The 102,862-nt window shown below is 43.3% G+C and overlaps 4 protein-coding genes across 4 annotated transcripts in view; 1 reads left to right on the top strand and 3 right to left on the bottom strand.

The window, feature by feature from the left end:
• PRDM4 (PR/SET domain 4) overlaps window positions 1–192 on the bottom strand; it is a 33,819-nt gene extending 33,627 nt beyond the window's left edge. The window contains exon 1 of the mRNA XM_046646558.1: window positions 134–192. The gene's annotated coding sequence lies outside the window, so the exon portion shown is untranslated. The remainder of the gene's footprint in view (window positions 1–133) is intronic.
• Window positions 193–11,083: 10,891 nt separating this feature from the next.
• On the top strand, window positions 11,084–14,775 carry ASCL4 (achaete-scute family bHLH transcription factor 4). The gene has a single exon (XM_046646535.1). It carries the CDS (start codon window positions 11,682–11,684, stop codon window positions 12,171–12,173), a length of 492 nt encoding a protein of 163 aa, XP_046502491.1. The 5' UTR covers window positions 11,084–11,681; the 3' UTR covers window positions 12,174–14,775.
• Window positions 14,776–31,845: 17,070 nt separating this feature from the next.
• On the bottom strand, window positions 31,846–51,692 carry RTCB (RNA 2',3'-cyclic phosphate and 5'-OH ligase). The gene is made up of 12 exons (XM_046646393.1): window positions 51,519–51,692; window positions 49,798–49,876; window positions 48,527–48,594; window positions 47,297–47,396; window positions 45,073–45,229; window positions 43,287–43,443; window positions 42,126–42,285; window positions 40,561–40,736; window positions 39,840–40,028; window positions 39,053–39,163; window positions 37,538–37,657; window positions 31,846–33,777 (listed from the first exon to the last, which is right to left on the bottom strand). The coding sequence occupies exons 1-12, from the start codon at window positions 51,609–51,611 to the stop codon at window positions 33,670–33,672; spliced, it is 1,518 nt and encodes a 505-aa protein (XP_046502349.1). The 5' UTR covers window positions 51,612–51,692; the 3' UTR covers window positions 31,846–33,669.
• A 1,316-nt stretch (window positions 51,693–53,008) lies between these two features.
• BPIFC (BPI fold containing family C) lies at window positions 53,009–95,031 on the bottom strand. Its single transcript, XM_046646484.1, has 17 exons — window positions 95,013–95,031; window positions 93,825–93,919; window positions 86,656–86,779; window positions 84,364–84,484; window positions 79,483–79,611; window positions 78,123–78,278; window positions 77,933–77,996; window positions 75,648–75,708; window positions 72,479–72,570; window positions 71,273–71,449; window positions 70,059–70,112; window positions 69,083–69,253; window positions 68,401–68,468; window positions 58,111–58,153; window positions 55,572–55,635; window positions 54,464–54,540; window positions 53,009–53,618 (listed from the first exon to the last, which is right to left on the bottom strand). Exons 3-17 carry the CDS (start codon window positions 86,777–86,779, stop codon window positions 53,496–53,498), a joined length of 1,524 nt encoding a protein of 507 aa, XP_046502440.1. The 5' UTR covers window positions 93,825–93,919; window positions 95,013–95,031; the 3' UTR covers window positions 53,009–53,495.
• Between the last annotated feature and the right edge of the window lie 7,831 nt (window positions 95,032–102,862).

Genomic DNA, 102,862 nt, shown 5'->3' with positions numbered 1-102,862 from the left:
CCGCTTTGTTCCTCATCCGGGCAGAGCTCGCCTCGGGGCCCTCCCCGCCCGCTCGACCCCCGCGCCCCGGGGGCCGCTCGCCTAACGTTTCCCGCCCGGCCTGGCCCAGCCCGCGGTCTCCTCCGGGCCGCACCCTCCGAGGCGCCTTTCCGGCTCCGCAGCCACCCTCGCCGCCCGCCGCCCCGCCCCTCGCGCGTGCGCCCCTCCCCGCCGCCGCCGCCCGCGGAGCCGCTTCCGCGCGTGCGCACCGCGGGGTCCCCGGCCGGCGAGGGGCGGGCCGCTAGAGGAGAGCCCCGCGAGCGCCGCGTCTCCATCCGGCCAGGTCGAGTCGAGCGCCGAGCCATCGACCCACAGTTGCTAGGCAACCAGGGCCGACGTGCACGGAGGGCGTGGTTCCTGAGTCCCCCAAATCCTCCGGACTAGGGTTTCAGGCTTAGCGGCGTTCCCCTCCAAGGCGAGCGTGAGTCCTCGCGAGCCCGCCGGATTCGAAATACGCACTTAGCCCAGCGATGTTGGCGGTGTTGCCTGGAAGGAATTGGGATTGTATCCCGCGTATTTTTCACCATCCCTTACACCTGAAGGTTGCCCACTTTCCCTGCTGCAAGTCCTAAAAGGTGGTGTTTGGAATTTGGTACAAATTTCCTTCCCCTTCTTTCTTTGCCCTTCGTTCCCTCCTGCATGGCAGGCACTGTGCTAAGCTCAAGGAAAAGAGTCCCAAATTCACAGGAATTGGTCCTTGAAACAACAACACACTACCTGGTAGCTTCCACACACCAGCAGAACAGCAGAGACCCCTGAATTCCTCCTTTCATTCAGAAAATATTTATTGAATTACATCTCAAACATAGGGATGCGAAATAAGGCTTAGGTCTTTCTGGACCTTCAACAGCTTGCAGTCTAGGGGGAACCGGTGAGTTTTGAAAATTCAACCTCATATGAAAGGCAGAGGGACGCAGGGGAACCAGGAGTGGTGCCAACCCACATCATGGTTCCCTTCCTTCTCGTAAGGAGAAAGCACATTCCAAGTGAGGGAACTAATCCCTGAGCATTGGCAGGTCACATTGGTTTTGCCTTGTTGACAACAAAGAAATCTAAATCAAGAAAGTGGTCATACCACGAGTAAGCGAGAGACGATATTCCCTAAAACGCCACTTCAAACCTGAGGCTTAGAGAATGATGACGTGTCTTACAAAAGGCTGAATGATTCCACTCTGGTTTTCTATGCCTGTTCATTCTGAACAATTTTATTAATATCAAAGCTGTAGGGGCTGGCCCCGTGGCCGAGTGGTTAAGTTCACGCGCTCTGCTTCCTTGGCCCAGGGTTTGGCCAGTTCAGATCCTGAGCGCAGACAGGGCACCGCTCCTCAGGCCATGCTGAGACGGCGTCCCACATGCCACAACTAGAAGGGCTCACAACTAAAGTACACAACTATGTACCAGGGGGCTTTGGGGAGAAAAAGGAAAATTGAAATCTTTAAAAATGTATATATATCAAAGGTGTATGTAAAAATTAGATCAGATAAATGTCAGAGCTAAAACTACAATACTTATAGGAGAAAATCTTTGTAACCTTGATAGGACACAAAAATTAGGAACCACTAAAAAATTGGCAAATTGAACTACATCAAAATTAAAACTTTTGGTCTCAAAAAGACACTGCTGACAAAATGAAGAGTCAAGCCAGAGACAGGAAGAAAATATTTTCAAAACAAATATTTGACAAAGGACTTCTATCTGGAATATATAGCAAACCCTTTGAACTCAATAATAAGAAGGCCAACAACCCAATTTTTAAAAATGGAGAAAATATTTGAATAGCCACTTCACTGAAGAAGATACATGGATGGCAATTAAGCACACAAAAAGATAAGCAACATCGTTAGTTATTCAGTAAATGCAAATCAAAACACAATGAGGTAACATTACGTACCTACTAGAGGAGCCCAAATTAAAAAAGACCAACTATAGCAAGTGTTGGTGCAGATACAAAGCAACTGGAACCCTCCTCATTTGCTGGTGGGAATGCAGAATGCTGCAGCCACTTCAGAAAACAACTTTGCAATTTCTTATACCATACAATTCAGTAATTACACTCCCAGGTATTTACCTAAGAGAAAATAAAAATATATGTACAGGGGCGGGCCCTGTGGTGCAGAGGTTAAGTTCCCACGTTCCACTTCCGGGGCCTGGGGTCCACCGGTTCGGATCCCAGGTGCAGACATGGCACTGCTTGGCAAGCCATGCTGTGGGAGGTGTCCCACATATAAAGTAGAGGAAGATGGGCACGGATGTCAGCTCAGGGCCAATCTTAGCAAAAGGAGGAGGATTGGCAGCAGATGTTAGCTCAGGGCTAATCTTCCTAAAAAAAATATATACATATATAAATGTATACATACATAAATGTATGTATACATATATACACATATATATATATGTGTATATATCTACAGACAAAGACTTGTAAACAAAGGTTCATAGAAGCTTTATTGGTAATAGCCCCAAGCTGGAAACAACCCCAATGTCCATCAACTGGTGAATGAATAAACAAATTATAGTATGTCTCATAGTAAAATATTACTCAGCAATAAAAAGGAACAAGCTATTGATACATGGATGAATCTCAGAAGAACGATGCTAACTGAAAGAAACCATACACAAAAGACTACACATTATATGAGTCCATTTGTATGAAATTCTAGAAAAGACAAAGCTATAATAATAGAATGTAGGTAAGTGATTGTCAGGAGTTGGGGATGAGCAGGAAGAGGATGAGACTGCCTGCAAAGGTGCATAAGAGAACTTTTAGGGATGATGGAAATGACCTTGGTTGTGATAGTGGTTACACAACTACATACATTTGTCAAAATTCATCACATAGTACATTTAAAATTGATGAGTTTTATTATACGTAAAAATACATCAAAAAGTAGATTTAAAAAAAAATGATGTCAGGGTCGGCAAAAATTGAAGCAACCTATCCCATTCCACAGGCTAGATTCAGTCCATTGTATGCTCTCCCATCATTCTTATCTTTACTGTAACAATTGTTTAATTTTCTATCTTGCCAAATAGATTTTAAGTTTTGGAAACAAAATCCATGTCTATTTTATTTAGTGCTATATGAGATAGCACAATACCAAGCACATATTAGGTGCCCTATAAATATTTGTTGAATGAATGAAAGTCAAACTGGCATATTTCTAAGCTGTGTTTATTGACTCTCACATCTATTTACTTAGAGATGTAAAGCCAAATGGATGCCCAAAGGTTCCCTAAGGAGCTAGTTGAAGGTCACCTGCCACTTTAAGAAGACACTAACATGCCATTAAGACAATTAAAACAGGGGCCGGCCCCGTGGCCGAGTGGTTAAGTTTGCATGCTCCGCTGCAGGCAGCCCAGTGTTTCGTTGGTTCAAATCCTGGGAACGGACATGGTACTGCTCGTCAAGCCATGCTGAGGCAGCGTCCCACATGCCACAACTGGAAGGTCCCACAGCTAAGAATATATACAACTATGTACTGGGGGCTTTGGGGAGAAAAAGGAAAAAATAAAATCTTAAAAAAAAAGACAATTAAAACAATGAGAAAATTACTGACCAAACAGACAGTAGAAATGAAGAGTATTGCTGCTGTTTTCGAACTCAAGTATTAGAAAGGCTGTGAAACAAAGATGAAGGGTTGCAATTAAGGGCAGACCTTAGATATAATTGTATTTAAGACAAACCAGCTAACAACCATTAACATTTTGCTAGGTGGCAAAGACAGATGCAGAGAACAAATTACCTTTAAACATTATCTTCTGAGCCCTAAAGACAAGGACAGTGATGGGTAAATTTGGGCTTGGATTGGGCTGCTCAAGACATCTTGCTTTCATTGACTGTAATTAAGGATTAAATCCTGCGTCTGATCTCTCATGTTAAGGAGGGTCTGGAAATTTGACTTTTTATGTGGGTAAACCTATTCTTTGGCATTCTTGGGATTCTCCTCTGTAAGCCTGATACATTTATAATTTGTTGTATCAGGTTCTAATTGACTCATTTCTTTATTTAATATTTACAGAAAGGCATGGAAAGAGTTTATTCAACAAATATCTGTTGAGTACCTACCGTGTGCCAGGCACAAAATACCACTCCTCATGGAGCTTATGTTATAGATAATAAACAAATAATTAAAGTATAAAATATACCAGATTTCAATAAATACCATGAAAAAAAGTATGGCAGGGAAGATAGAAAGTGCTCCAGGATAGGAGCTGCAATTTTTTTTTTCCTGAGGAAGATTTGCCCTGAGCTATCATCTGGTGCCAATCTTCCTCTTTTTTTTTGCTTGAGAAAGATTTGCCCTGAGCTAATATCTGTGCTAGTCTTCCTCTATTTTGTATGTGGGTTCCCAAGAAGTGGTGTAGGTCCACACCTGGGAACTGGACCACAGCCACCGAAGTAGAGTGCACTGAACTTAACCACTAGGCCACAGGGCTGGCCCCCGCAATTCTAAATAAGGTAGACAGCAAAGTCATTGTTGAAAAGGTAGCATTGAAACCAAAGGAGCACAGGGAGTGATCCCTGTGGACATCTAGAAGAAGAGTATTTCAGTCAGTGGGAAGTGCCAGTGCAAAGGCCCCGAGGCAGGGGAATGCCTGGCAGGTTTGAGGAATTGCAAGGAGGCCAGTGGTACTAGAACTGGATTGTCCAATATGGTAGCCACTAGCCACAGGTGGCTCTTGAGCCCCTGAAATGTGCCTGGTTCAAACTGTGTAATCGTTTTAGGGTGGGAGAGTGATTGTGTTAATGGCCCCAGTTCGTCACTCCTCTTGGGAACCATGCCCTTTGCAAGGTGACTTTATTGTTCATCCCAGAAAGAGTGGGGCCTTTTTTTTCTGCCCCTTGATTCTGAGTTTGTCATGCCAGACGTGCTAGAATTGAGACAAAGTCAGCCTGAAGTACTGCCCCTCTGCCTCAAGACCTAATGAATGCTTATTGTTTTAAGCCGCTGAGTCTTGGGTTGGTTCAGTCGATGACCATTCTGATGAGGCTGCTTGCTTTTCTTGGATCCACTGCTTTTCTGCTCTGATCTTCGGAAACTGTTACATGGGTAGAAAAGATTAAGCACTAGTATTGGAACATTATTTCTCCTGGGTTCATGTTCCAAGTACCCGGTTTAACTCCGCAGGGCTGCAGAATGGTGTGTTTACTAAATGTAGTGGATGTGGAACCAGAACTGAGATACTCTTGTGCGCGCTGTCAACTCTTTGGACTTAAAAAACAGAACACACATGGGGATGAATTAAATTTTTCATATTTGAAGGAATCATACTCATTTCAGTGGAGGATCATCGGCACTGTTCCTGTGGAAGGAACCCTGGCTCTGCTCAGGCTTTGTGTAAGACCCCTCTAGTTGAGACTGAGCAGGATAAGAAATTGGGGAAAATGATCTGTAGAGTTTAACCAAAGAAATTCTGATGTTGATATCTTTGAATTTTAACCTACAAAGGTAGGGTTGTTTAAACTTTGGGTTTAACTTATCCCTATCAATTTGATAATGGGAGATTTCTTTCTTTCTTTTTTTTTTTTGGTGAGGAAGATTGGCCCTGAGCTAACATCTGTTGCCAATCTTCCTCTTTTTGCTTGAGGAAGATTGTCGCAGTGCCAACATCTGTGTCAATATTCCTCCAGTCTGCACATGGGATGCGGCCACAGCATGGCCTGATAAGCAGTGTATAGGTCCATGCCCAGGATCCAAACCTGTGAACCCCAGGCCACCAAAGCAGAGCGTGGGAAACCAACCACTTACGCCATTGGGCCGGCCCCAAGGGAGGTGTATTTTTAGATTTGGAGTATCACTCTACCGATCGCATAACCTCTGGCCGGCCATATTGGAATGGTCTTCACTAGAGAAAGGAAAAGAATCAGGAATGAGTTTTTGGCCTAGGGACCGCCAGGCTTTGGGGCCAATTTAACTAATGTGTTGTTCTGATCTATTTTAAGGGGCAAAGCAAAACTGCCCATCTGTGACTCTAAGATGATACACAAAGGAGTGGTAGTTGCCATTGAAGGAGGCTGGAAACTGGGGAGGGAAAGATAAGAACGTTGCTAATGGCCTCGAAAAATCCCAAAAGCAATGACAAAAGAAATCTAAGAAGTAACTGAAAAGTTAACTCTAAAGAAGTTCCATGTGGCTTTTAGGATGAATTTTAGCAAATCTTCAAGGAATAATTTCCACCTTTTACAGATGTATCCAGAACCTAGAAACAGATGTAAAGCTACGTTGTTATTTTTAAGAGTTTGAAATAACACTGATACCAGAAAAGGAGAGCACAAGAAAATGAAACTCTGAGCCAACGTAACTTGGGACTGTAGGAACAAAATTTCTAAAGAAAATATTAACAAATTGAATCCAGCAGTATATTAAGACAATTATGACTCCATAGGGTTTAATCCCAAGAATGCAAGACAGCTCATTAGCAAATCTATTACTGTAATTTACTGCAATAATAAATTAAAGAAGAAAATACTCATGATTATCTTCACAGATGCATTTGATAAAATTGAAGAGCCATTCCTGATAGTATTCTTAGCAAACTAAGAACAAAATTTTCTTAATTTGACAAAGAATATCTCCTATATGGTGGAACATTAGAAACTTTCCCATAAAAATACGAGGATACTAGCTATTCCTACTACAATTACCATTGGACTGGAGGTCTCAGGCGATGAAATTCAATAAGAAACATAAATGAGTTATATTAGAAAAGAAGAAAGAAAACTGTCATTATTAGCTGACAATATATTACAGTTTAAGAAATCCTAGAAAATCTTCTTTAAAAGATAACTATTAGAACTATCTTGAGAGGGTCTTGTTTCACAAGGGTATAGATTTATCAAAACTGATTGCATTATATATTTAATATATGTGTGGAATTTATCTCAAGTAAAAGCCATTAGAAGTAGTACGAGAGATCAGTGAAATGAGTGGATTAAAGATTAACATGGAATAAATCAATAGCTTTGAAAAATAGAAAAAAACTGTTCACAACAGCAGCCAAACCTAAGAAACATCTGGAGGTAAACGTAAGAAATGTGTAAGCTCTATATGAAGAAAACTCTGAAACTTTATTAAAGGGCAAAAAAGAAAATATGAATAGATAAGTTCTATGATCATATAAAAGAGATCCAGTGTTAAAAAAATGTCAATTCTCTCCAAATTAATCTGTTTAACACAATCCCAATTGGAATCCCAAGGGTTTTTTTTCCCCTCATGGATATTAAAAATGCATGTTGCTTCCTTTGCTCTTCTTTTCCAAATTTGGGCGTCCTTGCTCAACAGCTCTTCCAGATGAATTGTAGAGTCGGCCATCCATTCTTCAAGCCTTGAGTTTGGTGTCTTTTTCTAATTCACACCAAGTTGCCTCATGGACAATGAAAGGCTTTGTAAAGCTTGTAGTAGAAGAAGGTAGCCTTAAACAAGAGAGAAAAGATAAAAATCATAAGGAAAGGATTAATGCATTTGACTCCATTAAAATTTTACATTTCTCTATGACAAAAGACTGCACAGACAAGGTTAAAATGCAAACAGTCTTTGAGAAGAACAGAAAAGATGCTAATAAATTGTACCTATGTATTTGTGGTTCTTTAAATCTCACTGTAAATTATATTATCTTTAAAATGGAATGTAATTACTCTACTGCATGACAATTTGACCTTCAGTTTACTTTCTTATCTGCTTCTCTGAAACGTAATATAGAATGTCAACTATGTCGTCAGGCAAACGTATTTAGATGAAAGCAATCACGTGGCTGGTAAATTGCGTCTGGCCTGGCGCACTATAGAGACCTGATGGGGGAGCGTGGCCTTGGGCTTCCCTGAGGGTGAAGGCTTTAACTGGGCTCTGCTGGGGCTCCTGGAAGCTAAGCCGGTGAAGTTGTTACAAGAAATACTGGCTCCTGATGGGTATGAGATTTCTAAGTCAGGCCAGCTGCCACACCGGTCTGATCAAGTCTTCGTTCCTTGCACCTGAGCTGTCACTGGGCTGCAGCGAGGGTTAGAGGAGGAGCAGCGGTGTGGATTGCTGCCGCGATTACTGCAAGGACTCCCAGGATGGCAGAACGCCTAATTCTGCCCTGCTCCAAGCTGTCCTTCCTGACCTATACCCTTCCAAACGAATCTGACGCCAAATGTGGCCCATGGTAGTCTCATGAGTCTAGATACCTAGTTGCACCTAAGAAGCCCCTTGGCGGATGTTGCACATGGTAATACAGACAGTTTATACCTGAGCTATAGAGACAAGGACTAATTTGAACAAAATCATGTTAGAGTATCAATTTGAGATTTAGTCAACTACACCTGTGAGAAATCTTCTTTCTAGCCAGGTGATAATATAGGCTTTCTTGTTCTCCTTTGCGGCAGCTGATGCAAATAGCAGGTATGGGGACAGAAGGGTATGTACGCCCCTGTGCCACGAACCTAGAAAACCAAAATCTACAATGTGATATCAAATATTTCACAAGAAGAGCCAATTTAAGTCTCTGCATCTCTCATGTTTCAAGCAAGTGACGGAGACCTGTCTGAGTTTTAAGGGCGGACCTTGAATGTACACAGCCTGATCCTTCGTGAATCCCATTCCCACTTTTACAAGCAGATCCGAACAGGGCTGCACAAGCCTAGTCCCAAGTGTCCTTGGCAGTTTAGCGTGTCTGTAACTTGATCTAGCCAGTCTTACGGGAGACGCCTTTAAAGTGGGAGAGAAGTGTTTGGGTCAAAACTGACTGGAGAATGAGTGCGAGTCAGAACGTTCTCTTTTGATCTTTTATCTAACAAGGAAGGTAGAGCCTGCCCCCTTCACACCATGTGAGTAAACAAGTACCTCTCTCCCTGGAAAAGCCACTGATTTCCAATGCATTTGTGCCTTGAAAAAGTATATGAAAAACTGTCAGCAGTCTTTATGACCATGTAGATGCATCATAACATTACCTGGACCCTATAAAAAGACCAGTATAGGATCTGACCATTTTTCATTGTGGTATTAGTAGCAAAAAATATATATATCCTGTAGATATGTTTTCCTCAGAGACAGAATTTATAAGAAGCCAAAAAACCTGGTCCAGGACATTTAAATTATAGTGATAAATCTGTGGGTTTGGGTCAGATCAGGGTGTCACTTGAGGTTTCTATAAATTTTCCCTTATTATTTTAAACTTCATTAGATTAAAAAATACAAAAGTAACACGAGCTTTTTCTGATAAGTTAAACAGTAGACAGATCCATAAAGAAAAATGAACAACCCCCCCCTTTCCCAGTGGCACCCTTTTTAGACAACAAATGACAAAAGTTTAGTCTTTCCACTTCACTCTCTGTGCTCAGGCAAACACATATACAGATATGTACATCACGTAGAATAGTTTGTTTTAACTTCACGCTGCATATGTTACTCTGCAATTTGCTTTTCTTCACTTAACATTATGGACATCTCTGCAAGTTCTTACATATAGCTCGAGCTCATTATTTTTAATAATAGCATAATATTCTAAAAGTATTAGCCCTTTCCCTATTGATGGACATTCAGGCTGTTTCCTTTTTAAAATCACTACAAACAATGTTGCAATAGATGTTATAGTTTGTATAAATCCATACTGGTGCATTTATTTTTGTAAGAAAATTGTAGGAATTTCTCAGGTCAAAGCATAGCAGCGTGTACCATTCATTTCAATAGTTATTTTCCTCAAAGCTGGTAGCAATTTATGCTTCCGCCCCTTCTTAAATCCTTGCCTGCCCTGGACGTTAGCAATCTTTTTAATTTTCGCCAATCTGAGGATGAAAAATGGTATTTCTTCACTGTTCTCCTTTTTGCTCCCCTCCAATCAATTCTCCAGTCTGCAGACAGTGAACTTAAAAAGCAAAATCTTATGACGTCACCTCTCTGCTCAAAATACTTCATTTATTTCCGTCACTCAGAATAAAGGCTAACATCTTCGAGATGGCCGAGAAGCACCTTGTGTCTAACAGTCTACCTGCCTCTCTGGTGGGCTTTTCTCCCAATAGGAGGGGCTTTCTTCTGATCTCAACTTTGCTGAGAAATCAAGATGGCATTTTAGGTCGTTTGCCAGTACAAGCCTCATAGGGAGCTACGCCTTCTAAAATGTGACTAACTTATGCCTGAAAGGAATAATTATTTCTATTTTATTTGCCTTGATGGAAGTGTTCTTCCAGTTGCTTCGGGCAGATCGCTTAGAATAAACAGGGAAGCCTAGGACTTGTCAAAACAACACGTTAGGACGACACCTTGGCTCCTGGGGAATAGGCAGAAAAATCTGATCGTAAATGTAGGGGGGTTTTGCTTCTCTTGTTTTTTAAGTTGGACTTTTAAAGTAGAACCTGCCTTTAATGTGCTGGTTTGTAGAACAGGAAATCTGATTGTCAGTGTGATAACACATTCTTTGACATTAACCAGTACAGTTGGATTTTTAATGACACTTTCATCTTCAAAGCCCTTTACCAACACGGGTGGATTAATTATTCATTTTTTGGTTGTGTGTTAAAAAGACAAGTCTTCAAAGCCATCATCCTTTCTCCTTAGAATTGGGGCTCTCCACCTTTCAAATGTTGCTTTCCTGCCCCCAAGGGAGAAAATAAATTGCATCTTTTTTAAGACAAAAAGAATACAATAGAAATATACTCTTTACACTATGGACAGATGATGTCCTTATATCCTGGGTGGGATTAGAAGAGGTCGGGAAGCAGTGTTTAAGCTGTGTTTACAGTAAGCACGGTGAGAAATAACTGGCTAAAACTGTTACTGCTGCGTCTTTTGATGTGCTCTTAAAAAGTAGCACAAATACATAAAGCGATCTGCGTTCAACATAAGTTGGAGCATACCATACGGACCCTTATATTCGTTGCTCAAGTATATTTCTTTCCTGTTCCCTTCAAAGAATGTCTAATCGGGTTTTTAAAACATTTGGTTTTGGAGAAGAAAAATCTCAAGCCTTCCCTGGGGTCCTCCCTGACTTGACACATCTTATAACCACAAGGGAGCAGTCTTCCCTTTGATGAGGTCTTCCCTCCACCTCCCCAGAAATGAAAGAGCAAGTGTAAGTTTGCAAACAGTCTAAAAGCTCTTCCCATTAGCCCTGGACGCCGGAAACCACAAAGAGCAGTCAAGTTTTGATTTTCAAGGAGAAAGCCTCTGGTAAACTTTCGCCCAGCCGCCAGATCTGTGGGTTCCTGGGAGGAGCTCTTCTGAAACCTTGAAGATCCCTACGCTCCTGAAGACCCAGAGCGGTGGATTACAGTCAGTGAAAAGCTTGGGTGCCTTCGGAAGATCACTGTGTTTGGTGAGCTCACATTTCTAGGCTAAGGAACCGACCAGAGGAACTCCTTTTGTTGTCTTTTGAAATAAGAAGATCAGAGAGGAAGACGAGGTTCGAAGTGCGGATCAGTGCGTCCTAAATCTTTGCCGATCACCTCCGTCTGGATCTTTATAAAAAGATCCAGGAGTGCAATGAACTTAGGGAATCATGCCGTGTTTCCTTCAAGCCTGTTCTAGAATCTAGCTTCCGCACCCCGAAACTTCTCCGGAAACAGACCAGGCAGTCTGAATGGACCAGCATCTCCGCTTGGAAGATTTTTCAGTCTCATCTTTTCTGCTGAAAGATTCATCTCTTGGGTGATTTGTTTGCTTTTTCGCCGAATGATGGAGAAACGTAAAGCGGCCGGCCTGCTGGCTTTGCCATCCCACCTCCTCACCGTGCCCCTGGGCGTGCCGGGGACCATGCCCCGCCTCCCTCCGAGGGACCCCTTCAGGGTCTCCTTGCGACTGGACGCCGCGCGCTGCGCCCCGAGACAGCCCTACCTGCCCCCGCCGCTGGACGGCGCCCTCGAGCCCGCCTTCCTCCGCAAGCGCAACGAGCGCGAGCGGCAGCGGGTGCGCTGCGTGAACGAGGGCTACGCGCGCCTGCGGGACCACCTGCCCCGCGAGCTGGGGGGCAAGCGCCTGAGCAAAGTGGAGACGCTTCGCGCCGCCATCGGCTACATCAGGCACCTCCAGGAGCTGCTGGAGCGCCACGCGCGGGGCCAGGAGGGCGCCGGCCCCCCGCGCAGGGCCGAATGCAACAGCGACGGCGAGTCCAAGGCGTCGTCGGCGCCTTCGCCCTGCAGCGAGCCGGAGGAGGCGGGCAGCTAGCGGGCGCCGGACCCCGGAGGGACCCCCGCGCCCGCTGCACGGCGCGCGTTTGGAGCCTGGTCTAAGGGTCTCTCCGAAGGTGGTTTGCATTTTTAATCCGGTTTGTTTTCCAGGACTGAATCTTAGGAGAAAGGAATGAGCGTTTTAGGGGCAAAAAAGGTATTTTGACGTTCTGGTTGGTTCCCTCCACCCGTCCCTTATTGTTTATGTGCCCTGCAACTCAAAAGTGCTTATTAAGGAAATTCTTTTCCTGTACTGCTCAAATGCAAACCGTACCAGATTCTGAGCGCCTCGTTCTAAAAACGATTCATCTAAAACCTCAAAGGGCGATAACCAACGGAATTTCCCGCAGTCAAGCGGTATGGGTACATGATGTACATCAACGTTGAAATCAACCTTAACCGAAGAAGAGCTTTCCAAAAATAAATAAATAAAGGACAGCCCCTAAAAAGAAAGGAGCGTTTTCTGCATTCCTTCCTTTGGGAATTGTGTTAGAAATTTAATTGACGCCGTGCTTTGGGTGAAGGTGACTCTAAGCTGACACCTGAGAACACATTTGCCGGAGCGTGCTGCTAGGCCAGTTCATGCTGTTGACTGAATATGTGAATTTGGTGCTAGAGAAGGCGTCCTATATTTGATAGATCCTGTTTTATCAAAAAGTGGCCATTTGGGAACTTCATAGCCCTTAGCAGATAACGTGTGTTGGTGTTAATGATCTCTTTGGAAGAGAACTCCGACTTGTATGAAAACTTATTTTTCCTCTCAGTTGTCTTTGTCCCTTTAAAAAAAATTTTCCTGTTCTTTGCATCCCCCGCCTTGTAGTTCTCACTCTATCTACCTTTGGTTAAATTAGTGACACTGTGACAAAAAAAAAAAAGGGGAAGCTGAGATGGTTGGATGGGATAGACTGAGGTTGGTACGTTCTCAAACTTTTATCATTGGTGGGCTTCCCGGTATATTGAAATTATCTTGCAGTGTAGGCTTGTTCTCAGTCTTTTAAAAATGCTTAATTCTGGTCACTTTTTTCTGAAACAATTATAAACTCAGTAGATAAATCAAATGCTTAGCGATAGATAACGTTCTCTAAAATCATTTTTTAATTTGCTGAATTGCACTTTCCACGCAGGCAGCTTTGGTATGGGGTGGGAGTGGGCCCAGGAAATGGAAAAGAACAGAAAACTAACAAGGGCTAGCTATTTCAGGGTATTATTTCACTTAATCCCCATAGTGGCCTCCTGTACCCCCTTTTTACAGATGTGTCAACTGAGGGAAGCTAATATTCAGTGAACATCTTTTACATGGCAGAAGTTTTGTTGGGTGCTTTTCACATCTTGTCCTATTTAATTCTCATAAATCTGTGAGGTGGGTATTACACATATTGTGTGGGTTAAAAAAAAGAGGCTCAGAGAAGTTACATGCCTTGCCCAGCTTAGTATTACCAGGATACGCTGAGCTGAGGTTGAGTCCAGAGTCAGCCTGACCCAGAGGCCAGGCTTCCTGTCTCGCTTACCGTGCCCGCCCTTGCTGTCATTTGCTAGTTGGGTGATGGGACAAATGTTACTTAACCTCTCAGCAACTCAACTTCCTCATCTGTACTATTTCACAGGAGAAGTGGAGATTAAGGAATTTGGTCATCTGCAAGGTACTATGCAATGATAAATTAGTAGTGTTATCACTATGTGGAGAAAGTCCTATTGCTTGGTTCTGCGGAGAGTAAAGCCTGCTTAAAGAGGATGTCGAGGTAGACTTAGTGTGGTTTCTTCAGTGTTTCAAAAGAAGGACAGACTAACCACATTCCACTGTATTTTACCTTCTATTTTAAGGTTCTAGGGGACATGATTTGACCTGTGGAATGCTGAATCTGTGTTAAAACGTATAGTTACTAATATTTGCAACGATGAGTTATAATGGGCTTCTGCTGTTTCCAGCTGTGCAGATAAACGCTGTGCAATGATTCATGACCAGATTACTTTTTCTTGAGAAATGGGTGGAGTCTTTTGGTTTGAATGAGCAAGAGGTAACAGCTGTTTTTTCTTGCCCATTGCTTGGTTACAGCCTCACACACTCCTGTGAGGTCTCCATGTTGGTCTCCAGGCTGGTTGTTATTCCAGAGAGGGGTTTGAATGAAGCAAGCCTAAGTGAGATGTATTTCCTAATTAGGGGGAAAAGGTGGGAAAACACCCACAGTTCCCTTCCTATCGGAGTTGGAGCAGAGGCTAATTAACCAAGTTGTCGAGAAGCTTGAGAGAGGTTTTTTTTAGAATTCTTCCATGGGCAGTAATAATACTCTCTGTCCCTTTATGCTGCTCCAGCCGTGGGCAGACACCTGGCCGTTCTCCTTCCTAAGGTAGGAACAAGAATAATACAGGAGTATATTTTGTTTGATCGCTACAGACTATGTAGTTGCTTTTAAATGCAGGAAAGAAGATTTTCACTTACTTCTTTAAGATAAATGTGTAAAATGTGTGAATAAATATACTTGGCTGAGAGGAGTGGTTTCTGAAGAGGACGAAGGTAGTTTTAAAGGAGAACTTTATTCTGAATAAAATGCCTTGAGAGACTTTTAATGTGGTTTTGTTTGAAGGCCTATTGAGAATAAGGCAATGATTTTGAGAAACTTTTTGAAAAAAAAATAAATAAAATCCCATCACAATCATATAATTTTCTTGAGAGAAAAAATAACCGGGCAGTTTTTCTAGACCCTTTTTGATGACTTACAGGAGGAGCACCGATCCGGGAATGAGACTTTTTAAAAAGTTCAGCCTTCCCTTTTCCTGTGAATGAAGACTCCCAAAAAGAACAAAATTAATTCCCAATAAGTTATATAGAAGCAACAGAGTGAGGGGAGTTTTATGGACGTGGTGCCTTCACGAAAGGAGAAACATTTACATGTCCTTCAAGATCTTCCCTGTCTTTTTGGCCACTCAGCCTACACGTATCCATTCATTATACTTTATTGCTTTTAGAATATTCCCTGTGGTTCATAACCCTGATTCATTGCGGCGACACCCCAACCCTGTCCGCAGCGTGCAAAGAAGAAGGGGCTATGGCAAAATGTGTCCTGGCCTAGGGCTTGGGCCAGCTCTGCCACTCGCCCACCTGGTGATCTTGGGCGAGTCCCTACCTTGTAAGATCTCAGTTCCCTGTGCTTGGACATGTGAAGATGACACTGCATGATCTTTTAGGCTCTTCCTGTTCTAAAATGCCATTCATCTGGCACGTGCAGAGTCCTAGACTATGGGAAACAAATGTCAGTCGGACATGCCCACTTCCTGCCACAGAGTACAGCTGCTCTGTTTCTGCATCCTCTTTTCCCACTAGAAAGATCCAGCCTCAGGTCTGCAGTGCACTCTTTTTTGAGTCCTAGTGGCTGTTACAATGTCTAATTAAAAAATAAAAATGAAATCCTAGCTTTATAATTTTTTATTGAATGGAATTTGAAGAATCTTACAATCTGGAGGGAAAATGGACCCATTTCTCCTCAATATGAGGAAAAAACGTACAAGTGGTGTAATTGATGTCCAAAATGAAAAGCGCTATGAGGATACGGGAGCGGTTCTAGCTTCAAGTGCGTAGAACACTAGGAGGAAAGGCTTTTGGGAAGGCAGCCTTTGGCAGGTGAAAATGGAATGAGAATTACAGGCAGAGGGGCCAAGCGGAACACAGGTGCCTAGAACACAAGAACTGTGTTCAGAGAGTAGAAAAGTGGAGTAAATAGGAGACTACAAGTGGTGGCTGCAACAAGGTTATGGAAGGCCAGGCTAAAAAAAACTTGAACTTTGTTTTTTAGACAATGGGGAACTATTGAAAAAAATTTTTGTTTGTTTGTGGTTGGGAAAGAGGGTGAGCTGTTCAGCGCTGTGGTTGAGGATCCCTCGGGTGGCAGCAAACAGCAGGCCAATAGGGTGTTGCAATCCTTGAGAGAGGAAGTGAGAGCCCAAGCTGAGGCTGTGGCAGTGGGAATGGGAAAGAAGGGATAGGTTGGCAGAGGACGTGGGAGTAGCATTGGTAGATCTTGGTAACTCAGAGGATGGGGTTGGGGGATGAGGAAGAGGAAGACGTAAAGAAAACCCTGGTGAGTGCCTGTCAACTGAAATTGGGAGCACAGAAAGAGCAGCGGATTTCAAAGGTACGAGTCTTGTTTTGGACATACTGGGTTTAACATACTGATAGGCTGCTGCTGTCCACAAGCAGTTGGAAAGGCTGATGTCGAGGTCAGCAGGGAAGTTAAGAAAAGCTGCAGGTTTGAGAGTCATATATAGGTTATAGATGAGATCTCCCAGGGAGAATATCGCTGAGAACAAGAGAAAAAAGCTGCCACCAGCCTGCATTGAAGGAGTTGCCAAAGAAGAAATGTCTTTGAAGAGGACTAAGTTGGAAGGAGAACCAGGCTAGTATGAGATCATGGCAATTAAAGGAGGATGTCATTTTATAAGAAGGAGGGAGTGGTGGCAGCATCATGTGAGTCAGAGGTGTCAGGGGGTTTACGTGTGAGGGGAACCCATTGGATTTAGCCATTAAAAGATCACTAGAGAGCTTTATAAGAGCAAAGAAGGGACAGGATGAGAAAGCAGAGGTCTGGCTGAAGACTGCCCATTCAAGATGCTTTCCAGTGAGTGGAGAAAGAGAGCTGGGATGATGGAAGCGAAATCACATGGAAGAAAAGATGGGACATCAAAGATAGTTCTAAGCCTGAGATCTTAGAGGCAAAACAATTCTAGTCAACTCAGAGGTGACAAGGCTTCGTGGAATCTGAAGTGGAGGTGCAGGTCCTAGGAACTGGAGACATGAATGAACTGGGTTGGAAAGAATGAGTTAGGGCTAAGGTAGGTGTTTAAGTCATTGAGGAAGACGGAGAAGGGCCTGCCATTGGCAGACGTTGGTGATGAAAATGAGAAGAGGATTGTATGAAAAGTGTAACTCTGTGGGTTTAGTGTTGTTCCTGAGGTACCGTCTGCTTTCAAAAGCATTGAGTTAACAGTTTTTAATGACTTGGTTAAAAAGTTGGCACGAGGGGCTGGCCCCGTGGCTGAGTGGTTAAGTTCACGCACTCTGCTCCAGGCGACCCAGTGTTTCATTGGTTCGAATCCTGGGCGTGGGCATGGCACTGCTCATCAAGCCATGCTGAGGTGGCGTCCCACATGCCACAGCTAGAAGGACCCACAACAAAGAATATACGACTATGTACTGGGGGGCTTTGGGGAGAAAAAGGAAAAAAATAAAGTCTTAAAAAAAAAATTGGCACAAATCTCCTCTGTGATGATACAAAAGTTTAAATGATATCCGTATTTACTCCATATTTTATCACTTGGTGACTATAAGTAACTCTGGAAAGTTCTCCAGAGTTTATTATATAAGATAATGATAATATACACAGCACATCTTGCCCTAGCGTCTGGCAGCAAATAATAGATGCTCAATAATTTATTAACTTCCTTTTGTCTGTGGTTTCTGGGGCTAAAAAAAAAATACTCTTCTCATGTAGCACAGCTTTGACAGCACCCGGTACAAAGTAAATGCAATGGATCAAGGGCTGGAGAGAAAAAAGAAAATAGCACCTTTGCTCCTTTGGCCTAGCACGTTTTGATCTGTGGGCAACATAACTTCAACCCTGGACACTTGAACGTAATGCTTAGCGTCCTGGCTCCAAGCGCCCTAAGCCTTCAGTGAATTTGAGAGCAGAGACCCACCAGGCAGGGGAAAGCATTTCGCAGGCGAGTCAGCGTCCCCCAGCTATAACCAAGCCGACCAAGGTTTCAGATGGTGCATTTCAAAAGCTTTCCGAGCTATTTCTGTCTAAACAAAGGTTTCTTCAAAGCTCCCAAAGTTAATATTGTCGTCTCCAAAAATGGATAACAATCCCACTTGTCGCCCTGGGAATGAGACTTTTGATGGGAATATGCACTGGTGGAATCCTTCTCTGCAGAGTAATCACTAAAAAGGCAGACTCTACCCCTAGGCGAGCTCTCTCGACCCTGCTCTATCAGCCATCGCTAACCCTTTCATCTCCGCGTCAGGCGGACCGGCTGCTGGGAGAAGGCAGAGGGCCTGAAGTTGCTCTATATTTTCTTTATGGGCCCATGAAACCGTAGAACTATTTCCAGCTTTTTGATTATTATCGCTGAGTTGGGGATGTGTTTGACTTGCAGGCTCTCTGGGTGGTGAGATTGGTTTTTAATCCTTTCGTAGCTATTTAGCCGCGTCTTTTGGTGAAAATCTGTCAGCGGCCTTTTCATGTTGAATTACTCACTGTCATTAACTGCGGCCCAAAGAAACCACAGATGCTGCAGGAGGAAGTACATCCAGACATAAAACTCTCCCAACTGGTTTTTGCCTACAGAGCAAGCCTTGAGGGGGCCACTCCTGAAGGCGTTTCTCATTACCCTGACAGTGGAAAAAATCTCTGAAGGAATCCTGTCTCAGAGTCATAGGACTAGAAAGGGCCTTGGGAAATGACCTGATTCAACCCTGGAGTTTTAGTGAAATAAAGGATTAAATGATGCAGGGCAGAAGCTTATCTGTTCTCTTAAATGACCTCTCATGACAGAAATTCTCTGCCAGCTGACGTTTCCTGAGGGCCTATTAGATGGCAGGCTAGCTCATATATGTATTATTCTCATCTGATCTTACGACTGTCGACGAAAATAATTCATAACCAATCTATAAACGGAAATTTGGGAGAGTTTATTCTGAGCTGAAATCTGAGGACCATGGCCCGGGGCCTTTCTTTCCGAAGGAAGAAAGGGTACCAGAGAAGTGAGGTATACAGAGTGGTTATATACCCCCTTACATATGATTGAAATGTCCCTCCCACAATAGTCACAAGATTGCCCTGTCGGCACAGTGCTTGATGGACACAGCAGGTAGTAGGTCTGCTATCTCAGCGGGCGTAGCAGGAGGCAAGTCTATTGTCTGGAGCTGGGTGGTCACAGGTGAGCGCAGCAATCAGTTCCTAGCCTAAGGAAAGATGCTTAATCCTTAAGGGAATGCCAACGTTGGGAGGGGGAGGGAAGTTGCGCCTTTATCTCAAGGCCCTTTGCTCTTGCCATAGGGAATGTCTAAAGCAGATATACAGTGCATGCTCAACGGCCTCGGTCAGGCCATTTTGGAAAGACAAGGTCAGGCCAAATTAGGTTTACATGAAATGGCTTCCTCATATTCTCCAATATATCCTATTACTTGCCATTTTTATTTGTCACGACTATCCTAAGAGGTATGTATTATGCATCACTTCCATTTTAAAGATGAGCAGACTGAACCTTAGAGAGGTTGAGTAATTTATCCTACAGATAAGTGGTAGCAACCACGTCTGGTTGGTCTTCATCTGTCTATCCATACATTCATCAATCAGCAAATATTTACTGATTGCCTACACAGAACTTAATTTTGGGAAAAAGAAGAGAGTTAATAAATAAGCATAAATATGTAATGTTTCAGGTGGTGATAATGACAAAGAAGAAAAATAAAGCAATAATTTTTATAATTTAATTACTTTTCATCTTTATTTTCAACCAGTATCTCTTCTCTTTTGCCTGTTCTGAGACAAACCTGTGTAGACTCAAATAACTGGATAACTTTTTTTTTTTTTGAGGAAGATTAGCCCTGAGGTAACATCTGCTGCCAATCCTCCTGTTTTTGCTGAGGAAGACTGGCCCTGAGTTGACATCCATGCCCATCTTCCTCTACTATATATGTGGGACGCCTACCACAGCATGGCTTGCCAAGTGGTGCCATGTCGGCACCTGGGATCTGAACCGGTGAACCCTGGGCTGCCAAAGTGGAACGTGTGCACTCAACCCCTGTGTCACCAGGCGGCCCCTGTTTTTTGACTCTTTAAACGTCATGTCCCATCACCCTTAAGCACTCCACTATGTATTTCTCCCAAACAAGGTCCAATGTGTGTTTTTTCCATCACCACCAAGCAATTCTCCAATTCTCAGTGGACACCGGCTCTTCTGCAATTTAACTCAATCCTGACACTATGTACCTGGAGATAGCGTCAGATCCCACAGGTTAAGAGCACAGTCCCACACGACTGTCCCCACTTCAGGTGCAAATCACAAGTCCAGCTTGTTACCTGTGCTTCTGACCAACAGGCTGTAAATCGGAAGTTCCCATGACCCCCTCCTCAGGTTCCATTAATTTGCTAGAGCAGCTCACAGAACTCAGGAAACCAGCTTACTCACTGGATTACTGGTTTATTACAAAGGATATAAATGAACAGCCAGATGAAGAGATACATAGGGCAAGGTCCAGAAGGGTCCTGAACACAGGAGCTTCTGCCCTGTGGAGTTTGGGGTGTCCCACCCTCCTGCCACATGCATTGTTCTGGTTCACCAACCTGGAAGCTCTCCAAACCCTGTCCTTTTGGGTTTTTAATGCACGCTTCATGACATAGGCATGATTGATTAAATCATTGGCCATTAGTGATTGAACTCAATCCCCAGCCTCTCACCCCTCCCTGGAAGTCAAGGGTGGGGCTGAAAGTTCCTCTAATCACAGGGTTGGTTCCCCTGGCAACCTGCTCCCATCCTTAGGGGCTTTCTAAAAGTCACCTCATTAACATAACCTCAGACATGGTTGAAAGGGGGTTGTTATGATCACAGGACACCTTTATCACTCTTATCACTTAGGAAATCCCAAGGGTTTTAGGAGCTCTGTGCCAGAAACAGGGATAGAGACCAAATTTATATTTCTGATTATAAATCACAATATCACACAGGAACACTACCCCGCATACCCACTAAATCAAGAAACCAACCTTGGCACATCACTACTGACCAATTGACAGATTCTATTCAAGTCTCACCCACTGTCCCAACAATGTCAGTTTTTCCTTTTTGGTCCAGGATCCTATCCAGGAGTGTTGATCGCCTCTAGTTGTCATGTCTTTTCAGACACTGGAACAGTTTGTCAACCTTCCCCTGTCTTTGATTTCCTTGATGGTTTTGACCATCCAGTCCTTCATCCTGTAGGAGGCCCCTCAACCTGAGTCCATCTGATGTTTGCTCATGACCAGACTCAGGCCATGCATTCTTGATGGGGGCACCTTAGAGATGGCGCTGGGCTCCTCTCAGTGTCTCACACCAGGAGTCGTGACTTGTCCCACCGTTGGCCATGTTTACTGTGGTCACCTGGTTAGGTTGGTGTCTGCCAGGTTTCTCCACCTTCAATTCACCATTTTCCCCTTTGTAATTGATGAGTATTTGGGGGAGGGGGAGGTATTCCGATATTATGCCAATATCCTGTTCTTCATCAATCTTCCACCAACTCGAATTTAGTATTCATTGACAACTCCCATCTGCGTCAGTCACCCCACAGTGGTGGCCAAATGTTGATTCTCTATTTCCGTTAGTCCTTCCGTATTTATTAGTTGGCATTCTCCTATAAGGAAGAGCTTTTCCTACTCGCTCATTAATTTATTAGTTTTTATCACTATGGACTCATTCAGCGAGTTGTAACCTATTAATATTATTATTTATTTTTGTTAAGTAATGTTCCTAATTGTTCAAATTTTTCCTTATTTGAAGGGGGTGGGGAAGTCCCTTTAAGTTGGTTCCTTTTGACATGTCTCCATCATTCATTGAGCATTTCATTATTTTCTGGCAAAAGAAGGTGTTCGAGTCTTTCTCTTTCTCTCTCTCTTTGTCTCACACACACACGGATTTAGCAAGGATGACTTCAGTAAACCCTGTGAATTATAGGCAAACTTGTGTGATGGTACATTTTTCTGGGGAGAGAGTCTAGCCCAGCTTTTATCAGAGTCTCAAAGAAAGTCTCTAACCTCTGACAGTGTAAGGACCACTGCCTAACATCTCCGGGAAAGCCTGGCAATTCTTTCGGATCTGCCATTTTTCCGGTTCCTTCTTATTGGGTAGCTCAGAGGGGCTTAGCTCTCTTGCTATCTCAGTGACTTCCATTCTAAAACAATCTCTCACTTATAGGAAATGCTCAACACATGTTAGCTCTCAGGATTATTAGGGAGGATTCTTGTGCTCCACGTGAGTTCCCTCAGGGTCTGAATACACTAGTGGAATTTCCAGTTTCCCTGGCTGGAGAACTTAGTAAGATAAAAACAAAGATAAAGGGAAAAAAAGCTGTTGCCTTTTGGACAGGGTGAGGAGGCAGGTGTTAACTTCCTGCAGTGCCCAGGGTGGAGGTCGGTCAAGTCGTCTGAGCTCAGCAGCACTGCACCTGGCAGCCCTGGGAAGGGAGACGTCTGGTGGAATCATCCAGATGGTCCTGGCAGCCTCGGACTCTCCTGAGGTTGGTAGTGGTTTGGCTCTTTCAGGAAAGAGGAAAATACATGTGGTTCCAGACCTCTCCCACCTGAGGCCATCTTGCTCTGTCGCTCCTGAAAGGCCAGAGCAAACTCCATGTTCAGTGAGGCGTGAATGCCTCGTGGCCTTCATTTCACTTCACAGACTATTGCTGGAAGCTTTCTGCAGGCAGGACTAGGAGGGTTTTTTGTTAATTGTAAGACAATGTGAGATGTGGGAAAAACTCTCAACCAAAGGTGAGAGCCCTTCCCTCTGGCCCCAGCTCCTCAGCAGCATGCTGTGTGAGGCTGGACAAGTTACCTGAGGTCTCTGGGCCTCGTCTGCTCATCTGTCACAGGCAGCTGGAGTATGGGTGGTCTAGCTTCCTTCAAGCTCCGCATTATGTAACTCTATCTTATTTAGCTCCTGTGGTATTTGAGTTTTCATGTTTGTCCTGTATCCATATGTAAATGAAGAGCACCATTTAAACCTGCTTCCTCTATGAGAAGAGACTTGCTTCCCTTGTTCTCTGCTGGGTCCCCAGGCGCTGGAACAGAACTTACATAGAGCAGACACAGTGACCCAGGCAGGCACGGTTCTGCTCTCATGGTGCTCACATTCTGCTGATGATAAGCGCTGTGTAGAGAATTCAGCTGAGCTGTTGGGTTAGAGTAACCAGGTGGCTGGTCAGGGAATGCTTCTTGTAAGAGGTGAGATTAAATCTGAGATCCAGAGCTCTGTGGATCTTGGCAAAGTGCTCCAGACAGAGGAAATAACACTTGCAAGGGTCTGAGTCCCACATGAGAAGATAGAGAGGACCAGTGTGGTTGCAGTGGAGATGAAGGGGATGAAAGTTTAAGAAATTAGAGTAGGGGGCTGGCCCAGTGGGGCAGTGGTTAAATGTGCATGTTCTGCTTCGGCGGCTGGGGGTTCCCCGATTCAGATCCTGGGTGCAGAAATGGCGCTGCTTGGCAAGCCATGCTGTGGCAGGCATCCCACGTATAAAGCAGAGGAAGATGGGCATGGATGTTAGCTCAGGGACAGTCTTCCTCAGCAAAAAGAGGAGGATTGGCAGCAGTTAGCTCAGGGCTAATCTTCCTCCAAAAAAAAAAAAAGGAAATTAGAGTAGATGGTAGTCAGATGATCAGATTATATAGAACTCTAGGAGAAGTAAGTAGTTTGGATTTTTTCTGAGCGCACACACACAGAGGCTGTCGTATGGAGAAGGACAGATGGAGAGCGGGTGGGCAATGAAGGATAAGAGGGGAAACCATTTAAAAAGAGGTAGCAATGAAGATGGAGAGCAGGGAGCAGAGTTGGGACACATTTTGGAGCTGGAGTGAATAGGACTGACTGATGGATTGGATGTGGTGTGAGGAGGAAAGAGAACAACCCAGGCCAGTTCTACCCTGATGGAAAAAGGGTGGGACTGAGACCAGCGGACAGCTAGGTACTTTGCCATAGTTCAGGAGTTGGCGAACTCCACTTTTGGCCCACTGTGTCTTTTGTAAAGAAAGTTTTGTTGCTCATTCCTTTGCATTTTGTCCACAGCTACTTTTGCACTACAACAGCCTTTCATATCAAGAGACAAGTCTGGAAGATTAGAACTTTTCCAAATAAAATCGTGGTCCTGTAAGTTAAAAAGAGGAGGAGAATGGAAATCAAAAAGGTGAGATAGCCATGGGGCCCCAGCCCTAGAGACTCTGTTCTCACTGGGGTGGGGCCCGGGATTTTTATTTTATTTATTTACCTATTTTAAGGAAGAGTAGCCCTGAGCAAACATCCGTGCCCATCTTCCTCTACTTTCTATGTGGGACCCCTACCACAGCATGGCTTGCCAAGTGGTGCCATGTCTGCACCTGGGATCCGAACTGGCGAACCCCAGGCTGCCAAAGTGGAACATGTGAACCTAACTGCTATGCCACCAGGCCGGCCCCAGGGTTTTTAGTTTTACCAGCTCCCCAGATGATTCCAGTCATCAGCCAGGTTTGGGAACTACTGGCCTAGCAGTGGATGAGTCATGGGTTGTCGAGAGCAGAAGGGGAGACAAGAGTGAGTAAAATGAGGGCAGGAACATGAGGGTCCAACTGCATATGTCTTATCCACAACTCCCGTCAGTTCTGGGATTCCCCCATGTGTGCGAAGGGAAAGGAAGGGCAGGAGAGAAAGAGGAAATGGCAGGCAAATATACTAAGATTCAAATTGAAAGGGAAGTAATCCTGGGGTCCTGGTAATTTATGTGGCATAAATGGTATCCAGCTGGCCCTTAGAGCTGCTGCTTGTCATATGTGTCATTTCCACTCACATTTCATTGTCCCAAGCAATCATACGATCACGCTTGAGTACAACAGGGCTGGGATAGAGTCTCATGTAGGGAGGGGTACTGAATATTTGCGAACAATAATAGAGTCTACCACGTTGGTTGTTTGAATGAAATGATAATCAGTCTCAGATGTGTTTTGGCTTTAAGCTGAGTTATCTGGGTTGTTCTTTTACTCACCCTACATGTTCTGGGTGAGGAAGGGCTCAACTCTGCTCACAGTTTGCAGGGCTGATCTGAGTGCGACTTTGAGATGCTTTCCAGAGGAAAATATTGTTCCTCCCGGGGAGAGCTCAAAAGGGATCCTCATGTGTGGCTGAGGTGAAGGCTTTGAAACAGTTTATAACACATGTTATAAAGGTCCAATTTTCCTTCACTTCTCAAAAACTCTATGACTAGATCCAAATCACTTCAGAAAAATGACTTAATCTTCCTGTTTTCTTGTATGTTTATCTCTTCTCCGATAAGGTGGACTGTACTGTTGGTTAAGTAAACGGGACCAAGCTGAAAGGGAAAAGCCACAGTGAAGGATGTGGAGTGTAGGCATATGGAGGAAGTAGGCTAGTGTAGACAAGAAAGCATGAGTTTTTGAACAGTCTTGGTTCAAATTCCGACTCTGCCTCTTGTGTGATCTTGAGCAAGTTACCTACCCTTTCTGAGTGGCTTCCTCATCTATGGACTAGGCATACTGTCTGCCTCATAGAGTTTCCATGATGGCTTGATGACACAGTGTTTGCGAAGTGCCTGCCCCTTAGTAGATACTCAAGAAATGTTAGGTGTTGTTTTTACTGTTATCTAAAGAAAGTAATGAATTCAGGAAGTGAGGAGTGGCACCAGATGTTTTAAATCTGGCGGCTTCCCGGATTGGTGTTTTGCCTTTGATAAGCCTGTTCACACATCTGTAAGACAGGGAGCCATCAGATGCGTCACTGCCATCACTGTATAAAAGCCCCTTGTGATCCGGTTGCTCGAGGACTGGATTCAGTCCAATAGACAAGTACCAAGACCAGCTTATGATGTATGTACCTAATCGACAGAAGGGTTCACAGTGATCTTCTATGTTACGTGTGGGTCAGGGTCTCTGAGGAGGCCAGGTGATGTGTTTGGATGCAGGAGTGGTCCATCTTACTCAGACTGGCTGAGTTGGACTCCCAAGAGCTACAGGCACAAAGTGGCTGAGAAAGATTCTCTCACAATGAATAGACTCTTGAGAGGGCTACAGACGCAATGGGAGGTTTCCCTTTTCAACACCGAGGGAACTACCACCAGGTGAGTGAGACTGGCAAACCCAAGGTTATTTCTGGCCTAGTTCAGTTGCTAAATCTGGTAATTTAAGAAATAAAGAAGTACAAATATTCAAAGAACATTTTTAGTTGAACCTACACTTAGCAAGTTGAGCTTCCTGGGGATTTTTCATGGGGTTTGTACTGACACGAAATCTTTAACGGCATAAATCATTTGAGAATCACATGACCACTACTTTGAGGACCTTTTCAACTCATGCTCTTCCAAAAGTTTGGGAGGAGAACATGTACTCTGTTAGGGCAAGTAGGTGTAAAAGGAGAATAGTGTGCAAAATGGGAATAACAGCATCTACTTCATAGAATCGTTCTGAGGATAAAGTGAGCTACTCTATGTAAAAGGCTTAGACCAGTGCCTAGAATATAGTAAATATTCACGATGGTAGCTGTTGTTGTTTTTATTATTAAAATAGCCACTTTCCCTAATATGCTATTGAAACTACATTAGTGATTAGCTGATCACTAAATCCAGCGGCTCTTTCTTAGGTCTCCTTTTTCCTGCAGGATCAAACATTGTTTCTTGAGAAATTTGCCCCCATTGATCAGCCCACACTGTTTTATAATAGTCTATATATCTGTTCCCTCTTGGCCCCACCAAATGGTGAGCCGTGAGGGCAGGGGCCACGTCACTAGCCCCCGGCATTCAGGACAGAGCCTGGCTCATTGTCGTGCTTAGGAAGAAAGAGCCATCGAAGCAAAAATGGTCCTGTTTGCTGTTGTGTCAACCTCGGCTTCTCTTTCTTCTCTCACCCCATAAGCAGAGCTGTAGCCTAAGGTTCATTCTCAGCCTATTTCTCATCTCTAAACTAGTTCTTTTGCAAACCTCATTTTCTCTGAAATCTAACGATTCATTTAGAGTCTCTCTTGTGAATTCCTGTAATGCATCTTCAATTGCCACTTAGATGTCCTATAGCACCTGAGATTGAATGTGTTGAACTCAGAGCTCACGGCCTTTTGGAAATCAGTTTTCCTCAGCACATCCCTGTTTCTGAGAGAGGAACCCTCCTTCTTTCACAACCCTGATGCGGGGTCGGTGAGCCGGGGAGTCGAAAGAAAGATTTCTCAGACTCTCAAGATCTGGCAGTAGTGCTCTTTTATTTAGAGAATAGTATAGAATAGCATGGGGACAGGACCCATGGGCAGTCGGAGCTTCTGCTGCCCCAAGTTGAGGGTTAGAGCTAAATTTAAGGCATAGGTATGTGAGTTATCCCTTTACGAGACAAAGAAAAAAAGTTAATATGGTACCAGTGCCAGTAGGGTCCGGCCATTGGGCGGTCCCACAACTTTTAGATAAGAATCAAACCGGATTGAGTAAATGGCAGAAGTCACCGCTCAAATATTATCTTCATCTAAAGACAAAGGAGGATTTTGGGGTGGGGGGGTCAGTTACATGAGGTTGCCAGACAGTAAACAACTTAAGTTCTTGCCTTCCCCGTTAAGAGTTTCCAGAGATAAGGCCATCCTCTCTTCCTCCTGGCGCAGAGAGGGAGGCATGGAGATTTCCTTCACAAATGCAACTGTCTCTGATCAAAGGGCAAGCAAATTCCACTCCTCCTCGGAGCCTGGTTCTCATCTGCAGTTTTAAAATTAAGCAGCCTAAAAATCCTCATCATAAACCGTTTTAAAATTAATCAGCCTAAAAATCCTCATCAACCCTAGGTGCAAAATTCTGGATTCTGGGGTGGAGGGCAAAAGGGGTGATTAGGCTGGGGGCTGGCCCCGTGGCCGAGTGGTTAAGTTCGCGCGCTCTGCTGCAGGCGGCCCAGTGTTTTGTCGGTTCGAATCCTGGGCGCGGACATGGCACTGCTCGTCAGACCACGCTGAGGCAGCGTCCCACATGCCACAACTAGAGGAACCCACAACGAAGAATACACAACTATGTACCGGGGGGGCTTTGGGGAGAAAAAGGAAAAAATAAAATCTTTAAAAAAAAAAAAAAAAAAAAAAGGGGTGATTAGGCTCACATGTGAGGGGATGGACTATAATTAGTTTTTGGGTGGTGAACATGATGTAATGTACACAGAATTCGAAATATATTATGATGTACATCCGAAAGCTATATAATGTTATAATCCAATGCTACTGCAATTAAAAAAAATAATAAAATTAAATTTGAAAAAAAGAAAAAAAAATTGTGGATTTACTGTTGACTCCTCTCTTTCTGGACTTCCGTCATCTTATCACTGTACCAGCCAGGAATCTTGGTTGCAAGAAAAATCAGCTCAAACTGACTTAAGCATAAAGATAATTTTTTTTCCTCTCGCGTAACTGGGATGTCCAAGGGTATCCTGCTTTTAGGCGCAGATGATTTGAACAGAGGAGTTCAAATCTTATGTTACAGGAGCTCCTGCTTTTTCTACTCCTCAGCTCTGCCTTCCTTCACGGGGGCTTCATTCTCAGGCTAGTTTGCTCATGTGGCGAGATGGCTGTCAACAGGCCCAGGCCTACATCATAGCCTTGTAGCAACACCAGGGGAAAGAGAGCACCTTGCTCCTGGGTGAAATAGAATAAGTCCTAGGATTAGCTTTTGTGGGGGCCTGGAATTGGCCACCCCAAGATATGTCTCTTTGGCATGATGATTATTTGGGGCTGGTTACTTTGCAGACAGGAAAGCAACTGAAAAGCAGAATTTACTTACCCTTTTGTTAAGAGACATTTACATTTGTAAGGGAAATCTCCATCTGTAAAAGTGCCTCCTTCTCTGTACCAGGAAGAAGAAAGGGGATGACCTTATCTCTAGAAACTCTTAATCAATACCAAAGGCAAGGACTTAAATCTGCATAATAATCTTATTCCTGTTTCTGGTAACCTCCTGTAACTGACTCCCCCCACCCCCAACATCCTCCTTTGTCTTTAGCTGGATATGATATTTAAGGTGGGGGCTTCAGCCATTTTGGCGAGTTGCTCAGCTTGCCTGAGCCTCTCCCATGTATACATGTTATAAAGCTTTGTTTAATTTTCTCCTGTTACTCCGTCTCATGTGAATTTAATTCATTCTCCGGCCAGACGAACCCAGAGAGGGTAGAGGACATGTCTTCCTCCTCGACACTTTTATTCTAACTGGATGGTGTACCAATTCCTCAAGCAGTTCCTGGGGCTGAGGGCTAGGGGTGGAGGAAGTGATGCTGAGTATCCAGGTTTTGAGTCCAGGGGTGGAGTTAGCCCTCCCAAACCACATGAACAGAGATTGCGGCTGGGATGGTTCTTTAAGAAACATGTGGGTTCTATCACTAGAAGAAAAGAGGATTTATGTGTGGGAGGTTACCAGCTAAAGAGATGCCTGCCATAGTGTGAGAGATGGCAGGTAAGGATGTGAACGGGTAAGAGAGGAAGGATTTTAGAGCTATCCAGGAGTTAGAATTGTCAAGATTAGATGAGGGTAAGAGAGAGGCAGGAGTCAGAGATGACATAATTTCTGGCTTAGGGGATGGTGGGCGGTAGGGTCTTCCCTGAGACTGGGAACAGATTTTAAAGAGGGAAGGATGATGAGCTGAGTTTACATGTCGATCTTGAGATGCTTGTGGGACCTCTAGGTGGAGATGTCTAGCAGATGTGGGTGGGAGGGATGCATGTGGGGTCGCCAGCCATAGGTGATGGTTGAAATCATGGGAGTGGGTGAAAATGAGCCATGAAGGAAGCGCATAGTGAGAAGAAGACCAGGACCTAGCCCAGAGAAAACGTTTTAAGGGAGTGTTCCAAGAGTGATTAATAGTATCAAATACTGCAGAAGGCAAATAAAAATTGGTCCATCTAATTAGCAACTACAAGTTAACTGATGACTTTGGCAAGTAGTTTCATCGGAGTGGTAAGGGCGTAAGCCAGGATTATGGAGAATCAAGGACGGGATGAGAGATGAGGAAGTAGAGGATTAGAGCAAAGACATCCCTCTGAAGTAGTTGGCTGTGTAAAAGATGGACCGTAATTGTCTTTTCCCCAAGCATGTATTCTTGTGCTTATCAACACGTAAATTGCTGAGCTGCTTTTTGCTTACAAGTATGCACATCTGGTCCACACTCTAGACTAGACTGTGAGTTCTTGAAGGTAGAGTATGACTTATCTTTGTGAACTTCATTCGGACCTAGCACAGTGTTCTGTCCGCGGGAAGAATACAGTTCTTGTTAACTGATAAAACACGATCTGGAGTCCAGAGCAAAAGGGTCTCCTGGCATCTGACTATCCAGTTTGTCTCCCATTCTGGGAAAGAAACATGTAGCAACGGAGGTGAGGCAAACTCCAGAAGACCTTCTTAAGCTAACACTCTAAAAGTGGGCAAATGTGACAGGGTCCTGGAGTCCCGGGAGGCACTCAGTGTTTTGAGGGCTACCTGGCATTTATTTACTGATTTGTCAACTAGAAAACAAGGCCAGAGGGAGGCCTGTTTTATATACTTTCATTAAGCAGAATAAAAACTTTACAGTTCATCACAGAACCCTTTGTGGTGGTCAGGATCCCTGACCCGCCTCAACAGGCCAGCCAAGAGGGCTAATTCCATTTAAAAGAAATTTTTGTGAGTGCTCCATGTTAGAAGTCCCAGACTGGACTTGGCCAGTTCTTGTACTGCATAGGAGAAGCAGCATGAGATGGTTAAATGAGGCCATGTGACATCAGGAAAATGGCATTAAACCTGGGAGTCGAAAGACCTGGCTCTCTACACCTGGCTTTGTCATTAGTCCGGTGCCCCTTGGGCAAGCTGCTAGACCTTTCTGAGGCTGTATTCTAACTGGTCATGAGGGGATGATACCTACCTTGCCAACCTCATTAAATCCCAGTGAATGGCTCACATAATCCTCCCTCCCTACCTCATTCATTTAGGACTAAAACCATATGTAAAAATGTTGGGTGAACTGCAAAGCAGGATGTGTGAAGCACCTAACTACATGCTTGGCATTATTTACTACATATCTGCAAGGCACAACTTCAATCACCACTCACTGCTCTGGAACACGTCCCCCTTGCAATATTACCCTCCTCTTGGATCACTGATGTTTCAGGCAACAGAGTGAGATCTTTTAAAGATCAGAGTCTATCCTAATGACTTGGCATACTCCAAGAAGCCTGATTGATAATTAACAGCATCTTCATACTCAACTGATCCAGGTGGAGACAAATCATGCTCCCTGGACAGCATGAAAATCCCATATGGGCCAGCACTGGAGCAGATGCAGAGAGTAAGGACACAAGTAAGAAATAAGGCCAGTGTGGTCTGAGTTGTTCTTTGGAATATCAGGCAGAGAGAGTCATAAACATTTCAGCAACATAGCTGATGCTTACAAGCAATTTCCAGAAATAGGAGAGAAACTTTATAATGAGCATGAGGGAAAAACGCAGTCTTAAAGCAGAAAAAACAGGAAAAGTTAAAAAAATGTTTGGTTAACTTATGCTTAAGTTTTCAAAGTTATCTGAAGATCAAAATGGGAGTGTCTTAAGATCTGCAAGATTTTATTCAATATTTAAATCTTTACTTTCCTTGTTGCTCCAGGAAATACTCACAAAATAAGAAAATAAGTGTGTGTTCATATTTTATGTCTCATGAATTGGTTTTCCCATACACATACTGATAACACAAATGACACAGGCCATCATCAGTGTGTGAATGTCAGTGCTTTTGAAAATATTAATTATAAACCTACTGATTTCAGATGCTCTAAAAAAGGACCAAGATGTGCACAGTAATAACACTCACCCTCCTGTGTGAAAGAGCCCGACTGCGCCTCATCAGAGGGCATTTCCAGCCGTGTTCACGTGCACAGGCATGAGGTCTTTCTACTCAGGAAATTAAAACACCCGCTTACTACAGCTTCATTCGAACGTTTATTTTTAAGTGGCTTTTTTGCCTCAAATGGGAAAATAACATCTTTAGAACAAGGAAAACAATGTTTGTACCTTTCTTTTTGAACTCAAAATATTAACCATTACTTTCTATGGTCATTAATATGGTCAAGTTTGCTGGGAATGCTCCGTATAACAAAAGCTTCTAAAGCAGAGGTCACTGCATAAACCATTCTTCTTTTCTCCTCCTCACCTGCTCCCCTCACTTCCCTGAAGAGTAACTTTCAAAGCATCTAATAAAATTCAACGTACGTATTTAAGATGACCCACTACATTTCTTGCACTAACATCAGTTAGTTTTGGGAGTGGATCTTGCTCTGAATTAGTTGCAGATGACATGCCATTAGGCAGGCCCAGTTAGAGGGAGTCTACACAGACACTCCTCTCCAGAGAATCTAAGCACCTGCCAGAAGCCTGTTTCCCATCTGTAATTGCCCCCAGCCTTCACTGGTAACTTGCACCCTTAGGTCACCCGCACACAACAGTCAGTGGCCCAGTCTGAAGGCTTCTGTCCTCACTGCATGAAGGTCTCTAACTTCTCTATTGACGTTACCGAGTGCTCTGAGTGCAGACGGGCTGTGCCATTTCACATCAGACATTGTTGGAGGAAGTCTGCTTTTCTCCAGCCTTCCGCACAGCATCTACAGAAACTCTAGTGGGGGTTTGTATTTTAAGTTGAAGTTTTAGGACAGAATATTTTCTTAGGGCGAGTTTCTGAAAGCAACCTGGGAGAAAATCAGAAAACAGCAACACTGTCCAAAGTGGATCAAGTACAAATACTCATTGTCCTAAGCTACATAATACTAAGCACAAAATATAAACAACATATTGCAACTTTATTAGATTTTTCTATTTTACCGGCTGTTTGCACTCAACCAAGGCCTTAATAATCTCTAACTTTAACATCTTCGAGGTGTCACAGTACATAATGTGAAATCTCATTAGTGGCACAAGACTAGTCATTCCTGTCAACACAGAGCAACCGTTAATGTCACAGCTGTGGTCATTTAATGCTTTTATAATAATTCGATAACAAATGAAGAGATATTTAGTATTATGTGAGAGTTCTCTGCTGCTGCTAAGTTATTGTTCAAGGAAAGTTTGCAAGACCAGGCCTAATTAGTGACAGATACCAACTGATGCCATTCTGCAGGTAAGTCAAAACTCTGCCTTGGACTGAGAAAGGCAGCAAGTCTATGAAAAATTATTTTCTCTTTTGCGTCCCTATTCCTACAGCTCCACACACATCCCCTCCTCAGTGTGTTCCATTATCCATTCATCTGATATCCTGATGTGACCCCGGGGGGACTCTCCAAGAAAGAGTGGTATTAGGGTTTTGCCCAGTGAAGGGCCCGGGGGTAGATGGGCGGATGAATGGACAAAGTGACAAAAGGAGGGCAGAAAGGAAAACATTCCAAAACTTTCCTATTTAATAAAATACTCTCCATGACATCTCTCAGGATGTAAACAGAGCTTGGTGTAGAGAAGTTTATTCTGATGATTAAAGACTTTATGACTGAGTAAGGCAGTTTTTTAACCTATCCCCACTTCCTAATAGATTTTCCTAAAAATCTGTGGGACAGTCAGGGAGGGGGCAATGTGCCCCCCCGGAAGGCTATTTTAAACACTGGCTCCTGAAGCGGCAGCCTCCCAGTTGGCCATGTGGGAACGGGCAGTTACAGCTGCACGCTGGAACCCGGAGGTCTCTTAAGTCTGATGTCGAAGAGTGCGTCAGTCCACTTCCACTTCAGCGACGCCAGTGGTGTCGGGGGGCCGTGGCCAGAGTTCTATCCCTTGATAACAGCAATCGGCCTCAGTTTAATGGCCTTCTTGCTGATGCCAGCATCATGGCAGGTGTTCACCACATCGGTCACGTTCTTATAGGACTCAGGAGCCTGCAGGGGAGGAGTTAAAAATAGTAAAAGTCTAGGTAAAGTGGAATCTTTAAAAGCATTAAACTTCATCATCTTTAAAAAAAAAAAAAATGGGGGCCAGCCCCGTGGCCAAGTGGTTAAGTTCGTGCGCTCTGCTTCAGTGGCCCAGGGTTTCACCAGTTCGGATCTTGGGCGCGGACATGGCACTGCTCGTCAGGCCACGCTGAGGCGGCGTCCCACATGCCACAACTAGAAGGACCCACAACTAAAAACATACAACTATGTACCAGGGGGCTTTGGGGAGAAAAAGGAAAAATACAATCTTAAAAAAAAAAATTTTAAAGCATTAAACTTCACTTCTAATTCAAGAAATGCACATTAAAACAATACTAAGGTTTTTTTTGCCTATTAAATAATTAAAGATTAAAAAGATGATTAAGCTCAGCGCTGGTAAGGGGGTAGTAAGATAAATACTCTCATTTAGTTTTATATTTTTTCTGTATTTCTCAAAATTTCCCTAAAGAATATATATCACTTGGATAACTAGGAAAAGCAGTAAATGTAACTGAACAAAACATATACACCAATACCCAACTGGAAGGAAATAAACCAAACCATCCTGTGAGTGGTAATATCTTTGGATGGTGGAATTATTAGCAATTCTGATTTTCTTTCTTTATATATCTGCAGTTGTCAAAATTCCTGGAATGAACATGTATGACCTTCACAGTAAGGAAGAGTTTGTAAGCTCATACATACAACACTGTATGTACGTATATATGTGTTTCTTTATGTAGACACACACAATTTATTTCTGTTTCTAGCAAGACCTCCCCCCTGCATTCCTACCCACACTCACCATCTTGCCACTATTAGAACAAATTTCATCACACACTCCCTTTATCCCCATTCATGTCAACACAGGAGTCTCAAGCCTCCCAGACTGATTCCCATGGGGCTCCCAACACACCCCTTTCTTGCCCATCTCTCCATTCCCTTCCAATTTCTGAAACTTTTCCACTGTGGCCTCTGGAAGTCCTTCCACTGACTCAAGTGCAGAATCCCCTCCTTCTTCCCTTTTCTGAACGCTCCCTTCATCTTCTTGTTTTGCTGAAACACGGATCTCCCCTGAAGATGTCACTTCTGCCTCCAACCTTCTGCAGTGGCAGCTGTTTTCTCTCCCACACCGGGTCGTGCCCTTAGGCCCAGCAGTGAGACCGGCGTCCTTGCTCTTCATGGTTGTTTCCACACAGTTCTCCCTCCTTCCTCCCTAAGCACTCCCAGTTTTGAGTCTTGTGGCCATCATTTACACCAGCTACTACCTCTTCTTGTTGCGGTATCTGCTAGAGTCTGAATCACTCTCCATCATTACTTGAAGATTTCTAGCTCCTGGCTCACTGTCACCCTCTCCTGCTATAATTCTGAATGATTTCAATATCCAGAAGATGATGCTTTCAGTTCCTTGGCTTCTTGGTTCCTTGCTTTCTGCTCCTTCAATGCTTGTTAGCTCAGCCACTCGCTCCCAGGGTCATACCCCAGACCTTGTCATTACCACTGATTACAACTCCTCCATAACCTCAGTTTCAAGTACCCAGGCTGGTGATCATGGCCCAGGTTTCCAGCTCCCTCCCCCTTATGCTCCATCTCCAACAGTCCTTTAACCCCATGAGACTTACAATCCCTTTGCAACACCCTCAACAACCCTGCTTCTTTCACTGTGCAGTACTTGCAACCCTGATTAAAGGTAATTCAACATCTATTTCACACCTGCATCCATACAGTTGAACGTAGTTGGAAAAAACATTTAACCACTGAATTTAGCTCAAGCGGGCCCTTGGTGCTGTCTGGCAATCACCCAAAATTTCACTAGGCCAATTTCTCCTTCTGTCTCTCAGATGACTGTTTCATACTTTCTCCTGCAGCCTCACTCTCAGTTGTTGGCCCTACTTCCTATTAGGCTGAAAAAACAGAAACTGCCAGAACAGAATCTCCATAAACCCTCACCTTCTTTCCTGACGACCTGCATCTGCACCTTCTCTCTTTTTATTAAGGCTGAATTATGTGAGCTCTTGAGGGCTCCTGAGCACCAACCCCATCTACTTGCACATCAGACCCCATCTCTTCTCATCCAACTCGACTACACTGCTCCAGTAATTCCCTCCTCTTTTGTGCATCACCAGTCTCTCTTCTAGATTCTTCTTATCATGCAAACACATTAGTCAGATCACGTTACTCTTCTGCTCAAAATTCTCCAATGTCTTCCCATCATCTCACTCAGAGTTAAAGCAAAAATCTTTTTGTAAAGGGAAAAACAAAGACCCACACGATGTGGTGCCCCCTAACTCGGACCTCACCTCACTCTTGCTTGCTGTTGTCACATTGGCCCCCTTGCCGTCTCTCGAACATCCAAGCATAGTCTCACCTCATGGGTTTTGCTCTTACTGTTCTCTCTGCCTAGAAAGCGTCCCCCCAGATCCCCACACAGCCTGTTCCCTCACTCCCTTCAGGCCCTCACTCAAACATCACCTCACTACACCCTATCAAAGCTGCACTTGCCCCCAACGGCTCCCTGGCCGTCTTTACTTTGTGGCACTTGTCATCATCTAACTCTCACCACACATTTAACACTATACACTTTACTATGTGGTCAGTTTCACAAGGAAGGGATTTGTGTTAGTTTTGTTCACTGCAGTATCCCGAGCACCTAGAAAAGTACCTAGCAGTACTTAGAGAACAGTACCTATAGCAGATGTTTAATAAATGTTAGCTGAATGAGTGAATGAAAAAAATCATTTGTAAAACATGCAAGTAAAAAATATACGAAATGTTAACAGTGGGGGTATAGTGGAATTCTAGACGGTTTGTTTTCTTCTTTGTATTCTCCAAAACCTCTTAATTAAATGTGTTACTCTTAAAATCAGGGAGAAGTTGACAGTTACTAAAAAATAAGGTTCTGTCATACTCTTTGACCGTGTAATTCTACTTTTGGGATTTCACTCTAATTATTAAAACATCTGCGAAAAAAGCTTCATGCATGAAGATACTCATTATAACTTAATTTTTAGTAGCAAAATTTGGAAGTTTCTTAAATGTCCAATATAGGCAGAAACTTACGGTATTTAGCTGGTAGACTATTTAGCAATCATTAAAAAGTGACACAAGCAATTTTATAATAATGTGCTAAATTAAAAAAAGGACTACAAAATGTTTGTAAACTATGATTGTAACTAGTTTTAAAAAAAGCATTTAGGGAAAAAACTGGCAATAAATATCCTGAAAAAGAAGGTAAATGTTGGGGCACTGACTTTCTGGAGGATTGCTTTTCTTTTCTCTTGAACTTCTACAATGAGTTATGCTGGTTCTAATTTAAATATGTACATATGCGTACATATACATACATATAATTTAAACAAACTCTTTGCTCCCTTGTGAATCAAATGAAACTGTTTCCCCAGACATTTCCCCATTGCTTTTTAAATTTGTTTTCCAATTTAAACAGAAGTATAGAGTTGTGCAAAAGAAAGGTTAAAATGAGTCAGCTCAAACTATTTTTAAAGCTTAATATGTAGACAGAGACTACACATGAAAGGAAAAATCATTCTTATGGACTTGGCTTGTAATTAATCTCCATACAAAATAGAAGAGAATGACAGACTGTAACTGAAGATATTTTTTAAAAAATCCAACAATTTCCGTTAGCAATAGCAAAAATTGCCATCTCTGGGCACTGGCATAAATCATAAACGATCTTACACTGAATGTTTACCAAAATTTCACTTACCTCTTCCATAACTAGTTTGGGTGAGGCAACACGGATTGCAATTCCCATATCTGCCAATTTGTCTAACACATCCTGGAAATCTAAATTACGTCGAGATTTTGCTCTGGACAATGCACGGCCCTAGAATGGGAAAGGAAGCAATTTGACTTCATAGTTCTAAGCTATAAATTATGTTCAATCTCAGCAATTATCTAAATCCGTAGGATCATATGCTTTTTCCTTGACTCCTTTTAAACTAAAAAAAGAGTTAAAAAGCATCTTTTTCTATTTTATCAACCTTATTATATGCCTTTTGTTATAAGCCTCATCATATCCTTTTGGAAAACAAATTTCCATCTATACAAAGAACTTAGTATTTAAAGATTTAGTTTTGTGTTTCTAATTACTATTATCAATTCAATAAGTATATTAATTTTTAATTGTAAACAGTATTCATCACAAAAACTTGGTGTTCTTGGTGATTTAAAACAGTTTCTCAACCTTAGCAGTACTGACATTCTGGACCAGATAATTTGTTGTGGGGACTGTCCTATACATTGTAAATTGTAGAATATTAGCAGCATCGTTGGCCTCCAGCCACTAGATGCCAGTAGCAAAACTCCCTCCCCTGCTGTGACAATCAAAAATGCCCCCAGACACTGCTAATGTGCATGTGTGGGATGACCTTGGTTTTGATCACTAGGTTAAAATTAGGAGTTGGGAGGCAGCTGGAAATGAGAAAGGATCAGAGGAAAAAAGCACAGTTAAATATATTTGTGAGGGTCTGTCCAGGAGAAGGTATTCTAGACAGCTTCCATTTTCCACTCCATCACTAGCGAAGTACTTTGATGGCTTACATCAGGGTTTGGCAAACTGATTTGTAGGCCAAAGCTGGCCTACCACTTGTTTTTGTAAATAAAGTTTTATTGGAACACAGCAATGCCCGTTTGTTTATGTTTTGCCTATGGCTGCTTTTCACTACAATGGCACCATGGAATAGTTGCCACAGAGACCATATGGTCCAAAAAGCCTAAAATATTTACTGTCTGGTGCTTTATAAAACAAGTTTACTTAGAAGATAAGAGGTAGCACGCTGAAATAGAGTACAGTTTGTGCTTGGGCTCTGATTTGCAAATAGGGCATATCTCCCAAATCTTGCGTGAATCCACTCAATAAGGAGCAAATCGTGCAAATTACTAGGTCCGGTGAATCACTGAGATAAGCGGTGATACAAATTTGCATCAGTTAAAGTTCTATCAGTTATGCTAGTGTGACAATTTCTCAGTCTGGATTTTGTGGACTTGCGAAGATTAGGAATAGGCCCTGGTCCCACAATGACCCCACTAAGGTAGAATGCTAGGTGACCTCCGTCGGTTCACTACACAGCATATATCATGGGAATAAATTCAGGAAGAAGACAAAACAGACCCAAACTTCAACTTTGTTAATGCTCAATTGAGTACATTTACATGTTAAAATGCGAAACAATGCCTAAATGGAAGTGAGCATCTCTAAGAAAGTTTCTCTTTTCCTTACCGCTCCATGACAGGTTGTTCCAAAGGTCTCAGTCATGCCCTGTTCAGTGCCAGTCAGAACATAACTACAGGTTCCCATGGTGCCACCAATGAGCACTGGCTGTCCCGTGAGCTGAGGACGCACACAAATCACATGTTAGAATGAGCTTCTTACGCCTGAGCTTTAAATTCTCCCTTGCCCTGGAGAGCTGCAGGAGAAACCTGGGCCTCGAATGCACTGTTCTCACAACTATACTAAGACATTACTTTGATTCTTTGCTAACTGAGAGGGGAGAGAAGAGGCAGAGAGTGAAAACGTGAGGACTAGGGAGGCAGCAGAAGACAGACTAAGTGTAAGAGCAAAACAAAACTCAAACACACGGGGAAGCGACAGCAGGAAGATCCTGAGCACGGCGCCTGCCCTCTCCAGGCTTTGGTTCCTCATCTGTGAGAGGGGAGGCGGCAAAGGGTCTAACTCTATCACAGCCCGACACCAAAAGGTAAGAAAAATGAAACAGACTGAGTTTAATCTTAATCCTGTCTTCCAATCATTCAAAGTTCTTAAGAAGATAACCTTAATTCACCTTAACTGAGTAAAGCATTCTCATGCAGCATTTTTTAGACAGCATACTGCAAGCACAGATGATGGGGGAGTCACTGCTCCAGAGAAGACCGGAAATCACTGTTCTCATGGATGACAGATTATTTTCTTTTCACAATTGCTGCCTTCCTGTTTAAATTCATCCATATTTAGAACTATCTAAATCATGCCCCCGCTGCTTAAAAACCACAAATGGCTTAGTACGTACTTGGTAATCAACAGCAATGAGGGGATGGTGGGGAGGGAAAGCCCGGGTGGATCCCTTCCTGTGCACCAACAGTGTCCGCTCCTTTCCGTCCACTACATGCTGTTCGACTTTGGCAATGTTGTGAGAGACATCGTAGATCACGTGTAGGTCCAAGTCATCGGGGGTTGTGTTGAAGACTTTGGCAAAAGCCTAAGAGAAAAAGCCAAAGTTAAAAGCAGCCAGAATCAGCTCGTTAGAACTTACTTGACTGTTTTCTGCTAGTCTGTTCCTGAATGGAGTGAGGGATTTGACAGTTAGAAAACAGCAGTATTACTAGGCGTCACGTAAGAGACAAAAACTGTCTTTTAGTCCACACAGCAAATTCCACTCCCTAACTCCAGCTGTGGATGAAAAGCTGCTTGGCTCCTCTTGATCATCCTCGGGAACTGCTTCTTCCTCAGCCTTCTGAGTCTCAGGGAACAACACTTCTACCCTCTCTGCTGCTCAAGGCAAATTCTAGGAGTAACTGTGGTCTCTCTTCTTCCCTCATTCCCCACGCCTGATAGCCTGCTGAGATAGTTTAAGAGGACAGCAAAAGCTTGGACACTTTGCCACTATCTTAAATATTTATTAGATAAATTTCTAAAACCAAAGTCCACAGGCTTTGATTTGACTATGCTATGCTTTAAAGCACTTAACTTCACCAGGAATAACTCGGAACTGAAGAGCAACCAAACTGTACCTGACGGGTTAAGAAGGTCATGGAGGAGCGGTTGACCCAGGCATAGTTCCCAGCCGCTGCCATTCCCTTCAGGTAGTCCTGACCCTCTGGGGAGGCGATTCGAGCACAAGCCAGCTGACGGTCATTGACTATAATCTTGTCTCTCTTCATGGCTTTTTCCATAGCTACCAGTGCATCTGGAACAAGAAAGCAGCAAGTCCAAACCAGCCAGCTTTCCCTTTATAACTCAGATTTACTGCAGAAAGGTAGGCTACACTCAAAGCCATTCTATAAAAAGACAAGTAAAAAAAAAACAACTTTCCCTTTAAAGTGTTTCTGAGTTCATCTGTTTGCTTGGCCAACACACATCTATTGAGAATCTTCTCTGTCAGAGCTGTAACAAAACTATGTGGGTTACAAAGACAACACCTGCCCTCCAGGAACTTCTAAGGGAAGGGGATGTGTATATTAGCAGCAACAACAGGGTCTTAGTTACTCCTTTCTTGGCATGTGAATGAATGGAATAGAAGCAGTAAAATACATTTTATTACCACCACAGTTTTTAACAATAACTCTTAATAACTTAATATAAGAGAGTTGAGACAAGTTGCTAGATCTTCTGCAGGAAAATCAAATCCACGACAAAGTGTAGACAAGTACCCAGCAGAAAGTTCAGAAATACTAGTCAATGCTCCATATATTTGCTAGATTAAATATTCTAAAGGGCCAGGCTGGCATGAATGATTAAATTCCCATAAGATGAAATGTACATACATGGATGAACTATAAAATGCAATTTAAAGTTTATAATAAGTTCCATATGTCTCTATAACTTTTTATATATTCATAAATCCTCTCACACATCCTACAAATCATCCAAAGTGACCTATACATCAAAGTGACCTATTTCCCTGCCCCCTGCTTTTGTTCATGCTGTCTTTTGCCCATGAATATCCTTTGTGTGTGATTATCGAAACTGCAAACGTTGCATGTCCATGAAGCCATCACTAAAATCTTTTCCTTAACACTTTTTCTCTTCTATATTTTATCAATTACTATCTTCTGTCTGCATTTTTTCTTTTTAATGAACATGACGTCTCTTTCATGTAACAATTTGGGGGCAGCCTCCTTGCCAATTTCATCACTGAATCCACTGTAACACCTGATCTTGCAGTATAGGTACCTAAGAGATATTTGCATACGTTACAGACTCTACTACAATTTACAGTCTTTCTTGCTCTTTCATGGCCGGATAGTAATAGTAATCTGTAAAAGTAAACACAATAACTGGGGCCAATATTTATTGAGTACTTACTAACCGTCAGGCATTGATATAAGGACTTTAAATATATTATTTCATTTAATCTCCTATGACACCATCATATGAAATTATTATTCCCATTTTTTTCAGATAAGAAAGTTAAGGCCTAACGAAGTTAGTTTGTTCAAGGTCACATTGCTCGTCAGGAGAACCAGGGTAAAACCCCATACAGTATAGTTCTAGCTGTCTCTCTCTTAAATCTCTATACAGTTCCCCATAAAATGTACATTTTAGCATCCAACCAAAAATTAGGTCCAGAATATACCTGTGGCTACTTGGTGGCCCAATCCTCTGCTTCCACTGTGGATCATCACACACACTTGTCCCTTATGGTCGATGCCCATTTTCTTAGCAGCGTACTCATTGAAAATCTCATCCACAACCTGGATTTCTGCATAGTGGTTGCCTGCTCCCAGGGTCCCCAACTGCAAATGTAAGAATGTATGATAAAATAGCTTCTATTCAAGTTAAAAAAAAAGTCCATTTAAAAAGCAAATAGATAAAAACAACTAATAACAAAAATACTCACATAGAGTTTTATGTAACAAAAAAATTTTTGAGCCTTAGAAATGCTTGCTTCATTTAAAGTAATACTCTACACAACAAAAATAATGTAGAGCAGCTCCTGAGGTTTAGTGTATCATTATCTGCTTGAGGTACACACTTATCAGAAGCTTCATAAACCAAAACTCAGACCATAATGGCTCATAGAACGTTGTAAACATGGAGAGAAGGGTCAAGTTTGGGGATGAATTCTGGTGAATGTTGTCTCTTAACAAGGTCCAAGTTTAAATGATTTTTGAAACATTTATGAGTTCTGACACCTCCCATTATCCATCACTGAAAGAACAAATCCTGTAACTAGTGCTGACAGACGATTTAGGGAACCAGAGAATGGCAGAGCTGGGAGAGCCTTTAGAGGTTGCCTAGGTTTAACTATCCCAACTTTCAGCTGAGAAAATGAGACCTGGACAGGCAAGAGAGACCTCCCCAAGGTCACAGGGAATGAGTGGGAAAGCCATCACAATTAGTGGTAAATTTCAAATATCTGGTATATTCTTATCTCATGGACACCATAAACTGATAAAGACATCTTGGACACCAGAAAATTTTCAGCCAAATCTGTAGACTGTCAAAGTATGTACATACGCAATTTTGGCATACATTTTAAGCCTTATAATCATACCCCATTTTTCCCCCATCCACCTCTAATTCATGATATCTTGTTTTATTTTATGAACATCTGCAAGCTCCTGACAAGTTTTTAAAAGAGTAAGAACGAAGCATAAACAAACAAATCTGTGTTCTTGTTGATATACTGTGAAAAAACCTGGGGATGTATTTGCTACATATAAGCCAGATTTTTTTCCCCCAATAAAAACAAAATATGAAAAATCTGAACAAGTCGCCCCTCCAAAAGTGTTACCTGAGGAAGACCTCTTTTTTTAGCCCTCGCAGAGACCTTATTGGGGTCAGCTTGCAGCATCCTTCCATACTCCTCACAGTGCTCCTTGTCTTCCGCCCAGGCATAGCCTTCTCTTAGGGACCAGTCCACACCCATCTCCAAAGCCTCCTCCAGGTCTCTGAGCGAGTAAGAAGGTGCTGTCATTTCACAGTCAAGGCTGATCAAAACCTAAGGACGATCGCATCTCAAAAGGGCAGAGGAAAACACCACATATCCTGACTACTGACTGGGTACCAGGCCCTGTGCTTGATACGGTTTATGCTCCTAGCAACTCTAGCTTTTTGAGGAGAGCAGTTACATAAAAAATTGCAATATAACATAGTAAATGCCCTATTAGAGATGATTATAGTTCTTGATATTTATACAGCCCCTTGTACTTTTCAAATCTTACATTAGATTTGCCTCTCTGGTCCTGAATTCTATGAGGTGGTGATTAAGCAGCCAAAGAAAATTTCTAACTATAATCAGATATCACTATCTAACATTAACTTTACCACAACTACTGTCTTTCATTAATAATTTATGAAAAATTACAGTCAAATAATAAAGCTATCTAAATGTCCTGAGGTGACACAGGTTAAACTTTAAGGTCTATTCCCACCCTCACAGAAGTACTGTGCAGCTTTACTACACCTGCATTTTGAAGCTGAGGTGCACAACACACTAAACTCCTAGAAGGAAAAAGCCGTGATCTTGATCTAAGGGCGAGCCCTCTTCCAAAACACGACCAGGAGAGATTACCTTGTTCAATGCTCCCTCCCCGCTGGAGCTCATTTCAAACATTATTTATTACAACATTTATTAGATTTATTTATCAGATGAAATTCCCATCTAAAATATTTGTAAAGATGCTTGGAACTTATTTATAAGTTCCATGCATGCTCTTCAAATGGGACTGCAGGTCAGGGACGACATGAAATCAGAGAATGAGCGTCTTCCAAGTGTATCAGTTTTACTGAAGTTTTTTCTTGGTGGAGGGGAGCTGTATAATAGAACAGGTAATAACTAAAAACACGTTAATAGTAATGTATGTACATGTACTTGAATAGGATGCAGAATCCACGTGAATTTTAAAGATAAAACAGAAGATGTTAACGAAACATACTTGTTAAGCACACCCTTCTGCAAAGTTTAAGGTGCACAGCTTTACACGAACTACGACACAGTATAGTCACTGGCTAGCTCAAAGGCAATTACACTATAGCCTGATAGTTAATTCTCTACTTTGGAAATACATAACATCTTAGTTGAAGAACACGTTCAGTGCTATCATTCCAAAAGGAAGGTCATGGATAAATAATGGTTCACTGACAAAAGGCAGTGGGTCGAGCATACAGACTCTAAAGCCAAGCCATCTTTGATTTGAATCCTGACTTTACATACTAGCTTATTTACTATTATCTCTTTAAATTTCAGTTTCCTCTCTTGCAAATTAGGGATAACGTTAGGGTTATTATCTAGGCGAAATGATACGATACACATACACTACAGCACAGTGCCTTGCACAGTAAATGTTGGTGGATATTATTCTAAATTCTACCGTATGTCAAAGGTTGTTAAAAGGAACATCAGTTGACCAATGTCTCCAATAAACGGGCTGGACTTCATGCTTAAATAACCAATTCATTACTACTTCCTGAAAAGTGACTGCATAATCCACATCTCCTAAGTGTCCCACTGGAAATTAATGTGAGGGTCATGTGGTTACCATCGCTCTCACTCCATTTACTAGAACTTGTGCTCTTACTTGGCATTCATTGGGATGACACCTTTTGAACCCACTCCAACAGGAATGTGGTCAAACATAGCTTGGGCAAGCTGCTCCTTCACAGGCTGGACATCACTTTCATCTAAATTGGTTCTTAGCAAGCGGACACCACAATTGATGTCAAATCCCACGCCACCTATAGAGAGAAAAGTTAGTCAGATATTAGCAAAACCAGGTAGGGCACTGTTACCAGTGGTTTTCCACCATTAGTGTAAGGCTTAAAAGATAGCCATCCTTTTAAAGGTAACTACATTTTAAAGTAACCACCAAAGTGGTTCTCTGAGGTGAAGTGTGATGACACCAAAAGAATTCAAAGTTCCATACATATTAAAGGTACTTTGTAGGCCAGGGAAGCAGTAATTAACGAGACAATGAGTAACATCTAGACTAGAGATTAAAATGTGTATTACGTGCTTCTTTTTTCCTTGATCACTCTTGTTGGGAGTTTCTGAATTCTACTAGTCTTTTCAAGGAACAAACTTTTGGCTATGTTTCTCCTTTCTATTGTATATTGTTTCACTAATTTTCCTTTTAATTATTTCCATCTTTCTACCTTTTTTGGGTTTAATTTGTTGTTCTTTCTCTAATTTTTTGAGATGGATGCTTAGATATTGATACTTTAGCCTTTCTTCTTTTCTAATTTGTGCCTTTATATCCATATATAGCATTAACAGTAAACCACAGTTTTTAAACATATTTTTTACTAACATTAGTTAAAATTATTTTGCAGTTACTATTACTTTTTTGACTCACGGGTTATTTAAAAGTATACTGCTTAATTTATAAATATATGTGCATTTTTTCAGGTTTTTATCGTTGTTAATGATTTCTAAACTTAATTCCACTGTGGTAGGATAATATCCTCTATACCAGTGGTCCTAAGTGTGGTCCAGAGATCTTTCAGGTCTAAAAGACATATTGTAGAATAAGGCTAAGACATTATTGACCTTTTAAATTTATTCTCTTGAGTGTACAGTGAAGTTTTCCAAAGGCTACAGGACATGTGATAATGTTTGTTCTGATGAATAATGAAACACGAACTTGTGTATTACTGTTTTAAAATTTCTCAGTTTTAATTTCTAGTAAGGTAAACATTGATAAAAGCCTTTGAAATCAACCCTTAATAATTTTTAAGACTGTAAAGGCATCTTGAGTCCAAAACATTTAAGAAGTGCTACTCTATGATTTTGATGCTTTGCAATTTGAGATCTGCTTTATGGCTCAGCACATGGTCAATTCTGGTAAACATTCTGAGTGCACTTGAAAAAATGTGTATTCTACAGTTCTTGGATGCACTGCAATGTGTGTGCACACACAAGCACGCACGTTTATTAGAGGTCCAGGTGTCAAGTTTAAGTGGATTGTTCAAATCACCTATATCCTTACTGACTGACATCTGCCGGTACCTCAAGAGAAAAACAGTGCTAAATGTTGGGCTCATGTAATTGCACTTTTCCTCTGGATCTTAGCCTCACAAATTCCTATTGCCTTAATAGCTTTCCTATGCTTTCAAACAGATGTGTCTGGTTTTTTGTTTTATTTTTAAAACTTTATCCAGCCTTTCTTGCTACTCTTGGCAGAGGATTGGTCTGAAACAACTTTGTCCACCACTGCTAGTGGCAAAACTCTCAAGATATAATAATTTAAACTTTCACTTTTTTTTTTCAGACTTTGAAAGCAAAGATACCACTTCTGACATGAAATAATTTCAGTGAAAGCACCCCCAGCAGAAAAGATGTACACAATTAGAGGTAAGTAACAAGGATGATAACATGAGCAAACACACCAAGTACGTGCTGTATGCCCAGCACTGTTTTAAGGTTTTACATAGCTTACCTTGTTTAATCCTAACAATAATGCTGTGTGGTAAGTAACATCACTAGCTCCGATTTGCCCAAGAGGTAACTGGGACACACAGAAGATACATAATTTGCCAGGGAAGTGTTTCAGTTTGTTTTTTACTCTATGTCTGGATAGTGCTTGGCATGTAGTACGGGTCCAAATAATTTTCAATAAACGTACGCTTTATTTGATATTTTAATAGTCTCTGAGTGTCCACAATTAAGTCAGTAAATGAGGAAAAGAAATGATAGAATATGAGATTGAGAGATGCAGACACAAAAAGCAGCCATGTCTGTTTCAGAAAGGCTGTGATTCAGAGAGAAGCTACACAGCTGACAGGAGACGGGCACAGTGACCTTACCTGGGGATACCACTGCTTCGGGGTCATTCATATCAAAGGCTGCCATATTCCCAATAGCAAACCCGTAACCTGAATGGACATCAGGAAGCCCAATAGATCGCTGGAAGAGAATTAGAAAATGAAATACAGCCTTCTCAACCTGGCACTCTGGTTACCTGATACTAATTCCCAAATGGCTGTGGACTGAAGTCTTTCCCAAATCAAAATTCTGTTTCCATGAAATTTTCTCTGTTGGTGGAAATTAGGTATAAAAACTCCTAACTGTAAAGCTAAATATAGTGGGAGAAAACCTTTTTATAAAGTCTGACCATAAAGGAAACTGAAAGCAGAAAAGCCTCAGTATAACATCACATAGGACTGCGACACACTAACTTTAATGTATTGTTACATTTTAAAGATGATCTTTAGACAATGACAAACTGTGGTTATGTCAGGTTAAGACAAGGAAAATATCTGAAAATTTATACAGGTCCTTAGTGTTTAAGCAACCACAGACAAATGTAATCCATTTGATGGTAGGAATGTTGTATACTTTCTATATCTGGGGCCCAGAAAAGGATCCTGACCCGGGAAGGATACAGATCAAACATGGTAAGGACATATTACAGACACCTAGACACTTAGCAGTTCCTTAAATGTACAAGCCATGTCTTTTCATTTCCCCCCGCCCCAAGCATAGTAACTGGCACAAAGACCTCAAAATACATCTGTTGAATGGATTTATTTTAACATCTTTCTCTATGGTGGAATGTGAATGTTAGACTGTGGAGGCGGCCCACATGTACCGTCCAGCTCTATCCTTGTTATTGCCACTGCTTTCCTTTTCCAATCATGTCCAGAATAGCTACACTCTTCTTTCTCCCTCCTCTCAGTCCTAACCCTTAAACTTCTTTCCATTCTTTCTCCCATCATCCTCTTGAATGGGGCCACAGTGAAACTTTCAATGGTGGTGCACTGATCCAAGAATAAAGATGTATTACAACAAAGAAACAAGAAAACAAACACTACTTCAAAGGTTCTGTAGCACTTACAGATTCTAGCCAAAGGCAATGAGAAACTAAGAAGTTACCCAGACTCAGTTAGTTCTTTAAGTCCCACGGTTACTTCTAGATGTTCAAAAGTCACTGTCTAAATGACATCACTATCAGTTGGGTGTGGCCATTCATCCATTCAACAAACTTCTAGACTAAAACAAAATACAAATGATTAAAGCTCTGAACACAAACTCACATGAACGATCCCAGGCAGGGCTGCCACATTCCCAATTTGTTTCATGGCTGGCAGGAAGCCGCCAACACCTGAAGACAAAAATTCAATATTAGAAAAAAGGACACATTTGATTTTTAGCATTAAGTATATTTGTATGTTTCTAGATTGCACCGAATGAAGGAGTAGTGGTTAGAACTACTCAAACAGCAAAGCATAAAAGGATGTCTGAGATGGAAGCGGGAAGGGAGCCTCTTCAAAAAGGCAGCACATACACAGGAATTAGTGAGGGCAACTACACACCACAAACATGCTGTCAGTGTTCTGTGCAGACCACAACAGGGTTGCCTGCAAATACTGTCCTGGGATATGTAACACATAACTACTGAACGTTACATCGTCAGCACAAAAAATGTATTCTTTTCAATAGTTCATACTACTTATCCAAAAAATCAACTCTGGTTTTATTCCAATTGACAAAGAAGGGCAACGTGGAAGAACTGGGAAACACCGGGCTGCAAGTCAGGGCTATGCTCTAGTCCTAGCTCTGTCGCTTGCTGTGTCATTTCAGACAAGTCAGGGTACCCTGGTGGGGAGGGGGCTGAGACTCAGTCTGCTGAACTAAAAATTAAAAGGGTTGAAACTAGATTTCTGGTCTACCATCACCATTAGAGCACTATATCATATTAGAGCTTTATGTATTTATCTCTAACTGTCACTGCAGTTCTGCAAGATAGGTGTAATAAACTCTCATTTATAGACAGACAACTGAAGTTCAATGAGGCCAACCAGTGTACTGGGTAAGAATACTGCCTTTGGAATCAGACATGCCTGGATTTAATTCTGGCTCTGTCACAAGAAGCTGTGCAACCCCGGACAAATTAAAATTACTTAACCTCACTGAGCCTTGACTTACATTTCTATAAAATATAGATGATAATATCTTCCTCTTAGAGTTACTCTAAGAATTACATAAGATAATTTATGTAAAGCAGCTGGTAAAGTGCCTGGCACACAGCAACTGCACAATAATACCATTTGGTAGCTCTTGTTATTAGTGTCCAAGGTTAGCAGTGACACGGACCAGGTCCACCCAGCTCCAAAGGGTTTCTACAAAGCCAGGTGGCTGACAATGTGATCACAAATACCTAACAGTTTTTTGGTCTCATTTCAAGTCTTGGTCATTCCTTGATAACATTTTTGTGTTTTCAAATTATAGTTATTTGAATTACCATTTTTTGGAGGCCAGGGAAGACACCACTTGTACTGTCAATGTAAAACACTAACATACTTACCACCACCTCGACAGGCGTTCCTTAATTCCTCAAACATTAATTTTTCCAGAGCATCATTCACATAGAAAACTCCTTCAACCTGGTACCAAAGAAAAGGAGAAACCATGTCGAGCACGTGAACACAACATATAAGCACTGGACAGAAAACAAACACTGTGTGCAATATTCATTTTGCCTTACTCTTTATAAAACACTTTTCTATTACCTTAAACAAGCAGAAAAGTTCCTATCAAAAACTACAAGGCGGATCCATCTTTAAATATATCTTAAAAATGTATTTTGCAAAGTTCACAAATTGTCTGGCTTATTCTCCTCTCAAAGCTACACTTAAGAATTCAACAGGTAAAATATTTTCTGTGTGTGTGTTAACAAAAGTCTTCCAACTACGCTCTCACTAAGGCCAAAAGGTCTCAGTCCTCTTGTGCTTCTAAGATATCAATGGGTTTTGAAGAAAGACAAATCAAAAACTCAAATTCTAAACATAAAAATGCCGTTATCTGACCTTAGTGTACTTTACCTGTGCTCAAGATAACAGCACATTACACGTTACCATGTCCTATGCTGATTTACAGATCTATACTCACGTAAATAGTGAGTAAAAACATTTTAACATGTAGCTATGTGGCTGTGTGCTCAGTTCTGTAATTCATATAATTTAAAGAGGATAAAGAAGCTTAACAATAGAGGCATACGAAGGCAGTGGAGGACATAATCATGTCAACACCAAAGGCCAGAACACTTTGATCAGAGATCAGAGATTATGAAGGAGCAGCAACCAGGAACTTTTACTAAACCTCACCAATGCCTTCCTTCTTCACTTTAATGGAAAATAATGAGCACGAATGGCCATGAAGCCAGAAAGATACAGGAAGCCCAAGATTTCAAACTCTCTGGTACTGGGCTCCCAAGTCGCCATCTGGAATACGTCATCCTGTCAGAGGAAAAGATGGGCACTGGACATCAAGTCCTGGCTGTGTTTCTTACTAGGCGGGTAGAAGCAGCTGTGTCACAAGCTGTGTCCTTCTACATCACTCATGGGTGGCCATGCTGTGGCGGCCAGCCACATACAAAATAAAGGAAGACTGGCACAGATGTTAGCTCAGGGCAATCCCCCTCAGCAAAAAATAACAACAACAAAAAAAGGTCCTTCTGCGAAGAGAATATTAAAAACCCCTTGCCCTGTGAATTTGCCAAGCTGTTATGAAGAACAAAACTGTTCTACTAAAAACCAAAGTGGACCAGTGAATGCTAAAAACTGGGTTCAGCGACCACAGGTCTGTAAATATCACATAAACGACCAGCATGACGCAGAAGGACTAAGTTCCAGTTCCAGTAACTATCTCCGGGACTGGCTGTGCCGCCCTGTAACACAGCACTAACGTCTCTGAAGCTTAGGAACGGAACGCATGATACGGCGCATTTATGAGACTTAAGGGTGAAAATGCTCTGCAAACACCAGTATCCTATTTCCTCGGATTCCCCAGACACACTCCACCTTGCGGGTGCCGGTGGTTTGGGACCTCTCCAGCAGGGAGGTGGGGCCGGCTAGGTCAGGCAGCCACGAGGCCGAAGGGCGGGGTGGGAGGGACGCCGCTGGGGGCGGGCGCGGGCCCAGGGCCACCCAGGCACCGGGAGGGCGAGGAGGAGGCCGGGTGGGCAGGGAGGCGCCGCGGGCCCCCAGCCGGCAAGGCCCCGCCACCGCTCCTGCTCCCCCGCCTCACCTGCATGTTGGGCACGAAGCCCTTCTTGATTCTCCAGCAGTTTTTATTGATCTTGTCCAAGAACTGCAGCTCATCGTTATAGCTGCGACTCATGGCGGCGACCACGGGGGCGAAAACTCGCGGCTCCTCTTTGAAGAGCAGCTGCCGCGCTGTCCCGTTGCCGAATCACCCTCTTCCTGAACTCATCGCGCAGGCGCGGCCGGCTTGGCAGCAGGACGGGCGACGGCAAGCGCCGAGGCCCGAAACTCGCCGCAACGATCGCTTTTCTCGCAAGTTTTTGGGTACTTGCTAGTTGTTCTTTCCTAGGCTAAAAGCTGAGCTAAATCCAGTAGTTTTTTTTGTATGATCTAGTTATTCTTCGTTTCGGAAGTGCTTTTCAGCACTGAAAAACGCACTGGATCTGGATCAGATCAGAATGCTCTAACGAATACATCTATTTGGAGTTTCATCTCAGCAGTGAGGGGACAAAGATGTCTGTAGCTGAGAAAGAGAAAGATGCTTAAATAAATACCACAACTGAAAATTCCTAGTGTTTCAGAATGAATTTGGGGACACACACTAAATAACTTTTCTGTCAGAAAAGAGCATTCCAAAGAACGAAACGTGACAGTTGATCATTTATTCCAACAAACACGGATGAGGGCATCTATTATGGCCCAGATGTGCCGCCCCGAAATGAGTAGATGGCAGTCCCTGTGGATAGCAAGGGCTTCCCGGTCCAGACTTCTTGATGACGAGTACTCTATGATCATACTTTTGTACACAGTGTCTCCTGTTCAGAGTAATAAGTGGGCTTTAAGAGGTTTCAGATTCTAGTCCAACTTCTTGTAAAGAACAGCGACTTTGGAATCAGAAAGACTTAAGGTTCAGTTTCTACCTCTGTTCTTTACCAGCTTTGTGTGACTAGTCTCTCTTAACCTTTGTTTCCTCATCTGTAAATGAGATCATTATTCTTCGGAGAGTGGCTGTAAAGATTAAATGAAATGACACTTGTGAAGTAACTAGCACAGGGCTTGGCGTACAGTCAGCACTCCAGCCAACAGCTCTCTTCCTTTCCCTCACTGGATTGTCAGTGCTGCAAAGTTAGCGCGTTCTATTCATTTCTTACATTATTCATATGGGTTTCCCTTTCCTCCTCTTCTGCTCCAATTTTACCCCATTGGTTAAGTCCCCTAACAACATTAATATCATCAGCTATGAATTATCTAGGTTTAGTATTCTGCACTGCCATTTCATTTAAGCTGGGAGGGAAAACATCCCAAAACTTATAAAAATGATACAACTTCCAGAGCCTCCTGTGATTACTCTGTTTCTTGCTGGAAAGATCTAAGAGGCAAGGTATTCCCTTTTTAAATCAAGCCTTCAAATCTGTACAACTTCAGTTTTCATCAGTGCTAAAGACACTAAATTCTCTCATCTCTGTCTTATTTTACTAAAAAAAAACAAAAAGAAAATCCAGGGCAGGAAATTTCTCAAATAAAAAGACAACATTGACATCGATAGAAAACAATTTTAATTAAATACAGGGGACGGTTACAGTAAATATAAAACATAAAATCCAATATGTAGGGAAGGGGGGACCCTAGAGAGCTGAGAGGGCAAGAGGGATCTCCACAGATAACAACTGATGCAAATCTGTACGTAAGAGTTCCTCACGCACCTTGTCAGAAGTACATGCCTCACTCTTTGCCCCAGAACCTTATAAACACAGGAACACACAATGTGCATTCAGACATGCACACACATTCAAACATCCAGCCCTCCAAACACATGGAGACACGCCCCCCCCCCCCCCATTCAGTTCTTTAACCCAGCTGCCTTACTGTACGTCCCTGAGGGCTTGAGAAAGAAAACTTTCAGTCTAAGCAATTCACAAGGGCTTTACAATTCCAGCATGTACTGTCTTCTCCGTCTGGGTTTACAGTAGCTGTGGGATTAAGGGCCATTTACTTCCTGGAATGGACTCCAAACAGGCGATCAAGGGGCTGGCTTCCCACTCAACTGTCTGCTTATCAGATTCAGATCTGCCCAACCAGGGAAACTTGACGGCTGCTTTAAGGACGTTTCATACTTCAGGTTGGTGGAAATCAAAAGTAAATCCTGCAAAGGATGCAACGATGAAGATAATGTCAGATTTTCGGGCACCTGCAGCCAGAGGATGTCTACGTTTGCCTGAGGGGTGAGGGAGAGATGGCTTCTGTACCAGGTCCTACTGTGTCACACCCTCCCCTACCTCTGTCCCCCTTTGTGAGTGCCTCTGACTTAGGAACAGGCCATTCTGGATTCCTGTCACCTCTAGGTGATTTAAGCAATTATAGCAGGGGAGGTGGGGAGGGAAGAGGGAATGCAGGGTGGTGTATAGGATTGGAGAATTCCATCAGAATCTTATTTCCACCTCCCCAAACAAAAAAATGCCAAAACGGAAGAGAACAGGTGTTCTGAAGTTTGTTAATAATAACTAACCAGGAAACAGCTCACAACAGATGCCTGAACAGAGGAAGGTCTTTGGTTCAGGCTAAGGTTTACGGACAGAGAGAATCAGAAAAGCCAGTCTGACCTTAGCCATACACTTTTCCAGCTACATAAACCTCTTCCCCTCGCTGAGTCCTACTTTCCTCACCTATGAAATGGGACTAATAATCCCCGCCTTATAGGTGGTCTTGTGCAATAAAAGAAAACATGCTGGAGTGCATCTTCTTGTACTGTGGTGTGAATAAATTTGGCTGTGAAGGGAAATTAGACTTGCTCTGATTTTTAAACTCAAGTTTAAATGCTTTTCATTGTTAATTGCAAGCTTTAAGAGCTAAATATTTTATTGATAAAATCCCAGGGGCTGGGAAAAAAACAAAGCAGAACAAAATAACACAAAAAGTAAGCAAAATAGGAAGAGACTTATCCTACAATGAAAAGAAATGGGGCAGTTAAGAGAATATGCGCATTCTTACCTCAAGCACTTCGACATCAGAATTGACAAATGAGATTTTGTGTGGGTGTGGCAGAGGAAATCCTTGCTGCAGTTTTGCTAAAATATAGAACAAGATGTAAATTAATTGGGCATGGGCACAGAAGTTTTGGCAAACTTTTTAGTAAGGGACTAACATGCAGCTTTTTGATAATCTCTCTTTTCATTCTTGCTGGTTCTGTGTTGTCATTCTCTCTGGTACGCCTCTGGCATTTTCCTGGAAGAATGGCTAATTAGTCCAAGCTTAACAAACATACACCTGCAGCCATGTGCATTTGGATGGCAGAAAAATGCTGGCAACTTGTCCAAGTTATATTTTGAAAATACCTCAATTAGTGGGTCCTGAGAACACTCTGGTCTCTAATACAGAATGTATTTTAACCCAGCCAAATGCAAGATGCTACAGTTTGTGAACAAGGACAGTGCAGGGAGAGGGTTAGCATTGTCATTCATTAAAACTGTGTCTCGGGCCGGCCTGGTGGCACAGCAGTTAAGTTCGCACTTTCCACTTTGGTGGCCCGGGGTTGGCTGGTTCAGATCCCAGGTGTGGACATGGCACCGCTCATCAAGCCATGTTGTGGTAGGCGTCCCACATATAAAGTGGAGGAAAGTGGGCTCAGATGTTAGCTCAGGGCCAGTCTTCCTCAGCAAAAATAAAGAGGAGGATTGGCAGCAGATCTTAGCTCAGGGCTGATCTTCCTCAAAAAAAAAAACCCCCAAAACAAAAAAGCTGTGTCTCCCCAGATGGAACTTGCACAAGAACCACAGAGATAGCCCCTAGGGAGAATAATCTCATTTCTGGCTGACCTGAAGGAGACACTTTACTGCCTAAGGAGAGTGGTTTCAATCTCCATAACTCAGCCAGATGTAGCTGTTCCTGTTGAGCCTGTAAGTAGGGTTGCTAACATGGCTTGGACCTGGAATGACTAACTTCACAACCATATTGTGGATGGTACAAACTTTGCACATTCTGGCGTTGGCCTGGATTCATAACAACTCTCTAGAAGTACAAGCTTCAGGGAGGAAAGTCCCAAATAATCCCCAGCATTTAGCCAATGTCAGAGTCACACTCTTTCCCAAGAACCCCTTACCGTTGGCCAGTGGGAGGACTCCGAAGTGGATGATGGAAGACAGAATATTCTCGAACCTCAAGACCTAAAATGAAAGGGGGAACTGGATCAGTTGCCAAATCAGCACTTTCCCAGACCTTATGGGGATGGAGAGCAATAACCAGCATCTCCCCATAGAGATGGTCTAGCTTTCCAGACACCGAAAGCTTTTTTGTGGGAAACCATATTACAGAGTTCCCCAACTTTTTTCCCTCCTTGAGGATGGACATCTTGGCTCCCCTCTATGCTGGATCATGGTGACAACAAATGCATAGCGATCCCATGGTCGCAGCAAACATGGCAGCTTAGATATCTACCAAGTAAGACAATCTAGAACAGTGAATGGATTTCTCAATTGGTAGTTTTCCCTTAATTTATTGGGAACCCTGGCCACAGGAGTTCCCTTGCATTATGTTATACTCTGAAGTTAATGGTGTCACCAGCTATCCAATTTATCTTTAATAAACTATGGTGGTTGTATAATCTTAGCAAAGTGTTGGTTCCTGAGAAGATTCAGGTATTAAAAATAAATGGACTATGATGAACATCAATTCATTCAAAGAATATTTTTTGAGCATCCTATATGCTTAGCAACAATAAGAACCTCTTTGCAGCTTAGCAATGGTGGCTCTGAAGGCACACGTCCTAGGTTTACCTTTTGTGTTTTTTTTTTTTTTGACCACTTTACTGTGTGAAGTTGGGAAAGTTACTTAACCTTTCTGTGCCTCAATTTCCTCAACTGTGAAATGAACGTAATTATACTAATCTCATAGGGTTGTTGTCAGGATTAAAGAAGTTAATATTATGCAAAATCCCTGGTATGGACCAATGTCATTTTTTCAGAAATTCCATGGTTAAGACACTCTCTTGTTAATACTAAGCAGTTTGTCTAGGTCTTTCTGGAAGACTTGGAGTCGTTTAGCCTCCTGTCTGGGCTCAGGAAATACTATTTATGAGAAAGTCAGATGAGCATTCTGATTGACTTTAGTCTGTCATCTACCAAATGGCTATGCCCTGGGGGTGGGGGGGTGGCTAACAGTGCATGAGACAATACTGATATTTTAGACTTCAATATCTGGCATGAAAGATATGACTTATTTTTCAGCTTGTTGACACTATGCTACTGGCTCCTAATCTTCCCGACCTAGAAATCAGGATGCCTCTGTACAAATAAACAAACATTTTGTCTGGTCTCCTGGCTAAATTCTCTGGCTTCGTGGCTCTTTCCCCAGATCTATTCCTCTCTTAGTAGCTGTTTCTGTTGAACATGGTAACAGTCGAATCCAGAACTCATCATGTCTCAGGCACTACTTTCTGGGAGGTTAAGTGACTTGCCCAAGGCCACACAGCCAGTAAGAGGGAGTTCATTCTCACAGTTTGGCCTCAGAGTTTGTGTATGTAATCATTATGTCATACTGCCCCTTGACATAGACGTGGCAATAAGTGAAATTAATTTTTATAGAAACGATGGCCATCATTTATTTAACGCCTACCTGGAGTCAACGTGCTAAGTGAATTTCACAGGTACTCCCGGCTCATCCTCCCTGCGTCCCCAAGGCTGTAATCCCCAGCTCCATACCCACTTGCACTGCCTATTGTCTTGCTCTGATTTATTTTTCTCTACAGTGTTTTTAAGCACATACAATATAGATTTGCTGTCTGCCACCCCCACCCTGTCACACACACAGACACCCACTCACACACACTCTAGAATAGGCTTCCCGGCAGTGGCACTACTGACATTTGGGGATGGATTATTCTGTGTTGTGGGGGCGGTCTTGTGCACTGGGGGAGGTTTAGCAGCATCCTTGGCCTCTGCCCACCAAATGCCTATAGCATCCCCCCCACTCCCCAGGATGTGGCAGACAAAGATGTCTTCAGACATTGCCCAATGTCCCTGGGGGGCAAGATCGCCCCTAGTCAAGAACCACTGCTCTAGAACATAAGTGCCATGAGGCCGGGGACACCACTTACTGGTTTGGCTGATCTTCCCTAACTTGGGGGGAAGAGATTCCCAAGTCACATGTTGGGATGTCCTCTTCCAATCAGGAGGTCACCAGGCTGGGCCCCCCAAAAGGTATCTACACCACCAGGCTTGACCTAATTTTAGGAGATGGGTAGAACGCCTTCGAAGAGCAAACTTAATCACGGCCTCGTAATTGACCTATAGCTTCGTCCTTCGGGAGTCTGCATCTTAAATTCACTCTAGAGCATTATTTTATCCTGAAAAACAAATCTCCCCAAAATGTCTGTTCTTCCAACATTACACAATGTCTTCACAGTCTTCCGAGTTCTTAAAGTCTTTCTGAATAGATAAAAGCGAACTGGAGAGTTCCTCTCTTGTTTGATAGTTAGTGGATGTGGTGGACGAGCAGCTACAGAAAGAATTTTAAAGTTAAAACCTAGACTTGTGGGGGAAACTGAGTCACTAGAGACACAGAAAACAGTCACCCGGCTACCAGACAGGAGGATGCTCATTCTTTCTTCCTGGACAGGGAACTCCGAGAGCTCTGATTCCTACCTCAATACTGCCTCGGCTGGACTCCGGCAGGGACAGGCGGAATCTGAAAACAAAACAACAAAAACCAACAGGAAGAGGTTAAAGGAGGGAAGATTTAAACACAGCCCTCTCAGTAGGAAAAAAAAAACAAAAAGGAAAGGGGATTTTTTTTTTTTTAGCTCAATAAACTCTATTTTAAAAAACAAATACACACAACTTGGTAAGGATATAATATTCTATTACATCTTTCCTTTTTTTTTTGAGGAAGATGTGCCCTGAGCTAACATCTGCTGCCAATCCTCCTCTTTTTGCGGAGGAAGACTGGCCCTGAGCTAACATCTGTGCCCATCTTCCTCTACTTTATATGTGGGACGCCTACCACAGCACGGCCTGCCAAGCGGTGCCATCTCCACACCCAGGATGCAAAGCGGCGAACCCCAGGCCGCCGAGACGGAATGTGTGCACATCACCACTGCGGCACCAGGCCGGTCCACATTACATCCTGACCTCTGTATTTGCCGCTTAAGAAGCAGAGCAGGGTGGCAGAAGGCCTGGATCTGTAATGGGGATGGGTTCCCCACGTGCATTTCCTAGATGGGACTGACGGTTGGCGACTTGGAATGCAGAACAACCTTAAGGAACACTTTTTGGTTTACAGCCACACCACCCTGCATGCACCCAATCTTGTCTGATCTCTGACTACGCAGGGTTGGACCTGGTTAGTACTTGCATGGGAGAAACACTTTTCAAGTCTCGCTCCGAACTCAACCTTGTAACTTCCCTAAGCCAGGCTAGTCCCTTATTAATAAATATGACAATAACAATGATGATGGTAATAATGTGATGACACTGTATGACATGCAATGTTCTAGGAGCTTTATAAACCTTCTTTTTGTTGTTGTTGTTGAGAAAGATTAGCCCTGAGCTAACATCCACCACCAATCCTCCTCTTTTTGCTGAGGAAGACTGGCCCTGAGCTAACATCTGTGCCCATCTTTCTCTACTTTATATGTGGGGCACCTGCCACAGCATGGCTTCATAAGTGGTGTGTAAGTCCATGCCCAGGATCTGAACCTGCGAACCCCGGGCTGCCAAAGTGGAGTGTGCAAACTTAACCACCACGGCACCTAAATATTCTAAAATTTAATCTTCACATTGAGCCCATGATAGATGTGATTATTATCACCCTTTTTGCAGACAAGGAAACTGATGATCAGAGAGGGGAAGTAAATTACCTAAGTCACTGAGTCAGCAACTGACAGATCCAGAAGACAAATCTCCACTTGACTCTAAATTCTATGCTCAGTCTAGGCTACACCTCTCAGAAGGCTGTCATATCTGTAATACCTGTGTCACTTTTTTAAGCTGCTCAATCATAACATATAAGAGAAACGTTAGCTATCTGCCATGAGAGGCAGGGCAGTGTAATTGTTAAAAAGTAGGGACTCAGCCAAATGCCTGAGTTTGAATCCCATTTCTGCCTCTTACTAGCTGTGTAGACTTACTCAATCCCTCTGGATCTTAGTTTTCTCATCTATAAAATATGAATAAGAATAATACCTACCTTACAGGACTATAGTGGAGATTGAATGAAATAATGCACATGCAATGCTTAGAATTGTTCCTAGCACATCCTTATCACTCTGTAAGAGTGAGCCATTATTATCCCTAGAAGAAAGGCTAACAGCTGGGCCAGCATGTAATGTCCTTGATATTCTGTGTCAAATACCAATTGAACACTTGGTCCCAGTACGGGGAGGGCCCCTGCCCATTCGGTAAGGGTGGGTGAGAGCCTATCTGGATGCTTGATATTTTGTGGGGATTTTCATGAGAAAGCTGAAGGCCAACACTGCCTCTTTCTCAGTTCGCCAAGGGCTGACCCATAGGTAGTCCTCCCAACATACACACTTGGTTTTCAATGCAATAGTAACAGTAATAGGAAGCAATAGCAATCGACAGGGAAGACCCCTTCATTTTACAGATGGAGAAACTGAGGTCAAAGAGGGGACATATTGACAGCAGATTTGGACCGGAACGCTGATCTGTTGACGCCCATCCCAAAGCTCCCTCGCATTACAGGATGTTGCCTCATCTTGCAGCCCCTTAACTTTTTATGGATCATTTTTGTCCAGGTCTGGAGCCTCATTTCTGCATCATCCTTCTAATGGATCTCCCAGTCTCCAGTCTCGATCGTCTCCAATCCATCTTCCACACCATCCCCGGCGGGAGCTACGTTACAGGCCTGTCTGATGAGCACATTCTCCTGTTGGAAATTCTTTAACGGCTTGTGATGAAGTGCAAGTCACTTATATAGCACACAGACTCTCTGTATCCTGGCTCCCAGTTGCCTCTCTGCTGTCATCTCTTTTCATTCTCTGCCTTGAATTTTATACTCAGTAACCCTGAACTGTTTAGTGCTATGCTGTTTTGTTCATCAGGCACTATACACTGAGCTTAAACAAATGCATGGGCTTCAAAACACATACCAAAAAAATCCCCAAAAATTAAAATTAATAAATGCCCACAACAAGTAACATTATGGCCACTAGTCACTTTAACTCAGCTCCACTCATAGTTAGATTTAAATTATATTTAAGCTGGAATGAATTTGAATATATGCAACATATTTTGGGCTGCAGTCTCCGAAAAGATATGGAGCCTCCCGTAAAGATCTTAAAACAACTGTGAGGAATTTCCTTGCACAATCCATCATACTTTCAGCCTTCGTGCCTTTTCATTCGTGCTCTTCCCTCTTTCTGAAATTGCCCTTCTCCTTTCTTTTTGACTGCTTAACTCCTTTTAACTGCTTAATATTTAACTCAGATCTTACCTCTTCTAAGAATCTTTTTTTTTTTAGATTTTTATTATTTTTTAGATTTTAATTTTTTTTCCTTTTTCTCCCCAAAGCCCCCCAGTACATAGTTGTATGTTCTTAGTTATGGGTCCTTCTAGTTGTGGCATGTGGGATGCCACCTCAGCATGGCTTGATGAGCGGTGCTATGTCGGCGCTCAGGATTCGAACTGGTGAAGCCCCGGGACACTGCAGCAGAGTGTGCGAACTTAACCACTCGGCCACGGGGCCGGCCCCACCAAGAATCTTTCTGTTATTACATTTCAGGATCAGATATTCATGGAAGAGGAAAATTTGCTTTTTATCAGCCAATATCATGTTAGTATGAACTAGGTTTTGAGATTGCTTCAAAGTGACAGCTAAGAGTAAGAACTGGAAGGACCGTGAAGTCTGACAAGGACCAGAGACATTATCAGTGGCACTGTGGCTCAAACTGATCTCAGTGGAAAGTGAGGACCAGAATCCTTAGGGCATCTTGAAAGGAAGTGAGCTGAGCAGTTGAACAAACTCTTGAAGGCACTGCTGGGGAAATGTGAGGTGGATGCAATCTCCTTGTCACACCACCTCTTACGATGGGCAGCCTAGACCAGGTTAGAAATTCGGCCTACATACAGTGGAACACACTGTGAGCTTTCTTTCCTTTCATCATAACCGCAAGCCATGATCGGCCACCTCAGGACCACCTGCTACGAGCAAGCTTGCCTGGGGTTTCCCATGAACCAGACTAGCCTTTCCTCCTAAGGCCATCTTACTCTGTCTCTTTCTTAGTTCTCTAGGCACACTCCCCAGGTTAGTTTACGGATGCGCCTGTCGCACTGACTGCAGAGAACCGGGGGGAGCAGAGCAAGCCCTCCCCGCCCAGGTTCTGAAAACACGCAAGCTCAACTTGGACCACTAGATGGCGACGGAGTTCAGTCTTTGATCTTCTATCCTCAACCAGGCCCCTAACCTGCTATTTAAAGTCCTGCTACTAGGAAGTAAGTTTTATCACAGAACGACAGAAACGTTGGGAGAAAGCGAGCTCAAATAGCCCTCCCTTGCAGACACATAAGAGTATAGCCTATTTTAAAAGTTTTGGAGAACATTTATTGTCCTGGTTGAAAATCATGCTGACGTGCAAATTCTTAAGCAGGGCAAAAGGCCCTTCGTGCTCTGGGTTGATACAGCAAATACGACATCATGAAGGTCAAGTGGACCAAAGCATGGGCACTCACAATGCCACTCCTCCAACCCTGAGGCTAGGGAAGACATTGAAAATCAATCCTTGCACTCAATGCCCTATAATAATTGTTTACCTCGTTGCCCTCTGACTATGAATTCCTTGAGGATAGAGATTCAGTCTTAACTATCTTGGTATTCCCAGGATTGAGCACAGAGCATGGCACACGTAGGCACTTAGCGTTCATTCATTCATTCATTCGTCCAGCAGATACTCATTGAACACCTAATATATGTTAGCCCTGGGACGGGGGTTGGAGAGACGATTGTGAGCAAAGCCAGACACAGTCACTGTTCTCACGTAGCTTATAGCCTAGTGGGCAGGCAGACATTAATCAAATAATGCCACTGATGAAAGTTTAATTACAGATTGAGACAGATGCTCTGATGGGAAGAAATAAGTTCATTGAGGCAAATGAGAAAGGAACCTGATCTAATTTGGTGGGTGCAGGAAGCTTTCCAAGAAAGGGAAACACGTCCTTGAGCTGACATATGAAGGATGAGTAGGATTAAAAAGGGGGAAGGAAGTGGGAAGGAGTCCAAGCAGAGGTTGCCAAGGCCCTGTGGAGGGACCAGAGAGAGCTGGGAGACAGTGCAGCAAGATGATCCTGGACAGGCAGACAGGGATTGACCAGGCTGGGTTTTTCAGGCCTTGTTAGACTTTTGGTATTTATCCTAAGAGCATGAATCTCTGGAAGGTTTCTAAGCAGGGAGAGGATGCCTGCGTTCTGTACAGATCACTCTGGCTGCAGTATGGAGAAAAGACTGGCAGGCCAAGAGGTTTCCCAGGTGCTCGTTCTATGCTCAGTAATGTGAAGAACTTAATTTATTTCTATATTTATGAGGGATGGAGAGAAGCTGCATGTACAGGAAGCCATTGGAGAAGCCAAGTGGTGTGTATTCAGGTGCTCCACTGTGGGTTACACCCCACTTGACTTGCTGCAGGGATTCTGAGAAGGTGCGAAAAGGTGAAGAAGTCGGTGTGGGTTGGAGGGGGTGTGTGTGTGATGTGGAGGGAAAATAAGTCGCTCTTTGAGAGAAGCCCTCTCTATACTGCCATGAACAAGCACTGTACCATGTCCCTTAGCACCCATATTGTAACTCCCCTGTTAATCTGAGTGTTTCTCTCACCAGGCTGTGGACCTGGAAGGTAGAAACCACTATTCTTCTCTCTACTTTTGTTTGTTTTTTTTAGAAAGATTAGCCCTGAGCTAACATCTGCTGCCAATTCTCCTCTTTTTGTGGAGGAAGACTGGCCCTGAGCTAACATCCATGCCCATCTTCCTCTACTTTATATGTGGGATGCCTACCACAGCATGGCTTGCCAAGTGGTGCCCTGACTGCACCCGGGATCCGAACTGGCGAACCCGAGGCCGCCGAAGTGCAGTGTGTGAACTTAACTGCTGCGCCACCAGGCCGGTCCAACTTGCTACTCTTTGTATCAAGAAGAGTGCAGAGCACTGTTAATGGGTGCTCAATAAACTCTCATTGTATGGACGTACGGATAAATGAGCAGATAAAGGAGATGGGTGGGGGAGTGTTTATTGGAATCGGGGTCACTTTGAGGGTGAGCCGGTCTAAAGCAGAATGTTCATTTTAGGGAGCTATGGGAAGTGAGGTTGGCCGACCTGACAGGTAGGACCAGTAGTTGAAGAGCTTGACAACCCCAGGCTGTGGATTTAACGAAAGGTTTTAAGGGGGAGAATGTGTTGAACCTGTTCCAGTACTAAAGGACCCTCTTGATGTGAAAGAGGTCCCCAGTGTTTTAACTGCATTGCCTCCTGCAGTCTGGAAATTCCCCCAACAAGTCAGGGAGAAGGGGAAGAAGTCACTTGAGGTTTCCTCCTCGGATGGGGACCACCCTGCAGGGGCATTCCTCTGCCCTGGCTCCCCAGCAGCTCAGAGGGAGGGTGGAGATGGAGGTCAGCCCGGTTCCACGCCCGAGCTCTGCTGACCTGTCCAAGCATCATTCCAACAGAAGCTGAACCCATTCCCGGACCTGTGTTCCTTTCTGGGTTTCTCTTCAGACGGCTCATGCTGGGAAATGTGTATCTGCCCAAGCTGGGAGGAGTGGAGTTCGCTGGTGATTTGATCTGCTGGGAATCAGATATATTTGCATTCTCTGATGGTATTGTGTGGGAGGGGTTGCAGGGCGTGTGTGTGTGTGTGTGCATGTGCGTCTGTGTGTGTGTGTGTGTTGATGGCAGTAGAAGGTGCAGTTTCGGAACATCCAAAGCCTCAATCGTGGCAATGTCAAAAAAAAGGTTCCAATGTTCTAAATGGTTCAACAATAACATACATTTGATTGCTTCGAGCTTTGTATATGATTAAGAAAAAAAAGTTGGAATTGAGTCTTCTGGACGAGGACCAAAAAAGGGGAAAGTATGGTTTAACCTGGCCTCTGAAATAATCTCAAAAAGTCTACTATGTGGACCAACCTGTATTGGGGTTGCCTCCAAATAGAACTGTGCTTGGAACACGAGCCTCAATTGTAGATAGAGCAGGAAGAATCTGGTTTATGACTTTGAGGGCCAACTCCACAGCTTTTGAGAGCATCGTGACTTGTCATGTCTCTTGGGACTAATTTCTCCCTTTTCTTTGGTCAAACTTTGATCTTAGAACGGGGAAAGAGAATGCAATACTGCTACTAGTAATAACAAACATTTCTTGAGCACCGATTTTGTGTTGGACACCGTGATTTTCACACAATACCTCATCGACCCATACAACCACTCTGTGGAGAGGTGCTCTATTCGCTCATGAGGAAACTAGTACGTAGAGAGGTTAATTAACTTGCTCATGGTCACACAGCTAGCAAATGACTGAGGCAGAATTCAAACTCACATCTGCCTGACTCCAGGGCCTGTGCCCCTAATTAGACCCAAATTTTAAGTAATTGCCATAGTCAACATTTCTTGAACGCTTAACATGCGCTTTGCGTGTATTAATTCATGTATTCCTCATAATAACCCCCTGAAGTAGGCTCTATTCTATCCTCATTTTATAGAGGAGAAAAAGGAGGTCCAGAGAGGTTAAGTAACTTCCCTGAGACCTCACAGCTAATGAAGCTGGGCTGGGATCTGAACCAGCTAGTCTGACTCCAAAACCCATGATCTCACCACCTCTCTAAACTCACCACGCTGGACCTGCCTCTGCTTTCTACATCTCATGTCTATGTGGCCAGCCCTGCGCAGCTCCAGAAAGAGACACATCGAGGCAGGGGAGGGTTGGAAAGGCCGTGGTGTTCTGGGGAGCCGTATTTGGAGACCCTGTGTTCCCCGGTTCTTCTCAGGGATGTTTCACTGATCCCCACCCACTGCCCACCTTTTCCTGCTGTGTGTCTCTGACATCACCTAAGCCCAAACCAGCTCATCCTGAAAAGCAGGACTTGCAAGCCCGGGAGTGGCAGGCTGGCTGGGTGGCCTGGGTGGGAGGCAGGGCGACTGCTCTTGCTGCCAAAGGCTACTGCTGCTCTCCCAGCACAGCCTCTGCTCCCTGGCAAAGTCTTGCCTCTTGGTTTGGCTGCCTGAGACCTGAGTGATGCTGGGCCCACCCGCCTTGCCCGTAGTCCGCTGTTCAATGCCTGAGGTTCGCTACAGCCCTCCCTGCAGGAGCTACCCTCAGACTCCGTGCCTGCAACCTGGGCCCTGTGCTTGGTTTAATACCCTGCTGTCTCCATCCTGAAATTTATCACAATTTTTGAACAAGAGGTCTGTATTTTCATTTTGCACGGGGCCTTGCAAATTATGTACCTGGTCCTGCTCAGACCCTGCTCAAGCCTCAGGGCGCAGGAAGCCTCCCCGGCAAGTGAATCTAAAGGAGATTTCTGGGGAGGTCAGCGGACACTCCAGGAAGACAGGAGTCCTACCTTCAGGTTAGTGTCCACAAGGTCATAGCATGCTTGTGGACCGTAGGAAGCCGGAGAATGGAGTCACACATGTCTTTGGATGATGTGAATGTAGCAGATTACAACCAGTTTTTCCAAAGACTCCCATAAACAAACATAACGCCCACTGAATGTGCAGTTTCCTACTAGCAGGAGCATCGGAGATGAGGGTCCGCCCAATTTAAGCAGAGAAGCAAACCTGGCCTCTCTGCTCCTCGAGGTCTTCCCTCCCTGCCTGCCACGAGCCCGAAGTCCCATCCTTATTAAATCCTTTCTTCGGATCTGGCCAGTTAACCAGCCCCCCGCTCAAGGGCAAATGTTTCTATCTTCTCAAGAGCTTGCTGCCTCAATTAGCAGTCCTGCCCCGCTTCCCCCGTCACTCCAGATTTCCAGCCTCCCCCTTCCCAGAGCCCTTTCTTCTCAGTCTTCAAACAGATGGAGGTCTCACCTGTACTCAGTCCTGCTGCTCAGGCAAAATGCACTCCAAATTCTCTCCTCTCTCTGGTGGCCTGGCTCAGAGACTGCCAACTCCTCACCTTTTGTCCTCTCCCTCCTCATCTCTTGCTCTCTGGCTTCCATCCTCTCAACTATTAAAACAGCCATCCTAAAGATCCCCCATGGAGGTTCAGAGTTTCATCAGCCTTGATCTTCTGGAAATAGGGCCACATTATGGCTTCTGGGGGCCTGAGGCATTTTTGCCTTTGGGAGCCTTTCCTCCATAAAAAAATATTAAAAATTATATTTGAAGACTGTGTTGTTGTAAAGATAAGTATAAAGACAAGCTATAATATAATCTGGTCTGGATTGGATTGTATTGTTTTATTACTTCTTTTTTTTCAAGGAAGATTAGCCCTGAGCTAACTACTGCCAATCCTCCTCTTTTTGCTGAGGAAGACTGGCCCTGAGCTAACATCCATGCCCATCTTCCTCCACTTTATTCATGGGACGCCTACCACAGCATGGCTTTTGCCAAGCGGTGCCATGTCTGCACCCGGGATCCGAACTGGCGAAACCCAGGCTGGCAAGAAGCAGAACATGTGCACTTAACCACTGCGCCACCGGGCTGGCCCCTCTTTTATTAATTCTTATTTTAAAATTTATTAAAACATTTTCATGGCGCCCTAGACTATTGCAGGCGCTAGGCACACAGTCTTTTAAGCCTAATGGAGAAATCAGGCCTGCCTTGGAAGGCTGGGTAAAGCCTGGTCAAGCCTTCTTGAAATCTTTTATCTCTGGGAAACCATCCTACCTTTTTTTTGTTGTTGCTATTATTGTTTTATTGGGAAAACAATACAATTACAAAGAAAACTTTAAGGAAAAAAACCAGTCTCAAAATCTCATAGTCTAATCCAGTTGTGATTCACTTCCTTGTCCAAATGGAAAACTATTTCACACAGCTGGCTGCTGTGTTTATGGAGTTCTGTGTTCTGCTTGTTCCATTTAATATTATTTTAGGGAAAATGTCTTCCATGATTCTACAATAGTCTTCATAACCATCTAGTTGACTTCAGGTGATTGAATGGATTCTCCCCTCTGTTGGTTTCCTATTCTGTTTGGACTCTGCTTTCTTTGTCTGTTTTACAGCTTCTTCTTCCTCTCGTGGATTTAGTCTGGGCCATCTGATCTTTCTGTTTATCCCTCCCAGGTCATTTGGTTCATGGCTTCAACTATTGGCTTTATAGTGCTGAGGAAAATGGGCTTTGCAGACGGTTGTCCTGAATGGCAGGCCTGGTCCATTGATCTATGTACACGACCTGCTCTAGCCCTTTCACGCTGCATGGCTTGCATTTGTGAGCCAGCTAAGCCATGGGGTGCAGTCTTCTTAAACTCTACATTCTAGTGACCGGATCAGTGTCAGAGCCTGAAGGTAGCTCAGAGATGATCCAGTCTCACTTCTCTCTTTCACAGATAAGGAAACTGAGGCTCAAAGAGGTTGATAGGCTCGATCATGGTTACAGAATCAGCGAGCAAGGATTTGAAACTTCATCCCTTGACCTCACAGTTTCATGCCTTTCCCCCATAGCATGCTTTCTGAATTTGTCGAGGAGGAACTTTAATTTACATTGCTGTACCATTAGAATGTACATTTATGATACGGAATTATATTTACAATTATTTTGCTGCCCATTTTATCTTCATATTATCTAATGGGAAGAAGAAAAGAAAAACTTCGCAATGCATTTTGTAGGTAAGTCCATACCTTGAAATTATCTGGAATGTTAGGGGAGAAGCGCTTAGGTGATTCATGCTCCATCTGGTGGAAACGTCACCTGTTCTGTTAATGTTCACTTTGTCTCTATGGCCTGTTGATTCACTTATGACTGAGGTTTCCAACAGTCAAATTATTTAACCTTACCTGTTCAGAGACAATGAGCAGATGAGTCTTTGTCCCAAAATAACCAGGCCAACACTGGTACTAGCAACCTGCAGACAACAAAAACATTCATTACCCAGAGGAGTGACTCTGTCCATTTTGGCCACAAATATAATTTCCTCCACTTTCCCTCTTATTCTTGGAGATATTGGAAAGAAATAGCTCTGAAAATGCTCTTTCAGGTGGGGAAACTAACTATAAAGACTTTTGGTTTAAGGATTTCCTTGACATTATTTTTCTATTTTCTCCTAATCTCTCTTCTCTATGTACCATGTGTGCATGTACGTGTACGTGAGACATTTCACTTAGGTTCATTGTATTAATCCCTTTCTATTGGGTTGTGTTTGGCCTTCTTCTGCTTGAATAAACTTGAATTCCACCTTGACTGATTTTGAGGACAGAAGAAAGTGAGCTCTCAATGTAACTGAAGCAGAGGGAAGGGCACACAGGCAGTGGAGGAGGGTGGGGAGCTAGTTTACAAGGAACGGGGCATGAGCACTGGCCTCCCCTCCCTCGCCCACCCCAGTCTCAACCCTCTGCTCACTTCTGATTGACGTATCACATCCCACCCCTCCAAACACTTAGCAGACCACTGCTGGTCAGAGGTCTGCTGCGGAAACAGGATTGGTATCCACAGGCTGCCTGCCTGCCCCCAGAGACTTACAAAGTTCATGGAAACGATGGTTTCCGCAGTCGAGTTCTCGGCCTGGGTGAGTACGATGATGGAGGCAGGGATGTCCAGGGTGAAGTTACCCGGCAGCAAACTGATCACAGGAGGCTCCGTTGCCATGATCCTTACCATGAGAGGCTGCGACAAGATGTAGATGTCTGCCAACTGCGCATGCTCAGGGAAAGAAATGGAGACCGGGGAGTTGAGTTGACGAGGGGAGATCACAAACTTGGGGTGGCCCGTGGCGATTAAATCTTACATCATGCAGTTAGATAGAAAAGAAGCTCGTTGATCATAATAACAATAACACACAAGAAACAAATGATAATAACAGCTGACATTTACTGAACACATCCTGTGTGCCAGGCACCACGTCAGGGCTTTCTGTATCATCTCATTTAATCTCCACAAACTCCCTGTGAGGCAGGTTCTGTCAGAATCGCCGTTTCACAACTGAAGAAAGTGAGTCTTAGAGAGGGGAAGCAATTTTCTCAAGGCTCCAGGTGAGGAAGCTGTAGAATTGGGACGCAAATCTAGGTCTGTCTGACTCACGATCCTGGCTCTAAAGCCAGGGTGCCACAGGAGCCTCTCTCTGTTCTCAAGGGCCAACCTGAGCCTTTCCGGACGCCATGCCCGACACTCAGAGCTAGGAAGGTGTGATACTCACAGCTGCTTTGCCAGAGTTACAAACATGGGCGCTATTCCTTCATTTCCCATTTTGGCTAATTATTTTAAGGGAAGTGGAGCCTTGTGGGAGGAAGAGTTGATTTATTTTGTAAACGTACAATGCCTTACATAGTAACTTGTTCAGTAAATATTCGCAGGTATTTTAAGAAAAGAAAAACGCTCTTCAGAATGGAAAGATGGACTCAGGTTTGGAACAAAAAGGAACACAAAGAACCCACCAGAAGTAATTGCAATGAAACCAAATATACTATCCAAACCAAGGGGTCAAGCCCTGAGCACTCACCCGAGAGAGCATGCTGCCAAGGCCTTGAGAGTTTGGAATCAAATGGCTGGAAATCTGGAAAATCAGGATCATGACGTCACTGTAAGGTTTTTACCTGGGTTGTCTTTTCAGGGAAAACCTAGCGTTCCCTTTAACCTTTATGAATCATGAGGCTGTTGCACCAAAAAATGTCTAGTGCTTGAAGGTGACTGATCACTTTATAGCCTAACCATAGGAAATCTGAGGCCCAGAGAAGTAAAGTGACTCGCCCTGAGTCACACAGGAAGTTACATTCGTTTTTGAGTAAGTGCCTTTTAACCTTGGGCACATTGTGTATATCACATATGTATGATCAACGTGTAAACATTCTACAGTGGTTAACAATAAGCCTTGTGTTCTTGCTTTCATTTTCAGAGATTACTGAGACATAGGATGCTCAAAGAATTTATCTTCACAGATGAGTGTTTTTTAAGTCTGAAGCCAGAAGCGTCTCATTCTCAGCACTGTATGGTGGCTGGTGCTGCCACACTTAGCATTTTGAATGCAAGATTTGTAACTACTTGTATAATTAAGACCCATAGAATGAAGATTAATAGGGGATGCTCAATAAGAGTTGTTGCTTGACTGGCTGGAGAAAGTGTTCTCATTATAAAAGTGAGGGGCATGGCAAAGAGAATCAATGAGTGTCTGTGATATCACTGGTCATTGGAGATACATCAGTTGCAATTACCAACAGGAGAAATCTTGATGTTGGCATAACACAGAATAATACTAATAATGATAATAAGCAACACTTACAGAGCACTTACTCTGGGCTAGGCATTGGTCTGAATGCTTTAAATATATTTACACCTCTTTAATGCCCATATCAACCCTGTGAGTATGGAATTATTATTCCCATTTTCCAAATAAGGAAACTCCGGCACAGAAAAGTTAAATAAATCGAAATTGCCCAAAGTCACAGGTAATAAGTAGTGGAGGGGGTCTTGGCATTATTTGAGATCAATCTAGAATGGTAATATCATAAAAAACTGAAATTAGCAGAACTGGAAACCCCACTCCCCAGCTAAGAACAACACTCATTTCATGATTCCTTCATTCACTGTCCTGCTAGGAGTGATGGTCTAAACAGGCCCAGGAATAGAAACTATGACATTAAAAAAATCCCATAATGGGATACTTATAATAAGACTAAACGTTGGTGCTGGTTGTCATCATCCGTTAATTCTCCTCACCTCTTTTGTGGAGAGAGTGACATTGAAAGCCCCAGCTGTAAAGTAAGCAAAGGACGCAGATTTAAAGAAATACTTGGAGAGTCCGATGTAGAGCATAGAGTCACTGCGTTCTGGGAGCACAATAGGGACCGGGGAGAATGGGGGGTCAGTGAGGTTCTCCAACGGGTAGAATACACCCTGTGGGGAACAAAGAGAAAGACCAGTGCATCAGATGAAGACCCAAACGTGCAAGGCTACAGAAGCCGGACCCGCTCAAGTCACAACAAGGAAAATACTAGAAACTCAGGAGGGATGAGAAAACAACAAGGCCTTCTGACTCCTTGACTAGTGACTCGTGACTCTGTTTCAAAGCTCTGATGACGTCTTGAGCATATCTGGGCATGTCTGTCCACCCTGGGGTGGAACACAGTGAGAAGTTCCTCATCAGTCCTTTTCTCAGAGAAAGGAAGGTGGGTGCATATAGCAGGAGGGGACAGCTCTAACAGTTCCTGAGGTGCCATGTCGTGATGTCAAACTCTTGACCTTCAAAATCTGTGACTGCTGAGCATTGGGAGCCATAGAAAGACTCAGAAGGCCCCAGGGCTCTATAGGTTTAAAGCATTTTTGTGGCATTCCTAATGCTGCCCTTATTAGCTATTGGGTATTATTACAAAATGCTGTCCTGTGTAACGTTTAACTGATTTGAATGACTCTGAGTGATTGAAATATAAGCATTTAAAATAACAATGATATTAACTTTGGGGCAAAACTGAACAGAAGGACAATTAATCACTTTTCTAGAATTAGCAAACTCCATTTTCATATGATAATTGCCCTGACAGAGGTTGCCGGCCCTCCGTTAAATTAACTAACCTGAGAGTTAGGAATGCAAGTATCAATATGTACAATCTACTGATGTGTTAGTTCTAATAAATGCAGACCTCTCTACTGGCTGCCTCTTAGCCTCAAACCTTCTCCCAGAGACAAAGCCATCATGAGACTTTTCTTGAAGAAGGCAGACATGTGTTGTGCAATTCAAACAATCATTTACCAATCAAGAAAATGTTCAACAGTCTTTTGAAAGAGCATAAACATGAGGGAATTGCTTGAAAGCAAATTAAATTATTTGAAAAGTACGTAGTTATACTTCCTTCTGCACATAATATTTATTCCTTGAAAACTGGCTGTTGATAGCCAGGATGAGGGCTCTGATGATGATAAAGTTACCTTCAAATTCAGGTCAAGGTAATTCTCAGTAATTTCTGGAGAACTGATTAGGGAATAATCCAGCAGAGTATAGTTGTCAATCTTGGTTAAAACTAAATGAAAAAAAAACAAGGAAAAAAAATTTACATGAGTTAAAGGCATCGTATAACATATGATTAATGTTTATCCAGAACAATAGAATTTTAAATTCTCTTTCATTTAAAATAACAATTATCCTATTTCCTAAGTAATACATGCTGACTTTTCAAAACCCAGGAAAAGTAGATAAGTCAAAAGAAGAAAGTAAAAACCCTTCTTCATCACATTATCCCGAGAGAAACCTCAGTAAAATTTTGGTATACCCTTTTATGCACACGTGTGTGTGCACGCACACACACACACACACTGCATATATATTTCTTTTTAAAAAAGAAAATTAGACCAGCAAAAATCACTTAACAACATTAAGCCAAATATACTAGGTTGGTATAACGAGAGACTTTCAAGTTCTATGTTATAGCCTTCCGTGTAGTTAGAACTTTATTTTTTACAATGAGTATATGTATTACTGTTGTAATTAGAAATAATTTTTAAAACGAAATATTGAGAAAGAGAGAGAAACACATACAGGAATAAAATTCCCTAAATTGGAGAGGCCAAGAAAATTCTTGCATACTACTAATTCAATTCATTTTTCGTATTATCATTTGCAGATCAAGGCAGAGGGCCAGGGGACAGTAGGCGGGGTTCATAGGAAAGAAGGGTTTCAGTCTGAGACAGGTGCTATGTGTAGTGGTGTAGGGCTCGGGCTTCCAACCCGGCCTGGGAGAGCTGCTTTCCTGACCACAGCCATGTGCTCTGTGACATGAAGACTTCCTCTCTGTTCTGGAGGAAGGGACCTGAGTACATATCTTCTCTTCTTGAATGCCCTGTTTGGTTTATTCCATAGACCATGATGAGAAACAAGAGGAGATGAAGTGATTGGCCAAGGTGAGAGAACAGTATTACCCTGTGTCACTACAGTTTTGTAAGATGCTTTCAAATTCACAATCTCAACGGATCCCATCACCACACTGTGAGGGAAGCGGGACCATGCCCATTATACAGGTGAGGGAAGTAAGGCTCCCGGAGGTAAAGAAACTTGCCCAAAGCAAGCTAGGACATGGGAATCCTCAACTTGTTCTTTGCTCACATCATGTTCTTTTTCTTTCCCTACCTCCCCAAGCCATTCTTTTCTTTTTCATCCATCCGCATCTACTCATGAATCCATTTGTCCAGCCACCCATCTCCTTTCATGCCTTCATCAATCCAATATTTATTAACCTAGAGAGGGTTAGGTGCTGTGCCTGGTGCTGGGGACACAGAGATCAGTCAAAGTCCCTGCCCTCATGGAACTCATAGTCTGGAGGAAGAGAGAGACACAGAAACAGGAAATTCTAATACAACATAGTAACAGCAGATCTGAAACTGAGCTCCTGACTGTCCAACTACAAACCTATTCTTACGGTCTTCCCCATCTTGGTAAATGGTAATTCCATTCTTCCAAAATTCTAGCTGCTCCGGGTAAAAACCTGGGGACATGGCTGACTTCCTTCATGGCCCACATTCAATGTGTCAGCATGTACCACTGTCTCTACCTTCAAGGTACATCCAGAGCCTGATGGTGTCTCAGCATCTTCATCACTCTGTCCCGGCCAACTGCTATCATTGCTGATATGGGTCACTGCCTCTTAGGTGGTCTCCTTGCTTCCATCCTTGCCCCCTTCATGTCTCTTATGAATAGACAGAAACTGGAGTAATCTCCTTAAAATGTAAGTCAGATCATGCAAGGCTTGCTCAGAACTCTCCAAAGACTTCTCATCTCAGACTAGCAGCCAGCCTTCACAACCACCTACAGAGCCCTGAAGATCTAACGATCCCCTTTCCCCCTCTCTCACCTCATCTCTTGCTGCTTTCTCCCTTGCTCCCTCTGCAACCAGTATGGCCTCCTTACAGTTCCTCCAACACACTTGGTATGCTCCCGCGTGCGCCTTTGGACTTGTGGTTTCACCTACCTGGAATGTTCTTCGTCCAGATCTGGGGCCAGCTCACCCCCTACTTCATTCAGGTTCTTACTCTCACATGACCTGCTCAGTGGTACCTTTCCTGGCCATGCTGTTTTAAACAGAAACCCCTCCCCAGCTCCTGCCCTGCTTTATTTTTCTTCTAACCACTTATTACAATGATACCATGAACTTTACTTATTATCTTGCTTGCTGTCTGTCTCCTCCCACTAGTCCAAGGAAGGCAGGGATATCTATCTCTTAGGCTTACTGCTGCATCCCCAGCACCAAAAGCAGGGCCCAGCCCATTACGGGCGCTCAGTAACTGGTGAATGAATGGAGGGAGTGCAAAGAGAGAGATACGTGCAAATTGTCCTGTGAGCACACAGGAGGCAGAACATTGGGGTGCAGGCTGTCAGGTAAGAGTCCCTGGAAGAGACTGTGCCTGAGATGAACCTTAAAAGAATAAAGATGAGTGGACAGGACAAAGGATGATTGAGGGGTGGGGAGCGGAAGGGACTCTATCCTTCAGGGCTGAGCACAGTGCTGGCCAAGAAATAGGAACTCAATATCTATCACGTAGATAAATGGAGGGAGGAGAGAGAAAGCTCTTCTAGGCAGAGAGGACAGCAGGAGAGAAGGCAAGGGGTGTTAGGGCAGTAGAAGCGGTTTGATAGCTGGAGCAGAGAAAGGTGAAAGATGAAGCTGAGAGAGGCAAGTGGGAGCCAGAGCCTGGCAGGCGGGTCTTGTAGTTCATGTTAAGGCGTTTGGACTTGATCCTGAAGACAGCGAGGAGCCCCTGAGGGCATTAGAGCCAGGGGATAACCTGCTCAAGACTAGCGTTAATCATTCTGAAGAGGATGGATTTAGTGCCAGAGCTGGGATTAAGGCTCATGAGAATTTAATTCTCTGACCCGTACCTAGACTCCGGAAGGCACCCCTTCCTGCAGTGAAGTCGGTCAGCAGCAGGAAAGAGCAGGCTCTATTCACAGGCCATGTGCTCCCACGCACCTTCCCACGGCTCTAGGCGGCAGAGCGTAAAGCAGACTGGAGAGCCGGAGCTACACTGCATTGAAAAGGACACCTGAAGAGCACCAGAGTTTGAAGGTAGAAGAGAACCATCCAGAAGCGACAGTTCCAGGACTCACCCTCCAGCACGCTGAGATTGGCATTCAGTGCTTCCACCTCACTTGTGATAATGGGACAGAGCTGGCCGTAAAAGGAATGAAAAGAAAAAAATGCAGGTTATCATATTGTGCTGGAAACCTCTACTTATGGGCCTAGACCCTACAAACAAAAGCCCTCTGGTTAGGAGACATTCTGCTTTTGGTCATCAAGACTTTCCCTTAAATTAGTTGATGCCATAGGCCTCAAGTTACATATGTACAGGCGGTATGTCATTGCTAAACTTCATAGCAACCGGGGCTACACCCAGTTAGCCCTATAAAAGAATGAGCCCTTGGCTTTCCTCCCTGTAGCATGATACGGCATGTGCCCCTGTCCATGCTGGTGCTGTCACACCTGAGGAACCTGCTGCTGAAGGGCTGTACCTTTCCTGACCGCAGAGGGCACGCGGCCGCCTCCCGCCTCCCACCTCTGCGTCAGTAGTGCTGTGCCCTGCTGGGAGGGGCTAGAGCTGTGGCCTTTACTTTCCCACTGGGCTGGGTTGAGAGCCCATTAGGTCAGACATCTATTCAGATCTACTTAGGCCCTTTGGAATTAGAAAATCTATCTTGAATCAGACTCAAGCACATCTTCGGGAAGGAGGAAGAGTACCAACATGGATGGGTCTGCCACGTGCCAGGTGTGTGCAAAGCACCCAGGATGTGATTATTAGCAGAGGCCCGGGGGCCTGGCTGCCTGGGGTTGAATCCCTTGGCAAGTTGCTTGTACTCTCTGTCCTCAGTTTCCTCATCTGCAACATGGGGATGATAACTGTATCTACCTCATCAGGTTACTGTGAGTAGAAATCGAGGTCATCCATGTAAAATTGCCTGGCTCGTAGTCAGCATTCAGTAAACGTTAGCTGTTGTTGTTTTAACCCCATTTCATCCTCACCGCAGCCCTGAGAGGTAGGCACTACTGTCCCCTCTACAGATGGGAAACAGAAGCTTACAGAGGTTAAGCGAGTTGACAGGGGTTACATCCCTAGGTTTTGAAATCTGGTCTGACATGGCTCGACAGCTGTGGTCTGAGCATGCTCTTCATTTTCCAGCAGCACAGAAGGAATCCTGGAAGCAAAGCTCTGTGATCTCCGAGTCATATATAAACTCCAGGCAAACTTAACTACCGGCTTCTTGTAAGAGCTCAAAGAACCACACCTCGTTTCAAACAAAGGAATGATCTCATGTGGGGTCCTTGAAGGTGACAGCCCTATCTAATTCCCAGTCACTCTTTAATACGCACGTTTGCTGGCACTCAGCCTCTGTCAGATGAGGATGGAAAAAGACCGTGAAGCTTCAGAGGCCCCTGACCAGCTGGGCCACCTCGTTGGACAAGCTGCTTGGTGTCTTTGCATGTTGATTTCCTCACCGACATTCATTAAGCACCTACTCCCTGCCCAGCACTGAGCTGGGCACGAGGGGGATGGAGATGGCCAGACACCATCCTTGCCCCTCTGTTCTAGAAAGGGGTCTCCGTCTTTTCCAGTCCTCCTCATCCCTCTCCTTGTCTCTCCCAAAATATAAGCAAAGAGCTCAGGGAAGGTATGATCAAGTTGGAGAGAGAGCACACAGCTAATTCGGTCTTCCCCTTTCCTCAGACACTGACTTCTGGAATCAAGATACCTGTAGCTTTGGAAGCCATCTTAACTTACACTGTTCCTATTGGCTGGAAATATCCTTTCTTCTTCCTCATTCCTTATCTATCCAAATCATACCTATACTTCCAGGCCCAGTTCAAGTCCTGCATCCGCTAAAAAATATCTCCCAGGATTCTTCCAGGCTCTGTTTATTTAATTCTTCTATTTCTCTGAACCCCTTCAGTTCCACCTAATGATCATGTAAATATGTACTAAATTCAAGTACCTCTTCTGTTATTGTTTCACAAGCTCAAGTCTGGTCTTCCTAAAAAGCTAAGTTTATTCCTTTTTCTTATCCTGAACAGACCCTAGCCTAGTGCTGGGCACGCAGTAGGTACATGAGAAATAAACTCTCGTTGATGTTTCCCCATGCTGCGGCGAGCAGTGGAGCGAGGGAACGCTGTTTCATTTGTCTCTGCATCCCCAGCAGCTACCACAATATTTGGCACACAGTAGGCACCTGGGAAACTGTTATTAAATTGCAAAGGATAATGTGTGTGAAAGTGCCTTGGGTGGTGCCTAGCACACAGTAGGTGCTCAGTAAAGGTTTACTGACCCCAAGGATTAATTAAAGCATGGTAGTACTGCGGCTGATGGCATTTCACCATGGTTGTGCAACCTCTAAAGACTTACTATTTCATTTAAGTTCCTTAAAATGGGCTTCTCCATGGGCTCAGCAAAGGAGTTATACAGGACTCTAGGAAAAAAAGACAAAAACAGGGCTTACTCAGAGATCATATCTGCTGGTTATAAACCTCCCCTAGGTGCTGCCCAAGAATCCAGCCCCAGACTAGCGACGGCCCACCATGGTGCTCTCACTCACTTGAGTTCTCCAGAAAATGAGACTTGGGCATGGCTCACTTGGGCGTAGCAGTCTTGGAGCTTCACTGTTGGCTGACCAAAGTCATTTCGGGCCAGGATAAGGACACCAGTGAAGTAGACCCCAGAGAGAAACAGATCAGCTCCTCCTGTGTCTTGGCTGTTGAGAGAAAAAGTGCAAGGTTATCCAGGCAGGCGTGGTGATGGATCGTTTCTCTGATGACCCACAGACTCTAAGTTTCTGGAGGTCAGTAACTTTCTCACCTCTGGATTCCTGGCACCTACAACAGGCAGGAGCAGAGTAGCTGCTGAATGAATATTAACTAAACAAATGAAGAAACGGATATCCGAATGAAGACAGCATTGGTGACCTTACAGTTATTTCATCCTGAATGCTCTTGCCCCCAGGGTGATTGAGCACCATTCATATAGAACGCTTGTTTGGAGAGAGAACATGGGGGTGAAGTTGGCCACAACTTATTGAGGAAGAGATAGATGGTGAAGCGACACTCAGATGTAGACTGTGAACTCCCTGAGGGAGTGGACTGTGTGTTATTCATCTCCATGTCCCCAGGACTCAGCTCATGGCCTGACACAGAATAAGCATTCAATATATGGCTGATGAGTCAGCGAAGAAATGAATGGACACCTGAATCTATGTTACTTATAGAAGAATATGTCCTTTTTCTACAGTCTACAAGAGTTCTTGGAGTTCACGAGATGGGGATAAATGGTACACAGTAGGCACTCAATAAATGCTTGTTGAATGGCCAAGTGGATGAAGGAATGTGTTATCCTGGGGCACACACCAAGGCTAGACCTAAACATTACATCCAGGACAGTGACTTGCACATAGTAGGTGGTCTGTATGCATACATTGAATTTGCTCCGTCCCTTCTGAAGGAGGCTGCAAACGCCTCTTGAACTGGGTTCAAGATGACTATCATCCTCCAACCTCCTTGTGAGGTAAAAGGGCTCCTTTTCTGTCAGTTGCCCCTACTGATGGGGAAGTGTATTGAATGATTCGCTTAAGATCATATGGTGACTCAGTGGGGGTCTAAATTTTTGAGCACCTGTCTGCTCCTCCAACCGTCAGGGGCTTCTAGCTCTTAGGAAATCATAAAGGAGATTTTGATGGGTTGCTCTGCCTTTAAGGGAAGGATGATTTTCAGCTCCTTCTCTGCTCCCTACTCCCAGCAGAGAGATTCTGATTTAAATCTCTTCTGGGAAAAATGCTCTGGAGAAATATTGTTAACGGTTGATGGAAAGAAGCCTAACGTCAAAAACATCAGCAAATTTATAAACTTTCCATTTTTGCTCAATTCCCCCCAGAACAGCAGCAGACTTTCCAGTGGAATACTCACAAAAGGGGAGACTTGACTTCCCAGTCTGTGCTGATGTTGGTGGTGCCATGGTTGGTCAGTACCTTGATTCCTACCCCAGGCACAAATGCTAATGAAGTATTTGGAAATGAAAAGGCATTGATTTTTATGCTGTAAAACAAGAAACAGAGGTGTTAGTGTAATTCTTCTGACGCATCTCTAAGTAAGGCAAAGCCAGAAATGCAGTGCAGAACTCTCGACAGGCAATTGTGAATTCCTATAAAGGAAGGAACGTCAGATCTGCCATGCTGCCTCTGGGCACTGCCTTCTAATTCCCCTCACACCCTTGGCAGGGAGACTCTTGTCCAGTTGAGGGAGAAATGAGCAAGTTTAGACACAAATTTGTAAATAATCAATGGACTTCTTTAGTTTCTTTAGAGACAGAAGTACAACGTTGCCATCATTATTTTTTCCTTCAGCTATTCCACCATTTCTAAATGGTGGGGGGGACACTAGTATTTGGATGGGACAACTATTTTTTGTAGAAGACCATAATACACATTGCAGGATATTTGGCATATGTGTCAACTAAATGCCAGTAGTGTTCCTCCCCCCCAAATCATTGGGACAATCAAAAGGGTGTCTTCGTCCTATTCCCAAATGCCCTCTATGTATCTTCGCTAGTGGAGAAACTTATTTTAGAGTGCTAACTTCCCCTAGGATTTTCTGAGCTGTCAAACACTAAACTAGGAGGCAGTGGGTTGCGTGTAATCTACATAGGTAGATGGCCACATGCATTATGATAAGTTATCATTATGAACATAGATGAGCGATCACTACCTGCCAGGCACTGTGGTAAGCACTTCACATGCATTAGCTCATTTTTAACCCTCACAATAATCCTATGAGGCCATTACTGTTTTTACAATATGCACTCAGAGGTGAGAAGATAAGGAAATTGGCTGAAGTCATATACATGTGGTAGAACCAGACCTGGGTGCCTCCTCAGCCTGTCTTCAGACTGTGTTCTTCACCAGTAGGCTATGCGACGTCATATATTGTGCAAAGGGCACTTGACTTGGAGCCAAGTGTTGTGTTGGCTGTGTAACCTTGGGTAAGACACTTAACCTCTTTCAGTCAATCACTCAGAGGAACTGTTACTCATGGGTAGTTTGGGAAGACCAAATGAGATCATCCGTATATGGTCATTGCACAAAAGAGAGGCATTCTTATAAAATAAGATTAGAAAAAATTTAAAACATAAATGAGATAGCTGAGAAGAAACGATTATTTGCTCTTTCCTTTATTTTGCATCCTTTCACATCTATTCTTTGTCACACATCCTGAGTCCCACTGTGGGAAGAGGATGGTAGAGATTCCTTTAACACATCTTGGAAATAGTTTCATTTTGATACATATAGGTCTAACCCATTCTTTGTAACTACAGTAGAATATTCCAAGCTGTAAATGTATCATTTTAAAAAAATCATCCGTTTGTTGGTGGACATCTGGGTTGTTTCCAGCATTTCTGGATTATAAACAACGCTACAACGAACATCCTCATATGTGTTTATGTACGTGTTTCTCTAGGGAGGATGCTGAGAAGTGGAATTGTTGGGTTAAAGGGCATGCAGAAACAAAAGGTCGTTGTAAATCAACTATAAAATAGCACTGTCCACTAGACATATGATGTTGTGTGAGCCACATATGTAATTTAAAATTTTCTAGTAACCACATTAAAAAAAAGAAAGGAAAAGAGGGCTGGCCTGAGTGGTTAAGTTCGTGCGCTCTGCTTTGGTGGCCCAGGGTTTTGCTGGTTTGGATCCTGGGCGTGGACATGGCACCACTCATCAGGCCATGCTGAGGCAGCATCCCACATAGCAGAACTGGAGGGACCTACGACTAAAATATACAGCTATGTACTAGGGGTCTTTAGGGAGAAGAAGAAAAAAAAAAAGATTGGCAACAGATGTCAGCTCAGGGCCAATCTTTAAAAAAAAAAATAAAAAGGTGGGGGTGGCCCCGTGGCTGAGTGGTTGAGTTCGCACGCTCCGCTTCAGTGGCCCAGGATTTCGCCTGTTCAGATCCTGGGCGCGGACATGGCACCACTCGTCAGGCCACGCTGAGGTGGCATCCCACATGCCACAACTAGAGCGACCCACAACTAAAAAACATACAACTATATACTGGGGGGATTTGGGGAGGAAAAAAAGCAGGAAAAAAAAATAAGTAAAAAGGAAAAGAAACAAGTGAAAGTACTTTTATTAATTTTTTTTAACTCAATATATCTAGAATATTATCATTTCAACATGTAATCAGTATAAAAATTATTAATGAGATATTCTATTTTCCTTTTTCCAAAAAAAGTCTTCAAAATATGGTACATATTTTACATTCATGATACACCTCAGTCTGGACATTGCATTTGCACCCGAAATACTTGACCATATTTAGATTTGACGTTTTCAACAGAGAAAAGTAAACTTACTCAAATTGTTTCAAGCACATTTAAAAGATTTTCAATAACTGAATCACGTATCAGTTTTTAAATTAAAACTAAATAAATTACAAATTAAGTCACATTTCAAGTGCTCAATAGCCACACGTGGCTAGTGGCTACTGTTTGGACAGCATGGGTCTAAAATTATTGTACCATTGGGGGCCGGCCCTGTGGCGTAGTGGTTAAGTTCCATGCACTCTGCTTTGGCGGCCTGAGAATCTCAGGTTCGGATCCTGGGCATGGACCTAGAACCACTTGTCAAGCCACACTGTGGCAGCATCCCACACAAAACAGAGGAAGATTGGCACAGATGTTAGTTCAGGGCCAATCTTCCTCACAAAAAAAGTAAAAATAAAAACATAAAATTATTGTATCAGTTTATCTGACCTCGCTAGCAATGGATGAGAACACCTGTTTCTCCTCATCTTTACCTACACTTGATATGATATGATTCGTCCTGGATTCTTCTGCTGTGGCATTATCATCATTGTAATTAAATAATTAATTTTGTAAATATATATTTAACGTCCATCTCTTTCACGAGACATTAAGGGCAGGGGACATATCTGTGTTGTTCATTACAAAATCCCCTATGCCTAGAACAAAGCCCTAGTACATAGTAGGTGCTCAATAAATACTTGTTGAATAGCTGACTTTATTACAGACCAGAGCCTGTCAGGAACTTTCCCTAGACCACTGGGCCTCTTCCTCCACAAAAACCTCTTGGTTTTATAGAATGTTATCCTTAACAGTAGGGAAATTAGTACTCCAAATAATTGGAGTAGCAGGGGATTATCACTGGATTGATAAAGCATTGGGGCAAATTGCAAATCACAGAGAATTCCTCACGAAAGCTTGACTGTCTGCTAACCTTTAAGACTGTGTGCAAGATGGACAAAGACATCCTCTTGCTACATTCCCTCTGGGGATCTTAAAGGCAACAAAGGCAGAGGTTGCCAGTTGCTGTCTGAACATCCATTTCCCCTTCTTCTTTCCTAAACGTTCTGGGATTTGTTCGGGATGACAAAGTTGTCAGGTAGGAAAACTAATTTCCCAGTCTCCCTTGCTTATATATATGGCCATAAGACTAAGTCTTGTCCATTATTGTATAGGCAGAATATTATTAGAGTGGAACTTCAGGAAAAAAACCTCATTGAAGAGGAAACTAACACAGCTTATAAGAGCCCTTTATCCTTGCTTCTTCCTTCTTCCAAGAGCCTGAAATCTGGATTCGATGGCTGGGCTGCAGTGGCCATACTGGACCTTGAGGTAACGTTAAGGATAAAAGCCAGAGCTAAGGATGGTGGAGCAGAAAAATATAAGAAGGCTAGATTCTGATGAAACTGTGCGGCTTCCATAGGATTCCTCCACTGTTTCCTTTGAGCTTCTTATTTGTGAGACAATCTTATTTGTAAGACAAAAATGAACCCCTATTACATCTAAGCCATTGTAATTTTCTGCTACATTCAACTGAACTTTATTCCTAATTCATGGAATCTCAAAACTCCGGGCTGGGTGAAACAAGAATATGAATCAATGTGTCAATTCCATTGTTCTGACAATGATGTCCTTATGCCATCATTACGGTTATCAACTAATACTTGTACAGCAGTTTAAGTTTTATAAAGTATCTTCATATTTGTTACATTATCCGATTTTTACTGTTTACTGATTTTGACTTTTGGTTTTATTACTGTAACATGGAAGAAAAGATTATGGCTACCACCAGAATTCTTCTTAGGAAGAGAAGTTCGTTGGTCAGGCAATTACTTTGAAAAGCATTTAGAGCTTAAAGGAAGATTCTTTGGTACCCAGGAGTGGGTGGAACTGCTATGCATGAGACCAGGGGAAGAAACTCTCGTTGTTCCAGAGAAGGAGAGAAAGTCTAGACAGCAAGAAGGCAGAAGGCCATGTGCCCTGTGACCCATTCTTACGACCTCTGAAATCTTGACTAAACTTCTCTAAAACAAGACAAGACTTGACGAGAGTAGATTTATTTTTGAGACTGTGGTTGAATTCTGCATCTAGGTTTATGGGGGTGAGTGCAGCAATGAAATGAACAAGAATTTCATTTAGAATTCAAGGAGCAAGGCGGCCTCAGCTGACATCTGTGTTGAATTGGACTTCTCACTTTAGGAAAGAGACCAGGACATTGAGACACCGAGCAGATTTGCCAGGTGCACACAACTGGTGTGCAGCAGAGATATGATGTGGACCCACGTGTTCTGACCCAAATGCTCCACTCTTTATCAACTTCATGATTCTATTTCTTGAGTCATTTGTCTGAGAAGCCTTTCACGAGAGGTTGTTAACCTCTTCTCTGAAGGTGCTGGTGTTACACCAGAACACATGGTGGCATATTCACAACCCTGAGATTTTAAAGATTAATTTCACTGCTGACAATTCTCTTCTCTTTTACTTACTTTGAAAAATTGTAGTTCACATAATCAATCTTCAGAAATTCAAGAGACTCATTACCCTTTAAATCTGGGATTTTTCTTTCTTTGACCATTTGCTCAATTATCTCCATCCCAGCTTGAACACCTGTGAAGGAACCAAAGAAGTATTTATTGATAATGACAAAGATGATAATGATGTACTATCATTAAACATACAAGTGAAATTTATCCAGTAAGACATGCTCTTAGATACTTAGAAAACAGCAATCCTACAAAGTGAGTATTATTGTCCTTGTTTTATAGATGAAAACACTGGTCCTCTGGGAGGCTAATGGAATTGCCCAAGACCCCAGAGCTAACAGTATGAGAGATTTTCATTATGTGGCCAGGGCTAAAGAATGTTATCCCAGGACAGTGTGAAAGGAAAAATGCAGGGGCGTAAATAATTGATGAGATGAAAATAATAATAGCTAGTTTGTATCAAATGCCTGTCTATGCCAGGACTGACTACACTGTGCACACTCTCTCCTTTGATCCTGACAGCAACCCAAGGACACAGGTGTCATTATCCTTTTTTTGCATAGGGGGCAGCTGAGCTCAGACAGGCTCACTAGCCTGCCCAAGAGCCCACAGCTGGTGAGTTTCATTATCCAATGCTTGGAAGAATGGGATGCAGAGGACAGAGCACAGGTTTTGAGATCCAGCAGAGCAGACCTGAGTGCATATCTTGCCTCGGCCCCTTACTGGTGTGTGACTTGGGAAATTTAGTTCAGGCCGCCTGAGACTCAGATTCTTCCTCTCTAAAATGACTACACCTTCGTTGTAGGGTTATTGTTGGCATTAAACCAATCTGGGGCCCTTTAAGCACATTTTGAAGAGGCTGGCCATGGTGGACACTCAAGAAATGTTCTGACCTCAAAGCCTGTCCTCCACCATGCCATGCTCTATTTCCACAGACGATCTCATCTGAGCCTCACATCACATTAGAGGTAGGCACCCTGTTAATCATCAGTCCCACTGTCCAGATGAGAAAACCCACTTGCCCCAGGCTGTGCAAGGAGGAAAGGGGCAAAACTGAGATTCACATCCATGCGGACTGACTTCAGATCTGCTCTTTTAACTGCTCTGATCTTGAGGGTGGAATAAACTGTTCTCACAACTTTAATACTGGTACAAGATATCTATTTCTGATATTTATTTCTGTGCACATCAGCACATCAATACAGTAACAAGACACAAACACATACAGATATATATACATAGATAAACACACAAATACATTTCCTGTATGTATTTCTACATACATCACGGTTCACATAACAAGCGTGCAGAAGGGATCAATTTTAGATCCCCTGTGCCAGACAAGGTACTGGGGGATGGACAAGGAGTTTCCCAAAGACCAATCTTTCCTCCTTGCCTTCCCTCCTCCCGTCCTTTATTCTCCCCTCTTCCTTCGTTCCCTCCTCTCTCCTTGTTCCTGCCTTCATTTCTTCATTCATTCGTTTGTTCCTTCCTTCCTTCCTCCCTCCCTCCCTTCCTTTATTTCCTTTTTGGTATAGCAGGAGAGGCATTTCTTGGTTACACTTAGGTATTTCTTGGTTAGACAGCAGTGCTTGGGTTGACTGCTTTAGTTAAGGAGGAATGGGAGAGATCTATCAACCTACATTCAGCTCATCTTAGGAAAACATTTACAGGAGGAAAATAGGCCCATACACTTTGATTTTGCAGTCCTTTTCCTCCACACAATCTGCCCCCACCTCAACTTAGCCCAAGGACCGTCTCAAGCCAACATTTTTCTCTCCCTTGTGTTTGTAAATACCTCTAAAGGAGTTGTTAATCTTTCAGTGTCTCAGACTCCTTTGCACATCTAGGAAACGTTATGGAGCCTCTCTCAAGAAAAACGCACAATCATCACTCATAGTAAATTTTGCCCACAATTTCAGGGGAATCTAAGTGCCTTTTGAAATCAAGCCTTTTCTGAAGCTCTAAGTTGCTACTTTTACTCTCAAATCTCCTTTGCTCTATCCTGTAACACTTTCTTCTTTAGAACCCTGAGATGCTCATTGTGCATGCCTGTGGGAGGCAGAGAGAGAGTGAGAACCTGTGGCTGTGTTCGGCTATCCCTCGCATCAAGTTGATTATTCTTTAGGCAACACTTTCTTCCCAGCCATCTTAGCAGCTTCTGCATAAAGAACTGGATCACTCCACAGTAAAGCTGGTCTCAGTCACGAGACAACCCAATATGAACTTCTGGGTTTGAGGTACAGACTCCAACGAGGGGGCCTGCAGCCTGGCTTCTGAAAGCATCTGACTCACCATAGTCCAGAGCCCGCTGAGTAGCCCTCGCTTTGATTCCAGGGTGAATGGTCTGAGAGGACGCGATGTGGAGATTCCACAGGAGGAAGCATCCCCAGAGGACGTGGACAGTCTTTTCATGCATCTGCAATTAACCAACATTTATGGTTCCTTCATTATTCTTGACTTTCTCAATGGTCAATTCCACTCAGCATTTTATTGCTCACTTCCAGATCTTACTCCATCCATCCATCCGTCCACCCATCCATCCATCCAGTAATCACCGATTGAACACACCAGAACATGTTCTGGGTGCTGATGATGGAGAGATGATCGATGTGTGGCCCCTGACTTCTGCTTCCCACAGACTAGAGGGTGAGTCAGATACACACACACACAGATGATTATAACACACTACAGTACGATGCAATGCAATACAATACCAGAGTCTTAGAGTAAACATAATGATTGGGATATGCCCCAGGAAGGATACTAGAGTGGGGGTGGGGGATTCTCAACAGTTTTAGAATAAACAAGTCAGTAGTTTAGAAAGATAGCCTTAGTGGCTGTGAGGCAATCACCCATATGCTTAAAGACCCTTGATGACTCTCCTTTGCCCATAGGATGCTCTTAGCGTGGCAATCGGGGCCTTTCACAGTGGGCTCCAAACTTCTTCCCGGCTCCTGTCCCTCCTCTCCTGTCAGGTGGTAGTGCTCTGAGCTGGCCATGCTGAGCTATCTGCTCTTCTTCAAATTGCCGGTTCTTTCACGATTGAGGGGTTTTTGTTTAGCCCCTCCAGTGTAAACACACATGCATGTACACACTCTCTCTCTCTCTCTTCCTTCTTCCCCCACCCTCCCCTCTCTCTGCCTCTGGGTCACATATCCACTTTCTGTCTGGTGAATGCATTTCCCAGGGCCAGCTCCACTGTCCCCTGGGCGATAGTCTCCCTCACCATGTCATTTTGCACTGGGCGCATCCCCCCTCCTCTATGCTTCCACTACACTTTGTACAACACATAGGCATCCATTCGAGCATCATTTGACACACACTGTTGTCTGATTGCAGGCAGGCTCACCGCTTCCGCCACCACCTCCACCGCCACACCAAGCTGGAATCATTTCACGTGGATGTTTGCATAGCCTCCTGACTGGTCCCTGCTTCCACCCTTGCCCCCTTCTGGCTGCTCCCCACACCACAGCCAGAGTGGGCTTTTAAAAATGAAACTCAGATCTTGTCACTCCTGCCTCCTTCCCCATTAAAGCCCTCCAGTGGTTCCCCATCTTTTTTTTTTTTTAAATATATTTTTTTTATTGAGTTATTGATAGGTTACAATCTTGTGAAATTTCAATTGCACATTAATGTTTGTCAGTCATGTTGTAGGTGCACCACTTCACCCTTTGTGCCCACCCCCCACCCCACCTTTCCCCTGGTATCCACTAAACTGTTCTTGGTCCATAGTTTTAAATTCCTCAGATGAGTGGAGTCATACACAGATTATCTTTCTCTCGCTGGCTTATCTCACTTAACATAATTCTCTCAAGGTCCATCCATGTTATTGCAAATGGAATGATTTTGTTCTGTTTTGCAGCTGAGTAGTATTCCATTGTATATATGTACCACATCTTCTTTATCCATTTGTCTGTTGATGGGCACTTAGGTTGCTTCCATGTCTTGGCTATTGTAAACAGTGCTGCAATAAACATTGGGGTGCACAGGACTTTTGGGATTGCTGACTTCAGGCTCTTTGGATAAATACCCAGTAGTGGGATGGCTGGATCGTATGGTAGTTCTATTTTTAGTTTTTTGAGGAATCTCCATACTGTTTTCCATAGTGGAGGCACCAGTCTGCATTCCCACCAGCAGTGTATGAGGGTTCCTTTTTCTCCACAACCTCTCCACAGTGGTTCCCCATCTTACTCAATGTGAAAGCCAGAGCCCTTTCACCATCTGTAAGGCCTGGCCCTGCTCCACTCCTCTGCCTTCTCATTGACTTCCTTCTTTAACACAAATGCCTGGCTCACGTGGCCCCAGTCTTACTGGCTCACTTGATCTTTCCTGAACAGTCTAAGCAGCCAGTATCCCAGGCTCTTCGCACTTGTTCCCTCTGTCTAGTGCAGTCATCCTCCAGATAACCACATGGCTAGGTCTTTCCCTTTCTTCAGCTATCTCAAGTGTTATCTCAGTGAAGCGTTTCCTAACCACTCTATACATAACAAGGACCCTCACCCATGACCCTGGTATTCTCTATGCACCCCCCCCCCCACTTTATTTTTCTCCAAAGCACGTATCACCATCTAGCATAGTCTATAGTTACTTATGCGTTTATTGTCTGTCTCTCCTACTGGAATTTTCAGACTTCATGAGGAAGGACTTCAGCACCTTGAACAGCATCTGGCACATAGTAGGCAATGGGTAAATATTGAATGACTGATTGAATGAACGTCTATTCCTTGAGACTGTGAGGTGGGCCAGGTATGCCTTCTGAGTTCCCACAGCACTCAGGGCAGTCCTTGATCTTAGTATGCAGCACCCTGTATTGTGGTTGTCTTCTTCACTTGTCTGTCCCTTCATCACGGGGATTGTGTCTTACTTCTATAACGCCAGAGTCTAGCACAATGCCTGGCACATAGTAAATACACACAAAAAATCTTAATTAAATAAACATCTTCTCCAAGGAGAGAGATCACATCTTCTTGACTGTTTTATTGCCAGTACTTGGCTTATGGTAAATGTTCAGTGTGTATTTGTTGAATTAATGGACTCAGTGAATTAATGCCATCCCATTTTCTTGTTGAATGAAGCACAGGTACCAACAGCAACAGTGATGTGGGTTTCTTTTAATGACACCCCAGTGAGTAATACATTCACGGGCCTTGTTTCTAGTTATGAGAGTTTACAATCTGGGTGAGCTGTCATTGCTGCCTTCACACATGGCAAAGACCCAGAGGGGACAGGTACCCACCGAGTTAAAACAAAAACATGAAACAAATCAGAGAAGCATTTGTGGGGGTGGTCAAGGAAGACGAAGTTGTGGCAGCCATGCATTTAGACAGGGGAAGGGGCCAGGCCAGGTGGGGCAGGGAAGGATTCAAAGAGGAGCTGGGATTCAGGAGTAGTCTGATGAAAAAAAAGGTCATTGTAAGAAGAAGTGTGAATGTGTGTGTGTGTGTATGTGTGTGTGTGTGTACTTGGCCAAGATAAGTGAGAGGTTGATTAAGTGAGAGGTTTGATAAAGGGGGTCATGTGGGCTTAGGGGAGAAGCCATAGAGGTGGGAATGGGATGATGTAGACAAAGGGGTATTGCAGAGAATTTACTTGAAAGGAACAGAGCAGTGTGACCAGGCAAGGGAGTGTCCAAGCAGGTCTGTTGCCCCTCTATTTTGGGCTTTTGTGTGAAATGGAAAAAGCTGCTCTCTGGAGATATACCTGCCTTCTGGCACAAAGTGGGGTCAGTGGAAAGTGTTTTAGGAAAACCCCACAACAGCATATCCAGCTTGGTGGACAGAACAGGGGCTGCCTCACTCCCCGGTTGGGCTGGCACGTTGAGTAGTACGCAAACTGCCCAACTCGTACGGTGGACTTGTGCTCAGATTACTGAATGGTCAGGTGGGTATTTTACTGGAGGGCCGTGAGGTTGAGAATTGGGGTCTTGACCTGCCTGTTCTGTAGTGTATAAGTCCACCTTCAGGTCTGAGTAGAGGCTGGCTTGGTCAACCCACTTATGTTTCTCACCTGATTTCCCAGGAGCCCCTCTGTACCCCGCTGTCCAGACAAACTGAATTCCTGGTCCATAAACACATGCTGTGTTTCCTGGCTGATGCCTTTGCTTATGCTGTTCCCTTCACCTAGGCCTGTAGAGACCTTGCACATCCTTAAGGTCCATTTTAAACATAGCCTTCTTTCTGAAGCCATTTCTGATTTTTCTAAGCTAATCTCATTTCCTTTTGAACCCTTGGTCAAAATATATATTTGTTCATGCATGTATGTTTATTTTCTTGCTTATTGTCTGTCTCCCCTACCAGAATGTACACACTGTGAGGGCAGAGACCTCATCTAGTTTGGAGGTCCTGAGCCTGGCTTAGTGTCTCAGATACAGTGCATGATTGATAAATGTTGGTAGAATGAATTGGTGAATTAATAAATGAAGAAATAGCCCTTACTTCACTTGAGATTATATTATAGTTCTTTGCAGAGATGATTAACAAAGCATTTATAGACTAGCAGAGTGTATGCAGCCATCAGAACAAATGTTAACCACAGTCCTGGAGCAGGGTCCAGGAGATCAGGTACTGGATCGTGGGGCAGACAGGGGAAGTCTTGGAGGAGTGGTCACGGGGTAGGAGGGAGGGGACTCAGGGTAGTGAGTATTTACCATTAGATTCTGAGATAGTTCAACATTTTTACCCTGCTACGGCCTTATGCATCCACTGTGATGCTTCACCCCTGTGGAGTGGGTTTGGGTTATAGAGGACAATCTACAAAAGAACCTGGGGGCAGTACTGGGGGCAGGGCTGGGGGGGGGTGGCTTGAGGATGATCAGGGTGCAGACGACAATAAGGGAAACAGAGGGATGAGAGCGAGAGCTGAGGGGAAGGGACTCAGGTAGGAGAGGAGGGTCTCTGGCCAAGGAATGAGTGATCTGAGGGTGGCAGGAAATGTGAGGAGAGGGACAAGCAGATGTGACGTCGTCCATGCTCAGAGGGATATGAACAACATCTTATACATGGTTAGAATGGAAGCAGGAGCAAGGTGCAGTTGCCATCGCTTCTAGGACTTTCTTGATCCTTTACTTGTCCTGGGAGTTGTCAAGGGGTCCAGGAGAGGGAGAGAGGCAGGGACGGATGGGACCACAGGAGTGAGGGGAACACTCCTGGGGCTCAGGTTAATGGCTACTTACCAATGGTATAGAAGTATTTCCACATTTTAATAAAAGTATTTTAACATTTAACTAAATTTAACAAATTAGATGTCTAGTCACACGAATATCACTGTAGGCAAAGAATTGTAAATGGATGTGTCACACCAAGAGAGCCATAAGACGGATTTTTTAAAAAGAGGAAAACATTTTCATAGCAGTGGAAAGCAATGTGAAAGAATGTTCCACCAAAAAGTCTATACCCATTAGACTGTCTGCAAATTAAGGTAAAAATTATATCTCTGCCTGGCACATAGTAGGACCTTAATAAGTACTTGCTAACTGACAAACTGACTGGCTTACCAGATTCTAAAATAATAAATGTGTATTTATTTACCATTTACAAAACTCACAAGAATTCTTCGAGGTAGATGTTACTCTTATCATACCCCTGTTTCAGACATGTGGACAGAGGCTTAGCGTGTGAATGACCTGTCCAAGATCACATTGTAAGTCAGGGACCTGGGAATCAAACCTTGTCCTTCCGGCTCTTAATTCCAGTGCTCATGAATTTTTTCCCTTTAATGACTTGATAAGTTCTAGATTTTTCATTTTCATCTGGGAATTTCAGACAGCAGTTGCTTCATGCCATGTTCTATGTGGAGAAATTCATGAAGCATCTGGAATTTCTCAAGCATCAAGGTGCAAATCCCTTTGTATTGTCTTGGGCACAAATGGAGTTTTTTTTTTTTTTTTCTCCTGCTTTATCTCCCCAACCCTTCCCCCCCCCCCCCCCCCCCCCCCCACCCCGTTGTTTATCTTAGTTGCAGGTCCTTCTAGTTGTGGGATGTGGGACGCCGCCTCAACGTGGCCTGACGAGCGGTGCCACGTCCGCGCCCAGGATCCGAACCTTGGGCCACCGCAGCGGAGCGTGCGAACTTAACCACTCGGCCATGGAGCCGGCCCCTGGAGTTTCAAATTCCCTTCTAGCAGCAAAAACCCGTGTTCCCTTCTTGGTTAAAGGAAGTTTCTGAAGTGCTCTCTACTTTGATGGAAGTCCAGGAACTCAAAATTGCACATAGAAAAACATATTTTTCCTCTAGAAATTTTATGAGTGAATGAAATCACTGGGCTATAAAGGGATGGATTGTATGTCACTCTAAGTTGAATTGTTTGGTTAGGATGATAATTTATGGGCAGAGGAGGAAAGAAATCTTGTCAAGCAAGATGACTCCTAAAAGGTTAAGTAATTTGGCTGACAAGTAAGGGCAGGGTGAGTTGCCTGTTAAAAAAAGGGATCCAAGAAGATTTAAAAACCCTGCCAGCAAGTTACCTATTTTGTCACATCTGAGGAATGGCTTCTTTCCAAGATTCAAAGCCTCAGAAGTCATTACATTTCTCTACCAATATACGGACAGAATAACACTTCGAAATTAAATGGCCCTTGCCTGAGTCATTCTGGCGACCAGAAACGGGAAAACTCTAGCACAATTTAATTCCTGAGATTCACAGATCTACTCATCATTACTACTCATGGAGGAGAACATTGACAGACTCTGGAAGAATTGATTAAAGGGGTGAGGAGTGAATGAAATGTAGCCTTCAAAACAGAGGCAAAGGTTGAAAAATTAAGTTCAACAGGCTAAGAGAAGCCTAGAGTATAAGAATATGCCAACATAATGGTTAAGACAAGTGTATGTGGAGTCAAAATCAACAGGCATATATGGGCAGAATTAGAAGAATATTTCAAGGGATTCAGCTCACACATCTGATTTTATAGCAAGATCTCTAATGACAAGGACCTTGAAAATTCACGCCAAGTCTTTCCTCCCAAAACTTCACGCTTAACAAAGACAACCTAAACAGTTCAGGCAAGTGGGAGGGTCATTTGCTCTGGCAGGATCTAGGTCACTGAAATGGTTTAGGATGGGGCTCCAAAGAATAGAGACCACAGCAGCTCCTTAGTCCTAACCACCCTGGTTGAGAGACAAGTGAGCATTTTCTGCCACTGTGCTGGGTTCCCTACAGAAGGGGAAGCAAAAACAGGTCCAGACTATCGAGTGACCCTCTTAATATTGCTGAATGATGCAAAACTCAACATATAGTCCAAACTAACTCTCTCGTTTTTCTTAGAGTTGTTCACAGTCTTCGCTAAACCTCTTGCCTAAAAAGCCTGAGTGAGCATGACTTAAAAAACAACCAAACAAACAAAACCCAGATAATAACAACTCAGGATATGCGACAGCTGATGTTCAAGGTGTCCAGCGGGACGGTAATTCCCCTTGGGAGATCCAGCACCGGCAGAGACTTGACATTTGTTCATGATTCTTACCTCAAGCAGAGGAAGCGTCCGCAGCTGGGGAGCACCTTCTATTCCCTCCGACTTTGAAGTCGATGTGTTCTCCACTTGAGCTGTGAACTCAGCTGCTGTAAGGACAAGATAATTAAGTCTGAATCATCTAGAGGTGGATTTTTTTTATGCCTCTTTCAAAAGGTGGGACATAATTGCTTCACTTCAATTACCCAATGGCATGAATGAACACTACAGTCTGTACCTAGATGAGCAGACAATGCCACCTATGCAATAATTACCTCCTTGCAACATAGATACACACACACACACACTGACACACTTGTGAAATGGTTATGGCTACTTTACCAGAAAGATTCAGTCAAGAATTCCCACGTGTTGAAAAAGGTGTCAAATTGCATTGAATTGGGAGAGGAAGAATTTTCCTTTCTGAGATAATCAGCTGGCTTCTACTAGTCAGGGTGCCTGCAGTGGATGGCTCTACTACTGCCCAGAATACCTTTCGGACTTTTGGTGGATCCAATTCAGTCTGAAAGCACGAGGCTTGATAAGCAGGCTGACCTAGTTACCATCTTTCTCTTTCAGGGTAGGACCACAGATAGCATCTCTAAGCGTTTGCTCATTTTCAGGTTATCAGTCGCTTCCTGACCCGGCATTCCTTTGATGTGAGTTGGGTGGGTTCGTCAACTATTACGTAACTTGACATCTTTAGATTCTGACCCCCATCCCCGCTCCCATGCCCATGTTTTAGTCATTGCATTTTAGATGGCCAGGGATCTGATTGCACGAGGTGTCTTATGTCTTATTTACAATTTTCTGGGTAAGATAGGGTGAACAACCATCCTGGTTTTCCCAGGATGCAGGGTTTTCAGTACTAAACACCAGGCAGTCCTGGGAAAACTAGGAAGACTGGTCGCCCTAGTAAGAGAACCAGGCTTGTGCACTTGGCATCGTCCGCACTTCTGATAGCTTCTCAGTGTTCTCAGCCAGTGTAGCTTGAGATACATGTACCTGTTTAACTTGTTTCCTTAGGGGTAAAATGGGGTTAAAAATAGTCTCTACCCTGATAGGTTCTGGTGAAAGAAAAATGTTGATAATTATCTTAGTCTGTTTGTGCTGCTATAATAAAATATCACAGGTGAGTCTCAGCTAAGCTAAGCTTATAAGCTAAGCCGCATAGCTTATAAACAACAGAAATGTATCACTCACAGTCCTGGAGGCTGGGAAGTCCAAGATCAAGGTGCCAGCATGGTCACATTTGGGTTAGGACCCTCTTCCTGGTTTATAGCCAGTGCCTTCCGGCTGTGTCCTTACATGATGGAAAGAGCAAGGGATCTCTCTGGAGCTTCTTTTATAGGGCACTAATCCCATTCATGAGGGTTCCACCCTCATGACTTAAGTATCTCCCAAAGGTCCCACCTACTAATACCATCACCTTTAGGGGTTAGGATTTCAGCATATGAATTGTGAGGGGACACAAACAATCAGGCCATAGCAATAATGTACAAGAATATGCTCTTAAAACTGTAAAGTGGGGGCCGGCCCAGTGGTGTAGTGGTTAGGTTTGCATGCTCTGTTTCAGTGGCCTGGGGTTTGCAGGTTCAGATCCCAGACACGGACCTACACACTGTTCATCAAGCCACGCTGTGGCGGTGTCCCATATACAAAATAGAGGAAGAGGGGCACAGATGTTAGCTCAGGGACAACCTTCCTCAAACAAAAAGAGGAGCATGGCAACACATGTTAGCTCAGGCCAACCTTCCTCACTAAAAAACCCCAAAAAACAAAAAACCCCAAAAAAACAAAATAACCGTGTAAAGTGCTGGGAAATCATATTCATTAGGATTTGGCCATATCAATGGTGATATCAGCCTGCAGACACTCTCCTCACAGAATCATTTATTGTCAGTCATCATAGAGGAATCCATTCATTAAATCAACAAATATTTATTAGGTACCTACCATGTGCAAGTCCTCTTCAGCAAAAGAGACAGAATCCCTGTCCACATGGAGCTTATGTTCTAGCAGCTGGAGATATAAAATAAACAAGCAGACAACAAAAGAAACAAAAATGTAAGGACTATGAGACGTGCTGTGAAGGAAAAAAGGGACTGAATTTGGTGGGGTGGACTTGTAATCGGTTGGGTGATTGTAACTGGGGGTGGTGTGCTTACTTTGTTAGGATGATCCAGGAAGGCTTCTCTGAGGAGGTGATATCTGAACAGAGATCAAAGCATTAGAAGCCAGGCAGGCAAAGCATTGGATGGAATGGGCCAGCAAAGGTGGGCCAGTGAGTCTGGAATGTTGTAAAAATGCAACATGACTGTATTTGCCAGCAAATGCTGGCAAAAATGATGGTATTAGACGTCCAAATGGTGATATCCGGTGGGTGGTGGAGTTTGGGGAGAGGTTGGCTAGGAAACACAAATTTCCAAATCGTTATCCTAGAGGCGGAATTAAAGCCACGGAAGTGGATGAGATCCTCTGAGGCTGTTTCCCATGGTGCATGGGCTACTGGAGGGATGCGGAACAATTTCAGATGCTACACAGGTAAACACTTGAAGTCACATTGTGATTATTTTTAGAGTATTAGGAATAAAATACAGGACTAGACACAGAAGAAGATGAATAACATCACACACGACACGGGAAAAATTTACAAAGTACCTCTAAGTATGTCTGTCTTTTCCTCAGGGTTTTCCCTAGACGGCAGCATCAGTTTCCTCCCTCTCTCTCTCTCTGTCTGTGTCAGGTCCTAGCTTTCCTCTTATCTCTTCTTCCCAGAGCAGCTTCTCAGCTCTTCCTCCTCCCCTGCTCCCCACCTTCATTCCTGGCCCCAATTCTTTTCTCTTGTCAGAAAGATTCAGATCTTGCACAGTCTTTCATTTGCATCTCACATCCATTAGCCAGCTGCTTAGGACCTGCTAGATTTAGAAGGAAGCTGAAACTGTAAAACAACAGTATCTTTCCTGATGCAAACAACTAATTTTTCTTTTTGTCACAAGAGACCTGAAAGTCTAATCATATCTTGTTGAAAACCCCAGAGCCATTGCTGCGTATTCCAGGACTGTTGGCCCAGGGTCTGGGCAGAGTTCTCAGGGGGGCTGGCATGGATGAATGATGAGGACAGAGAATGTGAAACGTGGGGACCTGTCCTGCAGTCCTGGAGGGCTCTTGCCTCCTGGAGCAGTCCTTGAGCAGGTCTCGCTGGCCCTGCTCTGCCCACCCCAACTCTGGGACCTTGGGAAATTTACTCCCTCCTCGAGGTTTCAGAGCCATCATCTGTAAAAGCAGAGACCACATTTACTTTGATGAGTCATTATGAAAATTAAAATAAATGAGTTAGCACATATTAAGTTTTCCATACCGTCGAAAATTAGATGCGCTATTGTATTTCCTTTGTTTTTATTTCAAATTAATAATTTACAAGCTATTTCAAATAACGTTTATTTTTAAGAAGTATACAAAATTTAGCTTTCATGGCATTTATTTTTTTACAGTTACCTTCTACTTGGAAATTAATACAAAATTTTCTCTTAATATAGCTTCCCCTTTTAAATAAATTTATAAACATTTTAAGAAGTAGGTTGATTTACGGGAAAAAAAGTAAATAATAGTACAGCTCATGTGGGATGTGGAAAAACTTTGGAAAAAGGGGCTCAAATAATTGGAGTTTAGGAAACAAAGATCTAAGAAGAGAGTGTGGCTAGTCTGTTTTATCTCATTTGGAAGGGGCCTTAGAAATCAGCTCATTGGGCTTCCTTTCTGTTCAGGGAAACATTTTAGGGCAAATTTGCCAAATTCGTCATTAACAACAACAATGACAAAAGCCAGCAGCACCATATCCAGTTTCACTATTTATTTTAGTTTTCCAGATTTAACTCAAGATTTGCTGGGAACACCTGCTAATCCAGCCTACCCACGATGGCAATCTAGAATGCAAGATTAATTGTTTCACTTACTAATGACTGACAGTGTATTAGTCTCTGCAGATCAAGGGGCACCTTTAATTAAAACTCCAAAAAGAAAAATTGTAATTAACTAGGTAGAATAATTGTTCATTAAAGAAAGATGTCCAGATACAGTGGGAAGGAACTGAGACCCCAGTTCTTAGTTTCTAGAGTGTCTGGGCTATTCCCATACAGAAAGAAGCTATCTGAATCCAGACTTCTTTTGGAACTTGGAAGACAAATTATGTTATTCTTTGTGGGAAACAAAAGCAGGAGGGGACAGGGATCATGTGTATATGGGGGGATGAGCCAGATAAGGCAGTTTTACGGCAAAACACACTTTGAGCTCTGATTCCTTATCTCCCTCCAGCATTTTGTGTTTGTGAAATCTGGTGAAAAGGAAACCCTGAGACAGATATAAGAGGTAGAGAGAAATAAGAGCTAACAAATATTGAAATGTTTGTTATGCTTTGGGTGCTATCCATATATTAACTCATTAAATCCACACCAAGACGGTATGAGGTACTAATACCATCTCCATTTTATAGATGAGGGAACTAAGAGGGGAAGTGATTGCCTAAGCTTAGGGGTCAGAGCCAGTAAGTCATGGAGCCAGGATTCAGGACCCAGGTGTTCTGCTTCCAGGAGTCCATCCTCTTGACCACTATGCTAAGCTGTCTTTTTAGGAAGGTCACTAAAGGGCAACCCACAGCCCAGGGGATGCAGAAGGTGAGGAGAGAGAAGGATGCTGTTGCTAGGCAACCCATCTGGTTTTCCAAGCTGCTAATTGAATCTGTGTAACACAGATATATGTGTGTGTTTGAAATCCCCACCAGAGGAAGCTGCCTGGAGTTTGTGTGGCTCTTGAGAGAGATAAGTGACCCTACAGTTACTCGGCAAGGGCTGGGAGAGGTCTGGCAGAATCATCCTATCACCTGGCAGCAGCTCCCCCGCCCCTCCCACTCCGTCCCAGGCCACACTCTCCTGAGGTCTGTGTGATGACGTTTCTGTGTAGTGACTGACTCAGACCATGGCTGCATCCACCAGTCAAATGCGGGAATGGTTTATGGCAATGACTGCCTCTTGGTTTTCAAAAATATACAAACCCACTTACCTCCACATATTATGAGTTATCTAAAAGGGAATTAAAGTTAAAAATGAATTTAAATTCACGCTAAATTTTAAATGTACATACATATAACTTTTTATAAGACATGAGACATATTGTGGAACCGAGCAAACAAGATCATGTGACACAACCCTGGAACGTCTGGGAATCACTGGTGTGAACCCAATTCAAACAGACAAGGATTTCTCCACATTGGTGCTCCTGACATTTTGGGCTACGTAGTTCTTTGATGTGGGGGCTGTCCTGTGCATTGTAGGATGTTTAACAGCATTCCTGGCCTCTACCTACTAGATATTAGTAGCACCACTCTTTTCTGCCCCACTTGTGACAAAAACGTCTCCAATCTATGCCAAATGTCCCTTAGCAGGCCTCAGTCGAGAACCACATAAATAAAGTAGGTATAGTAAAGCATCCTATCCAGCCCTTACAGTAGAAAATGGCGTTCTTCTTCAGGAGCAGATTCGAATATTCCTAGGAATATTTTTCTTAATTACCCAATAAATATGTGAATACATTCTCTTGGTAAAAGATTCAAACAATACCGGTTTACACATCAAACTGAGAAAATCCTTACCATCCCCCCCTCCCCACTACATCCCTGTCTCCCGTAGGCCTCTTTCTAGTTTGCTTTCCAAGAATAATATTTTTATTTATTTCTCTCAATGGGTTCCAGAAACTTTCATTTGGTCCGCAGATAGGGTTTTAAGCATTTCAACAACTGCTGAAGATTCTTTTTCTAACTTGCATGGTTTTAATTTCAACTCATAGCATTTTTTAAGGCTCATTTCCATTTCTCACCAAGCACAGACACTCAAAGTCTTTTAAAAGGTGTTAAAAAAAAATACCCAAAACAACTAGAGCAAGACCACATGGTATAGACCAGAAGTTCTCAAAGAGTGGTTTCACAGCAGCGTCACCTGGAGATCATCAGAAGTGTAAATTCTCAAGTCCCCCTCCAGACCGGCTAAATTAGAAACTCTGGAGTCGGAACTCAGCAACTTGTGTTTTAAAACGCCCTCCAGGTGATTCTGAGACACGTTAACATATGAGAACTATTGGTATGTAGTTTCAAGTTCAAGATTCAGGAAAATGAATTGGAATTGTAAGAAAACACCCCAACAAAGGTCAACCCAACTTCCTCTGTCAGAGACTTTCTCTGGTAGAGACAGAACGAGGGTCTTACTTTTCCAAACAGATATATTAAGAACTCAGAGACAAGCATGAATATATTCATATCATCTTAAATCTTGCTTAACCAGCCTTCACATTGGAAGTGGGGGTTGAGGGGTGTTGAAGATGGGTAAGACCTGCCTTTCCCCTTGAGAAACTCATAACCTAGGACTGGAGAAAGCCTGGTGTACAAATAATCGCACTGTGAGATGATGGATAACACTGAAAAGTTGTTCCAAGTGCTCTTGGAGCAAAAGGAAGGAGCAACACACTCTGCCTGGAAGAAGGGAAGGAAAGCTATTTCAGGTGGAAGGATCAGCATGTGCAAAAGCACAGAGGCACACAAACCAGCTGGGGGGAAAGGATGTAATGGGGAGGGGGAGAGGATTTTGGAATAGCGCAGTGTGAGTAGTCTGTAGGCGTCACTGGGCAGACTGAAGAAAGTGATTTCCCACTAGATTATGAAGGGTTTTTGTCATGCACAGAAATTTTATTTTTACCCAGAAAACTAAAGGAAACTCAGCAATAAGAAAATAGCACAATTAAAAAGTGAGCAAAAGATCTGAACAGACAGATGGTAAATAAGCATAAGAAAAGATGTGCAGCACTGTCATTAGGAATTCAAATACAAACAATGAGATACAACGACACACCTATTAGAATGGCTAAAATTAAAAAAAAAAAAAAACCTGACAATACAAACTGAGGGTGAGGATGCAGAGCAAGAGGAACTCTCATCCATTATTGATGGGAACATGGAATGGTACAGCCTCTTTGGGAAACGGTTTGGCAGTTTCTTATAAAACTAAACCTAGTCTTACCATATGACCCAGGAATAGAGTTCCTAGGTGTTTATAGAACTGATTTGAAAACTTATGTCCACATAAAAATCTGCACAAACATTATAGCAGCTTTATTCACAATTGCCCCAAACTAGAAGCAACCAAGATGTCCTTCAAGAGGTGAATAAACTGTGGTACAGCCATACAGTGGAATGTAATTCAGCATTAAAAAGAAATGAGCTATGAGGCCACAAAAAGACCTGGATTAATCTTAAATGGATATTGCTAAGTGAAACAAGCTAGTCATGAAGCCAGAAAATGCTACACAGTGTATGATTCCAATTATATGACATTCTGGAAAAGGCAAAACTAAAGAGCTGGTAGAGAGATCAGTGATTGCCAGGGGTTGGGGACTGGTTGTGGAGGAGGGTGACGCACGGGATTTTTCAGGTTGGTGAAACTATTCTGTACAATGCTATAATGTTGAAATAAGACATTAAGCATTTGTCAAAAACCACAGAACTTTACAGCTCAAAGAGCAAACCTTGATGTATGTAAATTTAAAAAAATCACTTAGGAGATTGGGGGATCCAGGATGGAATGCAGAATGTGACAAAATAATCTCAATGTATTACAAATATATGAAACAACCTTGCTGAAGGGGATGGGGGAATAAGGTGCTGACCTGTATAACTTTGGAAATGACTAGAATTTGTAAGACTAAAGGCAACAGGAACTTGTTTAAGCGCTATACTCTAGTTGATAATGTTGTTTCCCGCAGGGTTATGGGTTAAGAATTCTGAAACCACTATACATGTACACCGGAATTAAACAACTAGGTAAATAAATGGACGGTGGATGGTGGCAGCCAGGTTTGTCACAGTTGGATTGGAAGGTTACAGATAAGTGAGGGAAGAGGCCAGAATGATCCATGTGGTAATGAATTAGAGTTGGAAACATCAGAATGGATTCATGCTTAGCTTAACACAGATACAGATGGTTACATATAGAAATAGTATACGCACACAGACATCTCCTCACTCTGTCAGATGAGAAGGCCTGGAAGCAACAACACCCCAGTAGCAGTGAGCATACCTAGCCCCCAGATCTTGATTTCTAAAACCATTCTCCACTAAAAAGAAACAAGGCTCCTTGGAAAAATGGCTGATTCCAGGGTTGGGACATGGTATAGACAAAGTGATCCTGGAGCATCTTGTAGGGCCATAAAGTAAGAAAGTGCTCAAAGACAGAACAAAAGGGAACAAAGGGACAAAAATCCACAATGATGTCAAATGGATACAGGAAACGACTGAAAGATCTCCCAACGGCCACAGCTGGAAGAACAGGAGCAAATTAAACAAAATGAAGTAGTATTGGATTATAAGCCAAAGTATAAAATAGATATATCCATACTGATACAAATGATTGAATAAATAGAAAATAGACAAATCTCCTGAACAGAAAATATTAAAAGAATTTATGTAAATACTCCACCTTTAAGAGGTGCAGTGTAACTTCCACTCCTTAAGTCTGGGCTACACATAGTGATTTTCTTCCAAAGTGTACGTAGTGTGAAAAGGAGAAAAAAAGAGAAGAATTTCACGGTGGAGAAGCCGAGTGATCAGGTTCACACCAACAGCGAGAAGTCATATTGATAGTAGGTACTGCTGATAGGATGTGATGTGATGGGAACGGGGCTTTACCTCAGTGGACCTCCTCCCGTGAGCACATCACTTCCGTCTAATCACGAGAAAATCCCAATGGAGGGACATTCTACAAAATACCTGACCAGTAATCCTCAAACTGTCTAGGTCATAAAGAAGCAAGGAAAGTCTAAGGAACTGTCACAACCAAGAGCAGTCTAAGGAGACGTGAGTGTAACGTGGTGTCCTGGATGGGATCCTGGAAAAGAAAAAGAACATTAGGAAAAAACTGAGGCAATCTGAATAAAGTACGGGCTTTACTTAATAAAAATGTATCAATATTGGTTCATTAAGTGTGAGAAATATACCTTACTAATCTGTTACT

The sequence above is a fragment of the Equus quagga genome, chromosome 19, assembly GCF_021613505.1.
Source record: "Equus quagga isolate Etosha38 chromosome 19, UCLA_HA_Equagga_1.0, whole genome shotgun sequence".
NCBI classification, from domain to species: domain Eukaryota; kingdom Metazoa; phylum Chordata; class Mammalia; order Perissodactyla; family Equidae; genus Equus; species Equus quagga.
Note: the sequence above shows the minus strand (reverse complement) of the source record. Positions and strands in the feature narration are given on the sequence as shown.

What these genes read in the sequence shown, in the direction of transcription:
- BPIFC (XM_046646484.1), bottom strand. Translation starts at nt 86,779, where the DNA reads ATGCATGAAAAGACTGTCCACGTCCTCTGGGGATGCTTCCTCCTGTGG. An exon ending in AGTCCTCCCACTGGCCAACG is followed by an intron (nt 54,541 to 55,571) that starts GTAAGGGGTTCT and finishes TCTATATTTTAG; the next exon opens with CAAAACTGCAGCAAGGATTT. An exon ending in CTGATGTCGAAGTGCTTGAG is followed by an intron (nt 53,619 to 54,463) that starts GTAAGAATGCGC and finishes CATCCTTTGCAG; the next exon opens with GATTTACTTTTGATTTCCAC.
- ASCL4 (XM_046646535.1), top strand. Translation starts at nt 11,682, where the DNA reads ATGATGGAGAAACGTAAAGCGGCCGGCCTGCTGGCTTTGCCATCCCAC.
- RTCB (XM_046646393.1), bottom strand. Translation starts at nt 51,611, where the DNA reads ATGAGTCGCAGCTATAACGATGAGCTGCAGTTCTTGGACAAGATCAAT. An exon ending in GTCATCCCAATGAATGCCAA is followed by an intron (nt 43,444 to 45,072) that starts GTAAGAGCACAA and finishes TTACTCGCTCAG; the next exon opens with AGACCTGGAGGAGGCTTTGG. An exon ending in CCAAACTAGTTATGGAAGAG is followed by an intron (nt 33,778 to 37,537) that starts GTAAGTGAAATT and finishes CCTCCCCTGCAG; the next exon opens with GCTCCTGAGTCCTATAAGAA.